This window comes from Gigantopelta aegis, chromosome 3 (assembly GCF_016097555.1).
Source record: "Gigantopelta aegis isolate Gae_Host chromosome 3, Gae_host_genome, whole genome shotgun sequence".
In the NCBI taxonomy this organism is placed as follows: domain Eukaryota; kingdom Metazoa; phylum Mollusca; class Gastropoda; order Neomphalida; family Peltospiridae; genus Gigantopelta; species Gigantopelta aegis.
The window spans coordinates 26,753,876-26,859,144 of record NC_054701.1 but is presented as its reverse complement, the minus strand read 5'-3'; the positions used below and the strand labels follow the sequence as shown (position 1 = coordinate 26,859,144).

The 105,269-nt window shown below is 38.8% G+C and overlaps 4 protein-coding genes and 1 non-coding gene across 5 annotated transcripts; 2 read left to right on the top strand and 3 right to left on the bottom strand.

Annotated features, from left to right (window-relative positions):
• The first annotated feature begins 26,829 nt into the window (after nt 1-26,829).
• On the top strand, nt 26,830-37,816 carry LOC121368574 (proton myo-inositol cotransporter-like). The gene is made up of 9 exons (XM_041493313.1): nt 26,830-27,244; nt 31,084-31,243; nt 31,632-31,837; nt 32,582-32,687; nt 33,533-33,693; nt 34,048-34,186; nt 34,929-35,164; nt 35,859-36,011; nt 37,578-37,816. Exons 1-9 carry the CDS (start codon nt 26,830-26,832, stop codon nt 37,814-37,816), a joined length of 1,815 nt encoding a protein of 604 aa, XP_041349247.1.
• Nucleotides 37,817-37,974: 158 nt separating this feature from the next.
• On the bottom strand, nt 37,975-39,561 carry LOC121368573. Its single transcript, XM_041493311.1, has one exon. The coding sequence runs from the start codon at nt 39,559-39,561 to the stop codon at nt 37,975-37,977; it is 1,587 nt and encodes a 528-aa protein (XP_041349245.1).
• Nucleotides 39,562-49,011: 9,450 nt separating this feature from the next.
• Nucleotides 49,012-63,975, top strand: LOC121368572 (proton myo-inositol cotransporter-like). The gene is given in 8 exon segments (XM_041493310.1): nt 49,012-49,426; nt 52,648-52,807; nt 54,217-54,422; nt 55,488-55,588; nt 56,053-56,355; nt 56,972-57,101; nt 57,104-57,124; nt 63,654-63,975. Coding segments are annotated over 8 exon segments (1,542 nt in total). The 3' UTR covers nt 63,860-63,975.
• Trnar-ucu lies at nt 51,318-51,390 on the bottom strand. Its single transcript has one exon. It is a non-coding gene; the product is annotated as a tRNA-Arg (tRNA).
• A 25,286-nt stretch (nt 63,976-89,261) lies between the features above and the next one.
• On the bottom strand, nt 89,262-104,501 carry LOC121368570 (proton myo-inositol cotransporter-like). Its single transcript, XM_041493309.1, has 8 exons — nt 104,314-104,501; nt 103,155-103,348; nt 101,688-101,808; nt 94,141-94,301; nt 91,669-91,801; nt 90,789-91,012; nt 90,079-90,231; nt 89,262-89,516 (listed from the first exon to the last, which is right to left on the bottom strand). The coding sequence occupies exons 1-8, from the start codon at nt 104,499-104,501 to the stop codon at nt 89,341-89,343; spliced, it is 1,350 nt and encodes a 449-aa protein (XP_041349243.1). The 3' UTR covers nt 89,262-89,340.
• Between the last annotated feature and the right edge of the window lie 768 nt (nt 104,502-105,269).

Genomic DNA, 105,269 nt, shown 5'->3' with positions numbered 1-105,269 from the left:
TTCGACCCCCATCACCTGCACATGAACCTGCGTAGTGTATCAATATAACCTCGAACTACAACCTGACTAACCTTTTAGTTTTTTAACTTCAAATAATTGTTCGTTTTCAGGCATATTTTCCCGAAGGTACCCGACTCGAACCCCTTTAAAAGGTTAGCTCCTCATAGTCTAGACCTCCCCATACCCACACAAACTCGTATATTTGGTTTGTTAGTCTGGAGGCAGAGTCCACATTATTAGGATTTCGTTCTACCCGAGAGAGTCAAAGCGACAACCATGGTTATTTTATGTAGGATGAAAAGTGTGTGTGGTGGTGGTTGGGGGGGGGGGGGGGGGGGGAGTCACTAAACGCCATTAAAGGTCAAATGGGTACAAATGTGAAGGAAAAAAGTAATTTTTTATTTTCTTCATAAATGTTATCTTGATACCCATAACTTGTATGTGAGATCAGGCCCGTAGCCAGGATTTTGAGAGGTGGGGGTCGTTTAGGCTTATGGTGAATTGCTTAGGGGTCCGGAGGCATATTGAAAAAAAAGCCACCGGTGGGGGGGGGTCGACCGACCCTCCGAAATTCCCCGACCCTCCATTGGCTACAGGCCTGGGGATTACCTATAAACACAAACAACACAATGAATTAGCGAAACGGTTGCCAAATTAGCCAAACGGAGAGAGAGAGAGAGAGAGAGAGAGAGAGAGAGAGAGAGAGAGAGAGAGAGAGAGAGAGAGAGAGAGAGAGAGAGAGAGAGGGGGGGGGGGGGGAGGGAGTGAGGGAGTGAGAGAGATAGTGTGTGTGTGTCAAAACAACCACCATGGTTATTACATTTAGGATGATTTGCTGCATCATATTGCAGTGGAGGTCAGCTTTGAAAAGTGTGGTAGGGTCACCAGAAGTCACTAAAGGTCAAGGTGTACAAATTCGAAGAAAAGTTTAAAATTTAATTTTCTTCAGTCATACCTTTTATGTGGGATTACTTATAAACACAAATAACACATTGAAGTAGCCAAACTATTGCTTTAAAATGTCGATTTGCACAGTATTCATTACTCAGATCCCAACTTTAATGTCACTTTTCTGAGTTCATTTATTGATATTTGTGTTTACAAATAATCCCACATGAAAGGTAGGGCTATGAAGATAATATTTATGAAGAAAATTAAAATCTAATTTCTGCTTCAAATTTGTACCTCTCGGGTAGAACGAAATCGTTATCTAAGCCACTTTTTGGATTCTGCCTCTAGACAATGTACTAGGAGGTGCTGCTGGTCCCCTTGGCTACAACATTGTTGACGTCATCAATGCTTTGACGTCACATTATTATTACGGTACGAACCGCTTGGAAGATCGGTGAGTTTTCTTTTGGTTTCTTCTTTTTCATCTTCTTTTTAGGCCCGTAGTAACGATATCTGAAGTGTGGTGGGGAGACATTATCTCTAGTTTTGAACACAGATTTTTATCTTTAATTATACAGAGTAGAAAAAAACCCCCAAAACCCCACAAACATTTATCCTCAAATGGAAGTGCCTGTGCCTCCCACCCCCTTCCCTACTTTCTAGCTGCCTACTTTCTTCTTGTTCTTGTTCCTTTTCGTCTTCGTCGGCCTCGGTGGCGTCGTGGCAGGCCATCGGTCTACAGGCTGGTAGGTACTGGGTTCGGATCCCAGTCGTGGCATGGGATTTTAATCCAGATACCGACTCCAAACCCTGAGTGAGTGCTCCGCAAGGCTCAATGGGTAGGTGTAAACCACTTGCACCGACCAGTGATCCATAACTGGTTCAACAAAGGCCATGGTTTGTGCTATCCTGCCTGTGGGAAGCGCAAATAAAAGATCCCTTGCTGCCTGTCGTAAAGAAGAGTAGCCTATGTGGCGACAGCGGGTTTCCTCTAAAAACAGTGTCAGAATGACCATATGTTTGACGTCCAATAGCCGATGATAAGATTAAAAAAAAATCAATGTGCTCTAGTGGCGTCGTTAAATAAAACAAACTTTACTTTACTTTTCGTCGTTTTAGCCGTCTCCTTTGTGTATATTCCAGTGGAGGTCAGCTTTGAAAAGTGTGGTGGGGTCATGGGCGGATCCAGGAAATATTTTTAGGGGGGGACCAAAAAAGAAGGGCACATTGACTCGTCAAAAGGGCACCTTACTACAAGTTTTGATATTTACAATTAATATGAATTCCTACAGTTCTACGTCATAATATACTAGCAATAATGAAGTAAATTGGCGTCACTCGCGTTAGAACCTCAATGGGGCCCCATTGAGACTCAATAACAGACACATATCTGCAAGCTTGCGCATGTACACGAAAATCTTGATTTCATTTATCTACAATATAATTATTGTTTACTTAAAAAAAAAAAAATTCTACAAACAAAAAGGGCACTTGGATATTTTGAGGGCACTTGAACAATTTTTGGGGGGGACGCGTCCCCCTGGTCCCACCCCTTGGATCCGCCCATGGGGGTCATCAGAAGTCGCTAAAGGTGGCAGCCTGATTTTTGGCCGAATTAAACGAAAAATACCCGAATCTCGATAACAACATTTATTCATATCAGCATTACTGTAAAACAGCTCTATAGATTACAAAGGAATCACCATGCATTTTTACATGGATAACGACTAATTTGGCGAGTATTATGATGGAAATACACGGTAAAAAGGTCTCAGGTTAGCACATTTTGCCCGATTATCTCTATCGTTTTTGCCCGAATTGCTCCAGAACTTGGGGGCAGTGATCGTCACCCTACTCCCGTCTCGTACGCCTATCATGCATTTCTTCATATCAAATGTGTTGAATTAACTGATGAAACTTTATACAAGCACTAATGGATGTTTATAACTCTAGTAAGCTTAATTCCTTGTCGAATATACAGTGTGAATCTACTAGTAAATACAATTATTTAGTTATTAATTTTCTATGACAATATAGTTGATGAAAGTATCATGTATTATATATATATATATATGGTAAAATCTTTTTTGATTTTTTTTTCATTTTTAACAGTGCCTGGTCATACCCGTTATATTTTATTTCTTTTTGTTGTTCAAAATATGATATTTTAATTTTATCTTGTTTTACTTATTGATATATATATATATATATTATGCGAGTGCGTATTTCAGTCTGTTTTTGTATTAAACATTCTGTCACATTTGTTCAGTTTGAATGTCTTGTTCAGTTTCGTCTGTCCAGTTTTCATTAATCATTTCTGCTAGTTTGTTCACTTCTCATTATTACATTACAATTATCTCTATTAGCTTCTGTTCAGATTACTAGTATATGGTTCTGCTGTAGTTTGTTCAGTTTTTATTATTGTATTCTTTTACAGTTTGTTCAGTTCTCATAATTGTTTCTTGTTTCTAATTAGTGATTTCTGTTACAGTTTGTTCTTTTCTCATTCGTTTCTGATTACTGTTTGTTTATTTCTCATTATTAAATTACGCTACCATTTGTTCAGTTCTCATTATTGATGTCTGTTACAGTTTGTTCATTTCTCATTATTGGTTTATGTTAGTATGTTCCGTTCTCATTATTGGTTTCTGTTACAGTTTGGTTAGTTCTCATTATTGATTTGTTACAGTTTGTTCAGTTCTCATTAGTTTATGTTACAGTTTGTTCTCTTCTCATTATTGATTTTGGATACAGTTTGTTTAGTTGCCATTCGTTTCTGTTTACAGTTTGTTCATTTCCTATTAGTTTATGCTACAGTTTGTTTAGTTCACCTTATTGGTTTCTGTTATAGTTTGGTCAGTTCTCATTATTGATTTGTTAGTTTCATCAGTTCTCATTGGTTTCTCTTTGCAGTTTGTTCGTTTCTCATTAGTTTATGTTACAGTTTGGTTAGTTCCCATTAGTTTCTGTTTACAGTTTGTCCATTGTGCATTAATTTATGTTACATTTTGTTCATTCCTCATTAATAGTTTATGTTACACTTTGTTCATTTCTCATTATTGGTTTATGTTACAGTTTGTTAAGTTCTCATTATTGATTTGTTACAGTTTGTTCATTTCGCTTTAGTTTATGTTACAGTTCCTTCACTTCTCCTTCTTGGCTTCTGTTATAGTTTGGTCAGTTTTCATTATAGGGGACATTTTGTTCAGTATCGCGTCGCGATTCACTACACAGGTTTCAGAGATCGCTACCCAATTTTAAAAAGTTAAACATTAGTTGCTAATAAAAAATGTTTGACAGAAAATATCGCTAATCAAAATTTTGAAAGCAAAATGTTCCCTGTAATTATTAATTTTTGTTTTTAAGTTTGTTCAGTTTTCATTATTGATTTGTGTTAGTTTTTTTAGTCCCTATTCATTTTTGTTTACATTTTGTTCATTTCGCATTAGTTTATGTTAAATTATTCAGGTCTCTTTATTGGCTTCTGTGACAGTTTTGTCAGATCTCATTATTGATTTCTTCTACAGTTTGTTCGTTCTCATTTTCTTCTGTTTACAGTTTGTTAATTTTCATTATACGTTTATTTTATAGTTTGTTCAGTTCTCATTCATTTCGGTTTAGAGTTTGGTCATTTTTCAAATTAACTTTTGTTACAGTTTGTTCAGTTCTCATTATTGATTTCTGTTACAGCTTGTTCAGTTCTCATTATTGATTTCATTCGTTTCTGATTACAATTTCTGTTTTTAGTTTTTCTTCTAGTTTGTTAATTTCTCATCACTGGTTTTTGTTCATTTCTCATTATTACTTTTTTGTTCAGATTTAGTTCAGTTCTCATTGATGGATTTTGCTAGTTTGTTTAGTTATTCAGATTTAGTTCTAATACGGTTCAGTTGTGATTCATTCCTTCTGTTACAGTTGAGTTCTCATTATCTTTTATGAGTTTATTACGTTTTCATTAGTGACTGATCTTAAACTTTGTTCACCTCTCGCTATTAGTTTTTGTTACAGTTTCTTATTTTTTGTTTTGTTCAATTCTCATTATTGGTTTGTTTTTTGTTTTGTTCTTATGATTGATTTCTGTTATAGTTTGTTCAATTCACTTTACTAATTTCACGTACACTTAATTCACTTGGCATTATTGATTTCTGACACAACTTGTTCAGTTCGCATTGTTGCTTCAGTTATTGATTTCTGACACAACTTGTTCAGTTCGCATTGTTGCTTCAGTTATTGATTTCCGTTCAGGTTATTTGTTCTCTGTTAATTTCAATTAATTCGTTCAGTTCGGATTATTGTTTCTTTTAGTTCTCACTGTAGTGTGTCCAATTCTCATTACTGATTTGTTAGTTTGTTCAGTTCGGACTATTGATTTCTGTTACAGCTGTTTTAATTAGCATTAATTGTAGTAGTAGGCAGGCCTGTTGAGAGTCATGATTGACCTACTTTCCCGTGATCACGTGACCTTGGTAGGAAACAATGGTCTTTGTGTAGGAAACAATGGCCTTTGTATAGGGGGGTGCAGGTGTCTAACCTGGGTAGGAAACAATGGCCTTTGTGTAGGAGACAATGGCCTTTGTATAGGTGGGTGCAGGTGTCTGACCTTGGTAGGAAACAATGGGCTTTGTGTAGGAAACAATGGCCTTTGTATAGGGGGTGCAGGTGTCTGACCTTGGTAGGAAACAATGGCCTTTGTGTAGGAAACAATGACACAATGGTCTTTGTGTAGGAAACAATGACACAATGGCTTTTGTATAGGAAACAATGGCCTTTGTATAGGGAGGTGCAGGTGTCTGACCTTGGTAGGAAACAATGGGCTTTGTGTAGGAAACAATGGCCTTTGTATAGGGAGGTGCAGGTGTATGGCCTCGGTAGGAAACAATGGTCTTTGTATAGGAAACAATGGCCTGGGTGCAGGCGTGCGTCCTTGGACTGAGCTGGGGGTGCCTCCCTCGGGTATAAAAAGGGTGCTTTTGGTTTCATTGTCATTCGTTCGCCGAAAAGTCTACAGATCAATGTTCATGTTTGTTGAAAGAAAATAGGCTCGTATTTGGATATAAAAAGGGGTGTGTTGTTAGTAGCGTCATTTGCTTGCCGAAAGTTCTGTGAAGGAGATCTATTTTTGCTTTTGAAATTTGAAGATATTCTGAAAGAAGACGATGGCATCGGGATATTCGAGCAGTGTTAGTAGCAGCAGCAGTAGCGACGAGGACGAAAATGTTCGTCAAATTGGAGTCTGCCAAAGAAGATGAGTAAGACGAGTATTCATTATACGGATCAAACGGATGCTACACGTGAAATTGGGGTTGGAACTGAAGATGGCGAACTCGTGGATGAACCCACAGATCAGACGGATGCTGCCTGTGAAACAGATGCTGCCTGTGAGGAAGACTGCTATTCGAGACGTTACTTGTTCTGTCATCGTCCCGAAATGAGACATTTCTATGCCCGGATGCTGACGTATGCTCGGTGGCCCATACAATTACGTCAAAAACCAAAAGAACTTGCCAAGGCCGGTTTCTTCTACACGGGAGACCATGATGCCGTTGTCTGTTACTGCTGTGGACTACGCGCCTACCGATGGAAGAAGACAGACGACCCAGTGATGGAACATTACAGACTCTCTCCAAGATGTCCCTATGTGAACAACATGTTCAGACATTAAATATTTCAGACACTTGTGTGCTATGTTTTCATGTTGTATGTTGTAAATAAAACCGTGAATAACATGTTTTGCTTTCTTAGTTATGTCCTGCGTCCATGAGTGTGTCTCTGGACGTGTCCCTATGGTAGTGACACTGGTAAAGGGTAATATGTTGGTAACGATGTTTTTTGGGGAGCTCGCACGACGAGATTCGTGTTTGGGTGAAGGGGCACTGGTCATACGTATCACACACATTCAAACATTCCTGTACCATATCTTTATGCGTCATAAGGTATATAAGTAGAATAGTTTTGGAAAAACTCGTCATTTGAGGTAAAACCTTCAGAGGAGCAACATGTCAGACCAGTACAAGTTATATGTACCCGACGTGGATAAGTGGACCCGTTTCTAAAAACTGCAGGCAGAAGGTAAACTTCAACCTCATTTTCCAGTGCAACGTGGTGGGAAAAGTCATATGATGTACAGTGTAGATCGATGTCTAGAACTGTATGACCCTACATGGAAAAAAGAAAAAGAGGAACAGAAGAAGCCCTCGGCACCCAAAGTCGTCATGGTCTCCCCAACGCAGCAGGTGGTAGAGCAAGCCAAGGCCGAGCAGAAACGGAAACGTCAAGAGAGTGGCGTGGAACAGAAACGACGAGAGCAGACTGGGCAAAAACGGCACAAGCATTTTTGAGAAGGCTATAAAAGGGGGCGTGGCATAAGACTTTTTCAAAATCATCAAATATGCTACGTCATTGGAATACCTTCCATTCAGCTCAACTCCAGGCTCCTATGGCTCCTATAGCTCCTGCTCCGGCTCCTATAGCTCCTATGGCTCCTGCTCCTCTGGCTCCTGCTCCTCTGGCTCCTATAGCTCCTGCTCCTGCTCCTCTAGCTCGTATAGCTCCTGCTCCGGCTCCTACGGCTCCTATGGCTCCTGCTCCTAGTGCTCCTGCTCCGGCTCCTATAGCTCCTGCTCCGGCTCCTATAGCTCCTGCTCCTCTGGCTCCTATAGCTCCTGCTCATAGGCCTCCTATAGCTCCTGCTCCGCTGCAGCAGCAGCCCCTAAGATTGTTACATCCGTTCACCATGATCGTGTCGGGACCCATGTCGTGTGGAAAAACATTTTTGTTGTACAAACTGCTAAGGGATGGTAAAATCCACCCGCCTCCTCAGCGCATCATCTGGCTCTACAAACGATGGCAACCTCTCTATGATACGATCAAAATGGTTGCTCGAGTAAAATTTGTTCAAGGTATACCTGCGAATTTGGAAAAGGATCGTTATTTAGATCCAGGAGTTAGAAATTTCATCGTGTTGGACGACCTGATGTCTACAGCTGGAAAAGACCCTCGCATCACCGATCTGTTCACGGAAGGAAGTCACTACAGAAACCTCTCTGTGATTGCCATCAACCAGAACCTCTATAACAGCAAGGACCCGACACCAAGAAGAAACTGTCATTACCTGGCACTGTTCAACAACTCCATCGACAAGCAGCAAGTCCTAACCTTGGCACAGCAGATGTATCCTGGAAATATTCGTCATTTCATGCAGCGGTTTGAGGAAGCTACCCACAGGCCCTACGGACATCTCTTGGTGGACTTGAAACCGACCACGCCCGAACATTGGCGCCTTCGACCTAATGGTTTAGAGACGGGGCCGTCCGAATGGTATAAAAGCACGAGCGTAACGGCGAATGTCTCAGAAGAGTTTCAACCACCGTCGGAGAAAGAGCTCTACGTGCAAATCATGCAAAGAAACGCATTCAAGAGAAAACTACCAGGCATACCCGCCTACGAAAGTGACGACGACGAAGAAGATGAGGTAGAGCCCTATTTGAAAAAGGTCAAGAGGATGCAGTCTTGCGATACGTGCGGTCTGGTCTTTAAAGACGGGAGTGACTTGCAGCGACACGTGAAAACGTGCGAGGAGGGAAATGAAGAGCCGTCGTCCGATCTGGAAAACGAAGACGTACGTCTGATGATCGAGCGTGAATTCGACATCAATCGTGACTATTTCGAAAGCAAGAGGAAACGCTACGAAGAAAAAAACATGTCCCAAGATGCCATCGAAAGAAACATGAAGACACTGCAATGGAAGTTATTTAAAGACACGTACTCTCGCTTTATGACGTATATGCATTACTTTGACAAAGGCCCCAACACGAGAAAAATTCTACAGTTTGTGAATCCAGACAGAGATCTCAGACCTCAGATTCGTTCTAAATTAAATCAGTATCGTTCATGGATTGGCGAATATTTGGACGAACAAGACGACGACGATACCGACGATGAGGAGGACGACGAAGATGAAGAGAAATGAACACACATATTATTCACGTGTCACCCTTAAGGCCTCTCGATGTAACCCAATGTGTGTCTATTCAGTCTGTAAACCTTTATTGGTAGTCCATTGCATGTGTAGTTGTCTATAGTGATTGTAATTTAGAAATAAAAAATTAAAAACCAAACCATTGCGTTTTTTTGTGTTTTTTACTCTATGACTAGATTTGTGATTGGATATTTCTACCCCGCTACTTTATAGTAGCAAGAGCTGTGTGCACAAGACAGAACATACCACGGCTTTTGATATACCAGACATAATGCACTGGTTGGCTATAGCCTATTTGGCCATCGACGGGGATCGATCCTAGATCGACCACTGTATTTACCCATTTGGTAATTAAAAAGCCCTGTACGAAGGCTAGTACTCTAGAGAAATTTTCTGTTTAAAAATGCAGCTTTTTCCCTTTGGTTAACACGTACTACTTGTTAAACCCATGGCGGCGCGCGTGTCGCCGACTTACACTAATGGATTAATCACGTGTGACATCTCTCTCTCCCTCTCTCTCTCTCTCTCTCTCTCTCTCTCTCTCCCTTTCTCTCCCTCTCCCTCTCTTTCTTTCTCTCTCTCAACCATTGCGTTTGTTTTTTGTGTATTCTACTCTATAACTAGATTTGTGATTTAATATTTCTGCCGCTACTTTATAGTATCAAGAGTTGTGTGTACAGGACAGCACATACCACTGCCTTTGATATACCAGACATAATACACTGGTTGTCTATAAAGGCTTGTACTCTTGGGAATACTCGTGTTTAAAATGCAGTTAAAAGAGCATAGGTTAGGTTGGAGTGTTGAGTTGCAGTCACGTGTTCTTTCTTCATAGGAATGGGCTGGAGTGTTTCACACACACACACACACGCACGCACGCACAAAAAAGTTGGTATTTAATTATGAAATACTGGCCTCATAAGGGGTATGAGATTGTGTATATAAAAGATCCCCTGCTACTCATGGAAAAAAATGTAGCGGGTTTCCTCTCTAAAACTGTCAAAATTATGTTTTTCATCCAATAACAGATGATTCATAAATCAATGTCCTCTAGTGATGTCGCTAAACACAAACAAACTTTGACGGTCAGTGTGCATACCATAACAAATTTATTCTGTTACTTGAGACGGGCACGCGTCGGTATGTCTTTTGCAGTTCACCTGGTTTCATATACACTCGGAGAGGTGTAATAAAATGTCTTTGGATGAGGTCCGACAGTTGTAAAATGGCTACCAATAAAGGTTTACAGACTGAATAGAAAGCTCTTGATCGTTCATTCTTTGTACTCCTCTATTATTAAACGAATGAATGGCTCAATGATCCTCCGAGCACAAAAGAAAACGTCGACAATGTGCTAAAGAAATACAAATGAATGAAAATCATCACACACGCATTTTGTCTGCGACATGAAAGCCTCACTTTAAACCAAACAGTCAGCAAACAGTTACAGTCCTTGCCCACGAGAAATCTTTTAACGGCTATTATTTTGGGTTTCTAGAATAAAACACTGAAAAAACATCCAAGTGTATGTCCACTGTGAATACAAAAAACAACACAATAGACGTTATACAATGAAGCCAAAACCAACGTCAGACTTACACCTGGCCTGTACATATTGTTATTATTAATTGTTGTTGTTTCTTTGTTTTTATTTGTTTGCTGACACCAGTTTGTTTGGTAATATGCAATACATTGAATTGAATTCACCATGATCGCACACCTACACAGAGGCCATTGTCTCTTACCATGATCGCACACTTACACAGAGGCCATTGTCTCTTACCATGATCGCATACATTTCCAAGGCCATTGTTTCCTACCGAGACCATACACCTGCACCCACCTATACAAAGGCCATTGTCTCCTACCAGGGTCAGACACCTGCACCCACCTATACAAAGGCCATTGTCTCCTACCAGGGTCAGACACCTGCACCCACCTATACAAAGGCCATTGTCTCCTACACAAAGGCCATTGTTTCCTACCCAGGTTAGACACCTGCACCCCCCTATACAAAGGCCATTGTTTCCTACACAAAGGCCATTGTTTCCTACCAAGGTCACGTGATCACGGGAAAGTAGGTCAATCATGACTCAACAGGCCTGCCTACTACTAATTGTCTACTAAAAGTTAAGTTATCATTATTGGATCATGCTACAATTTTCAGTTTGGAGACACTGTATGTGCGTGTACGTGTGCGTGCGTTGTCATTGAAAAAATAGTGTGTCTGTGCGTGTGCGTGTATGTGCGTGTGCGTGTGTTGTCACTGAAAAAAATAGTTTTATGCATTTTATAACATTACTAAAGTTTAGATTATAAATTTTCCCAGTGTTTTGCTATTTTTGGTAGAATATGCTGGATATATTGTAAATATGTGGTGTCATAACGTTTTGTGAGCGGTATAAATTGGTAGTATTTTGACTTTCTACAATGGGAAAAGTAAGCTGCTGGTAAAAAGCATGCAGTCTGTATTAAAGTAAACGTCACGTATCTGTTTATCAGTGCATTTGCCAAGGTTTTCAGCTAACAAGTTGTTCGACTGGTAAAACAGCTCTAAGATGTGTAGTTTGGTCTTTTGAGAAAATAGTTTGAAAAAAGTTAAAATTTGTTTTGTTTAACGACACCACTGACTGGATCACATTGATTTATTAATCATCTATTAGACGCCAAAAATTTTATAGTCTTAGACATAAAACGCACTATATTTTTCCATTGGTAGCATATTCATCATCTAACAGACAGGATAGCACATACCACAGCCTTCGTTGTACCAGTTGTGGTATACTGACTGGAACGAGAAATAGCCCAATGGGCCCACCGACAGGGATCGATCCTAGACCGAACGCGCATCAGGCTAACGCTTTACCACTGGGCTACTTTATCCGCCCGAGTCTCTCTCTCCCCCCCCCCCCCCCCCCCCCCGCCCGCTTCCACCCAGTCTCAAATACAATGTAATTTATTTAGTTGTAGTTTATTTGTGGTACTTATTTATAATTTTATTTTACATTTTTATATTTATTTATTTATACATTGTGTTGTATATTAGTACGGAATATCATTATTGGAGCGCTAAGCTTAGTAGGTTGTTGTGCACCATAGGTCAATATAATTGCGATGTTGTACAAGAGTTGAAGATTAATTTGCATTGCTGTATTACTGTGTTATATTAAGTAAGCCTTTTTGTAGTTATTTTTGTTTCAGCCTTTGAGCCTAGAGCTCACGGGCGTCACTTGATTGGGGACGGGGAGAAACATGCACCCCCCACCCTCCAACACACTTTTTGAAGTTGGGGATCAACGTGCAAATGTCCCCCCTCCAAACGTTTTATGATGGAAAACAACACCCGAAAAACAGGTTTCTTTTATTAGAGCCCAAACGTCATTGCGTTACGTTAAAAGCTAATATTATTGTTAACATTTCCATAAGACATGTAGACCGTGGGCCCACTATACCCCCCCCCCCCCCCCCCCCCCCCCCCCCCCCCCCCCAGGGATTTTTCAAGATAAGTATATCTTTGAAGCCTATCCATAGACATATATTCAAATCAGCTTGTCCGCAGGCAATCTGTTGGTGGGTGTGCCTGTAGGGCACGTTTGAGTGTAGGCACCCTATTTATTTTTAACCGGGCAAATTTCTGATCAAGGTGAATGTTCCACATAATTTTAAAAAATATTTGAAAATAATTCTGGACTATATCACTGCTTTTACTTTAAAGCTAGGTTACTGGTGAATGTATTCCACCAAAAAATAATACATTTTTGGCATCTGACTAAGCATAGTGAGTCAATGGATTTGAAATGTCCTGAGTATTACAAAGATAGTATATGAAAAAACTGCACGGCAATGTTCAAGTTAACATCCAGACATATTTTGAACAGGTTTAAGATCAAATTATCAATGCTATTCATGCTAAATTACATGTTCATAACAACAAACCACAAAGCAATGCAATATATGTGGTATTGATATAGTACCGGGGGTATACTCACCAGCAAAAGTTACACAGTTCCCGATATACGTAATTCTCTATATACATGTATATATATACATACCGTATCTAAAACATTCTGATCCTTTTATTATTGTATTGTATTTAATATCTGAAGGCAGCATTACTTAAATATGGTGCAGTACATGCTGTATAAACCATTAATATGGATATTTTGAATATTTTTATATTACACACAAGTCTTACAAACATAAAACGTGAATTTACATGTACATGTACCATTTTAGGCAAGTCTGCATTACATATACAATGTATCTGTCTCACAACAGTTCATCTTAGGTTTTTTGTTGCTTTTTGTAATATTTCAGAATTGCAGTTCTATTTATATTATGCTTAACTTATGTTTTGGTGTATATATTTCATATCTACATAGAATATTGTCATCAGGCAAATATCTAGCACTATAAAAATCTAACTTTCATTCCCAATTCTCAATCATTTTATGTGACCCAAATATGATATATGTGAAGCTTACAATTTTCTATTTCTACATCCTTCCTTCTATTCTATTAAGTAGATGTTAATAACAATTACAAAACAATATAATATGAGGTATGAATAATTATATACTTCTCAAAATAAGTTAGTAAGCAATGCCAGAAATGTATTAATTTCTATGTATACACATACTTTTATTATTAAAAAAACAAATTGACCTGGCTTTTTTCTATAACATATTGAGGCTTCATTATTCAAATATGGTTAAGTATATGGAGTTTATATACTATGTTCACAAATTTATGAAGATGTCCCTCTGTTCTTAGTACCAACCAATTATAAGTACCTTTCCTCGGCATGTGTGTTAAAACATTTACAATTCATCTATTTCACAGAAGCTTGTACTATTTTTAAAAACATATTTGTATTTAAATTGTGCTTAATTTATGCTTAGGTTTATATAATTGACATCAGATATAGTCATCAGGCATATCTAGTACTTGACTTTCTTTCCTATTTCAGTCTTATCATCTGACTCAAATATAATGTCTATTATGTTCACAATATCTGTAATTTCTTATTTTGTCCTCTGGGCCTTTGCTCTTGTTCCTCCCTCAGTATGTCAACAGCTCTTGTTATCAGATCACAAACCATCCAATTCAGCTTCAGTATTTCTTTGGACATTTCTCAGCCATTTCTATGTGGTTAAAGAATACCCTGTACTTTGTGATATGACTAATACCATATGAGACCATGGCAATTTGCTCTCTTCCAGTTTGCTCTATTGGTACAGCATATTTTCAGGGAATATCTACTGGATGGAAGGTTTGCAACTAATCCACAGTAGCATAATAACAGCATTCGTGGTTTGGCACTAAATTTCTCATGTGAAAGGGGTTCTTCCAAGCCACACTTGACCTAAGGAATCCCTACAAAGGTCTTAAGAGACTAGAAGACCTTTTAAATGAAAAAAAGAAAACTCTGCCCTCAGCTTCTTGGGAAGAGGGTTCTATTTGTGAGACAAAGTGCACATTTCAAACGCAAACCATGTCTGAGGGTGTTGTAAAGTGCACAAGAAAATGCAGAAACAAAGATTATACTTCAATGTCTGTACATTGCTGCCAGTTCACCATCCCAGATACGGACATTTGTATACACTCAATTTGGCAACAAGAGGCATCTTATAGATGTGCACAGCATCATTAAGGATGTAGGGAAGACACCAACTAGCAATTCCAGCCGTGCTTGCCATTACTGGCTATGATACCAACAGTGCTTTTATGCAGAATGGAAAACTGGAGGTTTTGAACATTCTCAAGCAACACCAAGACTTCCTTGAAATGTTGTTAGCTCATGGAAGTTCAGCAAAAATTGATGTTCATATATTTAAGAAGCAGATCATTTCATATACCTTCTCTATGGGAGTGCAGGTGCGAATAACATACACAAACATCATGACTTGAGAAATATCTGGAAATGTTTGTTGCCAAACCAAGGATGATAATATTGAACTACAGTAGAGTATAAATCAGCCTTCCCCACTCTACATGTATGTATTCACTGATAATGCTCTGAGAATGCACATAAAGAGAACAAATTGCCAAGTTGTCATTTGGTATCAGTCATGCCAGGCATACCAGGCTATTTCCCAACCAAATTGTCATATGGCTGAGATATTTTAGAAGGCATACAGAGATGAAATAGTGATATGATCACATGAGAGCTGATGGACATACTGATGGGGGAACCAGAGCAGAGCCTGGAGAAGGAGAATACCAGAAATTGTGAACATGACAGACATACTTTAATTGCATGAAAATGCAAAGGAATATGAAAGGAAGTCAAAACTTTCCTAGACAATATTTGATGTAGAAACTAATTATATACACTTGAGCATAAGTTAAGCACAATGTAAATATAAAGGCAAATCTAAAAATATTACAAACACAGACTAGTATAAGATGAACTTCTGTGAGATAGATAACTTGTACATGTAATGCAAAAGAAATTATGGTAGGTACACAAAACTGATGCTTTAAATTTTTAACACTGGTGTTTAGTAAAGAGGGACATATTCATAATATTGATGCACATACATGTATACTCAACAAAATTAATTAAGGGCTAGTAAACTTTCTTATATTATAATATAATTCTTTGTTACTGTCATATTATTTTAGCATGTTTTGGTCATATATATGGCTTCTATACATTGTTTAAGTAAACTTTTACTGGTTATACACACAAAAAACACTGGGACTTAACATACTTATGAAAAATATTGAAATGAGCATTAGGCAAGTATTTGTTACACATTTGTTCAGAATGTTTTTTGTCATTGTGTTCCCTCAAAATTGTTATTTAAGTCATTAAGTTTAAGAACATGTCACAATGCTGACAACTTTCAATGGAAGAAGTTGTATTTTCCCCCATATTTAAAGGAAAATGCTAAAATATCTATTGGACCTTAATTAATTTTGTTGAGTATAGTATAGGCAGATATACTGAACCATATTTGAATAATGCTGCCTCAATATATTAAATACAGTGCAATTTTTAATGGTAAAAGGTTCAAGCAGCCCAAAATATGTGTAAATATAGAAAATAATGCATTTCAGGCATTGCTTAACTTTTGCCGATGAGTATATCATTATTCATACCACATATTGCATTGTTATGTGGTTTGTTACTATTAACATCTAGTATAGGATGAATATCATTCATGTTGGCCTTATATCTGTTAAAAATCTATATGGATGACAACTTTATCACTATATTTAATTTTTCAATATAGTGTTTTTGGGACACAAAATGTGCAACGGTACCCCCATTCAAATGGCGATATTTTTTTAATCCACCAACATTTTTGCTGCAGACAAGCAGATATTAAATTCATATATAATGAGGTATCTAAAAATACTTGTCTCCAAAAATCCCTAGGGGGGGGGGGGGGGGAGAGGGTTTCGGTATCTGGTCCATGGACTAACACAAGAGTATATAGAGTATTGGCTATATAGTAGTACTATACAGCCTAATACTCGTACCAAGTTATCAATCAATGATTATGTTACCAACAACATGGTCTATAGACTATACCGTCTAGACGCTTTGTTTCATATTTTCTATGTTGAAAAGAAAACAATAAACAAAATGTCGAATTCACATTATTATTGTGACTAGAAAGCACCCGCAGGTTACACGTGTGGTCTGGGATTCAGTTTACGAATCTATCCTCGCGCTGAATGCACGCAGCTATAATGTCAGAAGTTTTATTTAATTTTAATTTTCAGACTTATGGGCGGATCCAGGACATTTGGGGGGGGGGGGGGGCAAGAAAAAAGGGGCACATTGGCTCGTTAAAAGGACATCTTAATTAAAGTTTTAATATTTGCAGTTAATATGAATGCTTTTGTGTATATATCACAGTGTACGAACGGAAGTGTAAACTAAAAGACACGGTTTTCTGTACACATACGGCTCATGTTTGAGTTTACTCTCCCTTTAATAAAGATTATTATATGAGCTTTAAGGCCCGTCGGAACATATTTTTAAAGTGGGGTGGGGTGATTGTTAAGCAATGCACGAGATGTGCAGCGGGGTCTAGGGGCATGCTCCACTGGGGAAATGTTTTAAAACTGGATCGCTTTAAACGCCTTTTCTTGGCATCTGAATCGCAAAATTAACCATTTTTAAAAAATAAGTTAAAAACTATTTTAAGCATTATTTTGCAGGGTATTTTAACCCAAGAATGTGTTTTTTCCCCCTTGGCATCTTGATAGCAAAATTACCCATTTTCAGACAGTGATCATTTCCGCTTTTGGAGTTTTATAACCCAAACATTATTATTTGGAAGAGTTTAAACCTATTACTCTTAGATCTCAATCACTAAATCGTGCATTTTAGCTGGGGATGGGAGGAGGAGAGGGACCCTCGAAAAAGCGATAGAATCAACTTTGCTTCGTATATAAGTACAGGGGCGTGCGCAGGAAATTTTGCAAGGGGGGGGGGTCGCCGCAGGCGCGAAGCCCGTGGCAGGGGGGTCTGGGGGGCCCTCCCCCCCTGAAGTTTTGAAAAATTGACCCCTTGTAGGGCTATTCTGAGGTGTTTTCTGCTGGCTAGCCCAGCTGCTTTCTGACCACATTTTTAAAAAAGAAATTACATCCGGGTGAGAGTTCATTCATTCATCCACTATAGTTCCTAATTGTGACACATGTTGTGGTTCACATATTCACTTCTAGGAAATGGTGAAGAATTAAAGCAATATGTATGTTTAATGGTAAGCCTTCTGGCTGTATTTTGCCCATGTTATTTTGTAATATTGTGCATCGACCTTTTGGGACATGGGTATATAGCGCAAGTGACAGCCGGAGTGAATCGGTTAATGAACCACCTGTTCGGACCGGTACTACAGCCAGATGCGGTCATATAGCAAGAAACTGAGACGGAAATGTTCTCAATTTTGGAGTGAATATAAATGCTTATATAATGTATGTTCGCAATGGTGTATGTTGTTAGTGCCAACGAGAACCTGTTCTATGGGCAATCTTCGCTTGAAGTTGGGCAGTTTAACATGGGTTTCAATGGCAGATGACATCTGTGTAGTGAGACCAAAAATCGGGATATGAATTTTTTTTCGCCTTGAGCGTTCCGACACCCAACCCCCCCCCCCTCCCAACTGCGCACGCGCCTGAAGTATGACTATCATATACATGTATTTCATTGTATTTTGACTTGGATAAAAAAATTTAAAGGGCACTAATCTAGGGACAGATCTGTCTAGGTAGGGCATATATTGCCACCCCCTCCCCCCCCCCCCAAAAAAAAAAGAAGAAGAAAAGCAACCCGATACAAAGGGGCACTTGTAAATTCAAACTTTAAAAGGCACTATTCTAAGGACGGCTCTGTCTAGGTAGAGCAGTTATACATAAGACACGATACAAAGGGGCATTTGTAAATTATAACTTTATAACTGGAACTATTCTAGGGACGGCTTTGTCTAGGTAGGGCAGTTATACATTTAAAAAAATACAAAGGGGCATTTGTAAATTATAGCTGTAAAGGGTACTATTCTAGAGACAGCTGTCTATAGTACGTCCCATCATTATATGCAAATATTTTTTTAAATAAATAATTTCAGTTTGGTTTGATGTAAGAAGAAAGGTAAAAGTATTTTGGAAATACCCCCCCCCCCCCCCCCCCCCCCCCTCAAAAAACCCCCAAAAGACTATGTTTGTGTGCAATTTACAAATCAGTCTGTTCAGAAATAAATAACTTGTAGTAAATTCCATAGCATAAAAAAGGCGTTCCCCTTGGGACGGACTATAGGTAGGGCAGATATACATAAAAATGACAGTCTATTGTTCATGAGTAATTTTGAAAATCTATACAATTTCAAAGCAAAAACTATTAGGCTGTCGTTATACAACTTTGATCACGCAACTTTAAGGCGCTAAATACTCGCGTTAGACAACGTGGTGAACGCCATTGGCACTCGGTAACACAAACACACTGCTGCTGCAAAGCTTAACTTCATGCAGCTAAAAATGCTTACGTGCCTCTGATACTTGTTAAACAGTTATCATGGATGTTACAAATGAAATATCGTTTGCGTCACAGTATATAATGCTTCATTTAAGTTCGAAATCAAACGATCATCTGCGTATACATAAATCTGTGTAAATTATAAAAAAAAAAAAAAATTAAACGTTAATTCTCTGGTTACCATATTATAACATCATGTACAAATATGAAATACAAGCTCAAATGCACTTTTAAAAAAGTCGTGTGTGTTCGCTATGAACGGATATTTTAGTGGCCGCAGTACAGCGAACCATACCAATACGTACGGGATGGGTTATCAGTCTTCAATTTTACATTAAAAATTATTTATTTATTTATAAAATTAAAAAAAACCTAAATCAGTCTTCACTTTTACATTACAAATTATTTATTTTATAAAATAAAACATGTTTTAAGGCATTCGTAATTCACACGAAACATGTCGTATACCCTCAGGATAATTCGGAATGTTTTCAAATTATTTTTAAATCACTGGCATGATTCTGCAAGTAAGGTTTTGATTGGTGGACATGAGCTCCAATTGGCTGCTGTTAGATCCACATGTAATAGTGGAGCTAATTTTAATTAGATTGTAGGGTTCGTCTCAAAAAATTAAAAGAGAAATCTTGCGCTGTACGAAGAACGTTCGGTTGAGGATACGGTACTAGAGTCTAGTTAAAACCGGTTTGATCTTGACAACGTATTATCGACAGTAGTACCTACCTATTTCAGAATTGATATTTTATAAAGTGTTTGTAGAACTTTCAAAGTTTAGTTTGTATACCAGTAACACATTAATCATCACGGCCGTAGCTAGCACTGTTTAAGGAATTTTTGACTATTAACTACTCAGTTGCCCCCCAAAACAAAAAATCCTAGCTACGGCCCTGATCATGTATATATTTTTAAAATAAAATATACTAAAAGTAGACAATGAACGTTTTCACTTTTAATTTTACGTGTTAAAATCGACAAATTCAAATAAATATTATTTCGTTTGGAAAGGGTAAAGTTGGGGGGGGGGGGGGTGTTTTAACGACATCAAAGATAAAGCATATTGATTTAATAATCATCCGACCCCATACAACCGTAAATAAAATGTGTTGAGTGCGTCTTTAAATAAAACATATCCTATCCTTCCTTCCATCTGCTGTTGGATGTCTAACATTTGGTGATTTTGACATATAATCTTAGAGAGGAATCGGGTGCATGTGCAGGGGGGAGGGTATTGGAGGTCGAAACCCTTACTTGCCCAACCCCGCTGAAATCCCTGCACACGCGCCTTGGAAACCCGCTACATTTTTTTTTAGCAAGGGATCGTTTATATGTTCCATCCCACAGACAGGATATCACATACCATGGTCTTTTTGTATACCCGCCGATGGGGATCGATCCTAGACTGACCGCGCATTTCCAAAAAACACCTTTTTAGGTCTAAGTAATGAATAAAAATAACATATAGTCTTGAAAAATGTTATGTAAATCGAACACAGTACCCTCTTCCTCTACCCCTAGAGCGTTACGTAATTAATAACACCCCCTTACATGTAACGCGTATGCCAACAGCTGGCCACTGTCAAAATTTCAAGGCAAATCACCCACTCACCGACCCCTGGAAAGTACCATACCTCTATGGATATAAATATGTTTTGGAGATATGAGACGACCCCTCAATCAAGACAGTTAAATTTGTTCAAAAATTGCGAAATCTCACGTAATCTCTAGCCAATGAAAACCGAGATACTGGCTTTGTTTTTGACCTGGATAAGCCAGCGTAATGAAACCAATGCGGAGTGCGGCGTCATATATACACCAAACGTAATTGGATTTTCTGTTCTATATGCTTAAATAATAAAAATATTCCAGGGAATGTAGTTTTAATTTTCAGTAGTTTACAATGTATTTTAGGATAAATAACAGTATCACGCAGTAATGTATTGCGACCAGAATGCAGGGCCGTAGGGGGTGGGGTCGGGGTGAATTCTTGGAACGAACGAGCATTGAAGGCGCAGGACACTAGGAGGTCCGAGAGCATGCCCCCCCCCCCCCCCCCCCCCCCCGGAAATCTACAGGCTCTAAAATACCATTTTGCAGCAATATCAGGGACGTTACATACTAAAAACCAAGAAGATGATTTTCTTTAAGTTTCTATTATTTTTACCGTATTTGTTTTTCGGAGGGGGCAACTGTCCCTCTTGCCCCCCCCCTCCTCCCCTCACTAGCTACGGCCCTGGAATGCACCAAATACATCTGTTTGTTATGGGTGAACGGCGGTTGCTCATCAAAAATATTTGTCATATATGGTCACCCTACTTTTCTTCAGCAAATGACACCAATTCTTGGATCTAAATATACTCTTCAAAAAAAGAAGCGCAAAAGGGTACAAATGGGTTATAACTCCGATTTTATGTTTCCTACCGGTTCATGCTTTGTGAATATAAGGTCATTGCATGTCCCAAACACATTCCCACGGTTACATTCGATAAAACGCAGCTACTGTACAATAAAGTTCCAAAATGTGAATATTCGCAAAAACGCAGCCACGTGCAAACCATGTCACCACTGCACGTGCGTTGTCTGCACGTGCAACATGAACACCGACAGTATAAAAGTGCAGGGTGTTCGCTTGCCTGGCCTCTGTATCTGGCCGACAGTTGACAATCCAGGACATGCCACGTCTCAGTGAACCGCAGAGAAACAATGCCATCGGCCGACTAGACGCAGGCGAATCCAGAACGGCCGTTGCCAGGGCATTCCATGTGTCCCCAAGCACCATCTCCAGACTGTGGGACCGTTACCAGCAACATGGATCAACACGTGACCTCCCTAGATCCGGTCGACCACGGGTCACTACCACCGGGCAGGACCGCTACATCCGGGTACGCCACCTTCGGGAACGATTGACTACTGCCACCTCCACAGCCGCAGCAATACCAGGTTTGCGCAGGATATCCGACCAGACCGTACGGAACCGCCTACGTGAGGTAGGAATTCGTGCCAGACGTCCAGTTCGAGGTGTCATCTTAACACCACAACACCGTCGACTCCGACTGCAGTGGTGCCAGATTCATCGACAATGGCCTCAACTGCGATGGAGACAGGTGTGGTTCAGTGACGAGTCCCGATTTCTGCTCCGACGTCATGATGGAAGATGTCGCGTGTATAGGCGTCGTGGTGAACGTTATGCGGCAAACTGCGTGCAGGAAGTGGACAGATTCGGCGGGGGTAGTGTCATGGTGTGGGCAGCCATCTCACACACTGGCAGAACTGACCTGGTCCACGTGCAGGGCAACCTGAATGCACAGGGCTACATTGACCAGATCCTCCGGCCACACATCGTTCCAGTTATGGCCAACGCCAACGCAGTGTTCCAACATGACAACGCCAGGCCTCACACAGCACGTCTCACAACGGCTTTCCTACAGAACAACAACATTAATGTCCTTCCCTTGGCCATCGATATCACCGGATTTGAACCCAATTGAGCATCTATGGGACGAGTTGGACCGACGCCTCCGACAGCGACAACCACAGCCCCAGACCCTGCCCGAGCTGGCAGCAGCCTTGCAGGCCGAGTGGGCCACCATCCCCCGGGACGTCATCCGTACTCTGGTTGCTTCAATGGGCAGGCGGTGCCAGGCAGTTGTCAACACACGCGGAGGCCACACCCGGTATTGACTCCAGATGACCTTGACCTTGGTGGTGTGTCCTATCACTTACTCACAATGGACTAGAGTGAATTGTGAACAATCCTGCAACATTTGGTAATTATCGGACTCACCATTCAATAATTAAATCAATTCTCCAAATGTTACGACAATGTGGTTTTGCGTTTCTTCTTTTGAAGAGTATATATCTACCTTTAAAACTGAAAAAAGTTTAATTTTTAATCTTTGAAAACCAGCTGGAATAAAACTTGGTACACATTATCCGGGAAAACGCAAAGGCGTTCTAGCAACAGTTCCATAAGTAGGTGCATGCAGCATGATAGGGTTACAAAAAAACTCCAAAACCCCCCCACCAAAAAAACAAACAAACCCACACACACACAAAAAAAAAAAAACCCCGCATTTTAAAACGTACTACATCGAACTGCTTCGCCACTAGTGCAAGGCGCACATTAAGTGAATATCTTTCTACGTTCATTTCGGACTTCGAAGTACTTCATTCTGTATTGGACAAAATGTTTGATTCGTGACAAAAGCCCCGTTCACATGAGCAACATTTAAACCTATGAGTAAATATACTTATCATGCAACCATGCTTCTTGTGACCTGATAACCCCTACCTGATAATTAGAAGTGTTATTAGGTCACCAGGAAATGAGTTGTGCGCATGACGAATGTTTGCTAATTTTTCAGGTAGGTCGTTTTCTCATTTTTCAAACATCCATTTTTCAATTCTCCATTATTCGCTACCATTCGGAACTATATAGCTAGCGTTTTGAATTAAACATTTTGAAACAAAAAAGCAAGTAGCTTTCTGCAAAGAATGTCTACACTGGAACATCGTCTGTCGTCACAGTAGATATTCAGGTCACACATAAACCTGAGTTTATTTTCCCAGAATAAGCAACAATTAATTGTAATGTTGTGACACATAATGTTGTGAAATATAATCAAAGTATTTTATTTAAAATTTGTAAAATGCTTTCGGGCACCTGTTATTGTCCGACTTCCGGTAGTAGTTTCTAAACGATAAAACTAATCATTTCAATACCGCTTTCGAACTCCAAAACCAGATGTACGCCCTCTCAATGCATTCGGCTCCGCCAGTGCACAAATTCAATTACTCAGTCTATCGTGGCACACACACGCACACGCATTTTCGATCATCATGTAATGTATTTATGGCTGGTTTATTTTAAGTTCAAAAAGGGAAATTAAAATGGAACAAGATTAGTTGTCTATAAATATTTATTACGCGAGAAATGACATACTGTCATCGAAAAGCTTTTTCATTTCATAAAATAAACTATTTATTGAGTTTGATCAAACTAGGGATGTTTCTCTGAATACGAGTATGTCGTGTAATGGGCTTTCTCAGGGTGAAAAAAGCATTCCCTGTGAAACAGATCAATATTGTTATACAGCTTGTCATGAACTGAATAATATTGGCAAAATATGATCTGTGCCATTTATTATCATCTGGTGTTTCTTGTTAAGAACGGAAGAGATAGGAATGGTTGTTTAACGACATCCTAGCACTTTGTTGAATCAGCGGTTGTTTGGTGTCAAACGTACATCATCTGGACAGAAATCCACTGTCGTTTTGATTCGTGACATGGTCGGGATCTAGCCCAGTAGGTAGAGCGCTCGCCTGAGGAATAATCAAACTGGAGTCGTATGATCAAATCACCTCTGGAACCATTCTCTGATCAAATTGGATTTCTCCCCGTCCCGACTAGTGAACCAGTCCATTACTGGTATATTAAAGGTGAGGTGTGTGCTGTCCTCAATACAAATAAAGATTCCTCTAAAACTGTATGACATAATAATCAAATGTTTGACATTCAATAGTCGATGATTAATAAATCAATGAGCTCTAGAGGTGTTAAACAAAAACAAACTTTTAACTTGATTCGCAACAGAGCAATGTCATGCTTTTTCCGTCGTATTATATCGATAATGCCACATTTCATTTCAATTTACTTTAATCCAAATATTCAGTCATCCTGAAGAAGTGAGATCTTACTCTCATCTCAACCTACCATTTTCCGTTATTTGATCCGAGCAAAGCAGCGCTGGTATGAACTTTAGTATAATTTAATGCATTCAGAATGACTGTTCACACTGGAAGGTCAAGTGACTATAAAATCGTATTGGCTCATGTCAGATCTACTATCGGAGAGTAAATGGATATTGTGTTCAACTACCGGAAAAATTTAAGCAATCAAATATCAGTAACCTGAGCTACCAGAGCTCTGTTCAAGACTAAGACATAATTAAGTTAATCGCTAGAAAAAGAGAAGCTAGTATAGTGGCCCCGGTAAGATGTACACTGGACTGGAACCGGTTGTAAGGTACGAACTCAGTAGCTATCAGTGATGATCTCGATGGTCTGTAATCACTACCACAGATCGATCTGTGTTCTACCACCAAGCTAAATAATATTCCTTCATACCGTGAAAGCCTGTTCACAACGAAATGATTTTCAAAATGTTTTATGCAGGCATTCCGTCATCTCCAGGATTTAATTTGTACGTCAAATATCCTTTAGAATACTTCAGAGCCTATATTTATAAACGTTTTAAATTCAGACTAAGTCTCCATAATTTAGCATAGGCCACAAAATACTAAAATAGCCCATGTCTCTTCAGATAATCCATTGTGTTTTAGGAATATGAATTTAATTTTTAATTTTTAAGGTTATGCCAAAGTGCCAATTGTATCAAATATGATGGCTACTGATGCTTCGCAGGTTTTTTGTTACTGATGTTAACAATTTTGATTAATTATGAAATGGGTGCTTTAAAAGTTACCGTTGAACCACTCACACTTCTTCTGAAACAGTATATATATATATATATATATATATATATATATATATATATATATATATATATATATATATATATATATATATTGGTGCATCAGTACTTATATGCTTATGTTTACGAATGTATTGATATAAGATCAGGCTAGAGGACAATGCCACCAGAAAGTTGATGCATGCATACCATGTATTCAAGAGTCAAGGATATTGTCAATCGGCCCATGCATTGTAATCAAATGAGGCTAGTGGAATATCGCTCAATCACTGGACGATCACTGTAAAAACAAAACAATCGAGAGAAGAGCAAACAATTCAGTATGGAGTGTACACTTGTAATCACTCTCACAGATAAAAAAAGTAAAGTTTGTTTTATTTAACGACGCCACTAGAGCACATTGATTTTTAATCTTATCATCGGCTATTGGACGTCAAACATATGGTCATTCTGACACTGTTTTTAGAGGAAACCCGCTGTCGCCACATAGGCTACTCTTCTTTACGACAGGCAGCAAGGGATCTTTTATTTGCGCTTCCCACAGGCAGGATAGCACAAACCATGGCCTTTGTTGAACCAGTTATGGATCACTGGTCGGTGCAAGTGGTTTACACCTACCCATTGAGCCTTGCGGAGCACTCACTCAGGGTTTGGAGTCGGTATCTGGATTAAAAATCCCATGCCTCGACTGGGATCCGAACCCAGTACCTACCAGCCTGTAGACCGATGGCCTGCCACGACGCCACCGAGGCCGGTTTCTCACAGATAAGGTGGGAGATAAGTCTTAACACTTCCAATGTTCATACTAGTCGCTACAGCTACGCATACACCCGTGCTTATTTCACGTACACGTTCGACAAGAGTGGCATTCGCACACTAACACTGTCTGACAACAGAGGCAGCGCTGTGTTGACGGGTCATTAGAACTATATCCACATTCCATTTTCATATCAGAATTCTAGCCCAGAACTTAACGCATGTATACAAACCACTGTTTTCTATCTTTCTTTTTTTATCTATACGTCGTCGGTTACTAAGGACATATGATGTTCAGTAATTCGTTCGTGTACGCTCTTTGCGGTGATGTATGTAGCTGTTTTATTGCTGATACAGAATGTTTTCTTTACACTTAATAAAGCCATCATTTGTTGGCGATATTTAACTTGCTGTTTTATTGTTGGTGCAACAGAACCGTACGCCCAAAGCCGTAATTCGGCATTTTAAGATAAGTACAATTTTATAATCAAAAGTTAAGTATAAATTTAGATAACGTATATTGACGATATCTTTTCTGATTATTCATATGCTTCTTTGGACACTCATATATTAGCAAATAGTATTTGAAATATTATTTCTTCAACGTATTTTATTCTTGGATGATTACTGTGTGTATTCTAAGCGAAGGGGATTGACAGCTGCCGCAATTTACCATTGGTACCAGAGTAAGCTTAGGCAACGATCATCATGGAAGCGAAAGATCGCCACAATAAAGGGGGCAATGGTGATACGATGAACTCGAACTCAAACATCATAACAAATCCAAAAGAGGAAAATACCATATTTGTGTATTTCCTGTCATGCTTCGCGACTATTGGAGGTCTGATATTTGGATACGACACAGGAATCGTGTCCGGTGCCATGCTGCTAATAAAACCTTTCTTCGACTTGAACACAATATGGACAGAGATAATAGTTAGTGGCACCATCGGTGCGGCCGCGCTGTTTTCTCTTGTAGCTGGTTTCACCACGGATTTCTTTGGCCGAAAGAAAACCATCATGGCTGCCAGTTTTGTGTTTACGGGAGGAGCTATTCTCATGGCGCTTTCACCATCCAAAGAGATCTTGCTGGTGGGCAGGATAATTGTGGGGATGGGTATAGGTGAGTTTATATGGTGATATTAATGTGTGTTGTCACTGGCAAAGGAATAGATAAATATTACCACTAGACTACTAGACTAGGTGCGGATTCGGAGGGCGGGTATAGGACGTACAACCCCACCCCCGTTTGTTTTGGAAATATTATTTTCAATTTAGATAGCATGATTTTAAACAAAATCGGTCATTGTAATTGTTTAGATAGCATGATTTTAAACAAAATCGGTCATTGTAATTGTTTTTCCACGATTCCTGTCTTAGCAAAATATGAGGAAAACATATTGGTAATTAAAAGTAGTAATTGTAAGAACATATTGGATTATTTCTCGTTCCAGCCCGTGCACCACGACTGGTGTATCAAAGGCCGTGGTATGTGTAGGATGGTGCATATAAAAGATCCGTTGCTACTGATCGAAAAATATAGCGGGTTTTCTCTCTGAGACTATATGTTTGACATCCAATATAGCCGATGATTAATAAATCAATGTGCTCTAGTGGTGTCGTTAAACAAAACACTTTTTAAAAACATGGTTTGGATTTGAAAGCGTTACGTAATTGTTGAACGGCGCCGTATTATATGTATGCATATATTTTGTAATGGCCACACCTCGATAAATTACTATTAGTTTAATTCAGTGTTAGTGTTACAGCGTATTGTGGTACTAGCTAGTGTATGTCAGTGAAAAACAGTCTAGAATCGCTAAGTAATTTGCAAAGTGCATCTGACAAAAATAGGAGGAGGATGGGACGGACTAAACATCGTTCGCTGTATTGTTAGTGATGCTTTTGATAGGCGTTTTAGTAATAGACAAAGTAACTATACGGCAATGATTCATCACATTTACTGATATACTTCGCCAGTTTTCTTGCATGTGGTATTTTATTTTTTTCTTCAGAATCGTCGGTGTGCATTGTAGAGTTACTTTCTTACTTTGACAGCTGCCGCTATATTACTATATAAAATAGTAAAAGAAATTACAAGGACAGGTCAAAGAAGCGTTAAGCAAAAGGGTTATAAATATAATTTATGAATTTTAACCATCAATAAACATAATTGACATAAACACAATGACAAAAAATAGTGTTCAGATTTTATATTTGCGATGAATTAGGAAATTCGTGTAATTTGTCACTTATTTTGATCGGTAACATTGTATTGTCGTCAACTGTAAAACCATTTTTTCCGTGACAGCGTTAGTTCAAAGTAATTTAACATAGATTTGTAAGCAACATAGATACTAAAATATATTACGTTTCGAATGTTGACCCATTTTAGTTGCACTAGCTGATGTTAATTTAAAACCAAATAATTTAAGTGGCATTAGGAAACGGGACGGTCCATAATGTTTTGCACGGTAATGTATCGAATGTATTTTCTAAAAATATATCAACACGATCCCGATCATAAGGTATTTACGAAAATAAGATTAATTAGCCTTTTTCTGCATTTATCGCAGATCTGTTACCCATTTACTCCGATGTTTGGTTTTTTAACGCGATTTCACTTCCGTTTTGATATTTCGACAAAATTTTCTGTCTTACATATGGGACTCAGTCTGTTTAGGTTATTTTACCTTGTCATAAGCGCTCGCTGGCGCTCTCTATAAAAAGATTTCTTGCGTTATTTTGCCGTTTACGTGACGTCACCCAATGTTAATATCTGCTCAAACTGTAGAAGTCACGTGGTCATGGAGAGAGAGAGAGAGAGAGAGAGAGAGAGAGAGAGAGAGAGAGAGAGAGAGAGATAAAGATAATGAGAGAAAGACAGACCGACATAGACAGAGATAGTGATGTGTGTGTGAGAGAGAGAGAGAGAGAGAGAGAGAGAGAGAGAGAGAGAGAGAGAGAGAGAGATAATGAGAGAAAGACAGACCGACATAGACAGATAGTGATGTGTGTGTGTGTGTGTGTGTGTGAGAGAGAGAGAGAGAGAGAGAGAGAGAGAGAGAGAGAGAGAGAGAGAGAGAGAGAGAGAATGAGAAAGGCAGGCACAGATAGATATTGTGTGTGTGTGTGTGTGTGAGAGAGAGAGAGAGAGAGAGAGAGAGAGAGAGAGAGAGAGAGAGAGAGAGAGTTAAAAAAGCTAGAGGAACCCCGCTTCTACCATAAAGCAAACACGTTGTGAAAAGTAGCAAGATATCTTCTATACACATCCCCAAAAGCAGGACAGTACATACACCGGCCTTTGGGGTATCAGTCGTGGTGAACGAGTCTGCCGACAGCGATCGATCCTGCAAAACCGCTGGCCCACAATATTGCAAAATAACTCTCTTGTATGAAAAAATATATACGTAACACCCAGAATGCGAACCTGTGTCAAAGTATCTCTAAATGGTTTTCACGGAATAATTGCCACAAACAGGCGCAGATCCAGTAGGAGGGTACTGGGGATGTGCACGTCCTCCCCCGAACTCAAAGTTCCATGAAAATCGTCTATACATAATGCATATTAGTGTACTTAGGAATACTGTAGGTGAACGTTTTGAACGTAGTAAAATAAAATGCTTTGTTTAACGACTAGAAAGGAAAAGTTTTATTTAACGACGCACTCAACACATTTTATTTACGGTTATATGGCGTCAGACATATGGTTGAGGACCACACAGATATTGAGGAAGGAAACCCGATGTCGCCACTTCATGGGCTACTCTTTTCGATTAGCAGCAAGGGATCTTTTATATGTACCATCCCACAGACAGGGTAGTACATACCACGGCCTTTGATATACCAGTCGGGAATCGATCCCAAACGTCCCGTTCCTTTGAACGTAGTACTTAATGTAAACTCTCCCTAGAATAATTCTGCATCCGCTTTTGTATCTATATAGCTTCAAACGAACGCGATCATGCATTATATTCTTTTCGTAAAGATGGTGAAAATAACAGAACATTTAATTCGTAGGATATCCAAAGGTAAAACTGATACAGAATGACTTGGAAACATTGACTTTTAACACAACAGGAGTTCGCGTGTTTGTGAACAAATCATGTTTTCTGTACAAAGAGGGGAACATATATTAAACCATATAATTTTGAGCACAAAACAAGAAATTTATAACTCGTTTCTCTAACAACGCACCTTTGTTTACCCAAGCGATTGCCTTGATGAAATAATATTATATTACTTTCCGGTGGTAATAACGCCATTCGTTATTTATGATAACACACACACACACACACACACACACACACACACACACACACGAATAACACACGTGTATGGTATCATACATATACGCGTGTTATCAATTTAAAGACATATACGACTGGCTGCTCGTAGATGACCCGGTCGATACAGCCATACCATCCAGTGAAATTGACTGCACTGTGATGCATACGTTAACCTGAAACATACGATACTGCGAGCGCACTGGTGGTAAATATGGTTTAGTTGGAAAAGACGTTTATAATTTTAAAGCTGGTTTTTGAGAATATATAATATATATATTACCTTACAACTCGTTGTTTAAAAGCGCATCAAATTCGCTCTTTAAATATGTTTTAAAACAACTTGTTTTAAGATAAGTGTACAACGGATACTCATGTGGTACTGTTTATAAAAAAAACCTTGTTTCAACAATAAACATGCTTTAAGATATATTTATTTTATGCACATGATTTGTATTCATATTAACTAAAATATATTTCAGTGTCACCCAGGTTTTTCATTTTCTAATTCATATAATAATGATTTTGCCTACTTTTCCTTCTGTTTTGCATGTATTTATGTACTCTCTCTCTCTCTCTCTCTCTCTCTCTCTCTCTCTCTCTCTCTCTCTCTCTCTCTCTCTCTCTCTCTCTCTCTCTCTCTCTCTCTCTCTCTCTCATATTTTATTTTATTTAGGATTTGCCTCCATGACAGTTCCGATGTATGTAGCGGAAGTTGCGCCAGCTCAGATCAGAGGTCGTCTGGTGACTTTGAATCAGCTTTTCATCACCATTGGTATCGTCATCTCGGCACTCATTGCTGGGGGATTCAGTGAAATGAAACCAGACGGCTGGAGGTAGACACACGTTATTACTGATGAGAAACAATATCCACATTAATGAAATATAGCAAAACACTTGTGCTGCAAAAAGGAAAATTAATCTAATGCATCTGTTGTGAAACGTCAAATTCATTTTAGCGGCATATATAGATTAGACTTAAAATAATATACATTCCACGTGCACGCACGCGCGCGCGCGCACACACACACATGTAGTAGTAGGAATCTGGTGAAGCGACAAAGAAAAATATCCATCGAAATGATACAAATCAAAATTGTTTTAGTCAGAACATAAATATAAAATTAAAGAGATTAGACATCCCACCTTTATTGTAAGCCTAACTAACCACTGTCAGTCTACACCGGCTCTACATTCATGACGTCATTCGTGTTTTATACGCAGGTATATGCTTGGGTTAGCAGGCGTACCTTCACTGATCCAGTTCTGTGGATTTTTCTTCCTCCCTGAAAGTCCTCGCTGGCTTGTGAGCAAGGGACGAGATGTCGAGGCGCGTGCCGTGCTCGTGAAGATACGTGGAACCGATGACGTCACGAGAGAACTCTACGACATAAGAACAGCCATAAATCGTGATAAGCAATTAGATCAGGGTAAACAAGTTAAAGAAGTAGCAAGTTGTATTAGAAAACAGGCGCGTGTGCAGGAACGTATGCAGGGAGGGGTCTAGACTGTTTATGGGTGGGGGGGGGGGGGTTGATGTCCAGTAATGCTCCTCCGGGAAATATATTGAAAAAAAAACAAAAAAGAAAATTTGTTAGAGCAGGAGAGGGTTTAATCCTCCGAAGACCTCCCCTCTACACACGTGCCTGAGAAAGCAATAAAAACCATAAAAACCATTATAGCTTCTCTGTACAAGACAATAAAATGAGTACAAAATGATATTTCGAAAACTATTTGATAATGTGACATATTTGCAGAGCCGTAGCTAGGATTTTTTGTTTGGGGGGGGGGGGGGATGGGGGGGGGCAACTGAGTAGTTAATAGACTAAAACTCCTTAAACAGTTAAGAGAATTTTCTTTAAGTTTCTATAATGCTTTCAGGATTTCAGGAACTGCCCCCCCCCCCCCTTGCCCCCCTGCTAGCTACGGCCCTGATTTGTAAAGATGTACATGTATGGATTTATAATATTCGAGTACGCAAAGTTTTATTCTGGGTAAAAGTATGTGAATATTTTGTGCAAGAGGTAACATAAACATTATTTGATATTGGGGATTGTGACATCCATATATGACCACTGGGGTTTTGGGATGGTTTGCTGTTCATTCAACATTGTCATCTTACAATCCTCGGCTACGCCATTGTGTTTTTGTTGCATGTGCGTGTTTTGTTGTAGGTTGCGTTCTGGGTAAAGTGTGCGACACTCCACACGTGATGAAGGCGCTCTTCGTTGGATCAGGACTGCAGCTCTTTCAGCAGCTCTGTGGGATAAACACCGTCATGTAAGAACTACATCCGCAACAAAAAATAAATATTACATTCAAAATGGAATCCATGTTCAAGGAGTCGATTACAATTTTCAGTTTTATTGGACATGGCCAAGCGAACTGTAAAGGCCAACATCATTTGTCAGAATATTCCATCACTTTACATTGACGTAAATTGTTGATCAATAATTATGGCATGTACTCATAGGCGTACGGGCTCCCATTTTGGTGGAGGGGGGGGGGGGGGGGGGGGGGGGGGGGCAGGCTGGTTTGTGTTAATTCATATTATCATTACTATCAAAAAGCTATATAGGGTTTCAAACGAATCACTACGCATTTTTACATGGATTACAACTAATGTTGAGGGTAGAGTGATTGAAATACATGGTAAAAAGGTCTCAGGTTTGCACATTTTGCCCGAATATCTGTATAATTTTTGCTCGAATTTGAGGTTTTGATCCTGCCCCCACCCCCTTATCTCGTACGCTTATGCACGTACTGTTACATCTAGGGATATTAATAATATCCCCAAAACAACTATACTATACTATTTTTGATCAATGTTTTGTCTTAATAAATTAGTATATTAAACATGATCGGGCAGAATTTACAAAACCTGTTTATGTTTTGCACGCGTGTAACTACATATATAATACATTTTATCAGTGCTTAAACACCTACTTTTAAGAAAAACAGGCTTCATAAATTCGGACCATGTTACTATTCGAGTATTTTAATGTTATATTTTATATTGTATGGCCTTGTGTACAAACAGCATCTGTTATTTCTTGTTCAAATACTTTCATCAGTTGAATGCACACGTTTCAAAGTTCAGTTGCCCACTTGGTCTACTATTTCAGTTACTACAGCGCGTCTATTATCAAAATGTCGGGATTTCCGGTTGATTATGCAATCTGGCTGGTTATGGTTCCAAACACGGTCAACTTTCTTTCAACGTTCATTGGTCTTTGGGCCGTAGAAAGATTCGGTCGTAAACGGTTGACCGTAATTAGTTTTGCAGGTGAGTCCATTCTGAATCAGCATTAAATGGACTAAGTAGAAAAGCCAGCAAACCCCCCCCCCCCAAAAAAAAACAACAACAAAAAAAAACAACAAAAACAACACAACAACAACAAAAACAACAACAACAAAAAAACAAAAACAAAAACAACACAAAAAATTCCCACAAAAAAACAAACAAACCCACCACAAAAAAAGAAAAACACAAACAAAAAAACACAAACAAAAAACACCACCACCAAAAAACCACCACCACTCGGCAACAAAATACAAAAACAAAAAAACAAATAAAAAAACAAACAAAAAACAAGCTCTCTTGTTCAAATTATTTGTCCTTTCCATTGTTAATTTTCAGGCGTGATTATGTCCCTTGCCGTTTTAGCAATCGGTTTTCAGCTGTCTGCGATATATTCGCCTGAAATTAACGGTAACATCACGGAAACCTACGACGGAAATGGAACGGTCATCACCGATAGTTGCTACGTCAAATATACGTTAGTGTTTGTTTGTTTTTTTCTCTCTTTCTTTGTTTGTTTCTTTCTACCTCTGTCTCTTTCACATTTCTTTTTTTCTTCTTCTTTTATTCTTTCCATTAATTTCAATAATACATGAAATATACTTCCTTGAAATCAATTTTGAAATGTAGGCTAATATCAAGTTTGCATTTCTTCACTGGATTGGGGGATGTAGCCCAGAGGTAAAGAGTTCGCCTGATGCGCGGTCAGGTTATGATCGATCCCCGTCAGTGGGCCCATTGGACTATTTCTCGTTCCAGCCAGTGCACAACGACTGGTATATCAATGGCCGTGGTTAGTGCTATCCTGTCTGTAAGATGGTGTATATAAAATATTCGTAGCTACTAATGGAAAAAATTTAAACTATACGTCAAAATTTCCAAATGTTTGACACCCAATAGCGGATGGTTAATAAATCAATATGCGTTCTAGTACGTCCTGCCTCTGCGGGGAAATTACGGCCTACGACTTCGCTAGCCAGTGACGATTTTAACTACTAATAACGGGCTGAAAGTTTCAAACAATGGCCCCAGGTACTAGACTAGTAACCACATGTTTGATAATTACAAGACATTGCAATCTGTAAGCCTACATTATAATAAACACTGCTTTCAATAATTACCAAATTATGAAACTTAAAAATCCTTATTTACAGGTGGTTTTTATAGTCAAGTTTAACTGTTCACAATAAACGTCATTGTCAGATGTACTATTATTGCAGCGTCTGCAATGATTGCATCAAAGACAGTCGCTGCGGCTTCTGTTACGACGACATTGCTAATGGAACGTGTCTACAGGCGCAACCCAGCCACAAAGAGGAACGAGCGCAGTATGGCCGCTGCAACGCAACTGACGTTTCCGCTACCGGCATGCACTGGGCCCAAGGGTACTGTCCAACAGACTATTCCTGGATGGCTATTCTAGGGCTGGCTCTGTTTGTCATTAGTTTTGCACCAGGTATGTGACTGTGTAAATAATCAAGTTTAAATTTTTTTTAAAACATTTTGCCTCCTTGTGTAAAACGTTCTGTATCTGAACGACAAAACTATTTATGTATTCGAAATTGTATTTCTGCCTAAAGCAGCGTTTAAAGGATAAATTGACATATTTCTGACTGGTTCCGTAAATCACTGCCAGGTGCTTCGTCTGTGGTATGACTGTCTCTCCCCAGGATGATATGCCATTCCGATTTCGTGTTTAGGAAGACTTCCACTGCCACGGCTACCCCCCCCCCCCCAACACACACACACACACAAAGAGAAAGAGAAAGAATTTAGATGCGTTATTGGTTTTGTCGTTTTTAGTTCATATGGCACAGCCAGAAACTAATTATATGATGAATACTACAAAAAGTCAGCAGGCCACTCTATGTACTTCAAAAGATCAAAATAATTTATTTCATATATATATATATATATATATATATATATGAATCATACAAAATTGCATGCATTTGACAACATAATAAGTACATATAATGGTTACATCAGATATATAATAAGAGTGTTTATTGTTGTCAACAGTTCATTTCTTGGCGTCGTTTCAAATTTGTCATTAATAGAGTTAGCCTAACAGTGAACATTACATATGTCTAGGTATGTTTACCTTTTACACTCTTAACCTTACGATGCGCGTTTTACATCTAATGCAGGTTTGGGACCAATGCCATGGACCATAAACTCTGAAATCTACCCTTTGTGGGCGCGTGGGACGTGCATTGCCATGGCAACGGCTGTTAACTGGATTTTTAACCTTGTAGTGTCCTTCAGTTTTCTCACATTGACAGAAACAATCACAACATACGGTAAGTAATTACGGGTGTATTAAGACAGGGATTTGGAAATCTCGTTTAAAATCCGTAACGGTGTAACGATACGGTGATACAGTATCGCATTCCGATATGAGGTCCACGATACGATGTGTCGATATAGGACAGCTGTATCGCGTTACGTAAGCTATATACGTCTTAAAGACATTGGCCTTAGTTTCTGTGATACATACGTTTTGTTGGTTTCCATAAAATGAATTTTAAATTACCATAATGACAATTAAAAACACTCTGGAATTGATAATTAAATTTTCAGCAAGATGTTGTAGTATGTAATTTAGTGATAAAAATGATATAAAAGCAGAACATATTTTTCACTGCCGACCTCAATGTATAGCAACCCACATATCGCGATACGTACAGTATCGCGACATACCAGTTCGTTAGATCTCGCCGTACGCATATAGACAGTATAAACGCCTGTTGAAGAGAATTTGTTTTAGGGGGAGAGAAGTAAGACATAAATATAACTAATGATTTACACATACAGTATATTAAAAATGACGCCCTGAAAGTTACTGGTGGTATTTTAAATGTATCACTGTCTTTCCTTTTAATACTGGGTGGTCAAAGTCTGTAGTTTGGCTTTTAAACAAAAAATATCGGGTAGCTGCAAACAATAATAGATTGTTGATATTCCTGTATACTATTAAAGCTGATGTTTGCAGGCCTACATACGTCTTTCGAAGCTAACACATACAGTATCTTATTTCCGATTCAGTGTTCTGATCAAGTCTCGGCTACCAATTCTCGCAAATAAGGTAATTCGGCACATCTAAAAGTCATTCTCGATAGTCATAAGCGTACCCCCCCTCCCCCCTCCCCCCCGTCTCGTACGCTTATGCGTAGGAGCAAAATCTGAAATTCGGGCAAACATTATACCAAAATTCAGGAAAAAAGTGCCAACTTGAGACGTTTTTATCATGCATTTCCATCATTCTACCATCAAAATTAGTTGTAATCCATGTAAAAATACGTAGTGATTCGTTTGTAACCCTACATAGCTGTTTGGCAGTAAGCTAATATGAATAAATGTTGTAATCCAGATTCGGGCATTTTTGTTTAATTCTGACAAAACCTGTTTGCACACACCCCACCCCCACCCCTACAAAAAATGGGAGCCCATACACCTATGTGAACAGTTTGCCGTGTTGACGCCACTTATTCTCCACAATATACAACTCTGTTCAGTCAATAGTTCATAATATGTTTGTAATTATTTATCTATAACTAGCTGTCGCCTTCCCACTTTAGATCAAGTGTTAAAATAATCACATTATGTTCAAATTGCGTTAATTTAAAACATGTTAATGCATCGTTAAACAAACAGTTGGTGCATGTTCACATAGTTATTAAAAAACGTATAATTAGCTTGACTGAAAACATATTTTATTGCACAAACAACAAAAGGATTGGACAAAAGTTTGTCAACTTATTATGCCCTCTCCTATGTAATTAGTAACACCTATGATATCACTTTTCGATATCACACCCTGATTTTAACCATCTATACAATGTACCACTAATTGTATTGTTTTTCAGGTACGTTTTGGCTGTTTGCATGTATTTGTTTAGTTGGGATGATCTTCACGTTGATCTTCGTGCCCGAGACGAAGAACAAGACTCTGGAAGAAGTCCAGTTACTGTTCATGACAAAGACGGCCCGCGAGAGTCAGCAGGCGCTCAGTGTGTACGATGTGGAGGTGTCCGGAGTAGACAATGTCGCTCACAATGATGTGGCTCACAATAATGTCCACAAGTCGGAAGATACCAGAATGTAACATGTAATATACTAGTATATAAAACAAAAGAGTTTTGCAATTTGGTACCACTGCATTCAGTGACGTATCTTGCAAGCCAAGGTCCAATTCCGTATATAGTATATTGCATTACGAAATGCAGTACACTTTTTTTTTTTTTTTTTTTTCTCTTTCACAATTTAGACCAATAGTCCAGTCTGTAAGATAAAATGAGCTGTTTTTTCCAGTTCGCCTCTCTTTCCATAGAGTTTGGTGTGTATGGCAGTTTCGATTGGCCACTCAGCTTGTCTCAGGTCTTGATGAATTGGACACGCCTGTAAGATGTGTTCTGCTGTTTGGTCTTCCAGGCCACAACTGCAGGTCGGTGTTGCTGCAAGTTTAAACTTTCTGAACATGTGAGCATTCAGTCGGTTGTGGCCTGTCCGGAGTCTCAACAGAGTTACTTGTTCCAAGCGACTGAGAAGGTGGTAATCATCTTGTTCTGTCCTGGGTCTGTTGGCTGCCTTTATCAAGGTTTTCTTCTCTGAGAAGCTAATGTTGTTGCTGGGCTGTACATGATTAGCTCCTAGCTTGGCTAGCCTGTCTGCTTCCTCATTTCCTGGAATCCCACAATGTGCTGGGATCCACTGTAGAGCTACTCGTCTTTCCTTTGCTACCTCTTGCATGGCTTCATTCAGGTGAGGAAGTTTTTCCCCTTGCAAGGCTTGTAGGACTGAGAGAGCATCTGTGAGGAAGACAACTTGTTGACAGTCTTCTTTTGCATCCTTGATCATTGTAGCAGCCTGAATAAGTGCATGGGTTTCTGCATTGTAGTTGGAACTGTGGGTGCCGGTTGGTACTTTTGCAGTTAGGGTATTTCTTGAAGGGAGCTTGATAAATATGCCTGCCCCTCCATTGGCCACAGCATTTGTTGACGAACCATCAGTGTATGCATGGATCCAAGATTCTTCTGGGTACCGGTCACTGATCATAGCCATTGCCAGTGACCGTTTGACCAGGTCGTTTTGGGAGTCTGCTGAAGCTAATTGTGGGACAGACATGCTGATCTGTAGATTGGCTTGTTCATCATTCCATGGTTGTGGAAGATCTGTTGGGCAAAATGGAAGTGTCTTTGGTAACGGGTTAGCTTGGTGTTCTCTAGTAAGTCTTCTGCTTTGGTGGATGAAACTGCTACGTTTGAGACGATTCTTTGTCAGACCATCCATTCTTTGTTTCATTGGATGATTGGGCAGGTACCTGAATTTCTCTGCCTGGATCATGATCTTGGCATCTCTCCTCTCACCAAGGGGTTGTATTGCTGCAGTTTTTTCCATGTCTTTAATGGGTGTAGACTTCATGGATCCCGTTATGATTCGCAGAGCTTGGTTTTGAACCTTGTCTAAAGCTTGCTGGTTGGTCTTTGCAGTGGTTGACCAGGCTGATGAACCGTATTCAAGATGCGGCCGTACAGTTCCTTGATATACTCTCTTGAGGATTGTCTCATTTGCTCCCCAGCTAGTTCCTGCTAGTTTCCGCATGATGGCTAATTTGCATCTGGCTTTTGTCTCTGCCTTTTGAATATGTGGTTTCCAAGTTTGTTTCTTGTCGAAGGTGACCCCAAGGTATGTTACTTCATCTGCATGTTTCAGTGGAGTGTTCCCAATTTTGATTGTTCCTGCTTTTTTCTTTGGTGATAGAGTGAAGAGTGTGGTAGAAGACTTGTCTTTATTGATAGCCACACACCATTTTTCTGACCAGGCTGTCAGGTTGTCTGCTGCTATCCGCATTCTGTAGGTGGCAGTAGTGGCATGCTCTTCCTTGCACCACATCACCAAAGCATCGGCATAAAGGGCAGCTTGTATTCCATTGGGAAGTTCCTGCAAAGGTCATTGATGAAGATTAAGAAAAGTGTAGGTGATAGGACTCCTCCCTGTGGGACCCCATGTCGCAAAAGTATTTTCTTGCTTTCTTTTCTGTCAACTGTGACCCTTGCTCTACGGTTGTGAAGATATGATCGGATCCACGCAAGCATGTTTCCAGATATGCCGCTTCTCTGTAGCTTGACGATGAGGCCATCCGTCCATACTTTGTCAAATGCCTTTTGCAGATCTATCCAGGGAGTGGCTAACACATGTTTTTTTTCTTGGAATGCATCTTCAACTTCTTGAGCAAGATATGCTGTTTGGTCTTCAGTGCTGTGAAACTGTCTGAAGCCTGACTGTTCAGGGGACAGGATGTTCTCAGTTTCCAGATACCATTGTAGGCGTTGGTTGATTATCCTCTCCACTGTCTTAACAACACAACTGGTTAGGCTGATTGGACGGTAGCTTTCAGCTTTTTTTCGGTCTTTTCCTTTCTTGTAAATAGGGATCATAGTAGCCTCTCTCCAGATTTGTGGAAGGACCCCATTTTCCCAACTGTGATTGAAGATCTCCAGTAGTTTGTTGACTGCTGCACTGCCAATGTGAGTTAGCATCTCATTGGTGATCAAGTCTGGGCCTGGTGATTTCCTATTCTTCAATTTCTTTAGAGCTACATGTAACTCATGCAGTGTGATAGGTTGTTGCATGGGTCCTGTTGGAGTGGCGTTTATTGATCTCTCCCTTTGTTCTTTTCTTGCTTCTCTTTGCTGTTCGACAGTTATGTGTATGCTGCTCTGTTCTTCATAATTGTCAGCTAAGCGATTTGCTGCTTGTTTGCCTATAATCATTTCTCCATTATCTTCCAGTGTTATCCTCTGTCCTCTGTTGTCCTCATCATTAAGTTGTCTTGTGAGTCTCCATAGTTTGCTTCCATCTCTCTCCATATTTAGAGCTGCTGTCTTTTCTCTCCAACTTTTTCTTCTTGCCTGTACTTTTGCTTTGAGATATTTTGCTTTCGCCTGCTGAAGCTTCAGGTTGTTGTCATGTGAGGGTTGTTCTTCAGCCTTTTTCCTAGATTCAGACATGTCATCCTGTAGTTTTTGAAGGTGGTTAGTCCAGTAGGGTTTGTAGTCTTTTCTAGCACCTCTTGGGATTGTCTCATGGGCTGCCTGAAGGATACATGCATTAAATTCCTTGACAACATGGTTGATATCCCTTCCTTTCACTTGCAAATTCTTTATCAGAGTGCTTGTTCGATGTCTGTAGATACCCCATTTTGCCTTCTTATAGTTCCAGCGTGGAAGTGGAGACTGAATGCTGATTTTTCTGTTGACAGTGAGGATTATTGGTCTGTGGTCACTGCCTCCTAACTGCTCTCCAACTTCTCTTTTCATATCTCTCTGGATGTCTTCGGTGCAGAAAGCAAGATCTGGAGTGGAGGTGGTGTGCCAACATCTGGAGTAAAACGTTGGAGTGTCATTTGGGTTGTTGACTAGAATCAGTTGATTTTCATCTTGCCAAGTTTCCACTTCTTCTCCACGTCGATCTATGTGGTTGTATCCCCAGCTCTGTGAATGGCTGTTGAAGTCACCAACTGCTATGAAGTTTGCTTGAGATACCTCTATGGTGTCTAAGGACAGTGGTCGATCATTGGGACAGTAAAAATTTAGGATTTGTAATTCTTCTGCATTTGTTTTGACCTTGATCATTTGATATTCAGAATCCTGCATGTGCACTGATGTCTCATAAGCATGGATGTTGTTCCTGATGAGTGTCAGAATTCCTCCTTTATGGCGGTTTGTTCTGTCAGATCTGAAACATTGGTAGCCTCTGATTTTGAAAGCTTTGCTGTTTTGTAGATGAGTTTCTTGTACACAGCAAATGTTGATGGCTTTCTCATGTAGGAACTGTTCTAGTTCTGTCTTTTTGTTGAAAATTCCCTCAGCATTCCAGTGCAGTACACTAAATGGAACGGTACCTCGACTTGCAATTATGTCACTGACGTAAAAGTTACGCATTTCATTTTGTATTGAAAATGTACTGTTACTTTTGTTAACAAATGATGCATCCTGTGTTTGATTTAACTGAAAAATCATGAGTTTTCTTTTATTTAAGCACATTGCTAAAAGTATTAGAGGTGATACTTGAGCACTGTGTATGCAAATGAGATAGGTCACGTGATCTATCTAATTGGCTGATCTCTAAGCTTGGCCTGATGACGTCACGGCATGGGGACGCTGCCCTCCAAGCGTCGGTGCTAACTAGGTCAGTGGCTTTAGCAGCTGTAGATGTCAGAGGAAAGCGTCATGACGCTGACCTCTGTGTGGCGTCGGTGTAAACGGGCTTAATGGGTTTGGTAGCTGTCAGCATGGGTATCCGAACAACTAGGCTGTGCAGTAATAGCTGTGCTGACGTTATAGCGTGGCGTCGCTTTTAACTGGGTTAATTTTTTTTTTGCAACTGTAGACATCAGGGGGAAATTCCACAGAGTGGGTTGCCCAGAAATCATGTCCATATGGTGCCGACCCAGAGGTATTTTCGGTACGCTGTGGATGGCGTGGGTTGTGACGTCAGGGAAAAAAACCTAGAACATGTTTAGACACGTTCGTGTGCTGACCCAAGTTGGCATAGGTATGCTATGATTGAATAGGAAGTTGAACGCAATAAATTAGAAAACTCACTTTAATTTGATTGTGATACCGCCACTGGCGTAGCCAGGGGTGGGATTGGGGACGATAAAACATAAACAGGGGTAGAATTAAAAAAAGATTCGGGGCTAGGTGATTTTCAATCTAATTAAAATTAGCTCCACTATTACATGTGGATCTAACAGCAGCCAGTTGGAGCTTATGTCCACCAATCAAAACCTTACTTGCAGAATATTCCAGTGATTTAAAAATACATTGTCATTTGAAAACATTCCGAATTATCCTAAGGGTATACGACATGTTTCGTGCGAATTACGAATGCCTTAAAACATGTTTTATTTTATAAAATAAATAATTTGTAATGTAAAACTGAAGACTGAATTTTTTTTTTTTTTTTTTTTTTTTTTATAAATAAATAAATAATTTTTAATGTAAAAGTGAAGACTGATAACCCATCCCGTACGTATTGGTATGGTTCGCTGTATTGCGGCCACTAAAATTGACTCGCCCGATATTTTTAGAATTTGTATGCTCCCAAATAACGTTATAAAAGGCGAAGTGTGATTGGTCATAAAATTATTATTTACAGACGAAATGTTACCTGTACATTGGAGACTGCGCAGTGTTGTTAGCAATCTGATTAAAATTAGTTCTACTGGTCTAAATAAGGCATTCGTAATTCACATGAAACATATCGTATACCCTCGGGATAATTCAAAATATTTTCAAATTATTTTCAAATCACTGGCATGATTCTGCAAGTAAGGTTTTGATTGGTGGACATAAGCTCCAACTGGCTGCTGTTAAATCCACATGTAATAGTGGAGCTAATTTTAATTAGATTGGGTGATTTTGGCTTTAGGTTTTAGGAAGTGTTTGGGAGAACCAAAATAATTGGATAGCGTACCCAAACCCAACAATTCTTTCAACATTTCTACACATTGATCACACGTGCTTAATGACCAAAATTAAAAACAAAAACATGCCGCAGGTTCGTGTGCCGGGAATGGTAGTGGAGGTCGAATTCCACCCCCACCCCCCAACACCACCCCTCGCTCCAATATATATATATTTTTTAATGCATTTTTTGGGTAAGCATGGCTCGATCCCCCTAAAAACTTTCTTGACCCAAGTCTGGACCTACCCTACACAATTCCCTGCTCACTTGCCTGTTAGCAATTACTTTTTACCTTACAGGCAAGTGAGTAGAACATTGTGCAGGGTTTGTCCAGACTAAGGCGAGCGAAGTTTTAGGGGGATCGGGCTATGCTTGCCAGAAAAATGCATTAAAATAAATAAATATTTTTTATCTAGAGCGGAGGGGGCAAGTTCGAAAACTAAAATAAAGACTTCAGGTGAATGCACAAACAATTGTTTTAGGCAACCCTAACTATTCTAAAAAAGATAATATTATAAATTTAATACTGCTAATTGCCAAACAATACATATACAAATCAAAATTCAAAAGTCAACTAACTTTAACTGGCTTCCAGAATAGTCTGAACACGTATTACCATATAGATAAGTATATTTTCATAATAAATAACAGAACAATCTGGAATTGTTGGACAAATGTACATTTATTTTTCAGAATTAATTATGAGTACATTATATTTACAGAATATATAGAAATGATTTACAGATTAGTTATGTAAATATTTATATAATGCATCATCTATTTATTTGTTACATGTTAATTTTATCAATATATATATATATATATATATATATATATATATATATATATATATATATATATATATATATATAAAAAAAAAAAGGAAAAAAGTTCGACCCCATCCCCTGCACATGATGAACCTGCCTAGTTTATCAATATTAAAAACCACGAAGAGAATTTTCTTTAAGTTTCTATTATTTTTACCTGGTGGGTTTTTTTCGGAGTGGACAACTGTCCCTCTTGTCCCCCCCCCCCCCCCCCACACACACACACACACTAGCTACGGTCCTGGAATGCACCAAAGACATCCGTTTGTTCTGGGTGAACGGCGATTGCTCATTAAAAATATTTGTCATAAACGGTCCCTCTACTTTTCTTCAGCAAATGACGCCCATGGTCCGGGAAAACGCTAAGGCGTTCTAGCAACAGTTCCATAAGTAGGTGCATGCTGCATGCTGCATGATAGGGTTACAAAAACAAAACAAAAAACCAACAACAACAATCAAAAAAAAGAAGCAAAAAAAACCCCGCATTTTAAAACGTACTACATCGAACTGCTTGAACACTAGTGCAAGGCGCACATCAAGTGAATATCTTTCTACGTTCATTTCGGACTTTTTCAACACAGAAGTACTTCATTTTGTGTCGGACAAAATGACCGCTAATGTTAGATTCGTGACAAAAGCCCCGTTCACGTGACTAAAATTAAACCTATGAGTAAATATACTTATCATGCAACCATGCTTCTTGTGACCTGACAACCTACCTGATAATTAGAAGTGTTATCAGGTCACTAAGAATGAGTTGTGCGCATGACGAATGTTTGCTAATTTATTATTTTTCAAACATCCATGTTTTCAATTCTCCATTATTCGCTACCATTCGGAACTAGCTAGCGTTTTGAATTAAACATCTTGAAAAAAAAAAAAAAAAGTAGTTTCCTGCAAAGAATGTTTACATTGGAACATCATCTGACGTCACAGTCACTAGCAGCAAGTGATGTAGATCTTCTTCAGGTCACACGTAAACCTGAATTTATTTTCACAGAATAAGGTACAAAAATTGTAATGTTGTGACACAACAGACTTTGAAATATAATCAAAGCATTTTATATAAATTTTGGAAACACATAACTTTTAAGCTGGCTTATCTTCATAAATCAAGGCTAATATTCGTTCGTCGTATTCAGCCTTGATACATGTCGTCAAGAAATCGTGCCACAAAATGCTTAAATTTCATTGGATGCGATGAGATCTGATTGCAACGAATCGCAACGCTCCTTATAGATTCCCTTTTTATTGTAAACAAAGACGCGTCAGCGTCCGGCGGTTAATTTTTGATATTGCTTTCAAGATTGTCACATGTTACCGATGCTGTGATTGGTCAGCGATGTCATCGTGCAAGGGACATAATCGGTGTTACAAATTTTCTTTTAATAGAGGGCGCTAGTAGTGGATATCAGTAATCTTGACTACATGTATCAAGGCTGAATACGAGGAACGAATATTAGCCTTGATTTATGAAGATGAAGCTGGCTATGCCATTCCCAAAATGTTTTCGGGCACCTGTTATTGTCCAACTTCCGGTAGTAGTTTCTAAACGATAAAACTAATAGTTTCTATATCGGTTTCGAACCCCAAAACCAGATGTACGCCCTCAATTTATTTGAAGAAAAACGTTTCCAAAGCCGCCATTGAACTAATTCAGTTACTCGGTGTATCGTGGCACACACACACACACACACACACACACATTCGAGCATCATGTAATGTATTTATGGCTGGGTTATTTTAAGTTCAATAAGGGAAATTAAAATGGAACGAGATTAGTTGTCTATAAAAAATTTATTACGCGAGAAATGACATACTGTCATCGAAAAGCTTTTTCATTTCATAAAATAAACTATTTATTGAGTTTCATCAAACTAGGGATGTTTCTCTGAATACGAGTATGTTGTGTAATAGGCTTTCTCAGGGTGAAAAAACAACAAAAAACATTCCCTGTGAAACGGATCAATATTGTTATACAGCTTGTCATGAACTGAACAGTATTGGCAAAATATGATCTGTGCCATTTATTATTATCTGGTGTTTCTTGTCAAGAACGGAAGAGATAGGAATGGTTGTTTAACGACATCCTAGCACATTGTTGAATCAGCGGTTGTTTGGTGTCAAACGTACATCATCTGGACAGAAATCCACTGTCGTTTTGATTTGTGTCATGGTCGGGATCTAGCCCAGTCGGTAGAGCGCTCGCCTGAGGAATAATCAAACTGGCATCGTATGATCAAATCACCTCTGGAACCATTCTCTGATCAAATTGGATTTCTCCCCGTCCCGACTAGTGAACCAGTCCACTACTGGTATATTAAAGGTGAGGTGTGTGCTGTCCTCAATACAAATAAAGATTCCTCTAAAACTGTATGACATAATAATCAAATGTTTGACATTCAATAGTCGATGATTAATAAATCAATGAGCTCTAGAGGTGTTAAACAAAAACAAACTTTTAACTTGATTCGCAACAGAGCAATGTCATGCTTTTTCCGTCGCATTATATCGATAATGCCACATTTCATTTCAATTTACTTTAATCCAAATATTCAGTCATCCTGAAGAAGTGAGATCTTACTCTCATCTCAACCTACCATTTTCCGTTATTTGATCCGAGCAAAGCAGCGCTGGTATGAACTTTAGTATAATTTAATGCATTCAGAATGACTGTTCACACTGGAAGGTCAAGTGACTATAAAATCGTATTGGCTCATGTCAGATCTACTATCGGAGAGTAAATGGATATTGTGTCCAACTACCGGAAAAATTTAAGCAATCAAATATCAGTAACCTGAGCTACCAGAGCTCTGTTCAAGACTAAGACATAATTAAGTTAATCGCTAGAAAAAGAGAAGCTAGTATAGTGGCCCCGGTAAGATGTACACTGGACTGGAACCGGTTGTAAGGCACGAACTCAGTAGCTATCAGTGATGATCTCGATGGTCTGTAATCACTACCACAGATCGATCTGTGTTCTACCACCAAGCTAAATAATATTCCTTCATACCGTGAAAGCCTGTTCACAACGAAATGATTTTCAAAAAAGAAAAAAAGAAAAAAAATCGGTAGAGCGCTCACCTGAGGAATAAACAAACTGGCGTCGTATGATCAAATCACCTCAGTGGACCCATTCTCTGATCAGATTGGATTTCACCCATCCCAACTAGTGCACCAGTCCACTACTGGTATATTAAAAGCAAGGTGCGTGCTATCCTATATACAACTAAAATATTCCTTGCTACTAATGGAAAAATGTAGTCGCTTTCCTCTATGACTGTATGACAGAATTACCAAATCTTTGACATCCAATAGTCGATGATTAATAAATTAATGAGCTCTAGTGTTGTCATTAAACAAAAACAAACTTAAACTTGATTCGCAACAGAGCAATGCCATGTTTTTTTCGTCTTATTTTATTTCAATTTACTTTCATATTTCATTTCAATTTACTTTAATCCAAATATTCAGTTATCCTGATAAAGTTAGATCTTACTCTTATCTCAACCCCATCATTTCTCCGTTATTTGATCTCAGCAAAGCAGATCTGGCATGAACCTGATTATAATTTAATGCATTCAAAATGACTGTTCACACTGGAAGGTTAAGTGACTACAAAATCGTATTGGCTCATGTCAGATCTTCTATCGGAGAGTAACTGGATTTTGTGTCCAACTCCCGGGGACATTTACGCAATCAAATATCAGTAACCTGATCTACCAGAGCTCCATTCAAGACTAAGATATAATTAAGTTAATCGCTAGAAAAAGAGAAGTAGTATAGTGGCCCCGGTAAGATGTACACTGGACTGGAACTGGTTGTAAGATCTCGATGGTCTGTAATCACTACCACGGATGGATCTGTGTTCTACCACCAAGCTAAATGATATTCCTTGATACTGTGAAAGCCTGTTCACAACGAAATGAATTTCCAAATATGTTATGTAGACATGCCGTCATCTCCAGGATTTCATTTTGTTTTTAATTGATTTTAACAATTTTGATCAATTATAGAATGAGTGCTTTAGTTACTGTTGAACCACTTACACTTCTTTCATATATATGACAGTATCGGTGCATCAGCAATTATATGCTTATGTTTACGAACGTATTGATAAGGGCAGACTAGAGGATAATGTTATCAGAAGGTTGATGCATGCATACCATGTATGCAAGGGTCAAGGATATTATCAATCGGCCCATGCATTGTAATCAAATGAGGCTAGTGGAATATCGCTCAATCACTGAATAATCACTGTAAATACAAACCAATCGGGAGAAGAACAAACAATTCAGTATGGAGTGTACACTTGTAATCACTCTCACAGATAAGGTGGGAGATAAGTCTTAACACTTCCAATGCTCATACTAGTCGCTATAGCCACGCACACACCCGTGCTTATTTCACATACACGTTCGACAAGTGGCATTCGCAAACTAACACTGCCTGACAACGGAGGCAGCGCTGTGTTGACGGGTCATTAGAACTATATCCACATTCCATTTTCATATCAGAACTCTAGCCCAGAACTTAACGCATGTATACAAACCACTGGGGTTTTATTTTTTTTATATATATATTTTTTTATTTTTTTATTTTTATTTAAACGTCGTCGATTACATGTGATGTTCAGTAATTCGCTTGTATAAGCGCTTTGTGGTGACGTATGTAATTTTTTTTCTTTACTCTTAATAAAGCCATCATTTGTTGGCTATATCTATCTTGCTATTTTATTTTTGGTACAACAGAACCGTACGCCCAAAGCCGTCATTCGGCGTTTTAAAATTAGTACAATGTTATAATCAAACGTTAAGCATAAATGAAGATATCCATATCGACGATATCTTTGGATACTCGTATATTAGCTAATAATTTCTGAAATATTATTTCTTCGTCGCATTTTATTCTTGGAAGATTACTGTGTGTATTTTAAGCGAAGGGGATTGACAGTTGCAGAAATTTACCATTGGTACCAGAGTAAGCTTAGACAACGATCATCATGGAAGAGAAATATCGTCACAATAAAGGGGGAAATGGCGATACGATGAACTCGAACCCAAACATCATAACAAATCCAAAAGAGGAAAATACCAAATTTGTGTACTTCCTGTCATGCTTCGCGACTATTGGAGGTCTGATATTTGGATACGACACAGGAATCGTGTCCGGTGCCATGCTGCTAATAAAACCTTTCTTCGACTTGAACACAATATGGACAGAGATAATAGTTAGTGGCACCATCGGTGCGGCCGCGCTGTTTTCTCTTGTAGCTGGTTTCACCACGGATTTCTTTGGCCGAAAGAAAACCATCATGGCTGCCAGTTTTGTGTTTACGGGAGGAGCTATTCTCATGGCGCTTTCACCATCCAAAGAGATCTTGCTGGTGGGCAGGATAATTGTGGGAATGGGTATAGGTGAGTTTATATGGTGATATTAATGTGTGTTGTCACTGGCAAAGGAATAGATAAATATTACCACTAGACTAGGTGCGGATTCGGAGGGCGGGTATAGGACGTACATCCCCACCCCCATTTTGTTTGGAAACATTACTTTCACTTAAAAGAGCATGATTTTAAACACAGTATATATATATATATATATATATATATATATATATATATATATATATATATGAAGGTGCATGTAAAAGATATCTTGCTACTTTATCCGTATGAGTAGCATAAATGATTGCAGCGGCACCTAACCACACTATTTAATTAGCGTGTATTAGTTATTAAGAAGTTAATTTGATTCAGTGCTGAAAATGGACAACATGGCGACTGTTTATCACATTCAGAGCTATTCAAACGCCCAGCGATGTTGTCATAGAATGCTTATTGGATATCCTACTTCTAACACGTTTAAAGTCCATACTCAAGACTATAGCAGTGTTCATTTGCAGATGTTATCTTTACACAATGCTGACCTACACTGTGCCCCGCCTACACTAGTCTGTCTTGGCCATAACGTAAGTAAAGCGAGAGCTAATAGTCTAGACCCACTAGCGATGTTACAATGATCGATCGATCATAATCGAAAATTGATCGATTGGGTTCTACCGATGTGATATTATAATAAAGAATATATAATCGATAATCGCGATGAAACTGGTCTTTCATTTTAGACGACAGGATTGATATGCTGGGGTTTGGGTAGGTTTTCATGTGTACTTGCAGATACCGATAGATATTGAAAGTGAAAGTAGCAATTGTGTGATCGATCCCGGTGAACACGACTATAGGTGCCAAGTTGACCGGTTGGTTCAAACCAATTATAACCGATGACTGATGCTGAAATCAGTATTACAACCGATCACCAGCACTACCATTGTGCTATATTTCACACTCCATATAATCTGTTTTAAATGATGTTACAAATATAAATAAAGTTAAAGCTTTTTTCTTTTTTTTAAAATATGTTATTGCATAAGCTTAAATCGCCTGCACTTTTATCAATGGGAGGTTTGAGAGAGAACAAATATATATTGCTAATTATAAACACTAGCTGATAACCAAACCGTGCATGCTGACACGTGTCGTTGGGTTAGATAACAAATATTCGAGTCTTGATTTTGAATGATCTCCGCAAGATAATGGCATTTATGAACGTAATCATCGGCTATTGAATGTAACACGTGGTAATTTTAACAAGCAGACTGACAGAGAGAGAGAGAGAGAGAGAGAGAGAGAGAGAGAGAGAGAGAGAGAGAGAAATAGAAAAATACAGGCAGACAAACAGATAGGTGGATAGACAGACAGATATAGAGATATTTTGTGTGTGTGTGTGTGTGTGAGAGAGAGAGAGAGAGAGAGAGAGAGAGAATGAGAATTTAAAAACGTTAGATGAACCCCGTTTCTACCATACAGGAAACCTTCTGAAAAGCAGAAAGATTTTTTTCTATACACATCTCCAAATGGCCCACAATATTTCACAATAACTTTCTTGTATGGAAAAATATATACGCAACACTCAGAATGCAAACCTGTGTAAAGTATCCCTAAAAGATTCTCACGGGATAATGGCCATAAACAGGCGCAGATGCGATAGAAAGGTACTAGGGGTGTGCATTTCCTACCTCGAACTCAAAAGTACCAAGACAATCGTCTATATATAATGCATGTTACTATTGTTAGTTTACGTTGCTTTACCGTAAGTGAACGTTTTGGTAGCATATCCAATTCGCTCGTTATGTAACATGTTTAATGTGTTCATATGCTACTAGGGTTTTGAACGCCCATTCAGAGTCCGACCTCCGATATAATCGGGGGCCTGACTTGGAACAGGGATAACAAAAATGTTTGTAGACATCTCCGGCGGGATTCGAACCCGCGACCTCTGGATTAGAAGTCCAGCGCGCTATCCACTGCGCTACGGGGACATAAATGTTTTGGGCGTTGCACACTATCCATAGAAAAATTCTATAGCCGCTTCTGTATCTATATAGGATAAAACAAAAATACACGATTATGCATTATGTACTTTTTATAATGATAGTGAAGAAACCACTGAACATTTTATTCGTAAAATATGGAAAGGTGAAATTTGCAAACATTGATTTTTAACAACAGGATTTTGCGTATTTGTTTATGAACAAATCATGTTTGGGATACAGAGAGGAAAAAATATATTAAATCATCTAATTTTGAACACAAAACGATACATTTATTACGCTCAATATACATTAAGAAATACTACTGGCGCAAACCATCTGTGTTTAGAATTGTGCACATATACGTGTGTTATCGATTTAAAGATATATACCACTGGCTGCTCCTAGGTGATGACCCGGTCGATACAGCCATACCATCCAGTGAAATAAGGCGCTATCGAAACTGGTTGCACTGTGACGTGTAAGTTAACCCGAAACACCTTGCTCTGTGACGCACAAGTTACTGCAAGCGCATTGGTAGTAAATCAGTTTCAGTTGGAAAAGACGTTTATATTTTATAAGCTGGTTTTTGAGGACATGTAAGAGATAGAATATAACACTGGTGTCCCTTAGATATATTTTATCTTACAACTCGTTGTTTAAAAACATATCCAATTCGCTCGTTAAATACGTTTAAAAAAAACTTGTTTTAAGATAGTGTCCAACGGATACTCATGTGGTATTGTTTATGGAAAACGTGTTTCAACAATGAACTTGTTTTGAGATCTGTTCATTTTATACAAATGATCTGTCTTCATATTAACTAAAATATAAGTCAGTGAGATCACCGAGGTTTTTCATTTTCTAATTCATATAATAAAGAAACGAAGTAGGCTAATGGTTTTACCTACTTTGAGTTTGTTTTGTATGTATTTATGTACTACATGGTCATAAATTCTCACGATGCGTAAGTGACAAAACATCTTATGTTTGCGGAAACCCATTTGAAGACGCTGAACACTTCTTACGCTTTTGTCCACTACACCATAGTTTGTAATACTCATTTGTCATATTTTATTATTTGGAGACCCAGACCTTAGTCTCCAAGAAAATAATGCTATATTAAAATCTGTGCAGAACTTCATTACAAATAGCAAACGTTTTGAGATTAATTAATCAGTCACATTCGTTCTCTCTCTCTCTCTCTCTCTCTCTCTCTCTCTCTCTCTCTCTCTCTCTCTCTCTCTCATATTTTCTTTTCTTTAGGATTTGCCTCCATGACAGTTCCGATGTATGTAGCGGAAGTTGCGCCAGCTCAGATCAGAGGTCGCCTGGTGACCTTGAATCAGCTTTTCATCACCATTGGTATCGTCATCTCAGTACTCATTGCTGGGGGATTCAGTGAAATGAAACCAGACGGCTGGAGGTAGACAGTATATATATATTTTTTATTTTATTATGTTTTTTTTATTTTATCCCACTGCCCCCTTTCCTTTCTCTCCTTTGAATTCCATCTCATTTCTTCCCGATCTGGCAACTCCTCCTATCTTTCAACTCTCTTTCGCTGTCCACCTCCACATCCCAGTCCTTGTCTCTCCAACCGCGACAGGTGCTTGTCTCTTGTGGCTATCTGTGCCACACACCTGCCATTCCCCATCAGCTTTTAGCTGTGGGCTTTCACCACTTCGGGGAGTGTTCAGTAGTTACTTCTGGCATTGGTAAGAGGCACTTGTAACCACCCACTATGCACCCCTACTACCGGTGGTCGTTAGTTAGTGCCGTGGGTCAGACCAGCTTTATTAGCGGCAAAGGACAAGGATGTCAGGTGGGTGCAGGGAAATACACAGAGACTGCACCCGTGGAGAAAGATGAGACAGGTAGGCGATGGTGTGGACAGCTCAGAAGACAGAGTCGGAGGAAACTGACAGAAAGGGTCGAAACAGATTGAAATCGTGGGAGAAATTGGAAAGTTTTGTTTTATATTAAGATACTGAGAATGATAGGCAGAGGGTGATAGATGAGAAAGATGAATGAATGTGTGAGCCAGCTTTGACGGGATTTGAACCACTGTCGTCAGCTTGATTGTCCAGCAGCTTATCCACTAGACCACGGATCTCACTCACAATATATTATTGATGAGACAAAACATATACATTAATAAAATACAGCAAAATAATTGTACTGCTAAAAAGACAATTTGACACATCTGCCGCTAAACGTCAAATTTAGACGTATCGGACTAAAAATAATGTACACTCTGCATATGAACGCACGCACACACACACACACACACACAACACACACATATAAACACACGCACACACGCACGCACTCACCACAACGTAACATACATACATGCACGCGCGCACACACACACACACACACGCATACTTATAGCCGATCCCATCCTAAAAAAAAAGTTTTTGTAAATAATTTCAATTTGCTTTGACGAAAGAAGAAAAGTAAAAGTGTTTTGGAAATAACAAAAAAGCACCCCAAAAAAATCCACACAGCTATATTTGTGTTCAATTTAAAAAAAAACATTCAGCTCAGAAATAAATGACTTGTAGTAAATGCCATAGAATGAAAAAAGGCGATTCCTGTGGGAAATACTTTAGTAGTAGTAATCTGGTGAAAACCGTAAGCTTCAAAGAAAAATATAGAATGTCCATATCGAAATTATAGAAATCAAAATAGTTTTAATCGGTACATAAATATAAAATGAAATGGAGTCACTTTAGAGATTACACATCCCACCTTTACTGTAAGCCTAACTAACCACTGTCAGTCTGCACCGGCTCTACATTTATGCCGTCTTTCGTGTTTTATACGCAGGTATATGCTTGGGTTAGCAGGCGTACCTTCACTGATCCAGTTCTGTGGATTTTTCTTCCTCCCTGAGACTCCTCGTTGGCTTGTGAGCAAGGGACGAGATGTCGAGGCGCGTGCCGTGCTCGTGAAGATACGAGGAACCGATGACGTCACGAGAGAACTCGACGACATAAGAACAGCCATAAATCGTGATAAGCAATTAGATCAGGGTAAACAAGTTAAAGAAGTAGCAAGTTGTATTAGGAAGCAGGCGCGTGTGCAGGAACGTATGCAGGAAGGGGTCTCGACTGTTGTCGAGCCAAATTTATGGGCGGGGGCGGGGGGGGGGGGGGGGGTCGAGGTCGAGTACAGCTCCTCCGGGAAATGTATTGAAAAAAATTGATCATGGTAACCACGTTAGTCCAGGGGTGTAGCGTGAGCTGAACCTGGGGGGTGGGGGGTGGGGGTGGGGGGTTCTAATATGAACCAAGTGGACCTTTTCCATTTTGTTTTTGCACCACCAGAAACTCCATATGTATAAACCTGTATGTTTTAGTTCTGAAAGTGGACCATTTGCTTCAGCGGGTGTGTGTGTGGGGGGGGGGGGGGGGGGGGCGACCCCCCCAGCCTACGCCCCTGTAGTCTAGAGGTAGAATCCAATAAGTGGCTTATTAAAGAAGTAGCCAAGTTTAGTCGAGGCGCGTGTGCATGAAGGGGTCTTCACTGTTGGCGAGCGAAGTTTATGGGGGAATCGAGTCATGCTCCCCCAGAAAATATATTTTAAAAAGAACATTTGCTAGAGCAGCAAAGGTGGTTTCGTCCCCTGAAGCCCTCCCCATGCACACTCGCCTGAGAAAACAAAAAAGACCATTATGGTTTCTCTGTACAAGACAATATAATGGGTATAAAATGGATATTTCGAGAAAAAAAGAGGATAATGTGACATAATATATCACTACACCCTCAACACAACTGCGTAGCCGAGAGTTATCAGACGAAAACCGCAAGGATTATATATGGATGTACCCACCCCCAATGTAAAATCATGTCTATGCTAGCGCTTGAACAAACAATTCACATACTTTTACCCAATCTGATTGAAATCAGCTCTACTGGTATAGTTATTAACCTGTAGAGCTAATTTTAATCAGATTGACCTTTAACCAGCATAAAACTTTCCATACCCGAATATTATAAATCATATTTATACATGATATATTATATATATTTTAAAAATATATCATACATGTACGTGATTACATAGTTTTTTGTTGCATGTGCGTGTTTTGTTGTAGGTTGCACTCTGGGTAAAGTGTGCGGCACTCCACACGTGATGAAGGCGCTCTTCGTTGGATCAGGACTGCAGCTCTTTGGGCAGCTTTGTGGGATAAACACTGTCATGTAAGAACTACAACGGCAAAAACCAATATTACATTCAAAATGGAATCCATGTTCATTACAATTGTGAGTTTTATTGGACATCCCAGTGGTAAAGAGCTCGCCTGATGCGCGGTTGGGTTAGGATCAACCCCCGTTAGTGTGTCCATTGGGCTATTTGTCGTTCCAGCCAGTGCACAACGACTGGTATATCAAAGGCCGTGGTATGTATTATCCTGTCTGTAAGATGGTGCATATAAAATATTCCTTGTTACTAATTGAAAAATGTAAACTATACGTAAATTTCCAAATGTTTGACATCCAATAGCCGATGATTAATAAATCAATGTGTTCTAGTAACGGGCTGAAAGTTTCAAACAATGGCCCCAGATACTAGACTAGTACTATATATACATGTATAACAAACCCAGCTTTCAATAACTACCAAATTATGAAACTTGAAAGTCCCAATCTACAATACAGGTGGTATTTATAGACAAATTTGACTGTTCACAAATAAACACCATTGTCAGAATGTGCCATTGTGTAAGGGTCTGCAACGATTGCATCAAAGACAGTCGCTGCGGCTTCTGTTACGACGACATTGCCAATGGAACGTGTCTACAGGCGCAACCCAGCCACAAAGAGGAACGAGCGCAATATGACCGTTGCAACGCAACTGTTTCCGCTACCGGCATGCACTGGGCCCAAGGGTACTGTCCAACAGACTATTCCTGGATGGCTATTCTAAGACTGGCTCTGTTTGTCGTTACGTTTGCACCAGGTGTGTAAATGAGTAAATAATCAAGTTTTAAAATGTTTAAAAAAAATTGTCTCCTTGTGTAAAACGTTCTGTATCTGAACGACAAAACTATTTACGTATTCAAAATCGTATTTCTGCCTAAAGCAGAGTCTAAAGGACAAGATGACAAGGTCCTGACTGCTTCCATAAATCACTGCCAGGTGCTTCATCTGTAGTATGACTGTCCCCGGGATGATATGCCATTCCGATTTCGTGTTTAGGAAGACTTCCACTCCCAAGACTACCCCCCCCCCCCCCCACACACACACACACAAAAGAAGAAAAAAAAGAAAAAGAAAGATGCGTTATTGGTTTTGTCGTCTTTGGTGACAAATGCTACAATATATACTAGTAATTTAAAAGTTAAAAATAATTTATTTCAAATATATGAATCGTACAAAATGCATGCATTTGACAACATAATAAGTACATATAATGGTTACATCAGATATATAATAAAAGTGTTTCTTGTTGTGAACAGTTCATTTCTTGGCATCGTTTCAAATTTGTAATGATAGAGTTACTAACAGTGAACATTACATTTGTCTAGGTATGTTTTACCCTTTAAACTCTACCTTACTATGTGCGTTTTGAATGCAGGTTTGGGGACCAATGCCATGGACCATAAACTCTGAAATCTACCCTTTGTGGGCGCGTGGGACGTGCATTGCCATGGCAACTGCTGTTAACTGGATTTTTAACCTTGTAGTGTCCTTCAGTTTTCTCACATTGAAGAAACAATCACAACATACGGTAAGTTATTACCAGGGATTTTGAAATCTCGTTTAAAATCCGTATCGATGTGATACAGTATCGCATTCCGATATGAGGTCCACGATACGATGTGTCGATCTAGGGCAGCTATATCGCGATTCATACGATATATTACAGGCCCGTATTTAGGGCGATTCGGGGGTTCGTCCGAACCCTCCCGCAAAAGCTGAGGTCCACATTTTCCTGTTTTTCAATATTGCACAAATACTTGACTGTAATTTTTGCAACTTTCCCATAAAACAATGTTTGTCTTCATCATTTAGCAATCCCCATACCAAAGCTGCAGTGTACATAACTCTAACTGAAAAAAAAGAAAGAAAAAGGAACTTACATGTAGCAAAAAATTTTAATTGTACTTTCTGCTTTATTGATGACTTCGTAGCATTCGATATTTACATGATAATAACAGCAGTTCACCTTCTATTGATTTATTAACCAACGTTAGAAATAAAAGGTCAACAACAAAAAGTAATCCTGTTATGTCAGGTCAGGTCATAGGTTTTAACGTGCACATTGAGAACAAGTTGTTGTAGCACACGCCTGTCATGGGCCAGACGCAGTTGTCGACATTCGCTGGCTTCTCCGTCCAGAGCAGGAACAAGTTTGGGGTGGGTGGCAGAGAGGGTTGGTGTTGGTGCTATTGAATTTGCAAATGTCCCGTAGGATTAAAGCCAAATAGAAAATGTTACATACTTTCTTGAATGTAATTTCCAAGTATTTCAAAATGTTTTATTGCCATCTACATTATGCCATTTTGAGGATATAATGCCAATCTAATTAAAATTAGCTCCACTGGTTAATTACTATTACCTATGGATCTAACAGCAGACCGTTGGAGCTCTTGTCCAGTTGACCTTACTTGCAAAATCATTCCAGTGATTTGAGTGCGAATAATTTTTACATGCTCATATACCACTAAAGTTTCGAGCATGTCGGTCCCGGGGTCTGTCTCTGGATAGCCAGGGACTTGTCCCGGGACAGAAAAAAAATTAGCTGACAATTTTGAAATTTACATCCAATAATAATAGTGGGCCTTTAAAATTTTGATGCGCATCTCTAATATAATTAATAAAGAAAATTCTACTATTAAATTTGGTCGCTAGATTAGATCGGATGGTCAAAATGAAATTAGATAAGATCGGTGGCCTGACTCGGGATGGAGGGGAGGGGGGGGAGGGGTAGGGGGAGGGGTAGAGTTGAAACTGGGCAGAATTTTAAAAATAGCAATTAGTTAAAAAAGTTAACAGAATTTTAAAAAAAAGAAGAAGAAAGAGTTACAAGCCAGAAATAAAAAGAATTGACTGCTCGGTCGAATATTTATATAATTTGGAGCATTTTAGAAGGACAGTCCAAAAATAAATAAGAGAAAGAAGAGAGGATCAGACTATTTAATAATATTAAAAAAAGAAAGTAATTTCGACATAAACTTTTGAACAAAGGTCTAAAAGTTTTAAAGTCCGATCTATATGTCGACATGAGTGGCCTCGTTAAGGCCGTTAGGGTGCACAGCTTGTAGGTACGAGATGGGTTGCATCCCGTCAAGAAAACCCCTAGATTGACAATCAATAGACGCTGAAGGTGTAGTGCTGTGCTGAAATACGGATCTTGAGAAGCCGGATCCGTCTGAGCGAGAGAATAGTGGTGCGGACGGGCCCGACTCCGGAGGATACGAGATGGTATCGCAATAAAACAAAGTAAAGTCTAGAAAAAGAGCCCGCTTCCTATTTCTTCTTAGAGTGGGGCAGTCAATCTTCCAGTGCTGCTAGGACAGGCTCGGACATGTAGAGACTAAACGCGAACAACCGTGGCGTTCTGCAGAATGGCCGTCATACGAGTCACGAAAGATACAAGTCAACATAGTCAGACGGAGAAATGACGTGGAGGCAAGGAATCTCGCTAAAAAAGAATCCAACTTGGTGGTGCAGACTCAAAACGAGAAGCGTTCCAGCGTTCAATTAGTTCCAATGGCCGCATACATCCCAGTAGAAAACTTCACTTCGTTGACAAAAACAACAAAAGTGAAGGATCCCCAAGTCGAGCCGCGAAAGCACGTGCAGTGTGCACAAACACGTCTTACCGCGACGAGCTGCAGACTGGGAATGCAGTGATTTGAAAAGAATTTGAAAACATTCGGGATTATGCCGAGGGTATACGGAATGATTCGGGTGAATTACGAAGTATGCCGGAAACTAATATCAATAATTCGTTTCAAGACGAAAAAAACCCGGGATGGTATAGCCATACAATCTGTTTATATTATATAGTATACAATCCAGAGTGTATTACTGCACTTTTCCCTCTTTTTTAATGTTGAAATAGACCAACAAGTTCGCCTATTGCATAAATAGTCTCGCCCGATATTTTTGATTAAAATTAGCTCTACTGGGTCTACCAGTAGATCTAACAGCATTGCGTGGACTCCCATGTCCATGTCCAGGTCATCTATAAATTTAAATATCGACCAGGTTAGGTCAGGTCAGGTCATAGGGCTTTACGTGCACATTCAGAGCAAGCTGTTGTAGCGCACGCCCGTCCAGGACAGGAAAGGTGGGGGGGGGGGGGGAGGAGGGGAGGAGGGACCGCCTGCGCTGGCAGGTGCAAGTGAGCACCAGCAGCCCGATCGGTAGCAGGCGGGGGCGGGGGGGAGGGGGGGGGGAGGTAATGGTGCTATGGAATTTTGAATGGAGAAAGAATTATGCCAAAAGAGAAAAGGTGCGAAAGTTTGATTGAGGAATTTGGCGCAATTTTGAACGGTCGGTCAAAAAGAAAGTTCCGGAGCTTAAATGTAGGTTTTTACATTAGTGAATTGAGAGCAGCTCGTTAATTAGACCTCTATGATGCTGTGGTGTGTCCCTAGGTTGGCCATAGGGCCCTTAAAAAGGGCCTGGCCGCTTCTGGTCGTGGCATGACAACCCAGGGGAGACTCGTGCAATTGTGTAAACACCGGTAGGCAAGGCGCTGTCGTTCCGGGGTTTTTCCAAATCTTGTTGTTGTTGCAGTTAACGACGTCCTTCTCTTCAGTGTCACCAAGTACCAAGTAGACCACCAGCAGCAAGTATTTGGGGGTGGGATAGGGTAGGCTGGTATTCTTTTGTCCAGCTTCCCCTGGGTGCAGTGCAATTGTGTACTCGGAGCCGGTATTCTTTTGTCCAGCTCCTTATTAGAGTACGTGCTGGGCCATTAAATGGGGGCGGGTGCATTGTTATCATTAGTCAATGCACCCTATGTACTGCGGTTGTGCGTGCTGTCTGTTTGTAAACCCTAGTTTGTTGTTACGGTTATTCCTATTGTCCTAAGTCCCTATTCTAATGTAATCAACGGGAACCCAGAGCCATCAATCCTCCCCACCCCCCATCCTTGGATTATAATGAAATACAAGGAGGGGGGGGATTATACTAGCCTAGCTATCTAATTTGAAGTGTTTTCCCTTATAGTGTGAGTATTGGTTAAAAAGCCTAGTGCTTAGCATACTTAGTTTGGTTACCAATAAAACAATGCATCTATTTAGGTAGGGAGTCAACTATCGGTTTGGAATAATAGTATGTAAGTAACTGTATACATGTACCAAGTTGAATTTTGTTTCCCACCCACTTAAATTCTTAGCTAAGTTTGCACACGTATTGGTAATATGAAGTTAAATGATGTCTAATAAGTAATATCGACCAATTACACTTCGCCTTTTATACCGTTATTCGGGAGCATACAAATTCTAAAAATATCGGGCGAAACTATTTATGCAATAGGCGAACTTGTTGGTCTGTTTCAACATTGAACAAAACATGGGGGAAAGTGCAGAAATAAACTCTGGATTGTATACTAGTATAAAAAAAAAGTATGGCTATACCATCACAGTTTTTTTTCGTCTTGAAACGAATTTTATATAAAATTTTATATTGCAATTAGTTTCCGGGATATTTCGTAATTCACCCGAATCATTTCGTATACCCTCGGCATAATCCCGAATGTTTTCAAATTCTTTTTAAAATACTGGTATGATTTTGCAAGTAAGGTTTTGATTGGTTGAATGAAAGGTCAACTGGACATGAACTCCAACGGGCTGCTGTTAGATCCACATGTAATAGTGGAGCTAATTTTAATTAGATTGCGCAATCCACTTATCGGCATACGCACAGTATCGCGACATACCAGTTGGTTAGATCTCGCCGTACGCATATAGACAGTATAAACGCCTGTTGAAGAGAATTTGTTTTATTAGGGGCGGGGGGATATAACTCATGATTTACACGTATATTGAAAATGACGCCTGCAAGCTACTGGTAGTGTTTTAAATATTGGGTGGTCAAAATGGCTGAACTTTGAAAGTTACTTTCCAGTCGTTAATGATTTAAAGTCACCGTCTGCAGGTGTTTTTTTAAATACTGGGTGTCTGCAATTGAAAATGGATTGTTGATATCCCTATGTGCTACATCTCATGATTGTAAGCCTACATATTTATTTCGAACTGAAAACATACTTTTCAATGTCTTACTTCTACTTGCCGTGTTGACGAAACTTATTCTCCACAATACACAACTCGGTTCAGTCAGTAGTTCGTAATATGTTTGTAATTATGTATCTAATTGTGGCCATCTCTCTTTAGATCAAGTGTCAAAATAACTATATTAATTGAAATAGCCATAATTTAAAACATGTTAATTAATGAGTCGTTCATCATACATTCATTTTCTTTTCCAGTTGTGGCTAATCATTCATAGTTCATGTTCATATTGTTTTAAAAAAAAATCAATTTGAGATTAGTAAAACGTATGACATCACTTTTCGATATCACGTCCTGATTTTAACGCATTCCATTCATTCATTCATTCATTCATTCATTTATACTTATTTTCGTCCTTATATCCAATTAAGGTTCGCGCACGCTGTCTTGGGCATATACCTCAGCTATTTGGGCTCTTTGTCCAGGAGAGAGGATGAGTAGTTAGTTGTTGGTGGTTAGTGAGATGATGATGATGATAACTAGTTTAACGTGCCCATATACCACTAGGGTTTCGAACACGCCCATCCCGAGTCCGACCTCCGATAAGATCGGTGGCCTGACTCAGTGTTGAAAATGGGCAGAATTTTGAAAATAGCAATTAGTAAAAAGGTTAATAGTATAATTTAAAAAAAAAAAAAAAATTACAAGCCAAATTGTTTTTTTTAAAATTGACTGCTCGGCCGAATATTTATATAATTTGGAGCATTTTAGAAGGACAGTCCAAAAATAAATAAGAGAAAGAAGAGAGGATCGGACTATTTAATAATATTTATAAAAAAAAAGTAATTTCGACATAAAATTTTGAACGAAGGTCTAAATGTTTAAAGTCCAATCTATATGTTCACGTGAGTGGCCTCGTTAAGGTCGTTAGGGTGTGGAGGTTGGCCTACGGCGAACTGATGAGCGGAGAACCGGCAAAGGCGGGGATGAAGTGCTTCCATCTCTGGTCGGCGAGGATGGTTATAACACTCCGGTAGTCGTTGCCGAAAAGGGCCTTGACGATCCTGTGGATGGTATGACTATCCATCTCTCTAACTAGGACCGCTTGTCAGTAGACTCCTCGGCGCTGAGTTAGTACCAACCCCGTCTTGCCGGCTGTAGACTTGATGGTGTGTAGCTCGTAAGCGCTTCCATCAGGCAGTTGCTTCAGCTCTGGTTCCACTAGTCCGCCCATCAGTAATGCCGGATCCGAGGTGTCCCCCTGCACGAACTTCAGGAAGCCGGACCTGATTGTCCCGATCTGAACTTTCCAGACGGCTTCCGAGTCGGAGGGGGACGGTGCCTGTGAAGGTGGAGGCCTTGCCTTGTCAGGCTGGTCGCTCGGCTGAGCGACGGCCTTCCTCTTCGCAACGGCTCCTGCCCGGACCGCCACCTTCCGAACTGGCAAGACTGGTGACAATGGCCAGTTACGTGTAGGCGGTGGCGTAGAGGGAGATGGAGGTCCGTCTGCGGGCGTCTCGCACATCGGCGCGTTGAGAGCATCCCTCGGTGTTGACGGCGGGTCCGGATGAGCTGGTCCTTTCGTCTTGGGTCGAGCCGGGGGCGGCGACGCAGAAGGGACCGCCGCTGGCGGTTGAGCCGCCAGTTTTGCCCCCCCCCCCCCGAGCCGCTCCTGGCGCACGTTTCTTCTTCCTCCGTCCTCTTCCCTTTCTCTTCTGCGAGTCCGAGTCGCCGTACACCAATGTCACGGTTACCCGTGACCCAGTGTACGCGACGCGAAACTCCAGCAGCGATCCAAAGCTTGCAATCAATCCCCCCAGGTGTGTGTGTGTGTGGGGGGGGGGGGGAGACAAGTCGAGAGCACAGGCGACAGCGTCCAGCTTCATCGAGAGTTAGCTTGGAAGTGGTTAGTGAGAGACAAGTCTGTGTAGTTACCTTATACCTACCCATTGAGTGGTTAAGCTCGCTCTGGGTGGGAGCCGATACCTACCAGCCTTTTGTCTGATGGCCTAACCACTACACAGCCGAGGCCGGTCAAACCATGTACCACTAACTGCATTGTCTTTTCAGGTACGTTTTGGCTGTTCGCATGCATTTGTTTAGTTGGGATGATCTTCACGTTGATTTTCGTGCCCGAGACGAAGAACAAGACTCTGGAGGAAGTCCAGTTACTGTTCATGACAAAGACGGCCCGCGAGTCAGCAGGCGCTCAGTGTGTACGATGTGGAGGTGTCCGGGGTAGACAATGTCGCTCAAAACGATGTGGCTCACAGTAATGTCCACAAGTCGGAAGATACCAGAATGTAACATATACCATGTAACATGTAATATATATATATAACACAAAAAAAGTTTATCAATTGGGTACTACTGTATTGCACTGCATTCAATGACGTATCTTTGCAAGCCATGGTCCAATTCCGTATAGTATATTGTATTATGAAATGCAGTAAGCCTGTACTGAACGGAATGCTACCATAACTTACAAAGATGTCACTGACACGAACGTTAGGCATTTCCCGTCCCAACCAATGCGCCATGGCCAATGTTATATCAAAGCCCTATCAAAGTGCTTACATAAAATATCTTGCTGCTAGTAGCTCGAGATAATATTTCCAGTAGCAGCCTGCTACTTCAAAAAATATCTCAAGCTATTTATTTATTAGCTTGATCGCTCAACATTTTAACTCTCATCATCAAGTACAGTATGTCTTTTTCTTTTGCAATTCTCTTTTTGGCTGGACAGTCCTAATGCAGAAGGTAAGCGCTAGGCATAAGACAAGAGCTCGAGATAATAAGTCGAGACTTCAAAATAATATGCCAAGTGTTCGAGATCTATAAAGTAAGTAAAAATAAGTGTGTCGTAAATACACTGGTGGTATATTTATGACACACACGATTATTTGTTTTCTTCCATCAAAGGCCTCAAACTCTCGACTTATTATCTCGAGATCTCGATTTGTTATGTCAAGCGCTCAACATATTAACTCTCGTCGACATGTATGTCTTTTGCAAAAGTCAACATGTATGTCTTTTTCTTTTGCAATTTTCATTTTGGTTGTACATTACTGATGCAGAAGTCGAGAGCTCAAGAAAATAAGTCAAGCACTCGAGATAAATAAGTGAAGCATGGGAGATAATAAGTCGAGCACTTAAGATAATAAGTCGACAGATTGAGATAATAAGTCGAGCCCTCAAGATAAAGTCGAGCAATCTACAACAAAAAAGAGACAAGCACTCAATACTATAAGTCGAGTTTCAGATAATAAATCACATACTCGAGATAATAAACTGAACACTCCAGATAATAAGTCGAGCACTCAAGACAATAAGTTGAGAACTCGGGATAATAAGTCAAGCACTTGAGATAACAAATCGAGCTCCCGAGATAATAAGTCAAGAGTTTAAGATATTAAGTTGAGCATCCGGGATAATAAGTCAAACGCTCCAAATAATAAGTTGAGCATTCAATATAATAAGTCGAGTACTTATAATAAGTAATGTGCACTTGAGATAATATGCCGACATGTCAAGATAACAGGTTAAGCACTCAACAAAACAAGTCCAGATTTCGAGATATAAGTCTAAGTTCAATATCTTTAAAAGTAAGAAAAACGTGTGTGTGTCCTAAATATATCACCATATTATTTATTTTATAGTTGTTGTTTTTTTAGATTGTATGAAAAGAAAGTTTGAATTACAGGTGTTTAACATAATTAGTTATTTTGACACCGTATGGCCGAACGTTCATTCATTTCTGTGGCAACGGGATTAAATAATAATGGTAACCATTTTGAATTTATATACATAGTCTTCGGCTGTTACGCCCGTGGTTCATAATAGCCGCTCCAATTCCATTAGCTTATCGCCCAAGCAATGACAAACACGATTGCCTATGTCAAGATTAAAAACCATGGAGGAGAGTGCAATAATAAACTTTGGATTGTGTACTAGAATAAACTACTTATGGCTACACTATCATGTTTTTGTTTCTGTTTGAAACGAAAGTTCAACATTAAAATTTTATATTGAAATTAGTTTCCGGCATACTTCGTAATTCACCCTAAGCATTTCGTATACCGTCGAGGCATAATTCGGAATGTTTTCAAATTCTTTTCAACTCACTGGCATGATTCTGCAAGTAAGGTTTGATTGGTCGAATGAAAGGTGAACTGGACATGAGCTCCAAGGTGATGCTGTCAGAATGGATGGAACGAGAAAAAACCCGAATCAGCTGAATCGATGCACCGAGGTGTATTGATCCTGCGACGCACGCACCTCAAGCGAGCACTCGACCGACTGAGCTAAATCCTGCCCCCACCAATAAGGAGATCTGAGCAAACTGTTACCAAAATAAATGATAGGAACAAACTGTACACACTGTAGCAGAAATAAATGATAGGAACAAACTGTACACACTGTAGCAGAAATAAATGATAGGAACAAACTGTACACACTGTAGCAGAAATAAATGATGAGAACTGAACTAACATAAATTAATTAAAAATGAACACATTGTAAACAGAAACGAACAAGAAGTAAACAAACTGTATCACAAATCAATAATGACAACGGAACAAACTGTAAAACAAACTAATGACAACTGAACACTCTGTAACAGAAGTCAATAATGATAAGTGAACAAATTGTAACGTAAACTAACAATGAGAAATGAACAATTTGTAATGTAAACTATTTATGAGAAATGAACAAACTATAAACAGAAATGAATGAGAACTCAAACAAACTATAGCAGAAACTAATTATGAGAACTGAATAAACTGTAACATAAACTTATAATGAGAAATGAACAAACTGTAGCGTAAGTCGACAATGCGAACTGAATAAATTGTAATGCACAACACTCACGAGGACTTAACACTTTAACGTAAACCAGAAATGTGAACTTGTCAAACTATAGGCTTAACAGAAGTCGCATAAACTAATAATGAGGTCCAAACAAACTGCAACAGAAACTAATTAGAAATGAATAAAATGTAAACCGAAACGAATGAGAACTGGACACGCTAACATAAACCAATAATGAGAACTGAACAAATGATAAAAGATAACAATAGTCAGAACTCAGCTGTAACAGAAACCAATATAGAGAACTCAAGAAGTGGTCACAAAGAACCCCCCCCCCCCCAAAAAAAAAAAAAAAACCCCCACAAAAAAACAAAAAACAACAAAACAACAACAACAAAACAACAAACAAACAAAAACCCAAACCCCAACAACAACAACCCCAAAACAAACAACAACAACCCCCCAAAAACACGCAAAAATTATGACAAGTGAACAAACTAAAAGAATACAATAATACAAACTGAACAAACTGTAGCAGACTAAGTTAATAGAGAGAACTGTAATAGAAACCATTAATGAGAACTGAACAAACTAGCAGAAATGATTAATGACAACTGAACATACGAAACTGAACAAGACATTCAAACAAAACAATCGTAACAAAATGTTTAAGATGAAAACAGACTGGAATGTAAGAGAAGACGATACGCGCACACATAGTATATTAATAAGCAAAACAAAATAAAATTAAAATATGTTCTAAAAAAAGAAAAGAAAAGAAAAACATCAATTATAAACGTGGAAGATCAGGCACTGAGAGACGGGGGGGGGGGGGATATTAAAATTATAATTATATTGTGGAATACACAAGCGCGCGCGCTGAAGAGAGAGAGAGAGAGAGAGAGAGAGAGAGAGAGAGAGAGAGAGAGACGTCATTTATGTAACGACGCCTCAACATATTTTAATCTATGGTTATATGGTTATAGGGAGAGAGAGAGAGAAGAATATGGTATGCATGCGATTGGTGGAGGTGTGACCCTCTGCACAACCCCAACCCCACTTAAGACTTCTTTTGTATATGGAGCGGGACATAGCTCAAAGGTAAAGCGTTCGCTCATGGTAGGTCGACTGATCGATCCCACATGGTGGACCCATTGGGTTGTGTCTAGTTCCAGCCTGTGCACCACAACTGATGTATAAAGGCTGTGGTATGTGCTGTCCTGTCTATGTGATGGTGCATATAAAACGTCCCTTATTGCTTATCAAAATTGCTTATCGGAAACAGTGGCCCATGTGGCGGTAGCGAGTTTCTTTCTCACTGTCATAATGCTCCTTAACAGTTTTGTCTGACGCCACATAAACGTATATCAAATGCGTTGAGTGTGTCGTTAAATAAACATTTCTCTTGTATGTATGTGTAGTCTATATGCATTTCTAGTCGATTAGTTTATAGGTTGTTAGGTTGTTTGATAGTGACTGATATGGAAATAAATTGTTTTTGGTGTTAAAGAGTTCATGCATACATTAAAGTAATACTCCTGATGGGTATGGAGAAATAACTTAATCAGTCGACGAACTCATTTCTTCATCACTATCTTCGTTAAGGGGGACTATGACAGGGGGTATTTTATTTCTTATAAAACTATTTTGTTTTCTAAAATCTTCTTCGATCTTTATTACACGTTTAACTGCGTCAGAGAAGTGTGTAGGTGTGACAGAGTTCAATGCATGTGCAAGTTCTCTCCGCACCGTGGTCATTTTACCATCATTATGACGAGCTATGTGCCCTTTGACTTGACTCCAGATCAGTTCTATCGGATTGAGTTCAGAATATCTTAACGGCAGTCTTAGACACAAGTGTCCATGGCGTTCAGCAATATCATCAGTAACAAATTGCTTTGCACATTTGTTACTTTTCACAATTTCACAAAGAACTGGCTTTGTCATGTTACTCTCAAAAGGTATATTTTTGTTTCGTAGCCACGACTGAATTTCTTCCTTTTTAGCGTTTAGTGCAGGACATCGTGTAATCTCAGTTAATTTGTTGTGGTAGCTTGCGTTATCCATGACGATAACAGAAGGTTCTGGTAGAGAAGGCATAAGTTGTTCTTCAAACCATTTGATAAAATTTTCATGATTCATCTCACCATGATAGTCTCCGTCTGTTTTTTTAGCCTCAAAGATCAATTCACAGCCATCTATCAATCCATATTTATCACAGCCAGCATGACAAATAATAAGTCTGTTTCCCTTCCCAGTCACCGAACAGAGTTTAGGAACTCGATCAGCAGCGTCTGATTTCGGCAGGTGATTGGCGGTACTTGTGCCCGGGTGGATATCTGTCCAGTGGTGGGATGTTGTGTGGTTGACATTCACCCAGGTCTCATCTTGATACACTATTAAATACCCCTGTTCTCGTAAACTGGATATTTCATGGAGATAGGACAGTCTCCTGTCTGATATATTGGCGTCCTCAAAAATCACTTTTCCGGTTGTAGACATGTTGGTATTTAAAATCGAGGTCATAGAGTGTTCTTCGTAAAGTTGATATGGATATGTTGATTCCACATTCCTCCCTTAAAGCCACGTTAATCTTATGTAATGTAGGTAATTCGCCCTCTCTATAAAATCTGTATTCTCGTCGTCTAATAACATCTTTATCAAATAAATCGATGAGTTTTCGGTCGCGTTTTTTAACAGTGATTTCTGTGCTTGGATTCGTAGAGCTTAGATTTTTCACAGTTCTTTTTACTGTTGAAACCGAAACTTTAAGTGCAGCGGCAATTCGATCGACAATTCGATAAGAAGCATACCTAGGTCTACCGCGCTGATATTCATCTTCAAAATAATCGAAAACGTTCTTAATACACGATTTTACATCAACTGAAGTCTTTTTCGATTTACCCATATTTTTCCTCAAATAACAATAACAAGAATGTCGACTACTACATTTTCAATGAATTTATATACCCTACCTAACTTGTATTTTACGTGGTTTACACATTGCTACAATAGCACGTGCAGTCATAGATCGAAATAATGATGTTATTGACCAAGCAATGCTATCGCATTTTGAACATTCAGGGCTGTGTCTGCGGGATGAAAAAGTGGTTGAACCCATACGAGTCCGAACAATAGCCCTTTGGTTTTTCGCATTACAAATGTAACACCCAACCCCCAAACCCCAGCCCCTAGTACCACCCTAAATACTATATATATATATATATATATATATATATATATATATATATATATATATATACGTATGAGTTCCCAATTTAGAGGCAAATTAAATAACATTTGTATTATTATTTGATGTTGGTGGCCTTTGACATTTTAGTGAAACAAGCTATAATGGCCTTCACGTAGCCTCAGATCCCAATGTTTTGATATGCAAATGACCTTAGTTATTTATAGGAGAAATAACATACATTCAAAAGACACAGAGATTTTTAAAAAGTGGAATTAAGTCAACTTCGTGCATTTTATATGATGATTTGTATATAAAACCTGTCGGGGTTTGGGTTTGTTTTCATGTAAATGCAAAGAAAACAAATATCGAATAGGAAATAAACGTAACATTTGCAAAAAACTTTGGTAAATAATTGAACAGGATAATAGTAGATTCACACTGTATGCATGGCATACAATACAACTTGCTACAATTATATTTATTTTATTGGCTATAGCGAAGAGATCAAAGATATAAATAGTTTGTTATTGTAACGATATACAATTTAGAGTTTGAAAATAAATTTTTATGCAGATCAGTACGCAAAATGTTAAATTCACCCGCGATAAAATCATTATTATAACAATATTTCACAAACTCTGTTCTAATATCCATTACGTTTATATTTATTAACATATAACTTATAACTGTTTGACGTCCAAATATATAAAAAAATAACCAATAATTAGATGTACATAAGCTTTTTCCACCCTTACCCATTTCATCTCCACTGTATAGTTGCTTGCAAGATGACTTGATATGTATAAAAAATTATCTGTATAACCATTTGATAGATTTTGCTTTTGCTTTGTCAAGTGATTAAAATATTTTAGCCACTAAATTTAATTAAACAATTGAAGGAAGAAGAAGGAAATGTTTTATTTAACGACGCACTCAACACATTTTATTTACGGTTATATGGCGTCGGGCATATAGTTAAGGACCACACAGATATTGAGGGAGAAAATCCGCTGTCGCCACTTCATGGGTTACTCTTTTCGATTAGCAGCAAGGGATCTTTTATATGCACCATCCCATAGACAGGATAGTACATACCACGGCCTTTGATGTACCAGTCGTGGTGCACTGGCTGGAGCAATCAAACAATTGATGCAAAACAATTTTTAATTAATTTTCAGAATATGAATTGTTGTGCTGACACACAATGAAAACGCAAACAGATATTTTTCAATATTTTGTTGTGATTAATGAAAAATATATTTATTGGACTTAAAATAACAATTTATGAGAGGAAGCCATTGATTGGTACTTTTGTCTGGGTTTTAATCCTGGTTTTGTTCTCGTTACACATACAATAGCAAAAAGACAAAATTGTGTGAAATGCGTTCACTACATGTTCAATCATGCTGCATGCAATGCACGTGAAATGCCAGTATGTGAACACATAAAAGTCACGTATAGTATAGTATAGTTTATTAGCTTTAAGCCTTACGGCTCATAGGCATATACATATACATTCAATAAACAATAATACAAACAGATAATATATACAATGGGTGATTGTGTAATTGGAGGATGGACAGTTATATATGCTTAGAACGTAAAAAGGTTGCATGTTTGATAAACTTACCAGAAAATGTATGAATCACATTTCAAGAATATGTAATAATCTATGCCTTAATAAGGACACGAAGTTACACGTTTTCGATACCTATGTTTCTAGTGTTTTGAACCAATAATATTTTTTTATGTAAGTAATTCGTAAACCTGTATACAATGGACATATCAGAATAAAATGATATTCGTCTTCTATATCGTCCTTATTGCACAATTTACATTTTCTTTCAGATCTTTCTATACCATAATATCTTCCTTGTTCAATGTGCAATTGATGAGAAGATACACGAAATTTTGTAATAAGCGTGGCATAACATTCAGGAATTGATATTCTAAGATAATATTGCAAACAAAACGTATCTATCAGCAGTTTATATAATGTACATTTTGGAGATTTGTCTATTGTAGCATCTTTCTCTTGAATACACTGGTCCGTTAGACGTATTTCTAAACATTTTAAAACTGAGTTAGCACTATCTACATGCTGACTACACCAAACATCTCCGAAACCTATTGATAGTAGTAAATATCTTACCTGGTATAGCCAATTAGAGGGATTCATATGTTCTAACATATCTTCATATAACGATCTTAAGATGCAATTTCTGGTTTGTAGTAATTTCAACCAATATTTAACTATTCTAATTTTTCGCATTCGCATTTAATTTAAAGAAACTCTTCCAAGTTCCGTCAAAACAACTACATTTGTGGTGCATTTCTTAACATTCAAAATTCGTTTACAAAAATCCATATGTACATGTTCAATATCATAAGCAGGATGAAAACCCCATATTTCGCATCCATAATTTAAACCTCTATTTCTGAATACAACAATTTTTGTTTTATCTATATTAACACTGATGTTCCATTTTGTACTATATGCATAGAGCACACCAAGCATCTTCTGAAGACCTTCTACTGTCTCTGATAAAAGAACAGTGTCATCAGCATACATTACAAGAAACAACGAAATATCGTGTAAATACATTGGCTCACATAAGCCACTAATTAGCTCATTTTCAAAATCATTAATATACATAGAAAACAAAAATGGTGATAACGCTTCACCTTGCATTAGTCCAGTATTACAATTAAAATAGTCTGAAAACTGAGACTGATACTTAACACATGTCTTCAAACCGTCATACATCGATTTTATAATATTATAGAGTTTGCCGGTAATACCGGAACGTGCTAACTTAAATAATAATTTATATCGATTTACACTAGCAAACGCTTTTCTATAGTCTACAAAACAGCAATACAATTTCTTTTTACTCGCCAACATTTTCATAATAACGTAACGGTGTCATATTCCTCGTCACATTAAAAATGCCACCACTCAGAGAAGAACAAAGGGAGCGAGCGTTGGGCATGGTTCAAGGGGGGACTTCGCAAAGCCAAGTTGCTAGGACCTTCAGAGTCCATCCATCAACTATTGAACGTCATCAACAGACCGGGAGTGTCCGTGATCGACCTCGACCTGGTCAAGGTCCCGTTACGACCCCATGGCAAGATCGGCAGATTCGACGAAACCACCTCCGTGACCGGTTCAGAACTGCGAACGATGACAGCAAGCAACACGATAGGACGTCATGGAAGGCCTATCCATCAGATGACGGTCATCCGTCGACTCAGAACGGCTGGACTCAAATGCAGACGCCCGTACAACGGTAACATCATGACACCGCGACATCGTGCTGCGAGACTACAGTTTGCTCTCCAGAATGGTAATCATCCACCAGCCTTTTACCGGAGCATTGTTTTCTCAGATGAGTCCCGTTTCTCTGTCTTCTTTGCCGATGGAAGAGAACGTGTGTACTGAAGACGCCATGAACGGTACGCTGACGGATGTGTGAGGGAACGTGATCTGTTTGGCGGCGGTTGTCTGATGGTATGGGGGGGGGGGGGGGGGATCAACTGTGATTTCAGGAGTGATCTCATCATTGTCCACGATAGCCTTGCAGCCCAGCGTTATGTTGACGTTATCTAAGACCAGTTCTCCAGCCACTTTTGCGCCGTCATGGAAGATCAAGAGGTCCCCTTCTGTTTCAACAAGACAATGCCCGTCCACATACTGCAAGAATTACCCAGGCATTCCTGCAACAAGCCGGTATCACCGTTATGAACTGGCCCGCCGTTTCATCGGATTTGAACCCAATTGAACACATGTGGGATGATTTAGGACGTCGTGTACGTCACCGCCAGCCACCACCACGTAACGTCGCTGAGCTTGCACATGTGTTGCAGGAGGAGTAGAGGAACATTCACGGGCCAATGGTAGACACACCAGATACTGACCTTGATGGGGGGGGGGGGGGGGGAGTTGAACTTTTCGATTACGAATGAAACTCGATTACTGAAGATAACTGGCCATGTTTCCATGTGAATGTATCTCATGAATGCCAGTCATTAATGTCATATTATATTATCCATCAACTGATTAATAGTTTGTCGTTATTTGCAATGAAATTGTTTTTTGCGTTTTCATTGTGTTTCAGTATATTTTGGTATGCGATATCACACTTTTACTGATACTATCGAATACTATTATAAAGCATGTTAATTCTGAACTAAAATTAATGTCTGTGAAGTAGGTTCGAAATTTGCCACTTGACACTGGCTTTGTGACAGAAAATAATTTGAGGGTACGTAATAAAAACAAAACAGATATTAAATTTGAACTCTTTCCAAAATGGACTCTGCATTTCATGTACTTTGATAAATTTTAATCAGCACTTTCCTTACTATTATCTTTTTTAAAATGATAAAAATGTATCCATTAATTTCCGATATTTTAGGGTACGTAATTTTGTACCCGTAATATCCTCTGACAGAAACCCTCTTTATGTTTTTAAATATTATATTTAATGGGTCGACGTTTCTGCCGGTGGACTATTATTTCCCGAGTGCGCCATTGGCCCAATTGCGATTATAAAATTGCTGTATATAAATACACAATTGGTACACCAGTAAATAGAGGCTATTTCATGGGGGTTTTCGAATACGATTTTTATGTCAACGAGTGATGTGTGAAAACCATATTTTCACGAATTGCGAAGCAATGAGTCAAAATATGGTTTTCACACATCACGAGTTGACATAAAAAATCGTATTCGGAAAAACACCATGAAATGGTCTATTTATTATATACAGATTTCCAAATTTTTAACAATATCTTTCGCTTTTTGGTAATATCTTTCGAATATGAACCAAGTGGACCCTTTTTCTATTTTGTTTGTGCACCACCAGAAACTCCATATGTATAAACTTGTATGGTTTAGTTCTGAAAGCGGACCATTTGCAACAAAGGTCAATTTGGCAACGTGACGGAAGAACTAATACTTATAGGCTAAAACGTTTCGTCCATGTCAGGTTTCAATGAGTAATGTACAGAGGAGTCCTATAGTAAACAGAAATTCCACCGCATACCATCAATAATTAATATTACTCTGCCATATTTAACCCTGTTTGACCGTGTGAGCCGTGACATCTACAAATATCGCACCTGGACGATGGAAACTGATTCTGATGTAGTTGAACTGCAGGGAACACCTAAACTCGTCTGTGAATAGTACCTTCCTCTATTCATCAAGTGTTTAGCGTGTGTGACGTCTTCCGCTATTCAGCAAGTGTTTAGCGTGTGTGACGTCTTCCGCTATTCAGCAAGTGTTTAGCGTGTGTGACGTCTACACCAGTCTTGACGTGCTGTCCGAAAGCTGAGAGAAGACGTGGTCTAACTGCTTGCGAGATCAAATGTTGGCTCGTAGACTATCCCGGCTTGTCTGGTCAGAGACCTGTGTATCTACTGCAACTTCAGTTAGTCCTTAAGACAGTGACAATGCGTTGACGTAATGTCATGTGTACAAAAACGGTATTCACGACGTGATGCTAATTTTGGCTACCAGAACGAGGGCGATGCTGAATGAAACTGGTTGTTCGGAAGCGTTGCCAGTTTGCATACAGGCAATTCCATGTCATATTTCTCTGACTTTTTTTCAAATATGTATAAGAAACAGAATACTATGGTCCTGTTCAATGTCGAACAATCAGAGACTTTCCGACAGGTAGCGCTCGTGCACTATACACCATTCCTCTTTCTAAATTTGTATTGTCGTAAAGCACCGATCGGTATATCCACTCTATTATTCCCGACCTAATTGTGAGCATGTATGTGACTAAAGCGTAGAACGGCTAAAAATTAAAGTAAATAATAAAAATCTACGAAATTCCGTTGGTAGTAAAAAAAATTAAAAAATAGAATAAAAAAGAACAAAATAATGTCCAGCTAAATCGTGGGTTTTCCACAACCAGGCTACTCCCTACCGTTCTTACAACTTTCTATCATATATCCATCATGCCAAAACCATTAAATATGTACATATTTGACTGGTAATACTTCAGTGTTTGCAATAAAAAAACGGTAACAGCATTTAATAAAGTTTTAATTTGTAAAACGCCACGTTCCATTCTTCGCCGTTTACTTCCGGGTTCTATTCAATGTTATTTCTTTACCATAATTTGACACCCAGTAGCCAATGTATTTTTCGTGCTGGGGTGTCGTTAAACATTCATTCATTCATTTACTATTCAATGTTTGTTATCGCGATTTAATATGAAGATATACGTGTTTAAAACCACAAATATTCGTTTGCAGAGTAGAGTAAATTCAACCAAAAACTGGTCGTAATCTCGTTGCAACGTCTCTGTGTACATTTGAAATTACAATCAGCGCCATATGTACCACTGTCACATGCTGAAATAATTACACAACCAACCCAACCCAACCCAACCCAAACCAACCCAACCGTAACAAAATAAAAAAATAAAATAAATAAATAAAAAAATATAAAAAAATATATTATATATATATATATATAATATATATATATATATATATATATTTATATATATACTCTTCAAAAGAAGAAACGCAAAACCACATTGTCGTAACATTTGGAGAATTGATTTAATTATTGAATGGTGAGTCCGATAATTACCAATGTTGCAGGATTGTTCACAATTCACTCTAGTCCATTGTGAGTAAACAATGATAGGACACACCACCAAGGTCAAGGTCATCTGGAGTCAATACCGGGTGTGGCCTCCGCGTGTGTTGACAACTGCCTGGCACCGCCTGCCCATTGAAGCAACCAGAGTACGGATGACGTCCCGGGGGATGGTGGCCCACTCGGCCTGCAAGGCTGCTGCCAGCTCGGGCAGGGTCTGGGGCTGTGGTTGTCGCTGTCGGAGGCGTCGGTCCAACTCGTCCCATAGATGCTCAATTGGGTTCAAATCCGGTGATGTCGATGGCCAAGGAAGGACATTAATGTTGTTGTTCTGTAGGAAAGCCGTTGTGAGACGTGCTGTGTGAGGCCTGGCGTTGTCATGTTGGAACACTGCGTTGGCGTTTGCCATAACTGGAACGATGTGTGGCCGGAGGATCTGGTCAATGTAGCCCTGTGCATTCAGGTTGCCCTGCACGGGGACCAGGTCAGTTCTGCCAGTGTGTGAGATGGCTGCCCACACCATGACACTACCCCCGCCGAATCTGTCCACTTCCTGCACGCAGTTTGCCGCATAACGTTCACCACGACGCCTATACACACGCGACATCTTCCATCATGACGTCGGAGCAGAAATCGGGACTCGTCACCGAACCACACCTGTCTCCATCGCAGTTGAGGCCATTGTCGATGAATCTGGCACCACTGCAGTCGGAGTCGACGGTGTTGTGGTGTTAAGATGACACCTCGAACTGGACGTCTGGCACGTATTCCTACCTCACGTAGGCGGTTCCGTACGGTCTGGTCGGATATCCTGCGCAAACCTGGTATTGCTGCGGCTGTGGAGGTGGCAGTAGTCAATCGTTCCCGAAGGTGGCGTACCCGGATGTAGCGGTCCTGCCCGGGGGTAGTGACCCGTGGTCGACCAGATCTAGGGAGGTCACGTGTTGATCCATGTTGCTGGTAATGGTCCCCCAGTCTGGAGATGGTGCTTGGGGACACATGGAATGCCCTGGCAACGGCCGTTCTGGATTCGCCTGCGTCTAGTCGGCCGATGGCATTGTTTCTCTGCGGTTCACTGAGACGTGGCATGTCCTGGATTGTCAACTGTCGGCCAGATACAGAGGCCAGGCAAGCGAACACCCTGCACTTTTATACTGTCGGTGTTCATGTTGCACGTGCAGACAACGCACGTGCAGTGGTGACATGGTTTGCACGTGGCTGCGTTTTTGCGAATATTCACATTTTGAAACTTTATTGTACAGTAGCTGCGTTTTATCGAATGTAACCGTGGGAATGTGTTTGGGACATGCAATGACCTTATATTCACAAAGCATGAACCGGTAGGAAACATAAAATCGGAGTTATAACCCATTTGTACCCTTTTAAAAAGAAACGCATGTAAGTAGAAATATAACAATGCTTTTTCATACACATTTACATGAAATTAGAAATGATAGTGGTATTGTTTTTCAATATTTATAATTTGTTAATGTAAATAATTTAATTTGTGTGTACAAAATGACATAATCTGATAGGAATTCTGATTTCACTGAGCCTGTTTTAACATGAATCTATTTGACCTACCGGTATCTAAATTTTATACTTTTCAGTACTTGTATTAAGAAAAGTCCAATGTAAATAATCTTTATCATGGTTCATACACTTATTTACCAAGAAAATTCATGACTTTCCATGATTTCCATTGATAATGAAATTAACAGCAATTGAAAACTGCTTTCGACATTATACTATTTTTTCTCTCCAAAGGCTGCAAGAGTAATAAATTATAAATTAAAGAAACAAAATACTGCTATTTTACACATGTGGATTTCTAAAACCAGATGCAGTAAGAAATAATTATGACTATATATAAAAGTACACTTATGGTTTACTAATAGTTTAAAGTGAATATAGGTACAACACCAATTAACACTAATTACATTAATTTCAAGAGATGCATTACATGCAGTATTCACACATGGCTTGTTTCATGTTCAATGTATGACGAGTTACTTGCTTAGCATGTACATATATTTGATAAACTGTACATAAACAATACCTATCTGGTATTTATATTTTCAGTCCAACAGTGTGGGGTTTTCTCAATGCCATGCTAGAATTTATCACAATGTAGTCAACATACTCCCCCAAAAAGTAAAAGTATTATAAACTGTTATAGGCTTAAACAGTCACTGGAGAATAAAATGTTGGGATTTTACTACATTTGTCCAAAATAGTCCAGTTAGGCAATAATAAAAAAAAGACAAAGAATAAAAAGAGACCCCCCCCCCCCCCCCCCCCTCAAAAAAAAGAAAGAAAGAAAAAAGAAATTTATTTTTTGAACAAATATTAAAATTTCCAATTTCAGGATATTTATGTAAATAAATTCTAGATTATAATTTGGAAAGTATTTTGTTATGGTTAGTTTGTTTTTGGGTCAGTAGCAAAAACAAAACAGTTTGTTCTGTTATGCCTCAAGTATTTAATCAAATCTCATATTGCAAAACAAGCTCCGCAGTCTCTTTTGAATAACCAATAATGAAAAGAAATTAATATTTGTTTACAACATCTCAGCACATTTTAAATTTGGTGTTAAACATCTGTGTTGCAGAAAAACAGCCTTCATAATTTTGATCCATGGTTTTGACACTTGGCATAGATACTGACTCACGAAGAATTTAAACCCTACCAATTACTTTAATTTCAGCATTTTCACTTTCATTGGAGTTATTTGTTTACACCACCATCACAGCATCCTTTGGTAGTGTTTTTGTCAGTAATTTCAGATATGCTTAATATAAAAAGAAAATGCATCCTACATACATATTACAGCTTACAAAAGAGATACCCAACTAATAGGCCCCCTATAGATAGATTAACAAGGGAATAATCAAATGTAGAGTTTAACAAATGAAGAAAAGATAATTTTATTCTGCCTTGTATCTAAAAAAAATTCTGGGAACATGAATAAAAAATATTAGGTAGGGCCAGTCTAAACTTAAAAAAAAAATATATAAAAAAAAATCTGTACTCTTTTTAACTTAAAAAAAAAATGGGGAAAAATAATCAGGGTAAGCCCTTTTTTTTTTAGGTAGGGTCGGTTTCAAGAAATTGGCACTCCACATCTCACTATTCTGTTTATATTGTATGTATGCTATTTGCATGTCTTAAACCATTATTTTCTTCTTCTTCAAATTGTGTATTAGGGGCTGTGGAAGAGGTGAGGGCCGATAGGGACATGGTCTCCTCTTTTTTTTTCCTGTTACTGTTCTCAAAAGTCTGGAGATGTCATAGGCCATATGTTAACATCTGGTATTTAAAATTATTCTGGGTGAGCATGCCTCCGAACCCCCACCAACAGGTTCGGGCCCTCAAATACATGTATACTCACTCTCTGTCTCCGTCTCTCTCTCTCTCTCTCTCTCTCTCTCTCTCTCTCTCTCTCTCTCTCTCTCTCACACACACACACACACACCACAACCTTTTAACAAACAGCACACTATAAGTATCCCCACCCCTAATCTGGATTGAGATTCAAAACTTCTACTGGCGTCGTAGAAGTTTTGAAGCTCTTTCGAGATTACCCCACCCCATCCCCACTTTCAAATACACTCCACTGGCCCTGTACATAAATTAAAAAAAAGTGTTGTTTCTAAAACATTTTTTCTTTTAATCTGTGAAATTATTGATTAAAAATAAATTAATTAATTAATTAAATAATCGACAACAAACATGATCAATGCCATGGGGGGTTGGACAAACTCACCTAAACCCTCCACCTCACCAAAACGTAGTGAACAAAACACACAAATAAACAAATGTCCACATAGCATACATATTAAAAAGGAAGAAAATATAATATTTCAACTAGATTTTATTCAAATAATATATAAATAATTAATTTTGTTTTAAATCCACACACCGAGAATGGATAGGTTTTTGGCAATGACATACAAACGCCTCGTTTTTCAACGAATCACTGTTTGTTTTGTTTGTTGTTGTTGTTGTTGTTGTATTTTGTCATATACTAGATCCGTTATGCAGTCCAGACATTCTTTGTGCAATGCATCATCGTCTGGAAAAATATGACCACTTTTCCTGTTCGTACAGAGGTGGACAAGTAATTTTATACGACCAGTGGCTTCAAATCACACTACTGAACAGCTGTTTAAAGCGAGACTCTAGGGTGTATAGTGACGACGCGACCTCTAAGGGGGAGATAATTTCTGGGTTGCCGCCAATGTTTAGACCCTAAGTTTTTTGCAAATGTTACGTTTAATTCCTATTTAATCCTTGCTTTCTTTACATTTGCATGAAAACAAACCCAAATCCCGACTGGTTTTATATCATCTAAGTTGACTTATTTCCATTTTACAAAAATCTCTGTATGTTTCGAATACAGGTTCGTTTTCCTATAAATAACTCCCATTTGAGGATTGAATGTTTTTTGTTTTGTTTTTCTACTCTGTATAATTAAAGATACAAATCTACTTTGTGGTCCCAACTAGAGATAATGCCTCCCCACCCCACTTCAGATATCGTTACTACAAACCTGAAAAGAAGATGAAAAAGAAGAAGAAACTAATAAAGAAAAACTCACCGATATTCCAACCGGTTCCATAAAACTAACCATAATAATCATGTGACGTCAAATCATTGATGACGTCACCAACGTTGTAGCCAAGGGAATCAGCAACACCTAGCGGACGATTCATACAAAACCATGCATGGCTATCTATTTCGGCTTCAAGTTTCCGTAAATTTCAATTGCATGCAACAAAAATTGCTAGCGCACACGATGCAACGACGTAGGATTTTTGATGCATGCAACAAAAATTGCACCTTGTCGCAAAGGTCTGCGGTGGCCTTAGAAACATCCGCTGCTGGTCCCCTTGGCTACCAACGTTGTTGACGTCATCAATGATTTGACGTCACATGATTATTAATGCAAGTTTATGGAACCGCTTGGAATATCGGTGAGTTTTTCTTTTAGTTTCTTCTTTTTCATCTTCTTTTCAGGTCTGTAGTAACGATATCTGAAGTGGGGTGGGGAGGCATTATCTCTAGTGGGGACCACAAAGCAGATTTGTATCTTTAATTATACAGAGTAGAAAAACAAAACAAACAAAAATCGTCCTCTAATGGGAGTGCTTGTGCCCCACCCCTTTCCCTACAAGCGTACGAGACGGGGGGGGGGGGGGGGGGGGGGAGATAGGGGTCAACTCCCGCCATAGTGCTGGAGCAAATTCTCAAATTCAGACAAACACGATAGATATTCGGTCAAAATTAATTAGACTGAAACCTTTTCACCCAGTTTTTCCATCATTCTACCAACAATATTAATTGTAGTCCATGTAAAAATGCGTAGTGATTCGTTAGCATCCCCATATAGCTCTTTGGCACTAATGCTAATGTGAATAAATGTTGTGAAAATTCGGGCAATTTGGTTTAAATCAGGCAAAATTCAGCTGCCCCCCGCCCCTCTACAAAATTGGGAGACCCCCCCCCCCCAGTTTCTAGGGGCCTGTTTTCTTCGTGTTCTTCGTCGTCGTTGTCGTCGTCTTCTTTGTGTACGCGTGCGTGTGTTTAATTATCATTTTTATTTTTAAAAATTGTTTAGATTTATATATGTATATATAATATATATACATATATAAATCTAAACTATTTTTAAAAATAAAAATGTGTGTGTGTGTGTGTGTGTGTCTTTGTGTGTTGCGGTTGTTGAACACTGTTTTTGTTATGATTGGGGGGTTTTTCTTTTGTTTTGGGTTTTTTTTTTTGTTTGCCATTAAGTTTGAAATAAGTCTGAATGAAATGCAACATATTCATACGGCGCGGTGAGGGACAGGGGACTCTTTTTTCCGTAGGTTTAAAAAACCCCCAACAAAACCCACCCAAAATATTCAAGGGACCATGTCAAATTTACAAGAGCTACATTTCGCTATTTTTACTTTTATGTGAGATACATATAAATTCAAATTAATCGGTCCACAGATAATACATGTAGATAATAATATTAACTCAAGAATGTAACAATGTTATTGTGCTGGTCCTAGGCTTGAACTGAGATCCATTGTACGATTAGATAATTTCAGTATGTCAAATCTTAAAGGGGCATTCCTGAGTTTGCTGCATTGTAAGATGTTTCCGACTAATAAAATATTTCTACGATTAAACTTACATATTAAATATATTTTCTTGTTTAGAATATTAGTGTCTGTATATTCAATGTTTTTCTGATCGTCTTAATATTTGTAAGAAGCCCAAATTGGATTTTGTCGTCAAATTATTTCGTACGTACGAAAAAACAATATTTTAGGAAATAAGATAAAATTTAACAAATATTAGAACGATCAGACACATTTAATATACAGCCACTAATATTCTATGCAGAAAAATACATTTGATATGTAATTACAATCGTTAAAATGTCTCTGTTAGTCGATAACATCTTAAAAAGTGCAGCAAGCTCAGGAATGTCCCTTTAAGAACTAGGTAATTTTACAGATATTTACACTGCAGTGTCAGGTATAATTATAAACCTATACTAGTGATAAAACATTTATCTTTCTCTATATTAAATGTGTTGAGGAGGAGAAGAACTCTATTAACGTGCCCATATACCACGAAGGTTTCAGCCACATCCACCATGGGTCCAGTCTCTGGGTATGCCAGTGACGGAGTCCGGGGCACAAGGGGAGAGGTGAAGTTTGAGGTGGGCGGAATTTGGAATACTCAGAAGTTAGGTCAAGCTAAAACCAAAACAGAAACTGCATTATACACACGTCTGGAACAATTGGTGCCAAAAATTTTGATTGCTCGGCCAAAATTACTTCAGGTGATGTGACCAGTTTTGACGGGCTGCCAAAATGAAGTGCGTTGGACTATTTATACAAAAATAAACATAAGAATTTAGATCGCGAGCCAAATGTTTTAGTCAGGCTAAGGTCTCACTACACAGATGTCATCTGTCATTGAAATCCATGTTAAATTGCCCAACTTCAAATGAAGATTGCCAATACAGGCCTGGTGCATGCTGAGAAAAAAAGTTACATGCACCATTAAAATTCTGCATGCACCAAAAATAAGGTAAATCCTGTTAACAATGAGGAAAATACTGTTTTAATTACCTTGATTACAGTGTTGATTATCATTTAAATTAGCCTACGGAATTCGACGAGAAGTTGCGATTGAAATAATCACTGGCTGACTTCGAGTCAACTACGCGAGTAACACACCTGCACGTTCGCAATCATCTGATCAAGTGCCCATATCTGAGGTCGAAAATGTTCAAGGCAGTTACGGTACTTTGTATTGATCACAGATCTGGCGGAGTTCAATTTGTCAGTGACGACAACAACTGTGTTATGCGCGTGGATACCCCAAAGTCGGTCTCGACTTTCTTCCCTAATACCGTTCACGGATATAACCGAGATATTGCCGGCAATTTTTGCAAATATATTTCACGGAAATGACCGAAAGGGCGCCATTGTTGTAAGTAGGATTATGGGATACAAAATGGATGCGCCCATAAGATAAAAGTTATCGTTTTCATGTGGCGAACAGATTACGAAATGCATACGCAAAATTCAACGACTTGAGTCTGAATCTGGTAGACAACAGGATACTAGTATACGCAATACACAGTACTTGAAAAATATTAGCATGCACCGCGTGCACCCACTTTTAAAAGTCACATGCACACGCAAAAATCAGCATGCACCGGTGCATGTACTAACACTGCATTTCGAGCCCTGCAATAGAATGGCTTCTCGTTGTCACTAACAACGTACACCATTGCAAACATACATTATATAAGCATTTATTTTCACTCTAAAATTGAGAACATTTCCGTCTCAGTTTTTTGTTGTTGCTATATGACCGAATCTGGCTGTAGTACCGGTCCGAACAGGTGGTTCATTAACGCCGGCTGTCTCTTGCGCTATACACCAATGTTCCAAAAGGTCAATGCACAATATTACAAAATAACATGGGCAAAATACAGCCAGAAGGCTTACCATTAAACATATATATTGTTTTAATTTTCCACCATTTCCTATATTAGACCATGATGAATGAACTCTTACCCGGAAGTGAAGTGTGTAGTGAGACCTACGCCCTAAGTCCGAAGGCAAAGGTTGTCGGAGGTTGGCGTTAGGAGTTGAAGATGATCCCAGTCCTGAAGTTGGTGAGATACCGTTGAAGACTTCCCGCTTTCCTGACAAACGTTGCGTATTCCTTGGTCAGAAGAATCTTTAGGTTCCTGTGAATCGATCCACCACCCATAAGCTGTGTTAACAGGGCTTGTCTGTAGAATATGCCAACAACAGCTGTGATAACAACATTCTTGGATCCCATCGTGTGATCACTTGAGTGGTAAAGAACCCCCCGTGAGTGGTGAACGGTTCCGGTTTCTCCAGTTTGGGGAGTATTGGTAAATGTTCAGTCTTCTCAGTATCTCCCTAAGTTTTGGTGTGTGTGTGTGTGTGTGTGTGTGTGTGTGTGTGTGTGTGTGTGTGTGTGTGTGTGTGGTCATATCGTTCTTAATTTTGATACCCTTGGTCTTGCAAGTTATATTTGATGTCTTTTTTTTCTTTGTTTTCTAGATCGTATTTTAATTTAATTTTGTTTTACTTATTAATGTACTGTGTGTGTGTGTGTGTGTGTGTGTGTGTGTGTGTGTGTGTGTGTGTGTGTCGTCTTCTCTTACATTCCAGTCTGTTTTCGTCTTAAACATTATGTTACGATTGTTTAGTTTCGATGTCTTGTTCAGTTTCGTATATTCAGTTTCCATTAATCATTTCAGCTAGTTTGTTCAGTTCTCATTATTGGTTTGTATTACAATGTTTATTTCTGATTTCTGATTTCTAGTACAGTTCTCTCTATTAGCTTTTGTTAAATGTTTGTTCAGTTCGCATTACTAGATTCTGTTACACGTTGTTCAGTTGTTGTTATTATTGTATTATTTTACAGTTTGTTCAGTTGTCATCATTGCTGCGTGGCGTTTTTGGTTTGCTTTTGTAGGTTTTTTGGTTACCATTTCTTGTGTTCTCTATATTAGTTTTGTTTCAGTTCAGATCTTACTATTGTTATCTGTTATAACTATTCTCATTATTGATTTCTGCTGCAGTTTGCTCAGTGCTCATTCGTTTCTATTTACAGTTTGTTCATTTCTCATTAATAGTTTACGTTGTTACCATTTGTTCAATTCTTATTATTGGTTTATGTTAGCTTGTTCATTTCTCATTATTGATGTCTGTTACAGTTTGTCTAGTTCTCATTCGTTTCTATTTACAGTTTGTTCATTTCTCATTAATAGTTTACGTTGTTACCATTTGTTCAATTCTTATTATTGGTTTATGTTAGCTTGTTCATTTCTCATTATTGATGTCTGTTACAGTTTGTCTAGTTCTCATTCGTTTCTATTTACAGTTTGTTCATTTCTCATTAATAGTTTACGTTGTTACCATTTGTTCAATTCTTATTATTGGTTTATGTTAGCTTGTTCATTTCTTATTATTGATGTCTGTTACAGTGTCTAGTTCTCATTCGTTTTTATTTACAGTTTGTTCATTTCTCATTAATAGTTTACGTTACCATTTGTTCAATTCTTATTATTGGTTTATGTTAGCTTGTTCATTTCTCATTATTGATGTCTGTTACAGTTTGTCTAGTTCTCATTCGTTTCGGTTTACATTTTGTTAATTTCTAATTAGTTTATGTTACATTTTGTTTGGACCTCATTATTAGTTTATGTGACTTCTGTTAAGCCTATAGTTTGTCAAATTCGCATTTCTGGTTTATGTTACAGTGTTCAGTCCTCGTGATTTATTCAGTTCGCATTGTCGACTTATGTTACAGTTTGTTCATTTCTCATTATAAGTTTATGTTACAGTTTATTCAGTTCTCATAATTAGTTTTTGCTACTGTTTGTTCAATTCTCATTCATTTCTGTTTATAGTTTGTTCATTTCTCATAATTAGTTTACATTATAAATTGTTTAGTTCTCATTGTTGGTTTCTGATAATGTGTTCAGTTCTCATTGATTTCTGTTGCAATGTGTTCAGTTATCATTATTGACTTCTGTTTACACTTTGATCGTTTCTTATTATTAGTTTACGTCAATATTTTTTCGGTCGTCATTAACAGGTTTGTTTTTTTACAGTTTGTTCAGTTCTAATTATTGATTTCGTTTACCGGTTGTTTAGTTCTTCTCATTATTGGTTTATGTTACAGTTTGTTCAGTTTTCATTTTTGGTTTTTCTGCAGTTTGGCCGTTCTAATTGTCAATTTTTGTTTAAGTTTCTGCCGTTGTAAATATTAGTTTATGTTACAGTGGCACAGGGGCGGGGCGTAGCTCAGCGATACAGCGCTCGCCTGCTGCGTGATCAATCTAGGATCGGTCCCCGTCGGTGGGCCCAACTGGTGTAACAAAGACCGTGGTATGTACTATCCTATATGTGGGATAATGCATATAAAATATCCAATGCTGCTAATCGAAAAGAGCAGCCCATACAGTAGCCACGGCGGGTTTCTTCTCTCAATATATGCGTGGTCCGATACCATATAACCGTGAATAAAATGTTTTGAGTGTTGTTAAATAAAACATTTCCTTCCTTTCCTTTCCTTCCTTTATGTTACAGATTGTTATATTTTCATTATTAATGTCTGTTACAATTTGTTCAGTTCGAATTATTTGTTTATGTTACAGATTATTCAGTGTACATCATTGACTTCTCTTAGGTCTATAGTTTATTAAGTTCGCATTTCTGGTTTATGTTACACACTGTAACTTGCTACAGTTTGTTCAGTTGTCATTTATTTCTGTTTACAGTTTATTCAGTTCTCATTCCTTTCTGTTTACAGTTTGTTCATTTCTCATTAGTTTATGTTACAGTTTATTCAGTTCTCATTATTGGTTTTTGCTACAGTTTGTTCAGTTCTCATTCTTTTTTGTTTACAGTTTGTTCATTTATCAGTTAGTTTACGTTACAATTTGTTCAGTTATTATTAATTTCTGTTACAGTTTGTTCAGTTCTCATTATTTGTTCATGTTACAGTTTGTTCATTTCTCATTAGTTTACTTTACAGTTTGTTCTGTTCTCATTGTTGATTTATATTATTGTTTGTTTACTTCTTATTCGTTTCTATTTACAGTGTGTTCAGTTCTCATCATTGTTTTCTGCTACAGTTTGGTCCTATCGTTCATTTCTGTAACAGTTTGCTCAGATCTCCTTATTGATTTCTATTACAGTTCGGTCGCTTTGCATTATATGTTTCTGTTCTGTTATAGTTTGTTCAGTTCGTATTATTGGTTTCTTTTATAATTTGTTCTATTTACATTACTGGTTTATGTTACCGGTGTTCAATTCTCATTTCTGGTTTCTGTTACATTGTATTTAGTTCTTCTCATTTGTTTATGTTACAGTTTATTCAGTTCTCATTTTTGGTTTCTGTTGCAGCTCTAATTACCGATTTCTGTTAGTTTTTTTTCGTTGTCAATATTAGGTTATGTTACAGTTTGTTCAGTTGTCAATATTAGGTTATGTTACAGTTTGTTCAGTTTTTACTATTCATATATGTTACAATTTGTTCAGTTCGCATTATTAGTTTATGCTACTGCTTTTTCAGGCCTACAGTTTGTTAAGTTTGCATTTCTGGTTTATATTACAGTGTTCAACTCTCTTCCATTATAATTGGCATTGTTGACTTTAGTTACAGTTTGTTAATTTCTCATTGTAAGTTTATGTCATAGTTTGTTCGGTTCTCATTATTACTTTGCATTACAATTTATTCAGTTATCATTATTGGTTTCTATTACCGTGTGTTCAGTTCTCATTCGTTTCGGTTTACAGCTTGTTATTTTTCATTAGTTTATGTTACAGTGTGTTCAGTTTTCATTATTGGTTTGTGCTAGTTTGTTCTGTCCGTTAATTTGTTTTACAGATACCCCTATTGATTTCTGTTAGTTTGTTAAGTTCGCATTAATTGTTTTTGTTAAAGTTTGTTAAGTTCTCATTAATTTATGTCACAATTTGTTCTGTTCTTATTGATTTCTGTAATTGTCTTCTTAGTTCCCATTCGTTTCTGTTTACATTATACATTAGTTTATATTAGTTTGTTCAGTTCTCATTGTTGGTTTCTGTTACAGTTTGTTCAATTCTCACTGATTTCCATCACAGTTTGTTCTGTTCTCGTTATTGGTTTGTGCTGCACTTTAAAAAAAAAATCAATTATCATTCTTTTCTGTTTATAGTTTGTTCATTTCTCATTATAACTAATATAAGTTTGTTACAATTTGTTCAGTTCTCATTATTGATTTCTGTTACAATTTTCAATTTTAATAATTATCATTGCTAAAAGTTAATCGAACTGACCTTCATGTTGTTCATGGTAACCTCACGCGTGTTCGTTACAGAGATAAAATCCTTGCTACTGTTATTCCATATTTGTAAAACAACAGGCGTAAATTACCTTTCAACATGACAATACAAGTGTGCACGTTGTCCGAGTATGTATTGACTTTCTGAATCAAATCACGTGAACGTATTGTCCTGGCCAGCTTTGTCACCAGACCTCAATCCCATAGAACATATGTGAGATGAACTTTATAGACCAGTTAGCAACTAGTCCGCCGCCAAATATTCAGCACCTACAGCAGGCCCTTGTACACGAGTTGCACAATATGCTAGTTATACCGATGGACAGGCAGACTGAGTCTATGACACGACGTTGTCAAGCCTGCATTGACGTCCGCGGTAGCCACACCTCCTACTAAGTTGCCCCCCCCCCCCCCCCCACACACACACACACACTCTAGTACGGGTATGACTAGTATAAGACATTTGGACATCAAATATGGAGAATGAATATTATATAACAAGAAACCAAATAAGTTGTATAACTGTATCAAAAGTGTTCGCCACTAATTTACTATTACCACAAAATGGAAGAAGGTAACAGCATGTTAATTTTATGGCACAGACATTTCAAATTTGTGTATGTTGTCTGGAGAATAGGTTCTCTCATATTATGATCACACAGATGTACAGTATAATTTTTTATTCAGCATAAAACATGGTTTTGGATTGACGCATTTCATAATGCATATATCGTGAATACCGTATTACATTTTTGTATCACTTTCTGCAGTTGTTTTGGAATCTTGTATCTGACGTTTTTCATCATTTGTCATAAACAGTTTTTGCACTTCCTCTAGAGTTTTTTCTTTTGTTTCTGGCAGTAATAAAAAAACAAACAACAAGCCAAGAGTTGAAATTCCCGCAAACATGTAGAATGTTCCTGAAAAAAACAAAATATTGGGTTTTTTAAATTTTTACTAATGATTTTTATGTAGGTGTACGAGTTATTTTCTCTCTCTCTCTCTCTCTCTCTCTCTCTCTCTCTCTCTCTCTCTCTCTCTCTCTCTCTCTCTCTCTCTCTCTCTCTCTCTCTCTCCGTTTTATTTTGAACATAGTTTATAAAATTTTGTTCGAATCGCCGAATACAGCTGGTATGTGTGTGTAATGGCGTTGCGTAGGTTGCCAGCGCCCGGGGCTAGACAAGTATTGCTCCCCCTAACCAGTGGACCGTTAGCACTCCCCGAGTCCCTTCCACCAGTCCAGAATTTTGCACCCGGGGCATCCCCCCCCGATGGCCCCGCCCACGCTACATCACTGTGTGTGTGTGCTGGGGGTGGGGGTGTTGAATACGCCTCACACTGCAGTTAAATAGGTAACATTACCAATGCACCACATGTATCCGTTATTAATTAACTAATTCTTATGTTGCATCTGATTGTAGCCATATGTGATGATTATAGCTGACGCGATGAAAATACGGAGTGAAAAGAAACGTTTCGTACCATATGGAGTGATCTTTTCTGTGAGGGTAAGGAATGTCATGGAGACAACGAGGTTTGAAACCCACAAGCAGGCAGTGGCAACAGACATACATATTCCTCGAGCCCACAATGGATATATTTCTGCATTGACCGTCCACGGCATTGGTCCTAGACCTGCAAGACAGCGTCTTTTATCAACACAGTGAAAATATCGACTGGTACTAATCATACACCTAAAACCTCCAACCGTGGTTGACGTCATGTCAATTAGAACATTTAGTTTCCATGATTTATATTACGTAATTATTGACAAACAAACTAACGTTTACAAACAACTATCTATAGAAGATAACACTTGCACATGGGCCAGTATTGCATTATGAAATGTGTAAAAGTTAGCCAATATATGTATTAACCACTGAGAGAATGAGTGTTAGTAATATACTTTGGAACATCTAATGACTATTCTTATTTAAACTATAAATAATTTTTTGAACACCGCCCAAATTTCTGTTGGCGACAGCAATGCATTTAGGTTTTTTTTTTACCATTTTGTTGGGGACAAGAAATTTAAGTATCCTGTAAACAATATCTACCAATCACGCGATTTGGACACCTTTAAATGAATTAATTTAAATGCTGACCAAGTTGATGACCATATTGAACAGACCTGGTGCGAATGAATTAACATATTTAAATGTGGATTAAGTAGATGACCATACTGAACAGACCTGGTGCGAATGCCAGTACAAACAAGGTCATTCCCAGAACGGGGATCCACGTGTACTGGTTAGGACAGTAGCCGTGAGACCACGTGTATCGTGACGATTCGTCAGAAGAATTGCACCTCCCCATTGATGACGCCAGGTCGTCTCGAGCTGGCAGACATGAGGCGTGCGCAAGGTCATCGTAGCAGAAACCGCACCCACTGTCCTCAATACAGGATTCACACATGCTGCAACAATAAAATAACTATCTATGCATTATGCAATGGAAACAAAATATTACATGAGCAGAGTTGATTGGGATGGTGTTTGGAGGAACTTTCATGTTGACAGGTTTGCTGCTTTTGCTTTTTTGGAGCAGTTCAATCTGGTTATATCAAATTCCTCAAATAAACAGCCCAACCGGCTTGTATAATTCGCTCACCATCCCGTCATAACAGCACCTATTAGATAGTTTTCGTTTTATGCTAACTACGTTAGTGTTGTATACAAACAAGATCCGCAATATCTCCTAAATGCAAATTTGGTTGGATTCGAATAAGATGTATTTTTGAAAGGTAATAGATTTTGTTGTATAAAGTGAGAACTTAATAATCTGCCCAGTCTGATTATGAAGATTTGGTATGATAGTCCAAATTATAATCGTCTAAAGTAATATAGAGAGAAGTACCATCATTGAAGAATCAAATATTACAATTAAAATTTCAACAATAACAGAAGAAGCCCCAATACTGATCCCAGCGGTACCCCTGCCAAAATAAATTTGTTATCATATGTATACCTATTGATCAGTGTTTTGAATAAGACTTACTTACCAGTGCACGTAAATAAGACAAAGGTGTTTAAAATAAAATGCAATCGTAGTATTTTAACATTTATGACGTACTCGTATTGCAGGTGACATCTTGTTATTTGTGTACCATTGTCGTAAATCTCCAAAACAGTTGTGTTTACGGCAGGCGAGTCTGTGATTGATAGTTGGAATCCAACAGCCACAACGATCAGGGATAAAATTACACCTAAAAAGATATATTTACAGATTAAAGATATAATATACAAGAATGTACATTGAACTTTCAGTATGATTGTGACGGTACATGCTCTTAATTTTGTTTTCGCCTGTGGCGATATTAATTGCGCGACGGTCATCGAGCTTTTCTAATACACACCCAGCCCAGGTGCGGAGGCCATGTGGCTAGTAGTTACGTAATATCTCCGGTAGTGCTGTTTATGGCCAGGGGATTGCTCGCGGAATGGTGACAGCCAGTCTGACGATCAGAGAAAAATATGCCGGCGTGGTGGTTGTGGAAAATCCACATGATACGTGAGGTACCGCCTTGTACCCCCAGGCGATTTTCGCTGTCTCTGAGAGTTTTGAATAAATAGCTAGGGTTTAGAGATATCTGGAAGAACTAGGAAGGCTCCAGGGGATCACGGACGTCGTCCACTGAACGATCTATATTAGTTCTGACGGGACTTTGGTAAATATATATTTTCTGCTCTGTGTATAACCTTGATGTGATTGATGTGACTTTAAATATTTTAATACTGTATTATACCAATATTATTTAGACGGTGCTGCCGGTCATCTGACGCAGTATTCTGTAGGCTCACCGTTCTGATATATATATATATATATAGCTTAGCCAGTCATCCTAGAGGACCTAGGTAAACTGTAGGTTATTGTCTTTATTGTGATAGGTACCAGTGTTAATTCTGTGTTACAAGGTTACTGAATGAGTAGTTAAGGGTTAATTAAAAATTAACCAGTTAGGAATAGAGTTGAAATTCCTTTATTAATTAAGTTCCCCTGGAAGCGTTTCTCAATTATCACACGTTATTGAACGAGTAGTAAGGGTTAATTAAAAATTAACCAGTTAGGAATAGTGTTGTAATTCCTTTATTAATTAAGTTCCCCTGGAAGCGTTTCTCGATTATCACACGTGTGTGTGTTAGCGTTTCTCAATTATCACACGTGTGGGTGTTGTGTCACGGTGAAGTGATTAGCATATTGTGTAAACTAGACACCTAGAGATTAACTAATTAAGTGATCAGTTCTGGGTTGTTATTATTGTTGTTATTAATTAACTACTGCGGCAGTACATTTGTCAGCGTAGGTTAATACAGATTCCAAAGTGTATTGTGTTTTGTGTTTTTTAGTGAACTAAACGTGATATTAATATATACTTTATATAAGATCTTATCTCTGATCATACCTAGAGACGAGCCACAGCGGGTATAACTGCCTGTTACAGAGAGATCTAATAGATATACAGTTAGGAGAGATATTTGGACAATCGTGTTTTATTCAGTTACGGGTATTATAGAATCCCCGTGACAATGATTACAAATTATAATTTAAAGAAAGAAAAATTTCAAGTACAATTAAACTAACCTTGTAATCTACTAAACATGTAAGGCTCGGACCCTCACAGTGGACCCATTCTCCGATTGTGTTTTTTCCTCGACCCAACCAGTGCCCCACGACTGGTATATCAAAAGCTGTGAATGTGCTTTTCTATCTGTCGGAAAGTGTATATAAAATATACTTTGCTGCTAAAGTAAAAGTGTAGCGGGTTTCTTGTAAGACTATTACGTCAAAATATCAAATGTTTTACATCCAATAAACCGGGGGCGGGACGTAGCCCAGTGGTAAAGCGTTCGCCGTCAGTGGGCCCGTTGGGCTATTTCTCGCTCCAGCCAGTGCAACACGACTGGTATATCAAAGGCCGTAGTATGTGTTATCCTGTCTGTAGGATGGTGCATATAAAAGATCCCTTGCTGCTAATCGAAAAGAGTAGCCCATGTCTGGCGCCATATAACCATAAAATAAAATGTGTTGAGTGCGTCGTTAAATAAAACATTTCCTTCCTTCCTTCCTTCCAATAAACCGATGATTAATAAATCAGTGTGCTCTAGTGGTGTTGTTGAATAATACAAACATTTTGTAAGAGATGTGAAAGGGCCAGTTGGTTGATTTCAATGAGTCCGTTCTATTTATTTTTATTTATCTAGGTCTCATACGTATCAAAATTTATATATACTATGGAAAGTTGGAACTTCTGTCCCAAATACATTTGTTTTAAATATGTTCATTAGTTCATATATAATTATTTTAGTGCTTATATCCAATTAAGGTTCACAAACAGGCTGTCATGGGCACACACCTCAGCTATTTAGGCCGCCAGTCCAGGGCAGTTCAGGGGTTAGAAGTCGGTGTAACGAGCCGTAAAAGTTCGATCTGGGTGGGAGACGGTACCGGGATGCGAACCCTTTACTTACCAGCCTTAGTCCGATGGCTTAACCACTACACCACCGATGTTGGTATGAAATATCTATCATTTAAAACCCTATATACCTGCTATACTGAAACAAAGAGATGGTTTCCTTCCGAAGCGCTCGACGGTCCACAGTCCAAAGAACGTAGCCACAAACACGACCGCATTGGGAACACACACCAACCAAATGGCGTGTCTCACAGGGAATCCAGCCATCTTCATTATCGTCCCGCTGTAGTAGCTGTAACAATTTCATTAATGCCACAGAATAAGTGAAAGAAAGAAGGACTTGATAAAATATAAAGTCGTTTAATGCTGATAGTAGTACCCAGGCCTGCCGGGTGCCATGACCTACTTTCCGTGACCTTGACCTTGATGACGTCACGTGACCTCGTCCTATATAGCGCCATGACCTACTTTCCGTGACCTTGACCTACTTAGACTGGCCTTGATCTTGATGACGTCACGGACTACTGTACCGTGTGCAACGTCCTACTGACCCGGCCCCGACCTACTTAGACTAACCATGACCTACTTAGACCGGCCCCTGACCTACTTAGACCGGCCCTGACCTACTTAGACCGGCCCCTGACCTACTTAGACTAACACGAAAGAGTATAAAAAGGCTAGATACGGTTTCATTATCATTCGCTCGCCGAAAACGACCACATCTACTACGTCATTGTTATTCGTTTGAGATATTTCGTCATTGTTAGAAGAAGATTCATTTGGATCATTGTGAGAGATTTTGTCACTGTTGGAAATCGACTGGATCAAGACTTGAAAATAGTAAGTTAATTTTCTTATACTGATTTAGTTTGAAGATCTATGTGTTTGCAGTGGTGGACAACGTTTTAACAAATGATACTTTTTGAAAATCGTTCTTTCTTCAAACACGGTGAAATAAATAACAATTTTACATTGAAAGTGTTCTAAAAACGGAAGCAGTTGTTCTTGTATGCAACGTCATTCAAAAACTGACGTCATTCAAACATTATAAACGTGTTATACTCTCACCCCTGTTGAGTCGTTGTCTTTTTAAAGTACCTACCTCTTTTTAAAGTACCTACCGTTTGTTTACGTTCTAAGTCTGTAAGATGTGTAGACAGTCAAATAGCTACGAAATTTTTATGTATATCCAATTATTTGTTACCTTAAAAAATAGCTTTTTTTTGTACACAGGAACCAAAATAGGTCAAAAACACATGACCCGTATGACAATTAAAACATTTGTAGTTTTCGTAATTTATGGCGATCATGCCCAAAATATCTATCGAAGTGTCGTCTGCATGTTTATTTTTTACGCATTAGTGAGTGACGTCAGTAAAAATGTAAGGTCACACGTCAATCGTTTTTTCATACAAGCAAATAAGGGCGCTAAAATTTGAAAACGTAAACTAAGATGTAGATCAATACAATTAGAAATAATCAAACCTATTTAAAAAAACAAAAAAGAATTTTGTCCCACCTTATCTTGCAAGCAATATTTTTTAAACACCATGTAGCAATCTGCTGACCGCTAAATCAATCATGTTTTTTCATAAAAACAGGTTTTTTTTATTGATTTCTTTAAGATATAAATTCAGCCAAGCAAATTGCAGCTATATACTTTGTTTTTATAACGTTTTACGCTTCTATTCTTGAACATAGTAAATAACACGAATCGTGTTTTTTTTCGTTTAGTGGGCGGGGGTAGACCGATTGTAAGCACGTGTGTACTTTTGATTACATCAAATATGTATATTTTTCTGCATTGTTGGTTCAAGTAACAATTAAATTTTGTATTTGATTAATAATTATAATAAATTTACAAAGCAGTTTAAAAATATATTAATACAATTATTAAGTACCTTGACTTACCAGGGTCCCATGCTAAAATGGTATTCGATACTGATCAGACAACACCGTTTACGTGTCAGTTTAATACTTCAACAAAATAATTTAAAGTTAACATATAAACATGGGATAATGATCGAACACAAAATGATAGTGAGCGCAATGACTGTCAACGTCATTCAGTACTTCGACAGCACCCCTCTGGTTGCACACCCCAGGGATCCGTCTCTGACTGCTATCAGTGCTAAGCGTGTCACATGTTATACTTTGTAACAGTTCATTGAAACAATCCCCTTTCATAGTGTTCATATAAAAAAAAAAATGTTTTACATTCAGTAGATTGTGATATTGAGCAATATTAATAGTTTAAAATATCAATTTAAAATATATACTCAAGACTAGTGTTTTTAAGGTGTAATATATGAAATATTTAAAATTATTATTACTGATGTCGATGACGTTAACACACACGTATAGTTCAGGTGACAATGTAAATAAGCACGTATATAAATATTAACCTTGTGATCGGAAATTTCTAAGGAATTGCTCGTCACACAAATAAACATGTATATCTGACAGATATCTGTATTTACACTATCGCATGAACATAATGTACTATTTTATGCGAAACAACACTAGGTCTGATGTATGACAAAACCTTTGACCTAATCTAAAAACGTATCTCTGCACACTACGAGCCAGTAGGGGTGCCAATGGGTTATTTTTAAATGTTACAAAAATAATTCCTGGTAACTCAGTGTTCTCTTGATGTGCGGTAGGTCTGGGATCGATCCCCGTCGGTGGCCCATTAAGCTATAGCCAACTAGTGTATTATGTCTGGTATATCAAAGATCGTGGTATGTTCTGTCTTGTACACACAGCTCTTGCTACTATAAAGTAGCGGTAGTAATATCCAATCACAAATCTAGTCATAGAGTAAAAAACACAAAAAACAAACGCAATGTTTTGGTTTTTCATTTATTTCTAAATTACAAATCACTGACACATATATAAAATGGACACACACTGGGTTACATCGAGAGGCCTTAAGGGCGACATGTGAATAATATGAGTGTTCATTTCTCTTCATCATCGTCGTCCTCCTCATCGTCGGTATCGTCGTCGTCTTGTTCATCCAAATATTCGCCGATCCATGAACGATACTGATTTAATTTAGAACGAATCTGTGGTCTCACATCTTTGTCTGGATTCACAAACTGTAAAATTTTTCTGGTGTTGGGACCTTTGTCAAAGTAATGCATATAGGTCAGGAAGCGAGAGTACGTGTCTTTAAATAACTTCCATTGCAATGTCTTCATGTTTCTTTCAATGGCATCTTGGGACATGTTTTTTTCTTCGTAGCGTTTCCTCTTGTTTTGGAGATAGTCACGATTGATGTCGAATACACGTTCCACCATGAGACGAATGCCTTCGTTTTCCAGGTCGGGCGACGGCTCTTCTTCTTTTTCATTTCCCTTTTCGCACGTTTTCACGTGTCGCTGCAAGTCGCTTCCGTCTTTAAAGACCAGACCACACGTATCGCAAGACTGCATTCTCTTGACTTTTTTCAGATAGGGTTCTACCTCATCATCTTCTTCGTCGTCACTTTCGTAGGCGGGTATGCCTGGTAGTTTTCTCTTGAATGCGTTTCTTTGCATGATTTGCATGTAGAGCTCTTTCTTCGACAGTGGCTGCAACTCTTCTGAGACATTCGCCGTTACGTTCGTGCTTTTATACCATTCGGACGGCCCCGTCTCTAAACCATTAGGCCGAAGACGCCAATGTTCGGGCGTGGTCGGTTTCAAGTCCACCAAGAGATGTCCGTAGGGCCTGTGGGTAGCTTCCTCAAACTGATGCATGAAATGACGAGTGTTTTCCGGATACATCTGCCGTGCCAAAGTCAGAACTTGCTGCTTGTCGATGGGGTTGTTGAACAGCGCTAGATAATGGCAGTTTCTTCTCTGTGTCGGGTCCTTGCTGTGATACAAGTTCTGGTTGATGGCAATCACAGAGAGGTTTCTGTGGTGACTTCCTTCCGTGAACAGGTCGGTGATGCGAGGGTCTTTTCCAGCTGTAGACATCAGGTCGTCCAACACGATGAGATTTCTGACTCTCGAATCCAAATAACGATCCTTTTCCAAATTCTCGGGTATGCCTTGAACAAATTTCACTCGAGCAACCATTTTGATCGTATCATAGAGGGGTTGCCATCGTTTGTAGAGCCAGATGATGCGCTGAGGAGGCGGCTGGATTTTACCATCTCTCAACAATTTGTACAACAAAACTGTCTTTCCACACGACGTGGGTCCCGACACGATCATGGTGAACGGATGTAACAATCTTAGGGGCTGCTGCTGCTGCTGTTGCTGCTGCTGCTGCTGCTGCTGCTGGGAAGGCTGCTGCTGCTGCTGCTGCTGGGAAGGCTTATTTTCAGATTCCAAGAGTCCATGTTTATTTCGTACGTGCCGAGTTAGGTCGTGGGTCCAAACATATTTTTTTTCGCAAATGCGACACTGATTCATGATGTTGATTGTTGAAGTGATCGACGTGAACTGACGATGTTGAAACTGCCATGCCCCCTTTTATAGCCTTCTCAGAAATGCTTCTGCCGTTTCGGGGCTTTCCAACCCGTACCACTTTGTTGTTGTTGTTGTTGTTTCCGTTTCAGATCGGCTTTGGCTTGCTCTACCACTTGTTGTGTTGGGGTGACCATGACGACTTTGGGTGTCGGGGACTTGTTCTGTTCCTCTTTTTCTTTTTTCCACGTGGGATCGTAGAGTTCTAGACATCGATCCACACTGTACATGATCTGACTTTCCCCACCACGTTGCACTGGAAAATGAGGTTGAAGTTTACCTTCTGCCTGCAGTTTATAGAAACGGGTCCACTTATCCACGTTGGGTACATATAACTTGTACTGGTCTGACATGTTGCTCCTCTGAAAGTTCTACCTCAAATGACGAGTTTTCCAAAACTATTTTACTTATATACCTTATGACGCATAAAGATATGGTACAGGAATATTTGAATGTGTGTGATACGTATGAGAAGTGTCCCTCCTCCCAAGCACAAATCTCATCGTGCGAGCTCCCAAAAATCATCGTTACCAAAATATTACCCTTTACCAGTGTTACTACCATAGGGACACGTCCAGAGACACACTCATGGACCCAGGACATAAATAAGAAAGCAAAACCTGTTATTCACGGTTTTATTCACAACATACAACATGAAAACATAGCACACAAGTGTCTAAAACATTTAATGTCTGAACACATTGTTCACATGGGGGCATCTCGGGGACAGTCTGTAATGTTCCATTACTGGGTCGTCTGTCTTCTTCCATCGGTAGGCACGTAGTCCGCAACAGTAACAGACGACGGCATCGTGATCTCCCGTGTAGAAGAAACCGGCCTTGGCAAGTTCTTTTGGTTTTTGACGTAATTGTATGGGCCACCGAGCATACGTCAGCATCCGGGCATAGAAATGTCTCATTTCGGGATGATGACAGAACAGGTAACGTCTCGAACAGCAGTCTTCTTCATCCCAGGCAGCGTCTGTGTCACGGGCGGCATCTGTTTGATCTGTGGGTTCATCCACGAGTTCGCCATCTTCAGTTCCAACCCCAATGTCACGTGTAGCATCCGCTTGATCCATGAACTGTTCTTCAGGTTTGCTAGTCACACATTTGATTGTATGTCTTTCTGAACATTTGCAGACCAAGACGTCGTCCTCGTCGCTGCTGCTGCTACTAAGACTGATCGAATATCCCGATGCCATCTTCTTCGTTCCAGATAGAGTGCAACAAGACACAAGAATGTCAGAATCATAAAACACGTCTGTTCTCTAGCACAGTCACAAAGCAAATGAAGTGTAAACCATAAATCCATTCTTTTATACCTTCATCCAAAACAAAACTCGTTCACCACTGGTGACACTCGTTAGGGTTGCAGAAGTTACACTGAAGAAATCCCATCTGGTTTTGATGGTCGTCTTGCATGGCGCAGGGCACAATCGAGTTCAGCTCTGGTACAAAGTCACACATGACTGTGAAACAGCCTTTCAGTTTCTCCCATTGTTGTAGAGAAAGGAATATTCCCTTCTTCGAAGGTTTCACGGATTTAGTTTCTTCACACCACCACCACTGACGCAGGTCCACCCCAGCAAAGTTCTTGTCGACACTGACATGGACGTTGACACCAAGGTGTCTGAACAATGTTTCGTCTTTCCCCTGGTTTAATGCTGAAATTGTTTCGTCAATTTGGCTTTTACATCCACACAGTTCGATCCACTGTTTAAGACTAAGGACAATACCTCGCTTGGTGGGGAAAGTTTTCCCCTTGTCACTGTCAAATTTCCTTATGTGAATAGCAGTGTCCCCTTTCCATAACTTGGCCACCACGTAGACGTTAGTTCCAAGTTCTAGACGACATCTCGCTTCATCACTTGTGGAACAGGCCATCTCTGGACTGAACGTAGATCTGATCGTTTTCGGCGAGCGAATGACAATGAAACCGTATCTAACCTTTTTATACTCTTTCGTGTTAGTCTAAGTAGGTCAGGGGCCGGTCTAAGTAGGTCAGGGTCAGTAGGACGTTGCACACGGTACAGTAGGCCAGTCTAAGTAGGTCAGGGCCACGGAAAGTAGGTCATGACGCCATACAGGACGAGGTCACGTGACGTCATCAAGGTCACGGAAAGTAGGTCATGGCACCCGGCAGGCCTGGGTACTACTGCTGATCTCGATTGTGCAAGAAGAAACCCATTACAGCAGACACAGTTTTACATTTTCGTTTATTAATGGCAGTAAAAAAAAGTTAACATTTTCGTTTATTATTGGCAATAAAAAAAAGTTAATGAACATATTCTTTGTCATGACCTTTCATTATAGTCATAGTCGACCCATAGATGAGGCTGCTTTGTTTTTGAAACGATTTCATAGAACTAGGAAAGCCGAATGTAGTCATTTTAGAAAAAAAATACTTGTGACAGTGTCCTTACGTAGTTCCTGTCATACATATTATAAACGACATAGCCTATTGGACACTATTAATAGACTAGCTACTGATCACATTACACAGTTCCAGTCATACACATTATAAACGACATACCCTATAGCACACTATTAATAACTTAGCTACTTAACACATTACACAGTTCCTGTCATACGCATTATACACGATATAGCCTATTGCACACTATTAATAGCCTAGCTACTTATCACATTACACAGTTCCTGTCATACGCATTATAAATGACATAGCCTATTGCACACTATTAATAGCCTAGCTACTTATCACATTACACAGTTCCTGTCATACGCATTATAAACCACATAGCCTATTGCACACTATTAATAGCCTAGCTACTTATCACATTACACAGTTCCTGTCATACGCATTATAAACAACATAGCCTATTGCACACTATTAATAGCCTAGCTACTTATCACATTACACAGTTCCTGTCATACGCATTATAAACAACATAGCCTATTGCACACTATTAAAAGCCTAGCTACTTATCACATTACATAGTTCCTGTCATACGCATTATAAACGGCATAGCTATTGAGACTATTGCACACTATTAATAGCCTAGCTACTTATCACAGTATTCACTTCTGTGGGAATTTCATGTAATTCTTTTATAAATTCGCTGTAACACAATAAAAGACCACTTAACAATTGGCATTCTCTTCAAATAATTTCTTTGTAAAGCATTATCATGCAATTCTTTCATAAATTCACCGTAATTCAGTTTTAGATGCACGAACACTCATGATACTTACATTATGGTATTTATTCCACTAAACTGTGCGAAGATGCACAGCCCGCAACCAATAGACAGCGCTTTCCTCACGTAGGGGGTCGTACATATCTGGGTGACCACATTACTCTTAGATGATCGTTCTTTACACAAATAAACAGATGTTTTATAATTAACATGACATTAACATGCACATTAAAATATAGTCATTGGCACAAATACTCTTGTGGCACGTATAGCTGCTTCACACAAAGAATATTGTAAGGCGTGAGCTAATTAGTGACACTTCCCCTCTGCCCACAACTGTAATAATACACTGCCCCATCCACCTTCCCCCATGAAATATATGAATATATAATTGCCCTTACTCCGTACCTGTCAGTATACCTATGTTCTAACGTGTACGTCATCCTGTATTGCACTATGCAAATGTTTTAATGGATTCGCTCCTCGTTTCCAAATAAGATTTGAAAAGTTTCTGTCTATAGTACGTCCCATCGTTCTATAAAAAAAATATTTTTTTAATAAATAATTTCAGTTTGGTTTGACGTAAGAAGAAAAGTGAAAGTATTTTGGAAATAACAAAAAAAAAAAAAACCCTAAAAAACCCCAAAAGACTACGTTTGTGTGCAATTTACAAATCAGTCTGTTCAGAAATAAATAACTTGTAGTAAATTCCATAGCATAAAAAAGGCGTTCCCCTTGGGACGGACTATAGGTAGGGCAGATATACATAAAAATGACAGTCTATTGTTCATGAGTAATTTTGAAAATCTATACAATTTCAAAGCAAAAACTATTAGGCTGTCGTTATACAATTTTGATCACGCAACTTTAAGGCGCTCATTACTCGCGCTAGACAATGTAGTGGACGCCATTGGCACTCGTTAACAATTGGGAAATTTATGAGTAGTCACTCATTTCAAACATATCGGCCTCGGTGTCGTCGTGGTTAGGCCATCGGTCTACAGGCTGGTAGGTACTGGGTTCGGATCCCAGTCGAGGCATGGGAAATAAAAGATCCTTATATGGCGACAGCGGGTTTCCTCTAAAAACAGTGTCAGAATGACAATATGTTTGACGTCCAATAGCCGATGATAAAATAAAATAAATCAATGTGCTCTAGTGGCGTCGTTAAATAAAACAAACTTTTTCTTTTTCATTTCAAACAATACAAGTTTTAGCCAGAAACACTGAATTTTATATGGGGGGGGGGGTGTGTGGTGTGTGTGTCATCTCACACTATGTATGTATGTATGTATGATTTTATAATATTTAATAGGTTGGTTTGTTTAAAGTTTGATTGGGGGAATGGCCCCCGTGACACACACACACACACACACACACACACCCCCCCCCCCCCCCCGCCCCGGGTACGCCACTGGCCAGAAATGTTTTTAAATACCTTTCGCGATATAAAATATTACTTTAGCTATTTTTGGCTCTCCCGCTTTGTTTATTTTATTTTTTTTTTTTTAATTTTTGTTACCGGCGTCTGTTTTCAAGGATTCAACAATGGACGAGAACGAGGCATCAACCTCGTCTTGTCTGCTGATGCGTTCCAGAACTGCACGTGCTTCGTCCGGACGACCTTTAACCAGCAGCCACCGCGGACTTTCGGGAAGAAATATGAAGGCTACGAACTGAACTAATGCTGGAAGAGCTCCCAACCCCAACATGTACCTACAAATTAACAACAAACAAACAAAAACAAAAACAAAAAACTAACTAAAAACACAACAAAAATACAACAAAAAATTAGCCAAACAAACAACAACAAAAATATTTTTTAAAAACAAAACAAAAAACAAAAAGTCAAACAAACAACAAAATATTTTTGTGTGTAGGGCAGGCTGAGTTTTGCCCTAATTAAATGAAAATGTCATAATCTGAATAACAACATTTATTCATATTAGCATTACTAGGAAATGGCTACATGGGGTTGTAAACGAATCACAGCGTATTTTCACATGGAATACAACTTGTATTGTGAGTAAAAAATTTTTAAAAACATGGTGAAAATGTTTGAAGACAGCTCATTTTCTAGAATGTCTCCATTGTTTTTGCCTGAATTCGAAGATTTGCTCCAGCACTGAAGGTGGGGCAGTTGACCCCCAATGCCCCATCCTGTTGTCTCGTACGTTTATGAAATTGGCTGAGAAATTAGCCATAACTGAGGTTTGGTCCCAAATTCAAAGTTCCGTACACTTTTACCATCATGTTATTAGAAGATAAAATTTATTTTTCAATATTTCTTCATTCATTCCTTCATTCATTCAACTTATTTTTGTGCTTATATCCAAATAAGGTGCAAGCACGCTGTCCTTCGCACACACCTCATCTATCCGGGCTGTCTGTCTTGTAAAGAGGGTTAGTTGTTAGTGGTTAGTGAGAGAGAAGAGGGTGTAGTGGTCTTACACCAACCCACTGGTACAGGGCAGCGAACCCAGTACCTACCAGCCTTATGTCCGATGACTTAACCAAGACACCACCGAGGCCGGTTTTCAATATTTCTAGGTGCTCCTCGAACTCTTTTTTGTCATATTGTTGCAGAACAGTTTTAAAACAAAGTAGAATAGTAAAAGTAAATTGACTAATTGATATTACATTTGTCTTAGCCGCTTTGAATTTATATACAAGTATGTTACCTCCATCCTGTCTCCCTGTATACACTGAAGAGTCCAGCAATGATGCTGGATAACAAAATTCCAATACATATGAACAGCTGATTCAACGTCACCAAACGGCCACGTATGGCAGAGGGAGACGACTCTGCGATGTACACTGGGACTATCATCGATGTGATACCTGGATAAGTTGAAACGCTTTGATACATTTTCCAAACATCCAAATTGCTTGACATTGTGTATGTGAACTACATATGACGATCATAAAGGTCTAATAACAGATATATACCAGTCTGGTAGTTTTCCGTAGTTATAATTTAGCTTTTTTTCTTTGTCAAATCCATCCCAAATGCTATAAAAATCTTAAATATTACAACTATGCGAGAATTAATTATGGAACAACATTCTTTTGAACTCGGAAAAATAGTTTGGGGGCCTTTTAAATGAAACCCCCCAATTTTTGGGGGGTAGATTATTTAAATTCCGAAACTTGTTTCATTTTATAGCTAATGGTATGTTGTTTATGTCTACCAAATTTGATTATCTATATAGAAGTATTTCTTTGAAAATTAATTTTTTAATTATGCATCATTTTAGCACTCACGAAACAATGGGGTGGACTTGACAGAGAAACAAACACCACTAAAATAAATGTGTGTAATATTGAATGTAAACAGCATTTTGGGTGTCTAAAAATTGACGCTCGTAAGGTAAAATGCTATTTTAAGGATTCTAAAATTGTCTCTATGTATTCACTTTAATTATTGAAAACTACCAGCCTTTGTAGCACTCGTACAAAATCTCATGTTTCTAAGTACATTATCGAACTAAATATAACACCTGCCACGGTTAGCAAAATGACCATTTATGTGCATAACTGAGGAATATTTGGTACAAATTTCAAGTTAATCTAAGACTGAAGTGCATGAGTGACCCTAAATATTTTCCCCTTGGAGCGGAATTCACATCGTCAAATT

What these genes read in the sequence shown, in the direction of transcription:
- LOC121368574 (XM_041493313.1), top strand. Translation starts at nt 26,830, where the DNA reads ATGGAAGCGAAAGATCGCCACAATAAAGGGGGCAATGGTGATACGATG. An exon ending in ATGAAACCAGACGGCTGGAG is followed by an intron (nt 31,244 to 31,631) that starts GTAGACACACGT and finishes TTTTATACGCAG; the next exon opens with GTATATGCTTGGGTTAGCAG. An exon ending in AGAAACAATCACAACATACG is followed by an intron (nt 36,012 to 37,577) that starts GTAAGTAATTAC and finishes ATTGTTTTTCAG; the next exon opens with GTACGTTTTGGCTGTTTGCA.
- LOC121368573 (XM_041493311.1), bottom strand. Translation starts at nt 39,561, where the DNA reads ATGCGGATAGCAGCAGACAACCTGACAGCCTGGTCAGAAAAATGGTGT.
- LOC121368570 (XM_041493309.1), bottom strand. Translation starts at nt 104,501, where the DNA reads ATGTATCAAAGCGTTTCAACTTATCCAGGTATCACATCGATGATAGTC. An exon ending in TGTACTGGCATTCGCACCAG is followed by an intron (nt 90,232 to 90,788) that starts GTCTGTTCAGTA and finishes GCTGTCTTGCAG; the next exon opens with GTCTAGGACCAATGCCGTGG. An exon ending in AGAAAAGATCACTCCATATG is followed by an intron (nt 89,517 to 90,078) that starts GTACGAAACGTT and finishes TGTTTTTTTCAG; the next exon opens with GAACATTCTACATGTTTGCG.